Genomic DNA, 127,342 nt, shown 5'->3' with positions numbered 1-127,342 from the left:
CCATTTTTTATATACCCCAGTGATTTCTAATGAGCTTTATTCTCAACAAGTAATTGAATATTGTCGAAGCGATGGCGCCATGTCTATGTGCATCAGGCTAATGTTCATGAACTTGATAAGTGGATTGAGATTTGGTGAAGGCGTATATAGGCTTCCAAATGAAACTGTTTTCCTAATTGCTCATTTTAGTGAGATATCTAGAAATGGATGATAATAAGTGTAATGTGAAAGTAAAATAAAAAAGTACACACTACACAGCATTCACTGCTACCCCTGTTAATATTCCCGTAAGAGGTTGTCAACTCAAACTTTAACATGCATTCCCTACCAGATGGTTTTTATCATACATACATTCCTACCCATCCCCAGCTTCCAAGCCAATTTGTGGTTTACGTAATGGGGCAGCGATGCTGGTTAATGCTGCGCTATGTACATTCTTCTACTATATATGCTTTAAGTGTGCTGAAAGAAGAGTTAAAAGTATTTCCTGCAATTGTAGTTTCGATTATTTGCTCGGGCTCATTGCCATCTTGTTCTTATAGATTTTTCTGGGGTCACTGTTGGAAGTTAAGAGTTTTCTTGTCTCTGCAAGTGCATGCACATCTACAGTCTGTTGCCAGTCCACTGCTGGATGCGGGTTGTAAGGGATATTTTACCATACTTCACCACACTGGTTCGTGTGGCTTAGTCGAAGATGGCTGGAGTGCAGTACAACTATGGATTTGTCTTCACTGCTCTCTGCTGCCCATAATGCTTATTACACCAATCTCTTGCACATGGTGGGCATCAATCAAAGCACTTTCCAGGCTCAACCATGCTTAGCTTCTGAGATATGACTTGGGTGAATTCTGGGTGATTCATAGACCTCGGCACTTAACAAGATTTTTCATTAAATTTGGTCATTTAGTTTCCCCTACAATTACTACAATTGGGGTACTTGGCGTATCGCTTATGAACACTGCAAATCCCAGGCTTGTTTTTTTTCTCGAATCATTAAGTGAAACAATTATTCCCTGTATGGCCCATCAGAAATATATCTCTTTGTCAAATATCATTGTGCAAATGCTTGTAGATCTTATCTATAGTAATGTCGTGAAGACTGCCAAGTTGTATCCTTAAAAGTGAAAAACTTATCTTAATCAACTAAGTACATTTTCCTTCATGTAGCATATTCCTGTAGAGCTGGTGGATGTAGAAAGGGCGTTTCATATGATGGCATTCGAGTGACATTTCTTTTGATTTTATTAGTTAAAAGCACGTTCAATGGATACAGTTGGAAAGTGTCCAGTAACGGTTGTATAAACATGGATTGAGAAAATTAAAGTCATATGTACAGCTCTTTCTCAGTCCACTCCTAGATGAGGACCTCCCTACGCTGTGCGGGCCATGGGGGCCATTGGCGTTATTTAACGACGCTGGTCTGTGCGGATTGGTGAATAAGACACGGGGAACATAGAGGACCAATAATGGATTCCGCTGTACTTTATTTCCATCTTACAACCTCTTGTGTGTGGTGGTTGCCCGTTAAAGTACTGCCCAGGCTAAAATCAGCTGACCTGAGATCTGAAGAAATCGGGCAAATTACAGGTAATTTGGTTATATGCAAATATATAACATGCAAGAATAATTATCACAGAACAGGTTGGTCAATGTCAATCTGCCAATATGTTGAGTACATTCCATTTGGGAAAATACGCAGCACCGCATTAGGTTTATTTTACAAAAAATAGATCAAAACTTGCGTGATTAATGAAGCAAACGTTTCATAAAAAATAAATTGCATACAATTCTGTGGAAGCACTACACTAAATTTGTATTCGGGCATTTAGTAGTTACATAGCATCTGAGCGACATAAACAACTTGTATAGATATGAAACCGTTTGCAACCATCTGGCATGACTGACCTTGCCATGCCCTAACCACAGTGCTGTTGTAATATGTTGCAATTCGTACGCATTTCAAGGAACTTGTATTCATTTCCATTTTCCTGTTTGTGCAACTGACCTAACAAGAGCAAACCATGTTGTGGCTATTAATTCACATACTGCATACTGAAAATGTACACAACTTGTGTCCTTACCATAGTGTTGCCATTCGGCTCAGTAAGCCACCAAATACCAAGTACTGTAGTTTTAACATGAAAGTGCATATATGAAAGTAATCTACTCGGCTTTACTTACAAAACACGTGGAAGCAGGCCCGGCTCCAGCTCCTCTCGGGTGCCGAGGTGGGCAGTGGAGCTGTTGTGTGTGGAGCCACCATAACAGTGACACGCCACTTGGGAGCCACGGTTGCGAGATGTGAACTACCTCGCCTGGTATGCATGAGGTTGTCGGTTCGATCTCGACCCTGACGTCTGTATATTTGGAGTTTGCATGTCTTTCTCCCCGTGGTCATGTGGATTTTTTCGGGGTCCAGAAACATGCTTTTAGAGTATTTGGCCGCTATAACTTTCCACATGAGTAGCCACTTCGTTATAATATGTGGCCAGGTCGCTTCTGAAAAAGCTATATAGCTCGGTGGGCCTTACCTGATAAAATAAAGTTGGTCAAAGGGAGATTCGGGGGTGACAGGGCCCACCCCAGAACACCTCCCCTCCCCGGGTGCTGACCCGACTTGGAAGTACAGTATATATTTTAAAAGACAATTTTATTTTATAAAACATTTAATAATCACCTGAGAAAAGCTGGAAGTTTTTAGATGTGAGAGCACTGGGTCAACACCTGGGTTCGAATCCATGTTTCAGCCACCCATGATTAAAGCGACGCTCTCAAGTATGTGTACTTTTAACTCATCGGAGGTGCGGCGAAGGACAACTCAAGTATAGCGAGATGATAGTCGATTTTCGGTCACCAATGACTGCACAAAACATCAAATTTGGTTTCACGCTCTAAGAATTAAATATACCATTTTGATTCCCATCCGCCAGTCTCTCAGTAGTGTGGGAAAATGTGACCTCAACTATGTAAATTATATAAAAGGGAACTTCAATTGAGTTTTTATTTATAAGTCCTTTGAAAAAAATGCTACTGTAGCCATTGTGTGACATGAGGTCACACTGCAGGATTTCTGAATGTATTCTGTCTCGTGACATGATGCTGACAGCATAATTGCAATGCAATTGGGTAACAACAATGGCTAAATGTTTCAAGACAGAAATCTTTAAAAAGGTAACAAGGAATAATTGTGTGCTATAAGCCTTGTTTATACTTTTTTATTTTAAAACATGTTACATTCCAAAGTCCGAATTTCTTCCAAAGTTCTGTATGTGTGGAATAATATACGTTCCAATTCCCGTAATACATGGCTTCATTTACAATTATTTCAAATCAAAGCAACATTTTGTTCTTACTGCGACATTTCATTGTAAATGCGTTTAAATAACGCATGTAATTACTCGCTACATGTTCGTGGAGCTTTGTTTTTTTCCAGTGAACTCGGTGAAATGACTGCCGTTATTTATACAGTGTTATGTGTTTTTTTCCTTCCATACACATTTTTTTGACAAAAATATGTTTAAATTGCATAACGCGCAATATGTATGGAAATTCAGACCCACAGCAGTGGTGTTTATTCTGGCTTTATCTCAAGCCGCCATCAATTTGGCCCAGCTGTTTCTTCAGCAAGCAGCTCTGGGTAAGACCACAGGGGTGCCAGAGCAACCTTTCATCGAGCGCGCGCACACACACACACATTTCACGAGGTGGTTGTTATTATTATTATTATTCACACATACACATGAATATAACTGGCCGTAAGATGTTGCTCCCAAAACAATGCCGAGATTGATACACGTGCGCGTGTCTGGAAAAAGGCTCGCGGTTCCCATTGTGTAGGCTGAGTGAATGTGCCGGATTAAGTAGACGCGTCATTCAGATGATTTTTCTCAACCGTGGACCAGCGTTAAGCATTCCATCACAAAACGGCAGTGCATGCGATCACCACTTCATATTATTATAATAAAGGTAAAAGGTGCAGCCCTGCAATTGCTCGCTCATGCCACTGCTGGTGGATGGGCCTCCAAACGAGGGAGCACTCGAGAGCCCCTCCAGAGGGAAGCTTGGCCTACTCTTGGGAGATTTGTGCGTAACCACACGTGACCTTCAGATATATTAACTGGTCTATCCGTGTGTACTGCTGGGTGGACAGGCCGGTGGATTTAACAAAACATTCATTGTATCCACTGTCGCGACAGGCGATCGAACTGGCAACCTCTGGATTGGCAAGTCCAGTCCATTACACCACTGAATCATCCCAAAAATAATCATTGTTATACATCTATAATAATTACAAACGTAATAATTATTATAAAAGTAAGAATTAGTATAAGTATGCAGAAGATGTATATATTCGGTAAAATAGAATAGTGTTTACATACCATTGAAGAGATGGTTACTTGAAGACATTTCCGCGTGTGTGTGTGTGAGAAAGATAAAGGAATTCCGAGTATTTTCGGAATGGCTTGGTCACTGGTCACTGGCAAGAGAAATGAGCATCTGCCCACTGACAGCTTACCTTCCTGTTTCCCTTCCTGTTTTCTTTAACCCCACCCTTGGACAGAGAATCCAGGCGTGGGGCAGGCTCTCTGGCGGTGTCTATTGTATGTGGAGGAGAGGTTGATGATAATACAGCGTGTTTCAAAAAGATTGACCCAATTTGAAATCGTTATATCTCTGCAACCACGAACCGCCCATGAATGAAACTCTTACCACTTGAAATGGTGGGGCATAGAGTTTCAAATGATTACCGCTAGATGCCTCTCCCAGCGCACAAACAGCCCCTAGCCTCAGTCATTCGCAAGGCGGTGACCCCCGAAACTCAAGGCGTTTTGCGTTCTGCAGTTCAGCAAGACTGAATCCGTCATTGCGGTGCAGGGTGCGTTTCAACGGCGTTTTGGCATTGATCCGCCAATGTCAAAGAGCATTCGTCGTTGGTACCGACGATTTGAGGAAACAGGCTGTTTATGTAAGGGGAAGAGCACAGGGCGACCACGCACCTCAGAGGAAAACGTGAGAAGAGAGGCGTTTGGGACGAATTCAACTATCGTCTCGATGTTGTCCGTACAGCAGGTGGAGGGCACGTAGAGCATTTATAAAATGGCTAATAAAACTTGATAACTCATTAAACCGTTTGTAACTTTTTATGTAATTGTAACATGTTGCCATCGTGAAATATCCTGCTTTGAAATTGTGTCCATCCATTTGAAACACCCTGTATATTCCGTACCCAAATTGAACCCGTGCCCATTTGCGACATGAGCCGACGCAGGGACGAGACTGGAACTTTCTCTCCATCGGCAAAGCAGTGGTGAGCGTCACTGCACTCTGAACCTGAGTTCGATTCCCAGGCCACGTCTAAACTCATTAGCGAATAAAATGTCAACCTGCCTCCGCTTACCCCTTCACCAACCCGCGGTGACCAGATTGAAATACTATCCAGTGACTAAACAACTTTCAATGACCGTCACATGTGCGGAGGCCTTCATCCAGAAGTGGATTGAGAGAGGGCTACGGATGTGTATTGAGAGTTTGCGTGGGACTGACACTGCTTCGTGCATTGTGAATACCGCGTGCTGTGAGCACAGCTTCTCAACGCATCTGCCCCGCCAAGGCTTGCGCCTGCTACCGCGCTTATCACGAGACCCCCCCCCCCCTCGCCTCTCTCACAGATAAAACCGGTGGATGCACACGCTAATACAAATCCACAACATGTACAAAGGTAGTCTAGATGTCTCGTGACCCCCATTTAATTCTCTAGAACTTAATATTGTTAAAGTAAGTTGTATTTAAAACAGAAATGAGTATGGAGAGGAAAAATGATGTTTGGGGTCAATTATTTGGGGGTTACACGACATCTGGACCAGCCTGGTACATGCACACTGCAGAAGAAGTTAGACAACAGCAATAGACCTTGCACCACTGTCGAGTAGCTAATGCCACAGGACCACGCACACCGAAACAACGTTGTCACGCACAACACAATAGCAACACGAATATCAAACACGACTGACGGCCTTGCGTTGTTTGTGCGATGCACAGGCACACAATAATGCGTACATAACCTCAACTATTTTGACATTCGCACTGCCTTATAGCAGAATATATTTGCAGTGTAGGAAAGTGACGTTCAGGGCGAGGACCGTGACGAGGAACGGCAGGGAAGAAGGTCACATTTTATATATATTCTGTTTTAAGGCCGAATGTGTCCGTTGTTTTTCTTGCCCATGTACACTTGAAGCCCTGAGTAATGTAACGCGTTACTTTAAACGCCGAGCGCCAGTTCACAGGGTCTGATAGCAAGTTCCTCTAACCCTCTTTCAGTGTCTGCCAATCAAGCGATGCCATCATCATTGTTTGGGTCGGTCGTCCGACCCGGGTCCGGATCGGTGATCCGCACCTCCGATTATCACGGTTGGATACGTACGGTACGAAATAAGTTCCACATTTCAAAAAATCCACACCCGGCCCACCACATCGCTAATAGTCGGCTGTGGCTGCTGGTCAAGTGCCACCTTCAGGTGAACCAGCGACCAGGACGAAAACATATTTCGTAAGAAATTAATCCGTGGATGCAAGGATACGGCGACAAATCTACACCAAACCCACCCCACAGTGAGCTCGTCCGTAAACAAAAACAATCCAAGATGTCTTTACAATCGAGATAAATCTACCCATTAGCTCTGTTGCCATGGCATCTCCGCCGAAGTCGACACGATTAAAGGGCGGCTTCCTGCTGGTAACGCTGATTGCCTGTAACCGAACACCGTCGTAGCCCATTACATGGGGCGATTGGTCTAAGGGGCAGGGATTATACCCAGCGCCGTGTGGCCCGGGCTCAAGGGTTGATCTCGGATGCGAATGAAGGGGAGGAATGGGGATGGAGGAGGATATACAAACAAATAGGAGGAGGAGATCACATCGCGGTCCCTAAGCAGCACATTTAGCGAAGTGTTTCTGTAGACATACGCTGGAATTGGTGTTGTCTCGCATTGCTTGACTACATGTCGTTTATTCGACGCACTATCGGTTTGGAAATCGATATTGACCGATATTAAATGCTCAGATCCCTTCCCCAATTAAAACTCGAGAACATGATCAACGTGCAACGTGTCCTCTGTACTCTGTCGCGAATGCGATGCGTTTAGGACGCAATGAATTAGTTGTTAACAATCCATCTAGCTCCTGCATACGAGCTCATTTCATCGTTCCATCTCCGCGGGGGACATCGCGTTCGCCTCGAGCGTTTTCCCTTCTCTCGTGGCCATGCCACGACGCCGTTGTACTCGTCCATACGCAATTATCCCTTCTTCCAATGGGCCCTGCCCAACCGAGCACGCTGTTCTTAACATTCAATTTAATTGCGTTGTAAGATCGAGAAGACATTCCTTTTTTCAGTGGATAGATCGTGACCGATGATGTTGATTGATGGGATTGAAGTCAATGCACCGTAGGTCACACGTAACGGATTCCATCCAATTACAGTTCTAATTAACGCGTTAATCACACCGACGCCAGTACCTGTCTGTCTGTGTGAGCAGCCCGTTGTCAATCCACGTGTGGATGAGGGCCTCGCCATGCCGTGCGGCCGTGGGGGGGGGGGTTACATGATCATACTTCACCAAATTGCAAACCGCATGTGCGTCAACGGAGACCTGTGGCGACAATTTCCCATCATCAGCCACGTTCACTCCACTTCTGGATGAGGGCCTAATGCCCTAACCAATCCGCCGCCATCTGTCAAGATACTGCGATGTAATAACACTGGTCAACAACAAAAAAACATTTTTTTTTCTGGCCTGGACTTTTGCAGCTGTTTTAGACTAATTTCAGGGTGCTGATTCCAAATCTGATCTCAGATTTGCTCTATCACATCTCATTTTTATGCTATCGGCATACCCCATTTTCATTGATTTTACCCGAAATTAACTCTGTCACTTATGATTGCAAGTTGTTGCGAGTCAGTGACTGCTTTAGTGTTAAAATATGGTGCTGTATTTTTAGGATAGTGTGTGTATAATATAATTTTATGTAGATATCCACATTTATTTCATATTTTTCTTCTGCAGTTTTTATTGAAAATAAAATATTTGATATCTCAAAAACCTGATGTGATAGACAAAAACTGATGCCAGATTTGGAATCAGCACCCCAAAATTACCTTAAAAACCGTTGGAATACCTTATGCCAGAAAAAGTGTGTTGACCAGTGTAATCTTTGGAGCTCTAACGAGTTCGGACGCATTATGCGTGGTATGGGTGTAGGCAAGTTCTATGATATATTTGTGTAAAATAGGCAATCTCGTAACTAGAAACTGCCCCTACATCCCAAGCAGGAACTCCCTCCTGCAGGTTCTCCGTGAGGTTTTCCTGGGCATGCGTCTCTTATGTAACGCGTTCTCATCGCAACGGCAAAGAATTAGCATGTACCGCGTCCGCCTTCCTGTGGTGCACAACTACATACACTTCCACTTCAGACTCATACTTTATTCCAGCTGGTCATGTCCATTGAACTAAACGGTTCTTTTGCGATGACGACCGGACGACCAGTTTAATAAGTGCACGCGAATATGGATGGACAGACGGACTGGGAGATGATGAGAATTATTAGTCTTCTTCTTGGTTCTTTCGGTAAAGTCACGTAGAATGGAAATAATAAAATAATAAAAATGAAACATAATGAAATTATTTTATTATTTCCATTCTACGTGACTTTACCGAAAGAACCAAGAAGAAGACTAATAAAATAATTTTATTATAATAAAATAATTTTATAATGGTTTATTTTTATTATTTTATTATTTTATTATTTCCATTCTACGTGACTTTACCGAAAGAACAAAGAAGATGAATCCCTGCAGTCACGAAAGCTTTAAATCAGAATTATTATTAGTATTAGCCATGATCAACCCCTCTGCTAGACGAAGGCCTTCCGACGCCGTTTTTATCTCTCAAGATCCTGCGATGTACTAATCCATCTAGCACCTGCATACGGGCTCATTTAATTGCTCCATCTCCTAGGCCGTTGGTCGGTAACCTGTGGATCCTCTTTAAGGACTACATTGCGGCTATTGAAATATTGAGGGGGGTGTTTTTTTTTACCGAATTCGAAAAAAATTGCTCTTCTTGTTATTTTTGTTTCCGACCCCTGACCATGGAAATAAAGTTTACCATGGGAGTTCAGTTGACCATGGCAGTCCAGTATACCATGGACGTTTTCTTTTAGCGCAGTGTTATTGACAAGCGTGTTGAGTGTTGTGTTTAGTACTGTATGTGTTGTTTTCTGTTGATAAATATATAAAACAAACGAGTTATGCCTTCTCTCATGTTGGGTATAAACTATAAACACGTTCGCTAGGCTCGTGTTTTGTGGAGCTCTTTCCACTTTTGGGTCAATTATTACATCGCAGTATTTTGAGAGACGGAGGCGGGTTGATTAGAGCATCGGCTCTCATCCAGAAGTGGAGTGAACATGGCTGATGATGATAAACTGTGGCCACAGGTCTGCGTTGACGCACATGCGGTTTGCAAGTTGTATAACGGACGTATGTTAAACTTCTTTCGCAACCATCATCTTCCTCCTATAATCAGAATGGTGGAGCCTGGATGTAATGCAATTGGAGAAGCATTGCCTGCAATTCAGTCAGCTTCCAGTAACTGCTTTGTGATTATTATACCTATCATGTGTTATCCGAGCCCTGAAAAGTTATTGAATTGGGAAACCACCATGCATTGCAGGTGCTATAGGCTGTTGCCTGGCTACGTTGTACTGTACGTATATGCTCACACGCCTGTGCTGCCTACCTTAATCAACAACACGCATTGACCAGCGTGGTGAAGTATGGTCAAACAACCCTCATGGCGGACACAGCGTGGGGTGGCTTCATCCAGCAGTGGACTTGCAAAGGGCTGTACAATTTATCCTAACGAGGTAGCTTGTCCATAACGCATCATCCGTGGACCAATGTGCTACGGCTCTTCCCGACGTTCTAAAATATTAATAGCTATGCTATAAGTGTTTGCTGACTAAACGTTATTAAAATAAATAAAAGGCAAATGATTAATATAATACGATAGTCGTCGAAACAATATGTCTTCTCCTTACAACGCCCATGGGTATTGAGCAATGCGTTCCCAAAACCGCACTCGCATTCTTCTGCCCGAGCTATCAATGCTGCGCTGGTTCCAATTTAAAACACAAGACGCACGAATGCCTCCCCTCCCTGCCCTGACGATATGGGTATTGGAGAGCCCTATAGGCTAATGGACTAAAACACATTTGTTTGTATGTTTGTGGAGACAACATAACGGAGAGAGCTGCTTATGTCGCGTCAGTGTCGAGTCATCCGCGAAAGTTTATCGGGTCCATGGATTGAATGTGAGACCACCATGCATTAAAACAGACGTTATAGGCTGCTTTTGGGCAGCCCTGTGGCTCAGCGGTGGAGCGAGCATCTCGCAATCGGAAGGTTGTGGCTTCAAATCGTGGTTGGCGGTTGACTCAGCCCATCATCATTGACGGGGGTAGGGGGCTGTAAAATTAAAACAGTACCACTTCTTGGGGAAATTCGAGAGTGGCTGTCCTATGGATAGGCTCACCCACGCCGCAGGAATGTGGAAATTCCACCACTGGCTCAGGGCTGTAAACACAGGAAATGAGCAGCGCCTCAATGCTCATTTGAGCTGGAAATCAATGTTGACGGCGTGCTTGACGCTGCTTGCCGTCACCAATCCCGTCGTGTCCAGCGGAGCAAAGTATGGCCAAATAACACCACCCACCCACCTCCCCGCACATTTTTTTTCTGTGTAAAATATAATTCTGACCATGCTGCTCTTGTGCTGTTTCCAATTTAAACCACAAAGACGCACGCCTACCCCGCTCTCCTCGCCTCTTGCTCTCGATTCACGCCAGCGTGAGGTTTTTAAAAGTCTTGCTGCGAGGACCGAGAGGGATGGGGGGGGGATGTGAGGATTGTGCCGTGCGTCACGGCGAGTGGGCGGGCGGGGTGCAATGTGGTGGGGAGGTAGGTGGGTGGGTGTGCAAATGTCCCGTCCATTGGCGAGAACGCTCCAAGCCCTTCCCCACAACGCGCAAAACCGCGTGCGTTGCTCTGTCCCCCCCTCCCCACACGCGCGCACACACGCCGCACGCGCCGGCTGCCGGCGGCACGAGAGAATCCTCCTTCTTTTGCCCGTTCCACTCGCCCATCGGGATTAACAGCTGGACCAAGAGGAAGAGAAGGTTGGTTCGAGGATTCTGGGGTTTAGACCGCTCGACATCACTCGGCGTGTGCTGCTGCTACTGCTGCTGTTCGTGTTATCATCCAGCGGACGCAAACGCCGGCACCGGCGGTGATGTCCGCGCTGTGAGCCAGCGGAGTAAGTGGTGGAGGAGGAGGAGCGGTGAAGCGCACAGGGATGGACTGCGTCCTGCGAGAGGTGAGCTGCCTCTTGCACACACACCTGGGGGTTGAGGGCACTCGACTCCTCGTGGTGCTGCTGCTGTTTGTTGATCATGCTGCTGCTGCTCAAAATGAAACGACGAATTGAATGACTGTGCTTGCAGTGGGGCGCCGGGTTAAGAACTGAAGAAGGATCATTGCCAGAATCGTCAGCCTGTTGTATATACAGTATATGTTTATTAGGCAGTGCTAATGATGAATGGGGGGGGGGGGAGGGGTCTTACTTGATTTTCATTAGGTGCTACCAGATCGAGGAATACTTGACGCGTTGGCCAGGCTGCGTTGGTTTATTAACGCATCCTTACACATATGCCTCGCATTCTGTGCCCGGTGAGATCAGTGATTGTGTTCATGCATGGTGTAGTACTCGTGATCTACTGCAGGTCCATATTTACCGCTATGATTCATCATCATATTCAACAACCATGGTCAATCGAGATGATCACTTCCTAAAAAGAGCAGACACGTGATCCAAAGACGGCCATGGTGTTGGTTGCAAAATCGCAGGAGATGTTTCAACTTGAAAATACTGTTTATGATGCTGATGCTTCAAATATTATCCACTTCCCTATATGCCTATGGTGTTAAGGTTAGGATTGTTTAATCAAACGAGCGTGTACTGTAGACCGATGTAACCAATTGTATTTTCAGTCTCGCACTAAATAAAAGTGGCGCTCGGTGCCAATGGATTGTAAGTAAACACAGCGCTCATGGAGACGTAAGGTGGCTCGTAGTAGAGTTTGTGTCAAATTTAATACTCGCCTCTATATGCAGGATACTCATTCAATTAATTCATATAATGCCCTATCTATAATATTTTGAACGTATACGACCTCAAGTTTGTAATCAATACATGCTACCTGCTAAGACGTGGGTCCGAAACATGGTCATTAATGATGAACAAGGAACAAAAACTAAAAAGTTTGCACAGAAGCATGGAGATGTGATTGTTTGGGAATACACTGAGAGACAAAAAGAGGATTGCATGAATTCGGGAACAAATGGTTGGTGAATTACCAACTCCAAACTGTTAAGAAGTGCAAATGGGCTTGGGCAGGACATCCCTTGAAGGGATTGTAGCCGATGGTCATGAATAATGACGTCGTGGCAGCCTCGGGGTTGAAACCATCCGATAGGACGTCAACCTGGAATGTTGAGCGGTGAGATCAGTTGAAGTGCATGAGCTTGTTGGATTTAGTACATCGCAGGATTGTGAGAGATTGTGACGGCGTGGTGACGCCTTCATCTAGCAGTGAATTGATGGTTGATTATAATGGCCTCGAGGAATCTTGACAGCGGATAGCAAGCAAGTTTAAACTAATCTGGCTAGCCTATACAACACGAACATTTCTGCACTGTAATTCAAAGATGTTGCTTGTCCAATGCCAGAGTGTGTCCACGTCGCAGTAGATGCACTGCTATACATTGTGTAACTGTGATGGATTTTACAAGAGATATGCCGTACTTGACTCGGGCAATATTGATATCTGATACATAAAAAACAATTGTGGCTGAGAAACTGATGTAAATATGTATGATGCTCCAAATGGGCTACAAAAAGCTTAAAATAATGTAGCACAAATAAAGTCGGGTCCATGACTATAGCAATAAAAATTATGAACCAGCATTTTGGAATTTGTCGCCCCAAAACTGACAGCTGGGAAGTTATCATGGGTTTCACTCAGCGCAGGCTCAGTCTAAAGTTTTAAAGTGCATTGTGTGCACTTAGTGATTCGCATCCCATGGAGTGTGACAATCAACTTAACTGAAACTTGATATCACTTCCTAGTTATATATTGCACTGATAAGCACCATACAGCTGCAATATTCTAATATTCATAATACCGTTTTTTTTGGGTTAGATCGCGTAAATTTACGCGTAAATTTACGTGCTCTAACCCTCCAAAAACTGTATTATGGATATTGGTCGCGAAAGCCTAAGTGTTAAACCAATATTATCATTGGCACAATCCAATACCTAATATTGCCTAACCTGTATCAGTTAAGATATATACAGTACATGTTATTGTTGTGGTGTTCGTCGAATTTTGACTCAGCCAATCATACCTCATACATCTTCTTTCAAATGAGTTACACTCCACTTTGTGGAGGGTCCAATGTGATCCTCATGGATAGTCTGGTTTACCCTCTTAGGAATGTGGAATTTCCACCATTGACTCAGTCAGTACCATTAACTAGGACACTATGAATGAATAGTACTCTGGACACAGAGACACGTGCATATTTTTCACATTAGTCTGTGTTAAGCTGTAGACATCATTGAGTAACTTATTAAACGAAGAACATTTACATCACCGTTAAGAGTGTTCACAGCGCGGTGCTCCATATCCCGCCTTAATTTAAACGCCCACAGTCGTTACAACAAGCAACTTATTGACTGGCGCGGACTTTGGATGCTTGGGGTGGAAATCCCGAACCTAAAAAAAGTCAACGGTTTCCGCGAGCCTGGGTTTAACATTTCAGACGAAAGCGTGGCGTTGAGAGTCTGGTTCGAGCCGCTGTCTCACGGGGAGGCAGGAAGTGTGGGTGAGACATTGGTGACTACAGCTGGGTTGTTGACTTTTTTAAACACGGCAGTCGTGGGGGCACGTGGGTGGTGCGAGAACGGTGAAGCACTGCGGTGTCGCTATTGGAACTCGGCAGGGAGTTGGGGCGTGGAGACTTGAGGTCGGGGATGGTGCTGGCAGTGACGCAGACAGAAGGACAGGGTCCCCGTTCTGGCACCGAGACAGACACACAAGGCGCAATTGACGCGGGTTTCGCACAGACGGACGGGCGTGATCACTGCAGCGGTATTATCATTGCGCCACGTCACGAGGTGGGGGGGGGTCATGACGGAGTTGACAGCTCATGCTACAGCATCTGCTGCGGGTTGTTTGAAATCCATCGTGGATGCTGTGAGTTGTTTTCCTGCCTTTGTTGAGATCAGCGACCATTTCCTTCCATATTACCGGATCCTGGACAAAGTGGGGCCAAAAGTCTTGATTTATTGACTTTGGAACTGGTTCCACACCCTTAGCAATGTACACTATTTTTTAAAACGACACATTACAATGTATTAACTTGCTATGAGCTAACATGTGTTGATGTTATAACATAATGGATATTCTTTTGAGCAGCTGAGCAGGAAATGTGTGAATGGGTAAGCTTAATAAAAAAAATATAGACAAATACTATATGTATTTATATGTTGACTTAAAGCTTTCGTGACTGCAGGAATTCACCGAAAGACCCAAAGAGTGTGTATTTATATGGCTGGGATATTTTCCGGATGACTGAATAATGCCTGAACAAATGTGCTCATTTTTGTTGAAAATTACTGAGCGGTGAAAAATATATCAAAATTATAATTTTGAAAATGTAGCATCACGAGATGCACAAGCTACATTTATTATCAACGACGTTTTTTTTTATCAATCACTGATTCAAATCAAGTAATATAGGAGTACTGTGCTTACATAATTTGTCCGCGTATTTTTACGGATGTTTGTTTGAAACCCACTAATAATTCTGTACGGAGAAAACATCTTTAATTAAATTTACAAAATGTAACATTTTGCAATGTGTACAATTTACCGTTTTATCAACAAATGGTCAAATTAAGTCAACATAACATATACTCATTATTTTACTGCCCGGCATTTCTGTTATGGGGGGGTTTAAAAAAATACATTTTAGATAATTGAAATTGTGCACAGCTTTGCTTAATGGGACCCAATGGGCTCTGTGAAAATATAATTCCGCAAATGCCAAGCGTTGAAGCTGCGCACCATCTGAGTCTGCTTAACGAGGCTTCGGTGGGCAGTGATTCACGGTAGCGTTGCCTCGCAAATTCAACAGCGTCCAAGTTAGAGGCCACACGGGAGCCTCCCACCGCCACCCCTGCACTTGTTTGACCCAAAACCTGGGTTTTAGCTTCTAAATAGAAACCACGAATTTATGGCACTCAATTGATTTGCTCCTCCCACCCTCTTATTCCATCCTGCCTCTCGACTCCATCCACACTCCCCTGGGTATGGGGGAATTGACTGGTGTTTGCAGATGCCAACACTGTTTTTTTAAATGCTCTTCGGCTCATTGGCGAATGTGGGGAATGCAGGCATCGTCTTACACTTGAGTCATTAGACCCCCACGTATCCCTTGCAAATGAGACTGTTGGCTCAATGGGCTCTCAGCTTGAAAAATACAGCCCATTACTGAATTAAACACTTTATGTGTGTGCATTGGGAAGCTGCAATATGCTGATTTTACATTCGTGCGACATGGTTGCCTCTTATATTTTGAATGCTTAAATGCTTTCTTTCCTAAATGGATTATCTTATTGATCTGCACATTGGTGCGTATAGCAACGTTTAGCATCATCGTTACATTTTCCCCCTCTTGTAATGTGTATGAAAAGGACACATACAGTACATTGGAAATCTGCATGCTCATGTGAAAGTGTATTGCGCCGAGCCTGATGGCACGCCCTAATTTATTTATTGCATCCCAGTTGCGATCAGCATTCGGATAGTAATTTGAGAAGTGACATTTTTACCATTTTGCTTGTGACTCATGTGGTCCCTTCTACGTTGATTAGTGCTGCCAATGCTTCATTGCCCAAATGGCACGTGCAATTGCGTAATTGCATCACGGCTGACATAATCGTGTCCGTGTTATTTGGAAGGCATAATCCCAAAAAGCGTATGTTACAGTAGCAAACCAAAACGTTTGATCTTTGATCTTTCAACCATTTTCTGTAACACAGCCCAGATTGAGAACAATAGGTCTATGCAGATTACGTCACCCAAAAAAAGAGCCCTTTACCTTATATAGTAAAACTGCACTGCTCATACAAACACACGTCAACAAAATATTGCATAGAGTACTTTTAACAAGGTTATTTTACCACAAACACAACTTAGTTTTACACAATAATGAAAAGTGATTACTGTGTTAAGGTAAAGGTGCAGCTCTGCAATTTATGGCTTGCATCACGTCTCGTGGAAGGGGGGGGTCATCACGAGAGCCCCCACCCCCTCTGGAGGGTATTTTGGCCTACTCTTGTATGGGCAAGGTGGATGTCCCCACACTTTACCCCACCACACACGACCTGCTGATGGACGAACTGTGGCGTACCCATTACTGTATATGAGTAAACAAATTACGAGCTTGGTCTTCCTTTCTTGTTGAATAATATTTAAATGCTGTGTTAAGCAAATTCTGTCAAGTTCCATCGGTGTTGCTAGACGCCGTGATTCACACGTATGGAACTGATAACCCTTGGAAAACATAATTTGACTGTATCCGTAGCAAGGATGAACAAAATACTAACACGATCTTGTAGTATATACTGTCTTTTGTCATTGGCCTAGCAATCGCACTTTACTCTCGTCGCTGTGCCATTTGTTAACTAAATTAAAGCCAGTAGCGCAGCCCCTGACTCTCTAATTCATTTTAATGACTGCACTCTCAGCCCGACAGCTGGTGGTCTGAGATCAGCCGAATGAAATAACCACGTTAGTACAGTTGCTGGAGGAGGAGGAGGCTGATGGAGGCTGAGGGTGTTTCCTTCCAGCAAACCTCCGAGAAACAGAGAATCTGGTGTTTCAATGTGGGGAATATAAGAAACAAAAACAAAATTAGCGGGGTTTGTGTAAACAGCAAACAAAGCATTGTTGTAATTTAATAAAAGGTGCAATGTCCTTTGAAAAGGAGTCCATAACCATTAGCTGCTGGCAACAGGCCAGAGAGGGAGCAAGCGGCCGCTGTTTTATTTTTATTTTTTTATTCACAGAGGCCAGTGACATTTGGCGTGCCATCTGTGGTGCTGCCACTTCAATGGAAGCCCCCACGTGTGGAGCCTTGCTCGGCTGCTGCCTTGGGTGATGGATAGGTGACTGCCAGACTTAGACCCCCTCCGGGGATAGTCCTTTTGGTGGCACGGTGTGGAAACTCGTGAGCCGCTAACTTGAGCTGTAAATGCCCGTTTTTTGCCTCTTGTCTGGAAGCAAAGTGTTAATCGGATACTCGGTGCAATAAACTCGCATGTAGTTGAGGATGAATGTAGGACTGAACAATATGTTCTGTACTCTTTGGTTCTTTCAGTAAAGTCACGTAGGTATAAATTAAAATAAAATAGATCATGTGATCTATTTTATTTTATACCTATGTGACTTTACTGAAAGAACCAAAGATTATGGATTCCTGCAGTCACGAAAGCTTCAAATCAAGAATATATTCTGTGTCCAGACTAAAGTATTTTACATGAGAGTATTGTAAAATAGTCCTTTGGTTGCTTTTGTAAAAAAAACCCACTGCTTTACAATAACAGCCAAAGGAGGGAACATGCCCAAGAGGACGAGATGAGCTCGTGTGCAGGAGCCAGATGGATTGTGGTGGGGAACGGTAGTGTAGTGGTTAGCGCGCTGCACTACGAACCTGGCGTCCCGAGTTCAATTCACACGGCCATCACCAGTGACGATTTATCTGAACCGGTCCTGGGTCTCCCCTAGGTCTACTCAGCCTCAAATGAGTACCTGGTGTGGTGTGTGACAAAGGCGTGGTGCTGGCCACCCACCCCTCTGTGTACTGTCCCGGCCTTAATAGGTGCTCGCTAACAACATTTTCCCCAAAAGTCTGTTAAGGATATACGGGAGATCTTTGTTTCATTGAGGGATGCTGACGACTTTGCAAGACCTTCATCCAACAGCGGATAGATCACAGAGATTGATGATGCTTGTAAAGCATACATTTGAATGTTTTGGAATCATTTTAATGATCACATTACAATACTGTACAGCGAAACTCCTTGTATATGACACACCCACAAATGGTGTACAAGTCCAAAAGTTTATTCGCATTGGAAAAATTATATTTTCTCGTTTTACTCTTGTACACCGTCACATGTTAAAATAATTCCACGATTTTTTTTTACTAGAGTGGGAGAAAAAAAATAGATATTCATAATTTATATTTCACAAGCCTTGTTTTTGTGGAAAACTATTTATTTAATGGAAAATGGGAAGTTAGTTGTGGTTTTATGACAGTTCTGTACAGGGTTTGCGATTGCTTTTGATTGGAGCATTCACAGGAGAAAAGGCTGCTCACCGGTTCTCACTCGGAGAGCCGGGGAGTGTCTCGTCTCAGGCCTTTGTCCCCATTCACTTAGCAGACCTGTGACAGCGGCTGAATAATTCCATGCTCTGTATTCCATGCGCAAACCATTGCTATTTCAATAGAATGATATTGATCATGACAAGTCGATAATCTAATTTTTTTCCGCTAATTTTATTCTAACGGACTTGTCAGGCAGGTTTCTGTTTAACGGGATAACACGTACGTGAAATCACAAATTGCGTCAAATACGCGTTCATAATACGTTGGTAATTCCCAGCCCTTTGTCGATCAACTGCTAGATGAGCCCCCCCCCCCCATCCTGCATCATTCATGGGGGTTGTTTGACCATACTTCACCACGCTGGTCAATGCATGTTTGTGAATGGGGGGCCCAGGGAGGACCAGTTCAGATCTCAAACCCCACTGGTTTTAGATGCAACTGGGAACCAAACGCAGTTCCTCCGAGTTTAAACCGCATCACGTTCACCGCTTTGCCACCACTCCTCACTCAACCTCCCCCCCCCAAAAGCATAACTGTTTGTTGTGTCTTTTTTTGGAAAATATAGTCTATGACAAAACAAAAAGGTTACAAAATCTTCCAGGTAATTTTCCAAAAAGAGCAAATCCGAGAACAACAATGATGATGATGCACCAAGTGGCTTTTCAAACAGCTCAGGTTTCTCCTGCCACATGGCTCCTGATAAGCGTGTCAGCCAGAGACAATTAGCCTCGTGCGCTGGGGAGGTACCCACTGGGGTCATGTTTATGCCAGTGCTGAATGAATCTCGAATGAAAAAATCGTCTCTTGTCAGTGGATTAACATAAGGCGAGGTCGCTGTAATGGGAGCGGAACGACCTGAGAGAGTGGGCAAAAAAAACATCTTAGTAGAAACCTCTCGTGCCCAAAAATGCCTTGAAACTAGAGAGAGATTTGTGATTTATCATTCACTGCGTCAATTAGAAATGTGCTCCATAAACATTCCATCTAACTGTAGGGGTGTCAGATAAGCCGTGCTCTGCTGGTGAATCTCTAAACATGCATATTTCCAATGGCTCTTATTTCACATGAATGCATAGAATTCATTGCATTTGTATTGGTAGGGACAAGTAACTCTTCCACGATTTCATATGAAGTGCTTCAATGCTTAGGCAAGTAAAATTTCGTCCTCCTATATCTCCATTCCCAGCAGTTTTATAAATTTGCATCATTCAGGGTCACAATTGAGTAAACTAAAATCAATGATCTTTAATTTACATTATATTTCCCATCTCGCTCATATTTGTTATTCTCGGTTGTGCTATTTTGTTCACTGTGTTATCCTAAATGTAACAAAAAACGATGTGCATACTGAACATTGTAAATTATTTCAGACACGAGTCATCATCTTAAGAATATATTTTAATCCAATGAGTCGATGGCATCGTCACATGTCGACTAACCACATGACGGGAATTTCACTCACCCCCATGGGGTTGATGAGCTGAGTCAATACGGCCGGGAATGAAACCGACGATTTTATGACTGGAACGCTGCTACTCTGCCAACTGAACTATGTCCAAGTTTAGCATCAACAACTGTCCTGTAGACTAAGCAAATTGCGCAGTGTTCCTTTCAGCAGTTTTCCGCGGCGCTTCAGGGGGAAATAAACATGGGTTGGGGAAATGACACAGACGTTGTGCTTGGTATCGGAGAGGGAGCAGCGCATCTCCTTGTATTGTGCCAAGTGAAGCATTTATTACGAACCCCCATCCGCCACACGCACGCTGCTGCTCCAGTGATGCCCTTAACCAGTGGAATGGCAAACCAGATTTCCTTTCTTTAATGCAGCCGGGCTCAGCCAGCTGCTTTTTTTTGTTTTTGACACAGAGGGCCGGGTGTGTACTTTCTCTTATGTTTATCTCTGCTGATTTGTATGGCTAGCTGCCATGTGCTGCTGCTTTGGCTGTTGGCACATTGTTTTGATCCTTGTCTCCTTCTTGATAGGGATACCAAACAAAGCTGGTTCCGGTTCCAGACTCCTAACATAGGCTCGTCACTTGTAATGGATGATGACTTCTGTTATTTCTATTATAAACAACTCTGTGCAATATTAGATATAAAACAATGTTCTTTATGCACTACATTGCTAGCGTTGGATATGGAATGTTACCACCATTGCATTTTTTCAGCAGTAGGACAAATCGTTTTTGAATAAAGATGTATGCATAATGTGTAGTTTATATATATAAACACAGGATGTTGTTATACAAGACACTTTGAAGGCATATACATTACAATATTGGAAGTACTCTACCATGCAGTACTAACTTGCCAAGGAAGAAATGTAAAACTGCACAGTAGAATGTTCCCAATGTACAGAAATGAATGATAATATTTTACAAAAATACCATAGCAAAAGCTGGATATAAGCACACTCCGTGGCAGCGAGGCCACGTGTGCTTATATTACGAGTGGGCTTGTATACAAAAATTGCCTTTAACCCCCTTTTGTGTAATGCAGTGGTTTTCAACCCATAGATCACGCACGCCTCCCAGGGGGTGGGGAGGCCAAAGCCTACTGGGAGATGGTAGGGGGGTAGGCCCTCACATGGATACCGTGCATGATACATTTTTAAAATGTGCATGGGGAACGTCAGTGCCACGTTGCAGCGACAAAACACAAGAATACACAACAACGCACCAAGATTGTTAAGTGCCATGAGTGGATTTGAGGGTCGGGGGGCACCCGGGGGGGCACCCGAAGGGGCCAGTGGGGTGATTTTGGGTGCCTCGAAACAAAAAGATGGAGGCACTGAAATAATGTGAGGATGTATTACTTATATCTCAACTGCGATTGGTAAGGTGTGCTTGCAGCATATACACATTGCATTGCACTGTACTAATCGTTTATATCAATTTGCAAATCTGCTACTGGATAAAGGCTCTCCTAGTGTTGGCCATAGGGTGTGTTTCACCTTCACCACTATGGCTAGTTGGGGATGAATGTAGGGGGGGGGGGGGGTGCACCAGGACAAGTTCAGACACTGTTTCGCTCGGCCACGATGTTAACAGGGGTTGGGAATCCATACTCGCGTCGCAAGGTTCATAGCAAAATGCGCAGCCCACTCCTCCACCACTCCAGCTGAAATAACGGTACAATTCTATCCACTGCTGAATGAGGGCCTCCCCACACCATGCTGGTCATGGGGGTTATTTGAGCATTCAAAGGTCAGTGTGGGTTGGTGGAGGTGGGGGCACATAGATATGTGGGTTATATGTTAGTACAGTACAGTAATGACATTTGAGGAGATTGGGAATATTCCGGGTAATTTGATCAAATAATAATAATAAGTATAGTGCTATAAATGTTTATATTGTGGAGAGAGTTTGCCATGTTTTTTTCTTTTGTGTTTAATAAAAAGACCTTTTGTTAATAGCTCATATTATCCCTTCAAATCAGCTATGAAAATGCAGGAACGACTGCTGAGTATGCATATGGCAGTGTCCTTCTGGCCCGGCTGTGTTTGCTGATACCACTTTCATAATTAATTCAAAGCACTTTATTTTTATGCCAAACTTTTCCAGGTAAAGGATGTTCGATTTTCAGATGACCGTTGTGAATGTTTCATTAATCACGTGCAGTGCCCGTAATGGATAATTCCAAAAGGTCCTTGTGCATTGGCCCACTTTCAGCTACAAGCTATATGTTTTGCACGCATTGTTCTAAATAAATATTTTTACACATATAAAACTGTAAAACTTTGGAAGCCAGTAATTTGTTCTTTAAGGAAGATCCACAAGCGTAATTTTGTCGATTCAACAAATTGTAGTCATTTTGGTGAAATGGCTTTGGTTGCAAGGGGTGCAAAATTTCCTGGGATATAGCTGGATGCCACTGTACCGTCATATTTGTCTTAATGGAGTGGTAAATGGTGGAGAGAGATTGATTTTCTTTTTCCATCATGATTCGAGACTTACATCGTGTCAGTGTTCAATGGCACCGTTGTTATAAATGTGTTGGCACTGGATGCCAATTGCACACTTTCACTTTGTAAATTTACATTTGTATGCTAAAATTACTTTGATAGAAATTTAAAGTAACGATCTATAATTTAGATTAAAGTTTTAGTTTTTCTCTTTGGGTGTATTTTTTATATGATGCGATGCACTTTGCAAAGGTAAAAATGCATGTACTGGATTTGTTTTACTCTGTTAAAATACAATAATTGCAGTAGTAGCTATCGTTTATGCTGTATTGGCATCATAAAAACAACAGCAGTTTATCCTTTGCACCATACGGTGTTATCAACTTCCCTCTCGGTGGGTTTGGTGTGGGTGGGAAATGGCTGTGGATTGATATGCATTTATAACTTATCACAACCGAAACCCAGACGGGCGCAAAAAACCCGTGGTTTGTAGTTAAGTTGGTGACGTGCATCGCGTTGACATTGGATATAAGTTGAGAATGTCTGGGCAGATGCGAGAGGCACTCAAATCCTCTTTCATACCCGTTTATCAGCGCAAAATGCTTCTGAGTGTCAGTGTAGCATTTTTTTTGCTAATTATTCAATTGTTACATATAAACATTTACAGAATCAAATTAATGAAAATTGCATTTTTCTGAGTAAGGCTCTCTTACAGTGCTCAATGCTAGATTTCCAATGTACATAGTTACGGTTATTCATATCATTATCATCTATTATTCCTATTATGTATTAGTCCTGTTTATGAACTGGCCCTGTTTTGATTCTATACAAGCTCTGTAAACCCTCCCTTTTGCATGTAATGTGCTTGCACCGTTGTATCGTTTGTTCGATAAAACCCTGTAAACATTTCTTTCCCGTGTAACGTGCTCAGCCACTTTGGCTGGGTCACGATGGAAAAGAGTTTCTTAAGCTCAACGGGCCTTCCCCGAAATAAAATTACTGACCAATGTGACAACACTCGCCCACAATTTGTTTTACCGTAAAATGGACATATCAGTGTCAACCATAGTTGCTGTGAGTTGAGCAATATCAACGCAAACAGCTGAGGCTGGTTGCACTTGTGGTTGTCAGATATAAGCCGTTGCTGGATTTGGCGATTTCACAGAATGCGGGTCCCCCGTCACATCAGCGTGCATCCTTCACTTTGCTTTGAACAAACATGCTCAAGTTCTCGTGGGAGAAAATTAGATGAAGCTTATATTTTTTTTTATTATAACTTTGTACATTTTGTCCGCTTTTAAGTCTTCTTATTGTAGACTAACATTAAACTGTCTACCTCCTACATGAAAAGTCAGTTTATATGGAAGTGATCCATTTATGAATATATAATTCATATGAAAGATAACTTACAGAAAACATCAAACACATTACTAACATCCACATTCAGCGCAGTTAAAGATGGTGTAAGTACTGTGCTGTGGTCTGGAATTAATTGGATAAAATTAGCAGTCTGCGGGTTGGAGAAGGGGTAAGGTGGAGCCAGGACCGGAATAACACATTTCTGCGGAGGGAGTTGGTAGGAACGTTGGGTTTCTCGGTCAATGGCCAGGGTCAACGGCGGCGTGGTGTATTCCGCAAATATGCCCGACTGAGGGCGGGCACAAGCCGGCGTGAGTAGGTTAAACGTTGAGTTTTATCAGGGCACCACGGGGTGACCAGCCCCTCCGCACCCAACCCCACCCCTCCCACCCCCCTCCCAGCCCCTCCCCACCCTCCCCTCCCCACCCAGCCCCACCCTCCCCACCCTCCCCTCCCCACCCAGCCCCACCCTCCCCACCCAGCCCCTCCCCGCCCTCCCCTCCCCATCCAGCCCCTCCCTCCCCACCCAGCCCCTCCCTCCCCACCCAGCCCCTCCCTGCACGATGGACGGACACAATAATCCCCTGTGGGCTGGTGTAACCAGGAGGTTCCTACCAGTATCACTCACCACTGATGCTTCGCCATGGTGGGGGAATTGAACTCTGTTCAACGGGTTCATAGTGCAGTGAACTACCGACTTTGCAGCAGCTCCATCCCCATACAGATATTGTACGGTCTGGTGCATGGTGCATAGAGCAAGTGTTCCTAATTGGTAGATGTCCAATGCAAACTACAATATAAAATAATAGTTTTTTTACATGGAAGTAAAATATTTCATCACAGTATTTATACATGAAATACATTCACAAGGGGATTGGTACATACTATAAAAACGCAGCATTTGCAGAACGTCATCAAAACACAAATATATTATTTTGCGGTTATCTTTTAAGAATTGGAGCACGGAATAGATACCATGTCCAGGCTCGTATCACTGCCCTGCAGTCCATTGCATTAGACCTCCACTTGCCAGCAGGGGGTTTTATTTCAGAAAATCGTGACCACAGGGGTAAATGTGTCTACAGTATTTGTGAAAATGCTTGTGGCTCTTCTCCCACGTCTTCTATCAGTGGTGAGCCTTGGTGTGTGTGTGTAATCACATCGATTTGTGAGTTGTGTGATCGTCTGTGTTTGCATATAGATATACTCAATCATACTTTCTTCTGTTTGGTAATATTGATCATAATTTCTATACTGATGGCACACAGCTTTACATATCCAGCCTAATCGCTGTCCATTCTTTTACACCGCGTTGTGGATAATCTCTGCCGTTATCGCGTTCAATGCACCAAACGCACGAGTCTTTATCATTGGCAGGAAATCAGTCCTCAATAATGCCTCCACCTACAACGCACTCCTCAGAAACACTGGTGTTAAACTTGCCAAGATTTTCTAAAACCTGGGTGTCATCCTAAATGGTGAATACTATTTTTCCTCTCACAACTCAACTTCCGATTAACACGGTTGGCTATGTACGGTTTGAAATATGTTCAGTATACTTTATATACCTGTGAGATATCCCTACACCCACCACTCTCTTCCTCCCTCTGCAGATAAAGAGCTCTATCCAAGCCTTCATCACCTGTCTCCTTTACTACTGAAGTATTGGAAAATGACGGCAGGAAACTCCTTGACGGGAACACACTTCTTTTATTAAATCTTGACTTGTAACAATACAACGCGTGGCCTCTCTTCTTCACAATGCGCTTCTCTTGACTCTGGATTCTGTGCTGCCGGCTCTCTGTGCCTCGTGTAGACTCCGCGCCTCGGCTACACTCCTCTCTCGCCTCGTGTAGACTCTGCGCCTCTGCTACACTCTCCACTCGCCTCGTGTAGACTTTGCATCTCTCTCTCTGGCTACACCGTATGCATACTCGGCTCGTGTAGACCTTCCTCTCTCGCTGGCTACACCGTATGCATACTCGGCTCGTGTAGACCGTTCTCTCTCGCTGGCTACACACTATACATTACTCAGCTCGTGTAGACCGTTCTCTCTCGCTGGCTACACACTATACATTACTCAGCTCGTGTAGACCGTTCTCTCTCGCTGGCTACACACTATACATTACTCAGCTCGTGTAGACCGTTCTCTCTCGCTGGCTACACACTATACATTACTCAGCTCGTGTAGACCGTTCTCTCTCACTGGCTACACACTTATACCTTACTCTCCTCTACTCTCCATTACTCTCCTCTCCGGGCTCTATCTCTGCACCTTCGTCTTCATTCTTAGATGGTTCCACTTCTGCCCCTGCTCCTCTGTGCATCACCTTATATACCCCTTCTTCCCGGGAGACGGAGCGGATGCGGACCTCAACGTCGGCACCGCTCCTCAGTTACCCAATCCCCACGCGCTATCCCTACGATCCGGTTCCGCTCAGCGCGTGTTTCCACTCCCCGACCAATCACACCGCGCTGCTACCCGATCACTCCCTCTGGGCGCGTCACCGGCACACAGCCAATCAGCAGCACTACCCCCACCCGCGCACTGACGCCTGCTCCTCCCCGTCAGCGCGCGTCACCACACACACACCCGTACATACGCGCTGGCACACGACATATACACCCAGCGCGTATCACCACTACATCACCCCCTCCCACATAGCTCGCAGCCGGCCCGGCTGCTAACAACAACCAACCGCGACGATAAAACGACAACCAACAAAAAAAACCCCGTAACCCCCCGAGTGTGCCCCGTAACATAACACAACAACAACAACAACAAGAATAACTATGTACAGATTGACAATGAACCCGAAAAGTCAACAATAACACGATACGAGCAAATTCGAAACGAACGCGCCCCACGTCCCTGCGACTACACGCAGTGACGAGGCGCTCCAACTGCCCCGACTCCTCACGAGGCAGGTCATGCAAAGTAGCACGACCTGGCGCGAGTCCGTCTGGCTGGTCCATCGTATGGGGCGGGACACTGACGACCGTCCGGCGGTTCCGGCTGCTCCAGACGGCGCGGAACGGGCCTGAAAGGGCCGGCCCCGCCACGGAGATCCGGCCGCCGGTGATCGGCAGCTGTCAGTTCCGAGACACCTGGGAGCAGATCAGGCGAAAATACGTGTGGATCAGGCAGAGACATTTCCCCCTCTGGGTCGCCGGTCACGTCACACGCCCGGCCATCACGACACAAGGGGAGGCCATATGGAGGCGAGAACGGTTTCAGTCGGGAGGGGTGAACGTACCACCGGCGCTTTCCCCACTTTATCTGAACGCACTGGGGCCGTGCAACGCGCACGACCTCCACGGGTCCCCTCCACGGTCTCAACAATTTAGGCGACGTAGCCAAGGGTGCCTGAGGGCAATGCAGCCAGGCCCTGTCACCTGGTTTCCATTCGTGCATGGACACCTTCCGTGCCCGCAACCGTTCATTAGCAATTTGGCGAGCCCGCGAATTAAGCCGCGCGGCCTCCCTCGCCTCTGTCAGCTTGTGAATATTAAACTTAATATGTTCTGCCAAATTAGAATTAGTTCGTGGGGCGGACAGGCCAAGTTGCGTTTCTATTGGCGGGTCAGCTTCCCGACCGTACATCAAATAGAATGGGGAAAACCCCGTAGCTGCATGGGGGGCCATTCTATACGCGGCAAGGACTCCCGGGACCTGCAGGTCCCAATCTACATGTGCCTCGCACACCTGCTGGCACAGCATGGAAGTCAAGGTTTTGTGGAGTCTCTCCACCATCCCGTCAGTCTGCGGGTGGTACGGGGAGGTACGCACCTTCTTGGTACCCAACAGATCGCACACCTCTTGCAACAATTTACTCGAAAATTTTTTACCTTGGTCGGTCAGCAGGCGTTCGGGAGCCCCCTTGTCCAGGACATAGCCCTGGACGAAGGCATCCGTCACAGCCGCTGCCGACTGGTTAGCGAGAGGCCACGCCATAGGCCATCGGGTAAAGTATTCGACCCCCACTAACAAATATTTATTCCCTCTCGGCGTGACTGGGAAGGGCCCCAAAATATCGAGTGCAACGAGCTCGTTGGTACGCGAGACCTGAATAGATTGCAGCGGTGGATTAGCTGCCACGGCCGGTGGTTTACGCCTGGCGCACTCAACGCACCCCTTCAGAATATGCACCACATCACTTCCCATTCCCGGCCAGTAATAGTCACGCTGAAGCAGGGCAAGCGTCTTGTTAACTCCCAAGTGCAAGAGGCGTTCGTGTGCCGCCAAGACAACCCTCCCCCTCACAGCGGAAGGCACCACGAGTGCGTTCCGCCGGGACAAACTGTCCCATTTCAATAACACGCCCCGCTCAAGTACATAGGAGCCGGTACGCTCCTGGTCCCCCTCGGGACCCCCAACCTTGCGGCGCAATGCTAGCAGCGAGCTGTCCGCCATCTGGAGGCGGCCCCATTCGCTGAGCGACAGCGAGAGCAGCGAGTCCCGACCCTGAGAGGCAGTGGAATCATCCCCGATCGGTGCGCCCGCTGTCGCAGCCAGTGCCCCCATCTCCCCCGCAAGCGTCGGTTTACAGCGCGCCGATCCCGACAAACACGCGCATTCATCACAAGGCAACAACCGCGACAAGCAATCGGCATTCGTGTGTCGCAACCCCTTACGGTACGTAGTCGTAAACTGATAGTCCTGGAGGACTTCCAACCAACGCGACAACTGGCCCGAGGGCTGGGCGACCCTCAATGAATACTGTAGCGCCGCGTGGTCCGTTCGGACTGTAAAGTGACGACCATAAAGATATGGCCTAAACTGCTGCACAAAAAAAACAATGGCAAGCAGCTCGCGACGGGTGACACTGTAGCGCTGCTCCGCCGGAGACAACACCCTACTACCGTAGGCGACAACTCTTTCGACACCCCCAACGACTTGGGATAGCACCCCCCCAATGCCCGTGTTGCTAGCATCCGTGTCCAGCAAAAAGGGACTGGCAAAATCGGGATAACACAAGGGTGGGGCACCCACCAAGGCGTCCCGGAGGGAGCGAAACGCGGCCTCCTCCTCCGGTCCCCATTTGAACTTCACTCCCTTCGCCGTTAGAGCGTGCAAGGGTTTTGCAATAGTGGCGAAGTGCTCAACGAACCGCCGATAATAAGAAGCAAACCCGATGAAACTACGCACGTCGGAAACGGACGTAGGTGTCGGCCACGAACCGACACAATCCGTCTTCGCGGGATCGGTGGAGATCCCCGAAGAATCGACAATGTGACCCAAGTATCTAACGGAACTACGAAGGAGGTGACATTTGGCCGGTTTAAATTTCAACTTAGCCGATCGCATTCGCAAGAACACCCCTCTCAATCGCCGGAGGTGTTCCTCAAACGTTTTACTGAAAACAATGACATCGTCCATATAAATCAAGCATGTATCCCACTGCAAGCCCGACAAAACCAGCTCCATAAGTCGCTGAAACGTCGCTGGAGAGGAGTGAAGTCCCATGGGTAACCGGTTAAACTGGAACAGCCCCCCTGGAGTCCGAAATGCTGTCTTAGGTTTCGACTCTTCGTCGAGCGGCAACTGCCAAAACCCCGATAACAAATCAAGAGTCGAAAAATATCGCGCACCAGACAATGCATCGAGGGACTCATCCATCCTGGGGAGCGGATACGCGTCAGCCACAGAGATCTTATTCAGGCGACGGAAATCAACGCAGAATCGCAGGGACCCGTCCTGCTTCTTAACCAGCACAATAGGCGCTCCCCACGGGCTAGAGGAGGGCGAAATAATATCGGCTTCTAGCATATCGTTAACAGCCGACTGAACATGTTCCTTCTCCACGGGACTCAGTCGGAAGGGATTTAGCCTGACCGGCGCCGCATCGCCCGTTTCAATGTGATGGTGCAACAAATCCGTGCACCCAATGTCATACTTATGTTTACTGAATACATCAGAGAATTCAATGAGCAACTCGCGCAGCGCACCCAACTGCGCCGCCGACAAATCGTCCGAGGCGGCACATAACGAATGGACCCACTCAAGGTCTTCCCTTGGCTCAACGTTCCGCGCGGGGCTCGAGCCCACCTGCGCAACCAACCCATCATCCCCAGGGACCTGCGCCGCGTGAGCCAGCACGGTGCCCTGCGGAATGACAGCTGGTCGCGACCCCGCGTTCAAAACCATCACAAACGGATCCCTGTCAGCCCGCACCAAAGTGTGAGCCACCGATAAATCAAGACCCCCGACAGCCTTGTTAGAAGGACCCAAAAGCATACTCTGTCCCGAAGCCTCCCTCACCCATGGTTTCCGCAACCGGAGGGGAATCAACATCTGTGAACCCGGGGGCACTTGCACTGTCTGCGTCGCCACCGCTTGTATCGTAGCGCACGCCGTCCGAATGTCAGTAGGGCCCGTCAAAAATGAAATCCGGCGACCCGATGGCAGTTCAATGCATCGTTGATCGATAAGAATTTTAATGGGCATTTTAGCCAAAAAGTCAGTGCCCAAAAGACACGGAACTGCCAAAGAAGACGAAACGAAAACGGGTCCCGACAATTTGATATCTCCAATGCAAATGGACGCCCTAACCTGACCGATAATGCCCAACGATCCCCCATTAGCGGCGTAAAATGGCACATCCACTGGAAGCAGCGGACGACATTGGACCGGAAGAATATTATAAATGAGGTCCGATATAATAGTTGCCGATGCCCCCGTGTCCACTAACACCCTAATCTCAACCCCATCAATAGATCCCGTAACAACGGACGAACCCGCCGAAGCAGCCACAATTCTATGCCCCAATTCCGCCCATTCAATGTCTCCCTGGTCCCGGCCGAACCCCCCTCGCCGAACCGAATCCCCGAACCTTAACCGGCCCTCCTCCGCGTCCCATGTGTGCCGAATAAACAGGCCGAGCGTGTGAGGTGCCGCGACTTGCCGGGGATTGTAGAGATGACTTGGGCTCTCGGTCGTCGTCCAGCCGAGCTCCCATGGCTCATATATTCTTACGTCTTTTTGCCGTACACAATTCTTCTCTCCCTGTACTGTCTTCCCCCTGACTTCCCCCTTTCACTTAAAAAAACCCCTTCCTCTTCCCCACAATCTCATAACACAAATGTCTTCCTTTTCCTACAGTGCTTTGAGATGCGGTGGCATTTAAATGCTGTATACATTCAAATGAGTGTTGTATTGATGTGTGTTACCTGGCCAGTTTGTGTATCTAGTTGTAAATGGTTATGTATGCATACTGTAAATATTATAGGCATCATCACATGTTAACGCAGTTTTGACCTTGTCATTCGAGTTCACCGCAGCACGCAAATTGTGTGGGTGTTGTGGTTGCCTGATAATCATAACCAGAGTGCCATAATAATCACTAGGATTCAGAAGAACCATTAAATCCAGGGCAGAACGACTAGCGCATCATGCAGCAGCTTCTACAAAATTGTCATATTTATTTAAATAGAAACGCATTAATAGTAGGCTGCCCTGTATACGATATTTACATTACATATAACTCTATGATTTATATATAAAATAATGTTTGTGTGCACAGTATTTTGATATAGAATTACATTGACATCATGTCACATTGTTGAACTACAAATCTTAATAGGGTGATCAGTGAGGGTTAGTGGCCTGGTCATTCGCCCTGGTAACCCAAGTTTATTTCCAACTGCCATGTCCTCCAATAAAAGATATAATTTTTCCCACAAAATTGTACAAACCCCATTGTGTTTATAGGTGTCATGTAATGAGATGAAGAAATTCACTTTTGGAACTGGCACAGCTATCATTGCGCAACCTTGTGTCGGAGATTGAAAATGACGTCACAGAACTACTTCTAAATTAATTTTGCTCAGGCCTTGCCTTCAGCAATCGGTGCGTACTTTTAATATCTTCTTGGTTCTTTCGGTAAAGTCACGTAGAAGGGAAATAATAAAATAATAAAAATAAAACATAATAAAATAATTCTCACGACGTTTCGGCCATAACGCAAGCAGCCGTCCTCAGGTGAAGACCAGGTCTGTCGGGGAGACAGCGTCTGAATGAAACACCACCACGCTTGGAGCGTATATTTAAGCTGGGTTGGAGGTGGAAGAGCGCCTTGACAAAATAATTTGCATATCAAGAGGAATTTAGCATATTTATGGGAAATGCAGATATGTGATTTGACCTACTTGTGAAATACGTAGGAGGTGGGCGGGGGGTTTCAAAGTCATATTATTACTTTTAATATGCCCAGCAAAGGAGTGTTTTCGTAGCATATCAATACAACCAGAATATTAGTGGCTGAGACCATTAACCGACTCGATAGCCCTGGCTCTCAAGCACAGTTGGCTCCCTGAATCTGAGCCGAAGAGCGCAGAGATTGCTGGCTCATTGCCACGACATGGCATGGGCATCTGAGCAACCAAAACCACCTTTATCCCAAACTGTCCCTTGTTTCAACATCTATGATTATCATTGCCTCCGAAAGTGATGTCAGGCAGCCAGCCAGCCAAGGGATCCGTCCAACTTTCCTCAAGTGGTTTTGGCAACAAACCTTCTTTTGTTTAAATCCATGTTTTCAAAGTACTGTACTCCAATTGCATTATTAATGCTATTGTTACTCTATTTGGGCAATGAGGTTAAGATATGTGTATAATTCAGTAATAACAAAAACATATCTAATACAATAAGCGAGAGAGAAAATACGTTTAACCGTTAAAATAACTAAGCTCTGTGATGTGTTTTCGAGTTGTAACCACGTGTTCGGTATGATGTCCAACATTTCACTTCATGTGCTGGGAGCTTTTTCAGGAAAATTCAGTTCCTAAAGATAGAAATTCAGTCGATCATTCTGCTGGACAACACGTGGTACAACTCAAAAACACATCGGAGAGCTGTGCTGCGCAACAGAGTAACCTATGCAGTAATACAATGATTTGCTAGAATGCGTATCTGTATTATTACTGTACAGTTACACCCTGAGGTCCCGAAAAACAATCGGCCGCATTTCTGAGAAAATTACATTCAGCACTTTGTGAGCATCACATTAAGTGTTTATTATGTTTATTTTTACTCAACGAATTGTCCGTTTTCGGAATTTCTGCACACGGCAGTAATTTAGCAGCAATTAGCTGTCCTATTACTCCTTGTTTTATTTTGACAATGTCATAAACAGACTGCAATCGCCCTCTGTGAATAATAGTTTATTTTAACTTCATTTTGCACGATTATTATTCTACAAAGGCAGGAAGTGCAATTGGTTTTTTATTTGTATTTTAATACTCTTAATTGTTCACAGTTACTATAATGAGCAACGTGGCCTTATGCCCTTATATCCTCTTTCCATTGCAGTCGATTCTTACACTCTAATGTTTCCTACCGCGGTTACTCACTAGAGACTGACCGTAGCAGGAACGCAGACTGGAACACTTTTCAACTGAAATATATTGACTGATCCTGAGACGCTGCCATGGGGTGTGATAGCACATCGGTTTAATTACAATGGGAATTGTTTTAATCCCCCCCCCCCCACCACCGCCACTGCTTCTGTCCATCCAGCAGTGTAAAAGAGTATAGCGCATTTAATCGATTGGGAGGTCTTTTGTGGTGGGGTAAAGTGTGGGTAACCGCCATCTATTCCACGGCGTCCGGCAGCGGGGAAGAGCAGACTGCGATTTCTATATAATTGACTGCTCCAGCGGTGCAGTGTTTTTTGGTTATTATCCACGACATTTAACGAAACAAGCAGCTGCCACCCAGCATAGAAAGCGTTCCTGCAACACAAATGCACAGCAGAAGTGATGTCACTGCCATGACAGAGAGAGACGAGCTGTAGTGACACAATTCTGGGTGGCGAGTCTTCGAGACAGCCTCCCAGCGGAGGGGAAATGCTCTGCACTGCACAAGTGACTTCCAGTCGAGGGAGGCATCCGCTGGCCTCGTCATTTATTTTCTGACACAGCGTTGCCAGAAGTGCTGGCTCGTGACTAATATGGCCGCTCTTGTTTTTTTTCTCGGTGGTCTAAAAATATATTCGGATTACATTTTTACTTACCGTTATAAATGTGCGATATTGATATAATCATACGCTTTATTTATACTGGAGGAATCCGATGAGCTCTACAACTCTTTTCCGCATGTGTCTAGTTATCATGCGCACCACCAGTTATTTATTTATGAGATACCACATTATTGTAAGCGTAATATAACAATGTAATGTGTGATATATGTTGTATACTCGATTTTATTTTGTCGGACGACCGCCATTCAACAACTACACCTGGAGGTTAATTTTGCACGGCACATTTCCTAGGTCGCTCGTAGACTGGGAGAGGGCAACACATGGCGAGATGGGTGGGGAATTTTTTTCTGGGTCGCCGACCCCCACAGTCCTGGCTGAAAGCACTGAAGACATTCACATATTATGTCATTCACACACTCACTCTAGCTGCTATATACGGGAATGCGAATGAAAACATAATAGTGGAAAATGTTTTGTCCAATTAACTATAAACCATTGTCAAGGGGTACGCGAAGTGGTTTAGTGCAATGTGTCACGAACCCAGCGACGTGAGTTTGATTTCCGGCCATGACGAACATCATTGGTGAGTGATATCTGAACTGGTCCTGCTTCCCCCCCACACCTCCCCCCCGCCCCACCACTGCCCCATCCCAATCTATTACCAACAACCTACACTGACCAGCATGGTGAAGTATGGTCAAATAACCTCCACAACATACACAGCATGGAAAGGCCTTCCTCCATTCATGCATTGACAGAAGGTTACAAAAAAATAAAGCCCATTAGAGTGGATTAAACATTAAGGCCCTTTCCCGCTGCGAAACGTGTATTACCCAGCACAATTTCATAAACCAATGCATTATGTTGCTCATGAAAAAAAACCAGCACAGCGTATTATTGTCTTGTGAAAAAAAAAATGTACGGTCCAGTTACAGGCAACGTAAAAATCCCCATGCGTTTAACAAGATAATAATCCGTCTGCTTGTTTGTGCCATAACTGATGTAACATTCATGGAATTAACGTTTAACTACCACAAAGAGCGGTTCTGTGGACGCAGCATTAGTGAGGCCTGGTTGGAGTTTAACGAAGGTGAGCAACTCGGGTTGCCACCTTTAAATTTATTAAACTATGGGCAAAGATCATGCATGAAAGTGTTTGACTAGACTTCTGAGTCTCAACTCCTGACAAAAAGGTGTTTGGGACAATGGCATAATATTGTAAAAGCTATTTAAAGACTCAAAAAGAGGCAATATACTGCCGAGGAGTATGCACACTGTCTGATAGATGTTACATCCATTCTCATCATGCCCAAGTAGTCACCCAAAAAGTGAGCAGTGCTTTGCAACGGCTGGTGCCGTGTCCCACATTCTCACCCCCATACTCACCCTGTGCTCACCCCATGCTTGCCCCATGTGCCATCTCCTTGCCAGGGCGCCCGTGTGTGGCTGCGGGACGGGGACCAGACTCTGCCATGCACCGTGGGCCCCTCAAGAGCTGGCACCGTCGAGCTCACCAGCGACTATGGGCAGGTGGGTGCCTCAATGCCTTACCAGCACCAAGGCAACTGAGATCGCAGATAGAGAGGTCACATGACTGCCTGAGGTTGTGTGCTCTGTAGACCAATCATTTGTTCGTAAAACACATAAAAAAAAGACTGTTTTCATTGGAAGTACATGAGTCTGTTACTTTTTGTGTCTGTGGTACCAAGTTTCCATATTTGCTCACAGTGAATTCGTTTCTGGTGACAATGGATGGCAATGATTGCGTTAAAATGAGCGCACCGTATTATGATGACGTCTCCTGCTCATGCTCTTGGAATTGTCTGTTTTTATACAACATGGTAACGTCAGGCACGTAGTCCTGTACGCAGAAAAACAGAGGACGCATTCACTCCGGTTTCCGTTGTAAGGCAACTATTTAGGCACCAAAGCTGATCTGCTAAGCCAGGTTTAATTAACTGGAGGCAGTAGAAGGATGCTCTGCTTTTTTAAGTGTTTAGAATTTGTACCTACACTTTGTTTTGGGATTAACTTGTGTAACTGGTTCAATGATCCCAGATATAAGGACATTTGTTCATACAGTGTTTTAATCAGCCTAAGTAAATTATCTGGAAGTAGGTTGGCCGATCAGTTTCGTTTAGTGTTTTAAAAAAAAAGATGCCATCATGTGCCTTCAGCATATTTGCGTATATAATTACATAAATATTCATATTATTTGCACATTCGAATACGTTCAGCTGTATCCGCTATGAATTAATTGCTGTATGTATATTTTAACAATCATCAGCAGCCATGATGAATCCCCTGCTTCATAAAGACCTCCCCAAATTGTCACAAACATTGAATATTATGAAGCCTCTTAGAGAGCAAAATTTAGCAACAAGTGCCCTCGTACTGCAACTGCATTGCATGGTGCCAGATTTATAACTGGCTCCTGTGACCTTGTAATTGTCTGCATTGATCTGTACCTGCTTAAGGCATGAGCGTAATAGGTGGATGAGCCCGAGCCTCTGCCACCTTGTCCCGTTAAGGCTCTGTGAACGTGGGTGTCGTGCACAGCACCTCGTGCTCATCTGCAGATGCATATGATGAATGCGTGTTTGACTGCCGCGTAAAATTTTCACTAACCCAGTCACACGTTTGTCGCTTCGTCTCGCTCTGTTCGTTGGATAATGTATGAAAGAATACCACAAAAGGATTACAAAAAGTTCACTCGTGGGTTTTTGGGTCCGATTAAAAAAAAAATTGGTCTCGCCTTTATCTCTGCAGTAATTGGTGCCACCAAGAATACGTACAGCTGCAGGTTGTAGCTTTTAGTAACTTTCCCTTTTTAGAAAATAACTATATCCCTTTTTGGCTTATTTATGTCGTGTAGCACAATGCATACAAAACATTTATCACGCCTCCCACAGTGAAATATATCAGCGTGGCAGCCGTGCACTGACTGCCTTTCAGCGCCGCTATCTTGTGTCTGTAGAGGGAGGTGAAATAACGGGCAGCGTCTCACTCGAGCGATGAAACCACACATGCTGTCTGGGTCCGTGGGACGCCTGCTCCTGATTTTGAGGACGATGATCCATGCCAGAGGGACTTGTCTGCAATGCTGCTGGTGCCAGAAGCCACAAGTCACGAGCGGAAACAACTTTTTTGTCATATGAGCAAATGTGGATTACCGTTTGATTGCCGTTCCTTATTGTCCGTACTTGAAAATGCCTTGCAGCGCTTGTGCTATGGCAAGAGAGCCCTCAATTGGGTGTCAAGTTGGCGCTCTCTGAGCCCGCCTCGGCAAAGTTCTACACGTGGGTTTTGTTTAACGTTTAATGCATGGTTAAACCACGAAATATGTGATATATTTATATAATGTTAGAAGGAATGTATCATGGTGGTTGTGGCCGCAGATGCGTAGTGATTTAAACGATGCCAGTTTCCTGGTAGTGAACATATTTGTTCAGAAAAATACATTCTGAGCATATGAAGATGATTGTTAAGATAGAGCATAACTGCGTAACTGTTTATTTTAAATACTTTTGAAGTTTTATATTTTTAGATTAATTCAAAATAATCTGCAACATTACATTTCAAGATATTTCAAAATTCATAATTACACGCAGCCAATTGTAGCACGTTGCCTTTTATACAACGTAGACGAGGAATAATGCAGAGCATAAATGCTTTCAAGGTTATAAAGCCAGTAGAAGCCTCATGGGGAAACCTCAACAATAAAGGATGTTCTTCTAAGGGAAAGACTTGGTCGAGTAACTGTATTCAAAAAAGCTAAATGCTTGTTTTATTTAACGTGCAATGGGGAGCACAGGCCATCCTTGATCCATACATCATTTAGTAATTCGCGTAGGTCATGAACGAAATCCGCTGCAGAACTCGACATTCAACCCTGCTGCTTTTCATTCTATATGGCTCTTGCGACCACGGCACAGAAATGTGATTTGCTGATGGTGGATCTCAATCCCACCTGGCATTGTGGCCGGAAATTCCATGGCAGGTCATGTGGTCACAGGAGTGCGCCGTGGCTGATACGCTGGGGTGAAGCTTCCTCGTCCGTTCCACGTACAGTTGCAATATTCTGCATCTATGGGAAACCGACTCGGGGCCCTCGCTCTGGAATTCCTGGACAATAAACAATTGTGCTTGTTTTTTTTGTTGTTTGCAACATTTGACCAGTCACATGAGGGCATCTCAATGCCACGCGTTGTCCAAAATTATGAAGCCCTCTCATTATTCGAAAACGAAAATGTATGCTGGGGCGGAGCGGTGGCACGGTAGTTAGCGTACCGCAGTGGGAACCCCCGTGAACTGAGTTTGATTCTTGGCAAAAGCTGCCTAGAGTGACGAGTAATGTCCGAACCGGTCCTGAGCACTCCCGTCACAAACCTGCACTGACGTGGCGAAGTATGGTCAAAACTAATTTCGGTGATCAACACAGTGTTGGGAAGCCTTCATCTTGCAGCGGATTGATCAGGGCTGATAGTTATAGTTTGTTATTTTTATTTCAAATGTATCCTATATCATAACAAATACATTTATCATAACGCACGAGCTGCGGTGCTCGATGGATTGTTAAATCTTTGTTGGCAGTCGCTCGGGGAGGTCTTCATCCAGCAGTGGATTGATTATGGATAGTGATAATGAAGGCAAAGATATGGTAATATGAAAGCACCGTCTCTCGTCTGAGTCATCGTTTACAAAACCCTGAGCCACACATTTAAACACAGGCAAGGGCTTGGCTGTTCACTTCTGCCAAACATTCCTGTTGTCTGTTTGAAGATAGCCAGACCGTTGTGTTTGCTGCACGTGTAGCCTCTTCTGTAGCCCCTTTCTATTCTCAATGTGTGTGTGGTTTTGAGGTCTCCAAATTAAACATCATTGAAATGTTCGATACTGTCATTTAATGCAATGGCACTTGAGTGAAAAATAACCTAAAACGGTTTATGCAGCCTCTATGGAAGGAATCATTATTTACGTCTATTTGTGACTGCCTGTTCACGTGCGTAAAAGGAAATGTTGCGTGACCATTCTATTCGCCTTGTAGAAGTTGTATACATCATCCATAATTGAGGAAGCAATGAATCAATAATGCCGAGCATTTATAATGAAGCTTAATGGGAGTGAAAATATTGAAATGGGAATATACTGTACCAACATTGCTAAATGCTGCAGTGAGATTCATACAATACACTACTTAAAATTACCATCACTAAATTGATTAAGGAATGTGAATCCTTACTCCCGGAGGATAGCGTTAAACTCTCTACACAATTGGTTCTTCTTTGCTCAATACAATACTCGAATCAATATATATATAGTCTTGCTTTCTGGTTTCAATTATGGAATGGAATTACACAGAAATACTTTACTTGCCAAGGGCTTTAGTGGCAGCTCTAGTCTCTCTTTAAACATTCGGAAGCCTTCAAGCAGGCGCAGTGAATGCTCTTGGCTGGGTGCGAGCTGTGTGGGTGTGTGGGTGTGCGCATGTGGGAAATGGGGGAGCGGCTAGCGTGCGGCGCTAGAAACTCAACTACCCGAGTTCGATTCCCCTCCCATGGCCAACAACACAAGTGACGATTATCTGAGCCGGTCCTGGGCCTCCCCTAGATCGACTCAGCCTCAAATAAGTACCTGGTGCGATGTATAAAGGAACAGCACTCGGAAGAGGTGGTGGTGGCCACCCACCCCTTCGTGTGCTATGACGGCCTTCAATAGGTGTTCTGTAACAGCGCTTGCCCCAACAGTCTGACCAGGCTATACGAGGGATATTTGCCTTGGTCTTTGGGAAGTGCGGGCGTCACATCGTGTGCATGCGAGTCACGTGTGCTTGAGAGCCATGTGGCTTTGTGTTTCTCAAGAGTTTCGTACAAAATGGAATTTTGCCACAACAAGAGCCATCGCTCCCTGGCTCGTCCGTGATTTTGCATCAATTTCTCTTGAATGATTTTTTTCCCATTATTTTGTAAAGGGATTTCAGGTGTAGAAAAGCAGGCACACATACATTAAACGTCTTTTTCAAAGCCAAATATAACTACCATGCGTAAAAAATAATTACCCGCATAATTTCAACCCAGGTTAAGTGGCCATGGTGGAGTGGTGGCGCAGCGGTTCGCACACTGCACGTTTAACTCTGAGACCTCGGTTAGATTCTCAGCTATGGCTAACATCAGTGGCAACTGATACCACAGACCCAATCTTAGGCTTCCCTCTTTCACCAGCCTGGCCTAACCAGCACGATGAAGTTTGGGCAAACCACCCCCATGACCAACACGACCTGGAGAGACATCCAGCGGTGAATTGACAACGGAATGTTAATTCCGTACTCGCCAATCCAATCGCGCACCTCTTGCCAATGCAGCCAATGCAGCCTGTGCACGGCTGACTCATGAAGAGCACACGGCTGACTCGTGTGAATAGCACCTGGGCGATGGTGTCGACCTGCGCCAGGGTTGTTCCGGAATACACAGCGGCCCACTCGTTCACTACCCTGCAGCAGCTCCTCTGAAATGGCATCTTGGCTCTGATGCACGAGAGTCAAATTAACCCGGGGAGAGAGGTGTGGTCCTGCACCCCCAGTTATTAGCACAAGAGATAATCCACCTTCCTCCACGAGAAGAATTCCCATTTAATTTCTCCGATTGAACAGCAGCTGCAACGTGAAAAATTTGTATCTTTTATTTAATCTGCAACAATACTCCTCCCCTGATCATGAGACTGGACTGGGGGAGCACAACATACGTACGTCTACATATGCAGTTCTTTTGTAAATCCAGTCTCTACGCCGTGCGTCCATCAGGAACACTGCGGGTCATAAGGCACTTTTCCCGTGGGGCCATGCAATGCAACGATGACCATTCTTGTTGCGTTGTAGCCCGATACGTGGTTTTGGCCACTGCGGGAAGGATAAAGGAATATTGAAATAAAGGGCTTGTCAGTCAATGCGTTTAAGTCGCAATCGCATAAACGAGCGGCTTTGTCCACAGGTGACCCAGTTTGTTCACGTTGCTTTCCCACCAATCGGCGGCCTCTAGTTGTGTCGTTCTTCTGTGAATTTTTAATGGGAGCTGTGGATATTGGGAGCGTCTGCAGCGCAGCTGTGCACCGTGAGCAGCGCGGGGCGTTGGCCGATTACCTTGAGTGCCTCCCACAGCCATCTCCTGAGCCACACTGCTCAATAAGGCACTGTCATGCACTGTACCTAATGGGATGTATCATGAATGCATCAATACCCCGTCCTTCGCTATTGATGCGCCGCCTACCATCTGTTATTCAAAAATGCAATATTTGAAACAGTTCTGACCACGCTTTTCGCTGCATGATTTATTGTCAATTTCAGAATTGCGTACCAACCACTTGTTTCATTTGCTGCTGGTAATTGTCCGAAATGACGAACGACGTTCAGGCATGTCTCCTTTGTCATACAGCCACGTGAGATACATTGCGATGCTTAACACATTCAAGTCATATTTGATTATGTTTGCTGTAATCTGCAGTGTATATTGTCATCCCAGCTCTCCATCGCAAAATGCCTCGACCTGAAGATTTGCGAACAACCGTTGAAATTACTAAATAAACCGTACGACTTGTTGCGTAGCGCCACGCAGTAAATCCTGACCAAATGTTTACATCAGAGTGAGTTGTATTCATGCTGCCCTTGCAACGGGCAGTATGAACACATTTCCACGGCTGGCTGTTTGGAGAGAGCGCTCGTCGCACGTTCAAAGCGCTGGTTTCATTGCCTTGTCTTTTGCGTTCCGTACATTTGCTGAGAGAGCCCCCCCCCCCCACTCTGCGAGATGAGTGATATTGAGCCCTGTGTATCCCTCACCTTTCCTCCGCAACCTTTGGACCAGCGATGAGATATCCCCCATCTAATGGATCGGATTGTAGTCCCCAAGGGGTCTGGGGGTGCTGGGGGGGGTGCTGGGCTGGCTTAAGAACCACTAAGCAAGCGAAGCAGCCAACCTTGTCCTCTGCTGAAGAGGAAATGAAACATGGCGGCGCAGTTTTCCTCCTCACGCCGCTTGCTTCTCATATCTTCAGATGCCATTGCACTGATGCTGACATTCGCAGACTTCAAAATTAAAGCTCTCTCATATTTGCTTTGATATACAAGCTACATGTTTAACAATACCATTCTGCAAAGTAATAATTGGTGGTATTTCATGTAACTATATTTACATTTTACAGCCCTTTGTTAATGTACTGGTGGATTAATTGCTTCATAAATTGTGTCGGCTGTGGGGTTGATTTGTCCGAACTTGACATTGGCCAGTGCGGGTTGGTGTATGGGACAGACATATGACAGCTTCAGATGTCACTGTCGTTGCTCATGATATCTTGTGGCCAGGAATCGAACTCAGGTGACCAGGCGCTAACGACTATGCCACCGCTCGCCTGTGTATTTAATAGATGGATAAATATCTGTGGGTTTTTTTGTTGTTGAAATAATTATCTGGCTTGTTAAAATTAAAATTCAACGTTTTTTTATTGCAAGGACAAGATCAACATTTCAGCCAGCGTGGCTTCTTTAGTTTGTATTTGACTATGTACGGTACAAAAACAATATCTGAACGATACCTTCATATAATTCGCAGCACACTTGCATATCTTAATGCTGATTTTTTTGTTGAGCCGCGGCTTTAATTTCACAACGTTATTTTATTTACACAAATAAAGTACACTTACTGGAACTATCTCTTTAATGCATATTTTAACGTGACGGCAGAGCACGAGAGACGGTCTGTCCCTGTTGCGAGGGAACAGCGGCAGGTCCGACGTGTGAGCCAAGCGTGCGTGGAACTCGGCACAAGTCGTCAATAGCACTGCCCTGGAGAGGAAAGTGATGGATAAATTGTCGACGCTCCGGGCAGTGGCGGGGAATTCAGAGCAAATATCTCTGCTTAAGAGCAGACATCTCTGCTTTGAATTAATAATAAACCAATTACATCGTATATCTTTAATATTGTGGGTAGTTTTGTTGATTTATCTGTTGTTGTTTTTGTTTTGGGAACTCGTGCGAAGCTATAATGTTTTGCCAAACACGCGTGGATGAGCAACGCAACAAAAGGTAACGGCAACATCTAAGAGCATCGCTTCCCTGTGCGACGTGTAAATCCCTGACCTTCCACAATCTTCATGACCTCCCCCCCCCCCCCACGTCCTCCCCCCCCCCCCCCGACAGGCGTTCTGCCTCCCGCAGGCCGCGCTCTCTCACGACAAGGTGTCACCGATGCACAGCAGCAGCGTCGAGGGCGTGGAGGACATGAGTGCCCTGGCCGACCTGCACGAGGGCGCCATCATGCACAACCTGCACCTGCGGTTCCACGACAACAAAATCTACGTACGCAGTTTTATCTATTCCCTCCCCCTCCCTCCTGCAGTAACCAGATACCTGGAAAGCCCAGTAAAACTCAATTCACACAATAGTCATCCATCCCCTCGTGGACATAACTGCTCTGAGATTTCCTTTGGGCCTTCTTTAGAGGTACAGGCCGAGAGAGAGAATGAGGCATCTGGGTTTACATGAGCACAGTGGACTGATATTTGGAGTTGCTTTGTCGATCATGCTCCAAGGCTTAAAATGACCCAGTCTTGGTTGCTTTACTGCAGTTGATTATCACTAATTATGAATACAGCCAGCAAATAATTAATTTGGTTGATAGAGTGAGAGGTTATTCACCCCTGTGTTGCCTTGATATGACTGCACGGCTTGTTTTAACATGACTTGCAGTGAACGTTCATTAATCTTAACTTATCGGAGACACGCGGTAATTAAACTTGATGCACAATTAATTGCAATACACACATTTAAGAAGCGCTTCAAGTTCGATGGTTGTAACTCTTCATAAACAACTGTACGCACTAGTTCACTGCAGAGATTTTTAGCCTATATGCAGAAGAATGACCAAACGCTATTACGAAAGAGAAGCATCGCTGCTGCCCACGAAATGAGGAAGGAACATCAGTCTCTCTCATGAGCAATGCCTTCTGATTAATCTCATTACTCAAGCGGTTCCCACGGAGAGAGAGAAAAAAGCCCACTCTGTGCACACTGTTGTTTTCCGGCCTCCGACATCTGTCCCTCCTCTTCGGTGCTGCAGACGTACATTGGTTCCATCCTGGCGGCGGTGAACCCGTACAGGCTGATCGACGGCCTCTACGACAAGGCGGCCGTGGGCCTCTACGCCCAGAACCTCCTGGGCGAGCTGCCACCCCACATCTATGCCATAGCCAACGAGTGCTACCGCTGCCTGTGGAAGCGGCTGGACAGCCAGTGCGTGCTCATCAGGTGGGCAGCAGCCAGGGGCGCAGGGGGGAAGTGTGCACGCTGCCCTCCGGCGCATCCCTCCACCTGCTAAATTGATGTGCTACCTCCAACTGCTCCCCCACCTGTCTCCCTACACCTGCTCTCTTCTACCTGCGAAATCCACCTGATTAACTCTACCCAGTGGTGGAAATGGACTGGAACCTCCCCACCCCCCCCCCCCCCCCCAGAATGCCATGGTGGGACTGAATATTTGAACCAGGAATGCGTTCTGGAAGGAATCAAGGATTCGTAGATTGTAAATGTATTTGACTCACAGATAGACCCCTAGGCTAATAGAGAGACCCACAGACACAAGACAAAGATCCCCCGTATAACCTTAACGGACTGCTGGCGCAAGTGCTATTAGCGAGAACCTATGAAGGCCGGCACAGTACACGAGGAGGTGGGTGGCCAGCACCACGCCCGATCGCCTTTGTCTCCCTAGTGGCGATGTTTACACACTGTACCAGGCACTTATTTGAGGCTGAGTCGACCTAGGGGAGGAGGCCCAGTACCAGTTCAGATAATTGTCACTGATGTTGGCTGTGAGCGGGGAATCGCACTCGTGTCACCGGGTTCGTAGTGCAGCGCACTAACCGCTACACAACCGCTACCCACAGACACACACAGACCCACAGAGACGCACAGAGACCCACACATGGAGCAAAGCTCCTCCCCCTCCTCCTCAGATTTAGTGGGGGGGGGGGGGGGTGAATCATTTATGCGATCCCCCACTAATTTCTTCCCATTTCCAGCCCTGACTCTACCTGCAAACTCCACCTCCTCCCTGCTCTGTCCACCTGCTCACCTTCCACCTCCAGTTACCCCTCCCACCTGCTCTCTCCACACTGCAGCCCATAAAAGGCGCATATTGCCTGCCACTGCCGTAATATTTTGTGTGAAACAGACGTCCTTGGAGATAACTTAATGGACTCATCGCTGATTCATGGGAATTTGTGAATCATTCCAACCTTGCTGTATTGAATTGTCCTTACGTATGCACTCTCCCACTTTACGTTATGCATGTCTGTGTAATGTGCATGCATTGCATCGGTCTAAGTTGTGCAAATGCATTTGACTGTGGTATTTAATGGTCCTAATCAATACATGCTTATATTAGTCTTCTCTACAAATAATTTTTCGCGTCGTTTGCAGTTCACAGTACGCATACATTTTAAATCTAGATTTAAGCTTGGTGATTACTTAGATTACAGGGTTCTGGAAATGTATATATGTGGAAGTGGGTGATGAAGGGATTGGTAGCCGAATGGTTAGCACGCTGAGCTACAAACCCGGAAACCTGAGTTCAATTCCCAGCCGCGGCCAACATCATGAGTGAGTGCTGTTGGACTTGTATTGGGCCTCCCCAAGGTCAACTTAACTCAGTACCTGGTTCGGTGTGTAAACATCAGGACTGTGGAGACCAAGGTGGATAGGCATACTACTGACAGGACCGCCCTTGTGTGCAATCCTGGCCTTAATAGGTGCTCACTGACAGCCCTTGCCTCAACAGTCTTAATAGGCTATATGAGGAATCTTTGTGTTGTTGTATAATTAGTATGATAGCTATGCTGTTGATTTTGAAATAACCATGTGCTATTTTATTTAAGTTTGTGTGTAATAAATTCAGAAAAAGCACTCTCTTTAAGCCAGGGCTGTTATATGTGTGTTAAACTTGTTAGGTTACGTTGCAGTTTTGTTAATTAATAACCCACACAAAGGCAATGTAAACTCATTCACGAAAAACATCGTGGCCTCAAAAAGTATAGTCGATGACGTTGTGGGCAATGGGCCTTCTTCATAGCACGTACAAATAATCCATAGCTCACTTTGTCGAAAACACAGGTAATTATTTTTTGACGTTTGAATGAAGTGAAAAAGTCCCAGAATTGCTTAAAACAATGAGCATAAATACGTTGAGTAAATTGTACTCATGGCTAAAAAAAAATCGCTTTGCTGATGGTAATTTTCTGATCACATTAGACAGCAAAAAAAACCAGTATTGGCATTTCCCCTGTTTGCAATGCTGTTAGGGTCCGTGTTTGACATATTCATACGAGGCTGACCCATACCCTCTGACACGTGAGGTTCTCGTTCCAATTATGCGCATTTGAAAGTAGAGCCACTAATGGAAATAATAGCCACTCTGACAACTGATAACGCCAGAGAATGTACATGTATGTGTGTGCTTGAGTGCATACGGCTATGCACTTGCACGTGTGCATGCGTGCGCGAGACAGGAAAACTGCCATCCATTACGAGCAGATTTAGCCAATTCTCTGGGGCCACTTGTGTTACGTATTTCTTTTCCTCGTATGGTTGGGCTCATACATGAAATATTTAAGGAGATTAACGGCAGCACAGGGAAAGGATGCGCAGCGACGGCCAGTTGGCACGCGGAGGAGGGTGGAGATGTTAAAGTTTAATGAGCTCGAGTTGTGATTGGTGGATGTCAACAGATGGTACTATAGCGCTGACACCATCATTAGTGCCATTGCCACCTTAGGAGACATATTATATCATCATGACGTATCCTATTGGACACGAAATTTTTATAAAAATGTTACGTACCTTTGAAAATCTTTGATGGTTCACCAGATGTTTTATAACATACCAAATGGGGCCATAACATGCAAACAAAGAATTAAAAGCTTTGGAAAATGGTAGCTTTGCATACAGGTGGTATATCAGTCATTGTCACAATTACCAGTAATCTCCATGTGCAGATCTTTAGCTTTGAAAAATTGGGTGACTTAATGGAAGGTGTAATCTCATTGCCCCTATTGGGGCTGAATTAGGTGGATGGAAAACTCGCATCGATTTAGTAGCAGCTTTATGCGTCTCCCGCCCACAGGCCGGTGAAGTCACCACCACCCCCATATTGGGGGGGGGGGGGGGGGTTGTCCCCTCCTGAGTTTTGTTCGCCCCATGCATGGCTAGCAGCCAGAGCAATCTCGCTGATGACCGTCCAACTCGTTTTGCTTCCAGTGGGGAGAGTGGTGCCGGGAAGACGGAGAGCACGAAGCTCATCCTCAACTTCCTGTCGGAGACGAGCCAGGGAGCGGGGAGGGCGGCGCAGTCTGGCCCCACGAGCACCAACGTGGAGACGGCCATTCTCGAGAGCAGGTAAGCCGCGTCGACCACGGGCGGAGGCGGCTGTGGCCAAGGGCTAACAGGCAGAGGTGGGACAAAGTCATTGTTATGCAAGTCCAAGTCGAGTCGCAAGTCATCAAATTCATGACTCGAGTCTGACTCGAGTCCAAGTCACATGACTCGAGTCCACATCTCATAGGTGGGACAAAGTCATTGTTATGCAAGTCCAAGTCGAGTCGCAAGTCATCAAATTCATGACTCGAGTCTGACTCGAGTCCAAGTCACATGACTCGAGTCCACACCTCTGCTAACAGGGCCTAGCTCCTCAAACCTATCCGAACAGCTTGCATTGTTCTAACCGCAACCCCATATGGCTCAATCTCTGGAAGCCTGACTCGGTGAGAGAGAGAGTGCGCAAGGCCACCACCGGCACAGTTCGTGGTTAACCATTAAAATCGGTGAACGCGTGCGCTCTCTCTCGCCATTAGTCGAGTCACGGGGCTCTACTAATGGCAACCGTGCACTCTCTCGTTTTTGAACACTAGTTTTGTCTGAAAACATGACAGATTTTTTTTATATTCACTCGTTATTGTAAAATTTTTATGAAACATCCATTTCAGCACTCCAAAATTGTATTTTAGCATCCCCCCCCCTCCCTTCAAATAATAATTAAACCTGTCACCTATGGTCGTCACTCTTTGCAGATAAAAACATTTAAATCTCGTAGGACGGGGTGGTATCCCCTCTGCGGTTGTGAGGGCAGCTTCTGTCAGAGGCCCTCATTTATGTAGAATGCATCGGTACATTCTCGGGATGGAATGATGCATCGCTGAATCAATTTAAGAGGTAACATGATTACATAACAGATAACAGGTCCCTTCGGGGTGGGCTGGTAGGAACGAATAACCAAAGAATATAAACATAATGTATTATTACACTTGTTTAGCCAGGAAAGCCTCACTGAGTGTAAAGGTTTTTGTAGGGTCCTGCCAAGTGTTTGCAGTAGGGGGCGATGTTGCTACACCTAATCGGACATCGGACGGACGGACGATATAATCTATTGTAGGCTGGTTCACTTCGTTCCTACCAGTATAACACGAGTCTCTGGCCATTATGTCACCTACAACGGCAACCTCGAGAGATGCAGGATGTCTCACCAGGTGAGAGCCCAGAGAGAGATTGCAGGTCGCTCTTTCAAGCGAGACTTGGGTTTTAAAAGCATACAGAAGCAGGTGCATCGAAAAGTAGAAAGACAAACACGTGTCAATGCTAAATTAAAGCAATAAATTAGAGTGTGTACGAATGTAACAATTGGGGATATGAGTTCAATGACACGTACTATGAAGAGAGATATTAGATGAGCTAAATGGGTTGAAAAAGCATCTACATTGAAATTGTCTAAAGCAATTTATCCAGTTTCTTTCTTTAAAATAATATGATGGGGGGTAGTGATGCAATATTCTTCCAGTAATCGCTGTAGTTATCTGCATTGTGAATTTCGAAAATATTGGCATTCACGTTTCCTAGTGATTCAATCGGAGTAATGATATTTGACAGCGACGGTGAGGGAAGATGAATGCAACGCAGACGCAATCTCATTCCATGTGCACGAGGGATGATCATGCACGTGAAGCCGAGCATATCCAATACTGTACTACAAGGGCTCTTTGTAATTCAAACTAAGGATTGATTCGCCCATTGCCTTCAGAATTGCATTAAAATATCACAAACCCATTAACGATATACTATTCAATAACTTTACAACATAATGGATCTTGGCCTTGGGAAAGATGTAATAAACAGCCCAATTATTCTGCATCATTATTTAATTTGGCCTGAACAGGACATCGAGATATGAAATAAACAACAAGGTTTGCAGGCCGCAGATGTGGGTGGTGGTGGTGGTACTGCAGTTGCTGTTGCTGAATGTGATGCCACGTGCTTGTGATCCAGCGCTTTGGAGACCAGGGTTGGTGGATCATGTGTAGATTTGTGAAACTCCAAAATCTGCTGGGCTGTGAGGTGGCCAGGAGATAGTAGCGCAGCGGGTGGATTTTTGAACGAATTTACTAATATATTTACCCAAGAATGTCTGTGTGTCCAGTGCGTGACGTAATTATGATTAATCTTCATCATCATTTATTAGTGGATCACACCTCGCACAGGTACATGGCTCAGAGCACACGTGGGTAGACAAACACACAGAACTTCACACATAATTGTGTGCTTGAGATATATTACTGTTTTTTTATGGTTACACTTGTTTACACAGGAAAGCCTGCCCGATTCTCAACTCTTTTTGCAGGGTCCCGCCAAAGCTTCACAGAAGAGGGTTAATGTTTCTGTGTGTAATCCATATTGAGACATTTCCTGTCAACAATTGAGATGTTTGACCAACACCACCGGGTAACATTGTTTGCATGTTTGTGTTTTTGTTTAGCTTTGAACAAGGTGAGTTTGCAACCTCTCCTCTTCAAATGCGATACACTCGCGGTGTAACTCAAGTTTTGTTGTTGTTGGTTTGCCTGTGTCTCTCAGTCCCATAATGGAGGCGTTTGGCAACGCGAAGACGGTGTACAACAACAACTCTAGCCGCTTCGGCAAGTTCATCCAGCTACACTTCTCGCAGCAGGGCTTCATCCAGGGCGGCCGCATCCTCGACTGTATCCTCCTCTACGCGTGCAGAGGCCGGGCAACGAGATGATGACCCGGGCTCCGTAACAAGCCCCCTCCCCCCTTGCTTTCAGGGATACAATTACATTGGTCAAAAAGTATAATGGCCGAGTGGTTCGCGCACTGCGCTGCAAGCGAGCCCAACGGCCTGAGATTACTTCACAGAAGCTGCTGACATTCGTGGCAACTGATCTTTAAACTCATCATAGGCTGCCCTTCATCCACCAGTGGATGCGTGAAATGTTTTCTTAACGTAGTTCAGTGGAGTATAATGGAAGAGTAGATTTTAAGATTTGTGAGGAGTTGTATTCATTCGTAACCATTGGTGGGGGAGCGAAATACGGTAATTATTTTGAAATCGCTGTATTAGACCCTGAGCTTCCTTATGTACTCCATTATAGCTTTAAAGCAAATTGGCCCTTGCTCATTTTGACCACAACAAAATTGGAGAAATTACAAGCCTGGACATAACGTAACCATATATCATGAATCATTTGTGTGCCTGTGCTTACCTCTGACCTATCTTTAACATCGACCATATATCAGATTTGCTGGAGAAGGTAAGATAAAGTGCCTGCAGAATGAGACTTGAATGCCAATGCCGACAATAAATGCCAGAGTGATCTTCAATCTTAACCAAACATTGATTGATTGGAATGTTTGAGACTCGTCATGTGAGGTTAGTATGCTGTGTGTCTTGCAAACAAAGGAATTTTCTTTTACATGGCTGCATTCATACAAAGACAAAGTTCCCCCATACAGCCTCAACAGACTCTTGGGGCAAGTGCTATTAGCGAACACATATTAAAGCTGGCACAGCACACGAAGGAGATGGGTGGCCAGCACTACACCCGGCCACCTTTGTCTCCCCAGCGCTGATATTTGCACACCGCAGCAGTTACTCAAAGATGGCTTAATCGAACTAGGGGAGGCCCGGCACCGGTTCAGGTTATTGTCACCAATCTTGGCCGTGAGCGAGAATAGAACTCGGATCGTTGGGTTCGTAGCACAGTTCACCAACCACTGCACCACGGCTCCCCACACACGCACACCCACAACAACAAGCGGGCACAAAGTGTGTTCTCGAAATAACGGGGTTTATTAGGGACCTTCGAATGTTGACAAAAAAACGGGAAAATTACAATCGCTCAAAAATAGAACAATGTGCACAGCCAATGTTGCTTTGTTTGTTAGCTGTTTCCATGCTGCACTAAAACGTTGGACGCTGGACAGCCCCAGTTTCATACTGCCCCATATAGTGATTATTATGGCAATGGGTTGTGATGTCACCGTCTCTTAGTGACGAACGGCGATTGTTATGGTCGTTGTGCCGCTTGTTGTTGTTACAGAACCGAGTGGTGCGGCAGAACCCTGGGGAGAGGAATTTTCACGTTTTCTATGCGCTACTCGCGGGAACGACGGCTGAGCAGAAAGGTGGGGATGGTGATGACGAGTGGGTGCTTTTAGTTATTTCACTGTGACACATGAATAAGTAATTGCACTAATAATGCCTCGTAAAACAGTCACGAACATTTGAATGTAAAATTACAGTGGATTTCAATTGCTTAAACGGAAGAGTTCATGTTTCGGTGCATGGTTTTTGTTTGTATGATCCTGTGTTTATTTGTGCCCCGATTCCAGAATCGCTCTGCCTATCGGAGCCTAACAGCTATAAGTACCTGGCTCAATCGGGATGCATCTCTGACGATGCGTGTGATGATGTGAAGTCTTTTGAGAAAGTCATGGTGAGTGAATCTCTCGACTCTGGCCATCGCACTGTGTGAGCGTGTGGATGCCTCGAACCATTTAATGTGTCGGTGCCGGAGGGCACGCTGAGACACGTGCCCCATTTCTTTGAGGCGAGTAACCATTTACCGAGGTTCGGAGAACGTCCGCCCCAGAGATGAAGATGGGGCAATGAAACCAGCTCCTTTGCAGGCGCCAAGTGAATTGGACCACGAGAGATGGCAACGGCTCGAGAAATATCCCCTTCCACCAGTGTATTGACAATGGGCTCTGCACGCTACATTCATGTGAGGCTTATTCCAGGTGTGAGGTTAGTGGCAGCTGGATATAAGCACACCTCGTATAAGCACAGCTCTGATGTTAAACACATCGACGAGTAACGTTCTGACCCGCCCCTACTGGGTGTCTGTGACAAAGAGCTTCATAGCTCATCGGATTCCTCCAGTATCAATACGTATGTTTCTTCTTGACGGGAAGGTGAGGGACAACTTTTGATAACAGGCACACTACTTGGAAAATGAGCTCAGCGCTCCCGAGGGCGGTGTGTGCTTATGTCCAGCACGGTGTGGTGTTGGTGGTGGCGCTGCTGCAACTCGGTGGGACAGCGCCTGGTGGGTGGCGCTTGACTCGCCACCTGCGCTGACGTTCACTCAACATTCGCCCGTTCCTCTCCGCACGTTTCCCGACAGACGGCCATGCAGGTGATGGGCTTCGGCACGGAGGAGGTGCGGGAGGTGCTCAAGCTGCTCTCCGGGGTGCTGCAGCTCGGAAACATCGAGTTCGTGACCGCCGGAGGTGCTCAGATTTCCAACAAGGACGGTAATACAAGCCGGGTTATCGTGATTGCGCGTAATATGCACAGTAGGGGACACAGGTGGTCTGTGTCCCATGACCTCCTGCCAGCGGGCGTTCGATCGATACTTCACGTGGCCTTAAAGTGCACATAGCATGGCACAAGCGCTGTGGTGACGTTACCGTCACTTAGTGGCGAATGACGATTATCTGAACCGGTTCTGGGCTTCTCTGAGTTCGACTCGGCCTCAAATGAGTACCCGATGTGATGTGTAAATTTCGCCACTCGGAAGACAAAAGTGGCCAGTTGTATTGCTGGGCCACCCACCCCGTCGTCTGCCGTGCCAGCTTTCCATAGGTGTTTGCGAACAACACTTGCCCCAATAGACTGTTAAGGCTATGCATGAGATCTTTGTATTTATATGTGTCGGAGACAAATGCAAGCAGTGGTTAGCAGGCTGTGCTACAAGCATAGCAACTGAATTTGTATTCCTGTTTAAAGTTGTCAGTATACGGATAAAATTACTGTTATATGATTAACATATGTATATGTATATTCTATAAAGTAGGGATATCTATTATACAGTGGGGTGTAGCTGTGGTCTAGCGGTTAGCACACTGTGCTACAAGCCCCGTGATTTGACTTGGGTTATGGCTAACGTCACTTCCAAGTGGTATCTCTACTGATCCTGAGCCTCCCCTGGGTGGACTCAGCCGTAAATGTGACTTGCTGGCGCAGCGTGTAAACATTGACTCCCGGGGATGTGAAAGTGGCCGCGCATGGCGCTAACCAAACTGCCCTTTCATATGCCATTTGAGCCTAAATAAGTACTGGCTACAAGGGGGCACTTTGTCTTTTTTTATTTGTCCTTGTATTTACGTATGTGAGTGTGCGTGCGGTGTAAGTAATGGACACTGGCCAATTACTGCTGGTGCTTCTGGTTCTAAAGCTGCTAGTGCTGCTTGTGTTGCTAATGTTGCTGCTGCGTGTGATTCTGGTGCTACTGCTTGTGCTAATGCTGTTGTTGCTGCTGGTGCTGCCGCTTGTGCTGACGATGTTGCTGCTGCTGGTGATGCTGGTGATACTCCTGGTGGTGCTGATGCGATTTCTGCTGCTGCCGCCAATGTTCCGTGTCTTTCCGTTTTCCTCACTCCGCGTCGTAGTGGTGAGCATGGTGTCCGAGCTGCTCGGCCTCGACTCGCTGCAGCTCTCCGAGGTGCTGACGCAGCGCTCCATGATCCTGCGGGGCGAGGAGATCAGCACCCCGCTTACCATCGAGCAGGTGAGGGCGGCTCGCGCAATTGCTCGTGCCGATGCCTGCTCCAGGGAGGAGCGGCAGCGCTCGGTGTTAGCAAACCAAGCAAAAGCGTAGGGCACTATGCGGTGCATCGGGTCTGGGATTCGTGAAAAAAATATGGGTGGAACACATGTCAGCTGAAATACAAATTATAAAAAGCAGAACAAGCTAATTAACCTAAATGCCAAATTAACATCTCTCATTCCTAGCTTGTCTGCATCTCTCATCTTCCTACATTTCTATGTTCAACTAAATGTCTCTTATCTCACTACTTCTCTATCTCTTGTCTTTCTATTTTGTCGTCTCACTAGGATTTTGTGAATTGAAAGCAGGGCCCCATTCCCCCAATGGGCTAGCACCACCACTGGGGAGCTTATTCAAACACAACATAACCAGTCGCATTTGGGTTGCACGCAGCATCGGCTGTGTTTCCAGCTGTGCTACAATTCTCCGTGACCTGGAAATTACAATATTTGCAGGCCACTAAAATGCAGATTTTTTTTTTATTGGCATTCGTTTTGCTTCCATAAGCATTTCACAATGCGGAATAAATAATTGTTCAGCTGAAAGTGCTAACAAGAAAGGCCAGCTGCTCTAATCTTGGCATATGTGCTGCATGGATGCGATTTCAGGATTTATTTGGGTGTGGCTTCACTCAGCTGTGGCTCAGCCGAGTGAGCAGATTTCAAAATGAAGCAAGAGTGTGCATTTTCATGAATAGAAAAACTACAAACACTGTCAATAATATCCGTGGAGTATGAAAAATAAACAGCTCAGCCAGAAAATGCCAAGCAGCGGCCTTCTCACGCTTGATCATATCTACGAGGCTACCGTGTTTCTGGGAGGCTCAACCGGGACACAGAGTGAGCCGCCAGCGAACTCCCTCTGTCAGCCCCTCCCAGGTTCACGTAGCCACACTCACTCGATCACGAGCCTCGCCCATTGACGCCGCACAGTGCTCATAGGTCCCCTTTGCCAAAATCGTGAGACGAGCATGAAGCCAGAAAAGGTTAAACTTGGACAGAATCGTGATTTCTTGTTAATGCTTCCGTAGACTGCGACAGTGTTTCTGGATTGTCCTGGCCAAATCAGCACCAGGACGTTAGGTAGCGTTACTTACGCCACTGTGCATCTGTGTGTGTTGTGCAGTATGTCCCTGTATGCTTATGCCTCTCCCCATACATTCCTGTTGGAATTGCAGGCCGAGGATTCGAGAAACTCCATGGCCATGGCGCTTTACTCACAGTGCTTCTCCTGGATCATCCAGAAGATCAACGGTCGCATTAAGGGCAAGGACAACTTCAAGTCCATCGGCATCCTGGACATTTTTGGATTTGAGAACTTTGAGGTTCGACACCTGTGAGATCGTTACACGGCTTGGCACGTGGGAGGCATTTACAAGCAAAGGGGGCCATAACATCCAACGCATGTAACGAATCATCAATTCACGAATCTTACGCTCACGATGCAAGCATTGAGAGCAAATTATGATGTTTTGTTGATACAAATTAAATGCAAATGTTATCTCACTACATTTCTAAAGAGCATAAAGCATCACGTGAACTCCGGTCATCCTCACAGCAACGGCTTTTGGCTGGCCATCGAACAAACACGGTCACTGCATTGCGGGCTTTTAGATGCGCCTCTGCGGCCATCTGCAATGCTCTTCCTTCCGATATTAGGAATTCACCGAGCTATGCACTTTTAAATCTAGATGGAAAACTCATTTTTTCAAAACTGCTTTTTGTGTTTAGTTTGTTGTCCTTCCCCCTGCACCTCCAATTAGCACGATTGGCTACGTACGATGCGAGAGAAGTTCAACATCCATACATCTCTATCTTATTAATGTGCGTGGCTCTGTCTCTTCTCGCGCGCCTCCCCACCGACAGGTGAATCGTTTCGAGCAGTTCAACATCAACTACGCCAATGAGAAGCTGCAGGAGTACTTCAACAAGCACATTTTCTCCCTGGAGCAGCTGGAGTACAACAGGTGCAGTCGCCGGCACATCTAATGTGTGCTGGCACACAATCACTGAGGGAGCAACGATGCACGTCAGTCAATTACTCAGGTCACTGAATCGCATGTACAAAAATTGTACAAAATGGCTGCCACGTAACCACTGGCAGCCGTTAGTGGCCACTTACAGTCGTCACAATGTAAACAATAAAAATCGATTCTTAGATCGAATCGTGATACCGCACCTCAACGATTCATAAAATATTTCGGGGGCAGGGGGGGAGCAGGGTGGTGAATCACAACTACCACTACACCTGGAATGGTCAATGCCGCATGTGAAATTTGCACTTAGGTTGAGCCGTGACTGTATAAGTGTTTCTTTTCTAAATGGGAAATGTGTGCCATGTTCCAGGGAAGGGATCATGTGGGAGGACATAAACTGGATGGATAATGGAGAGTGCCTGGATTTGATTGAAAAGGTTTGACTGCTTTTGATCATACTCATGATCACTATTTTCTATCCACTGGTAGATGAATGCCTCTCACACGTTGTCGCTCTTCGTCACGGTCCTTAGATGTCACAGTCTACACCTGTACATGAACTCATCTTATCACTCCATCTCTGTATTGGTCACTGTCTTTAGTGTGTTCTTTCCTTTAGCTGCCATTCCATCACCAGTCTCGGTCCATCAGCCATAATCCCTTCGAGCAATGAGTCTTACCCAAGTTCACTTGAATTTCTTAACAGTCAATGTAATGTCTGCAATTTTAGTTTATTGTCTGACCCATGCGTTCCTATTTCCATATTTCGATATAATCTTAAGCTTGCACCTCTCTACACTTCTTTGCACACTTTATTTGTCAGGCCCGATGTGAATGTTTCTGACCCATGTGTCAAAGTGGATTTTAAGCACATCCCACATAATGTAACGCTTTGGTAGTGAAATATCTGACACCCGCACTGTTTGATACAACGATCTGTGTCTTTGTTGCACTTGTCGGGACAGAAACTGGGCATGCTGGCACTGATTAATGAGGAGAGCCGCTTCCCCAAGGGCACAGACTTCACCATGCTGGAGAAGCTGCACGGTCAGCACGCGGTGAGGTCACACATGCCCCTCTCTCCACATTTCCCGAAGCCTCGTCTCTCTTTCCAGCAACCCTTTCTCCAACAAGAGACAACGAATCCCTGTGGCTCACGGGCCATCGATCTTTTACGATTTGATGTCTGGAGATAGCGTCCTGAATGGAAATGGTGAGAAACCGCAGTCTCCACTTCAGTGGCTCTGCGGGTCTGGAAAAGTCCCTTTTAACAGGCAAGGTCAAAGGTTGAAGTCAAAATCCTCAAGGGGGGCAAAATAAAGACAGCCATGCCTTCGGGCATTTTCTTACTCTTGCCTTTCCCCTCGAGCAAATGATCACGATAAAATATAAACTGTTTTCTTGCGATTCGAATGATGTGTGTGTGTACGCATGTGTGTGCTGGGCTTTTCCTACCATTGCAAACCCCTGCGGCTGTCTGCAGAAGTGTGACAGCTTCCTTTGTTTCACGGTTTACATTTGTCATGGGTGAAAAAATCCACTTTCCACTTTCATCATTGCTGGCCGCTGTAATGATTTTACCAATCTTTTTTTTCCTCTCTCGATAGACGAACCAATTTTACACGAAGCCAAGAGTGGCCGACCACCAGTTCGGCATCAAGCATTACGCCGGAGAGGTACAATGCCTTGTGCAGTGACCACTTGGCCTGCCTTGTGTGCGTTTCATTGAGTCCCACGTGACAGCGCCGCGCTCTCGTTCATGAAAACGTTATTGATCTCATTTTCATTTTGTAACGTCACAAAGGAAGGTGGGTTGCAGTGATGCTGCTGGCCCATAGGGGGCCCTAAGCAGAAATAATGTGTCGATGGGGAGGGGGGGGGGACCCTTTCATTTTATAAACTCCGAGTGAGATGACGGAAGAGATGAGAAACATGTGGGCAAAGATAGCGGTGTAATAAGATGAGTTAAGAGAGATCGAGATGAGATACAAATATAGGAATATGAGAGAAGAGAGCTGTAAACAAGATACATATGAGATAGGTTAATTTGCTTTCTCATGTTAATTGCCTTCTTTATGTTCATTGTATCCGAATTCAAGCTGCTATTTGATCAATGGATATTTTTTTCATGAATCCAGGGCCCCTAAAGATGTTGCTTTGTTTTGCGTACGCCTCATGCCAGCACTGGGGTGGTGGCCTTTGCAGTGGCACATGGTAGTCCGGAGTCCGTCGCGCTGGTAGTTAGGGTCTGACCTGTTGCGCTATGAGTGATGGGGGTATGATATAAAAAGACATGTAGCCTTGTCTGTTGACAGTGTTGTGCAATAATTACATGAAATACATTTTAATGTTTGTTTAAAAACATTTTACATGGCATATTTTTAAAAGTAATTTGTCCATGTCAAATTTCGTTGCTGGAATGTTTATACTTTTTTTGAATAACGATTATGTTTGTGCACTGTTTTCAATTTCTTCTGTAACACAGTTATTTTTTCAAGGATTTCTAATCGGTTATTTTGGCTCCGATTTTCTATTCGCTTCATTGTTGTGCTTATTTTTTTTTAATGTTATTTCTTTGTTCATGTTGGTGACCCAGGTTACACTTGCAAATGAGAATCCTCCTGATCTCTTGGCTTGTCGCATGGGTTAAACAACTTTAACTTGAACCGAGCGGCGGGGTTCAGCGAAGCTTGGGTCGTCATGGTGATAATGTATCTCAGTACGCCTTTTGGTGTCATCTGGTCCAACACCAATGTAAGACTAGGCTCTAAGAAAAGCTGTTTCGGGTGTGGACCAATTAACTTCAAGGACAGTGCATATTATTATCATTATCAGAGTTGTATATTTTAGTTTGCATTTTGACTGCTTGTGTTGTGGTTATTGCAAACATGATGCCTTGTATAAAGGTGTCAGTTTTGTACCAGTTTAAAGGGTATAAACCTACTACAATGTATCTCAGATCGTGCTGGTCATGTATCTCTCACTCGTGCGCTGTGTGTTCGCATTCATGGTTACAAGGTGCTGTATGATGTGAGGGGCTTCCTGGAGAAAAACAGAGACACATTCCGAGACGACCTCCTTAACGTCTTGCGGGAGAGTGGGTGAGAGTCCCTCCCAGCCAAACACGTGTCTCCGTCCTCCCTCGCCCTGTCCTCCCCTTTCTTACCTGTCTTCTAGCCCATTAGGGTGGCCGCCACCTCACTGCCTTTAACTGCCAGTGTGAGTTTCATCAGCTGTAACGTTCAAAATTCCACGAACCGTGCAGAAAGGAGTCTGCTATTATAGTGGTGATTAAAATAATTATATTTTCAGAAACGGTTCACTACCATAAGCTTGAACAGATCTTTTATTCTGAACGGGCATGCCTGGGCATTAAATTGTTTTGTACTTTTGTTAAGCGTTAACCCTAACTGATATCTTTTCATTTAAACCATCGATGTAAATTAATGTATGGAAATAAAGACAGTACAATCATTACAAGTGCACAATTGAAAGTAATCTTGATGTTGTCAATTGTTTAAGTGCGTTTGGAAGTGAAGTCTGTATCAGCAAGGAAACAAAGTAATTTGATTGCGTTGGCTGCACGATGAAGTCATGAGTACAGTAGGTGATTACGTGAACCGTGCGTTTTTGCTCTTAATCTCCCCCCAAGGAAATAATAACACAGAAAAAACAAACAGGTTTGGGTTTAAATTTGCCCGGCGGCCAGGCTGGCAGTGTGCGACGCCTCACTCTGCACCGCCTTTTTGTGCAGAATCGACTTCATCTACGACCTGTTTGAGCGCGTGAGCGGCGGGGGAGGCGAGGAGACCCTGAAGGCGGGAGCCAAGCAGCGCCGGCCGACCGTCAGTTCCCAGTTCAAGGTGATGTCCACGGCCCTTTTGCGTGCTGAACTTTGGGCCTTGCGAGCGCCGTCCGAATACGAGTTTTTACAGCGTTTCATTGCAGCGGTGAAACCAAGCGTGGAGAGGCTACAGCCCTCCGATTAGCACGGTTGGCGACATACGGTGCAAAAGAAGTTCTACATACACACACACACACAGCCTGCGGCTTCATTTTACATGACCATTAACGACATGAGGCCCATTAGAAACAGATCACAAACAATATTTATCCATCACTGCGAGCATATTGGCCACACGAATCAGTACCACTGTGTTTCTAATTTTATTGCGTTCAGTCGCTTCTGTTACTGCAAGGACCTAACTGAGAGTGTGTGTTAATGCGTGGACTGCAAACAGTAATTCAAATTCTAATTCCGACTCTTTCTGGTCTAAGCGTAGTAAGTTTTAATTTTGCCTCAATGTACATCTGGCCTTGGGGACACTGTGGTTAAAGCTCTTGACTCACAATCATAAGGTTGCAGGTTTATAACCCACTTGCGGCTCGACTTGGCAAACTTTCCCTCAGGGGTAGATGAGGAGCACATAGTGAGCGAGCCATCGACATTGATTGCCATGATGCCACTGAAAACACAATTGGTATGGAAATGAGGAAAGACCAACTCAGAGTTAATTCTTTAGTGAGTGCAACTGCTTGAATAAGACATGATTACTTTGGTTTAAGAACATCAGTGGTAAAAACACTTTGTAGAGCTGCGCTTTTTAATTAAACAGTCAGTGACACACACACACAATTGGATAATTGATTTCCCAACTTGCCTCTATAATCTGGGTGACATCATTGTCAGGTCATTATTTTGAAACGACGGCTCAGGATTGCTTGCTCACAGCAGTAGCTTAGGAAGTCTCTATGCGGGCCTGCATGGTTTATTGCCACTGCAAGTGTGAAATGGAGTATCTGTTCTCGTGCTCATGCTTTGTGTGCGTTCGCCCCGGACTGCGCATGATCTCTTCTCCAGGACTCTCTGCACTCGCTGATGGCGAGCCTGAGTACTTCCAACCCATTCTTTGTGCGTTGCATAAAGCCCAACATGGAGAAGGTGAGACCCTACGGCAGGCTGTGCCTTTTCGCAGAGGCTGGCATCTCTTGAATGTCCAGTAAAACCTTAATATGTGATCCTTATGGTGGTACCCCGGGGTACCAAATAATACAAAATGGCCGAGGCAATTAAATATTTTATTTCTGTACTTAACTCCGCGACTGGGATACCAATCAATCCGACATCAGTGCTACTCCGCGATGTCGAAACGCCAAACATTATAGCATAAAAAAATCCGTTATCGAAAAATTCAACTTTGAATAGTTCATCGTGTACAGCTCGTCGAGATGAGTCGATTGCCGCATCGCCGACCATCAACAGGCTAAAAATGACTGCATCACGGACATTATGCGAGAACCGGGGTACTATGGAACCCTGGGGTGCCGCCATAAGGTTCATATAGGGGACCGCAAAGCTTTGTGGGGGGAATTTGATAGCGGCTGACCACGTGGCTGCACTCTCCTCCTTGTCTGTGTTGCTCTCTCTCTTCGCACAGTATTCAGTATTCGCTCTCTCTCTTCCCCCCCCCCCCCCATTTAATATGAAATACTGTATCGACAGGATCTTTCCATGTGCAGTCTTGGTTTGATCTGTGGGGGGGGGAAATATGACCATTTAAAAGTCATGTAAAATAATAATGTAATTTTTCCTCACAGGTCCATGTTATGGTAGTTTCATTTGAGTATGCCAAATATGAAAATCTGAAGGAAGTTATGAATGTAACAAAACTGTTTTTGTAAGAGTTTCCATACAATTTTAAGCACAACCAATTTCAACTCATGGTGGACCTTTTCCGAACTGACATCGGTGAAAAATGACACCGGTGAAACCCGAGTCTTGAATTAATCTCTTTTAAGCCAACCGCAAGAAATTGCTACACAGACTTGATGTAATGAAAGGCAGCTTCCCATTTATAGATAATTAAAAAAATAACATGTGATCACTGCATGGGCTCATTACGCACTTGTTCGCCCACAAGTGCGCAATGCCAAGAACCCAGCGTGGTGCTGATCGCATCACACGAGGTCAGAGCCAGCCTTCCCGCAAGGGACCCTCTGGTCAAAATGTGTTCATGTCTTTTATTGTGGACTGTGCTGCATAGGTTTTGTTTATTCGCGGTTGCACCGCACGGCTCTCAGCTGCGTTTTCGGGTTGTACCGATTATTGTCCGGCGCGATTTCCCACGTTTCACTCCACATGCTCGGAACATCTTCAGGTGCTGCATATTCAATTCCTGCAAAGCACGTGTGCAATAACCGAATCGCGCGGGAACGAGTGATGTGGGCTCTCTTGGCGAAATAGCACAGGTTGCTTAGGTTGCGCCGTGCACCTGTGATCCAGCGTTGTGGAGGCCGAGGGCTTGGTGGGTCACACATGTTGTGAAACTCTTTTCTTGTGGGCGTCGAGGTGCCATACTCTGACTTTTTAGAAGAAGGCAGTTGAGCAAAAGTGTGGACTCCACCTTTTCCGTCTTTATGGGATAGAGTGTTGTCCCCTCGCATGCGTCGGTTTTCTCTGAGTGCTCCGGTTTCCTCCCACATGTAAACACTCGTGAATTGGCTGTACACATCTAAATATATAGGGGACCACAAAGTTTGCCAATTGTTGGCTCTTGCTCATCACCTGGCTGCGGCCTTTCCCACCTGTCTGTGGTTCCTTATGCTTCCAAGTCGTCCTATCTCTTCCAGAGTGAGCGAATGCTGTGTGGCACGTTACTGGCTGGAATTATTATTGCACCCTAGGTTTTGTGGTTTACATGAATCCGCACTCTCAGACTGCACCCTCTCGCCCCTCCTAGCCCCACGGCTCCGTTTGCCAGTGCACAGCTTTGCCGCGCTGCTATAAAGTCGCGGCGCGAGTTATTTGCGAGCACTCGCTTGTAAACATGAGCGTGACGGTCAGCGCCGTGCATCCTCTCGACCCGATGCTACAGGGCAGGAGTTGCGCTGACTGCTGTGTCCGTTCTCGAGTTATGTGAGTGAAACAGAAGCCAGTAATTGTTCTTGAATACTGCCAGCAGGTATCTGACTGAAGCTACGTGAACGTTTTTAGCCGCATTAATTTTGTGCCGCATTGTGATCTGCTGCAACATTTTAACCGCGGTTGTACTGTAAAGCTCTCTTCTATGTTCTGGGGTTGTGCCTCGTGCTATTCGGTTTGATGTCCGACGTTTTGCTCCACGTGCTGGTAGCTTCTTCAGCTACTTCTCCAGTTTCTGAATTCCATTCCTCAAGAAGCCCCCAGCATGTGGAGCAAAACGACGAACAACATGCCATAACAAACACGGTATAACCTGGAGAAAAAAAAATATGCGGTATATCCTGAACGAGCTATTGAGATTTGCCAAGTATATGTGGTGCGTTCTAATTATATGGCACGTAAGATGGTTCTTTTGTGCGTTATGTCTTAGCCAGTCTAATGTAGGTCACGTCACAGAACAAGCTGTGTGACACATTGTGTGTTTTGAGTCATTACAAAAACAGAAAGTACTGTGAGATGTTACCGATGAGTCACCTGGCTGCTGACTGTGGAAATGGCTGCCGGGCAGGGTGTGGGTGATCTATTCCAAAAGTCCCGGTAGAAATGACTCTCTTTATATTCATTCATTCATCATGGCTGTTTTCTGTCTCATGATCAGTGTTGTAACTGCAGCATTCATTTGATGTTATTCAATGTTCACAGTGCTGCTCTTACATTTAGTAACATGAACTAAGTATGTTAAATGCAACACGCAGTGTTTCTATTGTATTTGTATATTGCATTCATTGTAATTGAATTCGATTCATTTAATTCCGTTGCATTTATTGTAACTGCATGCCACTTAATTATTTTGTGACAATGCAACTTTCTTAGTTTTTTAAGTAAGTGTTCAACCAAATACTAAAATTATACGGTTGCTCTTTTTGTTGAACTAAATGCAGTTTTTTTCGAAGAAAATACTTTCGTTTCATAGGTGGCACTTCCGAGAGCCATAATTAACGTTGTTACCTTATTTATTTGGGATCACTGTAAATAACATTACCTTGTAGCTGTTGCTACCAAGGCAACCAAATAACAACAAACATTTCTGTGCGCAATCTTTTATCTCACCACCGCCGTTGCCGCCTGCAGCTGGCCCAGCGGTTTGAGCACGTGGTGGTGCTGAACCAGCTGCGCTACTCGGGCATGCTGGAGACCGTACGCATTCGCCGCGCCGGCTACCCAGTGCGCCGACCCTTCCAAGATTTCTACAGCAGGTACCGGCGCAAAAACCACGACGGCGCTACCGGCCTGACACCGCGCCAGTTCCACGCCGACATCGCACAGACACGGCAACAAAAACACGACACCGAGAAAATCTCCGACACGTTGAGACTCGGCCTGCATCAAGTGGACGCAGCACTGACACCATTGCCGGAACTGCACCAATGCAGTACCTGACACGACATGGACGATACCCGCTCGCTCGCCGGCAAAATCGTCGACGACAGCACAGTAACTCCATTGCCGACGCCGCACTCACGCCACGTTGACCCCGAGCTGGCACCGCACCAACAAAATCGTCAACACCGCTGCCAGTTATGTCACTAATATTTCAAGGATGAAATCTCTTAACACCGCACCCAGCGGTGCACCAACATTGCATTGACAAGGTGTGAGGCACCACAACCAACACTATGCAAACACGATCTCCGGCACCACCATCGCCACCATCGTCATCGCACCCCCATGCTGCGCCCGCACACAGTAGTGTCGTGCAAAACCGCGCCTCTCTGCCTCCGTTGCCACTTCCCACTCTCCTGGCACCTTCGCCGCCGCAGGTACAAGGTGCTGCTTGGGAACCGCGAGGTGCCCGACGACCCCAAGGGCAAGTGCATCGCACTCCTCCGCGTGTACGACGCGAAGAATGCTGCCTGGCAGCTCGGGAAAACCAAGGTGCGTGAGACGAGAGATGCTGCGCTGATCGACGATTTTTTCTGTTTTTTTTTTCAAGGGCATCAATTTAACTGGAAGCACATCCTGTGACGAGCTGCTTTGCCGCAATTTTTTGCTTCGCCGAGATCATTAATGTATTATTCATTATTCCATAGAGACGTAGAGGATTTTATGAAACTTTATTCATGGAACATTGAAAACCACAATGCTAAGCCTGTGTAATGTATGCGTGAGTGAGATATTGAGACTGCACGAAGTTCGGCGGCATTGGGGCTCCTGTTCTTGCGTTGAAACGGTAGGGGGCGCTATTTCTGTCACCTATGGTTTATCAATGCAATGCAGGTACCGTGCAATGCAATCTGGCTGAATTTATTGCACCGTAGTGTCTTAAAACGACCGCATATGCAGACGCTGTAGAGAAACAGTGGGCGCGTTCATTGCGTGAGGGGAGAGGCAGTAAGTCATAGGCAAACAAAACAAGAAGGTCTTGAACGTGGACTTGATTCGTCGCAAAGTGTTTGACAGCACGGACGACTGGAGAGTTCCAGACGCTGGGGGCAGCAGAGGAGAATGAGTGATCTCCCACTGAGCGAAGATTGACGGGGAGCTTCAACTGCAGGCGTTGGTTGCTGGGGCAAGAGAGTTGCATGAAAGACAGAAGAGTGAGATGAGAGCGGACGAGTATAATAGCGCATGGATGCGAGTACTAGGGCGATGCGAGGGATAGGAAGGAGAGTGCGTGAAAGGGAGTAGACAGAGATGAGAGGGGAGTAGTACGCAGGGGCGTATCCATGGAAGATCTTGAAGACGGTGCCAGCATGAAATACGTCTGGGATTTGGATTGGGAGCCAACGGAGCGAGCGCAGCGCTGGGGTGACGTGATCTCGATTACGGGGGCGGGTGCGGAGGATTTTGGGATTCCGCTATCGTGGTGCGCGGGGTGACACACGCGAGCCCGTGCGTGTGTCGTCTCGCCAGGTGTTCCTACGCGACACGCTGGAGCAGAACCTGGAGAAGCTGCGCGACACCGAGCTGCACAAATCCGCCACTCTCATCCGCGCGCATGTGCTCGCCTACCTTGCAAGGTCAGCAGATTGTAGGTCAAAGGGCAGGGGCCAGCAGTGGATGGAAGTGCCAGGCTGCATGTGAACATGTTTGCACTGCCTTTCCTGTTGCTTGTCTGCTGCCTCCACTGTGCAGGTGAATCTCGGTTGTGACGTGCGGCACTCCGAAGCGTTTCCCATGTTTAACCGCCCATTGTTCGCCACGATGTGCGATATTGCTCTCCACGTGCTGGGATCTCCGTCCAGAGGAGGTCTATCGAATTCAAATGAATTCTGAATGTAAATAATTCCTTGGAGCATTCATATGCTGTATTAATGTGATACAGATCAGCAGCAAATGTAAAATGTCACAGCGTTTATGCCCCGCATTTATCACTATTTAGTGGATGTTACATATCCATATGCAGTGCATTGTGGTTATGATTACTTCCTCGATACAAATAGACTTTTAAAATCACCTTTTGTATATTTACTTTAAGAATGAATGATTATCCGCATCCCTAACAAGTCATTCAGCTCCCAAATGTCAAATAAAGAACTTTAAACGCGCACATTTCAGCGCAACGCAATAACGTCATGTGCGGGCATTGTTTGTGTACCGTATACGAGCGTGTGCATTACATGTGCTTGGCGTGTGCAAGCGCGTGTGTGTATATATATGTGCATCGTGTACATCTGAGTGTACACATGATGTCCATGCGGTCATGTGAGCGTGTAATGTGTAATGTGCATGCGCATAGTTGCGCGTGCATTGTGAATCTCTATATCATGTGAGGTGCGCCACAGTGTCGAAATGTTAACTACCTCGCCTGGTATACAGGAGTTCGTGGGATCGATCCCGACCCTGACGCCTGTTATATATTTGGAGTTTCCATGTTCTCCCCGTGGTCACGTGGTGCTCCGGTTTTTGCCTCCACATTTAGAAACATGCGTTTAGAGCAGTCGTTCTTAACCTTTACTGCAGCCTTGCACCCCTTTGATTTTCAATCGTTAAAACATTTATAATGTTAATAAATGCATAGGTTTGATTAAACAAAGTAGTTGTATTTACGTGCCCGTGCTTAATTTGTGTATCGACGATTTACTTTCTAAAAAAGTCTGGCATGTCTCACACCCCAAGAAAGGGCATCTCGCACCCCTAGGGGGTGCATGCACTCCAAGTTAAGAAGCACTAGTTTAGAGTATTTGGCTGCTATACATATCCACACAATACGCCACTTTGTTGAGCTATAATTTGTGGCCAGGTTGCTTTTGAAAAAGAGCCATATAGCTCAGTGGGCCTTACCTGGTAAAAAAAAAAAAATGTTTACAGTGTAATGTGCGTGTGTCGTGTGTGCGCGCGTGCCGTGGAGCAGGAAGCGTTTCCGCCGGCTGCGTGCGTGCGCCGTGGCCGTGCAGGCGTGGTTCCGCTGCCGCTCGTGCCAGCGCCGCTTCTCCAGGCTGCGGACGAGCGCCATCACGCTGCAGAAGCACCGGCGCAGCGCGCTGGCCCGCCGCCTCTACCGTGCTCTGCTGGAGGAGAAGCGTAGGCGCGAGGAGGAGGAGCGCAGGAGGAGGGAGGAGGAGCTGAGGAGGATGGAGGAGGAGCAGTAAGGATTCGCACCGCTCGGATGTTGGGGGTTCGAATCTGGGTTTTCAGCTGCCAGGTTCTGTTGAGCAGATGGTCTTGGCGTGGTCACAAAATTACTGAATGAAAGAAAAAAAAAGCATCCCATTAAGTATGGTTTTGTACTTCATTTGGTTAAATTCCAGCTCTCAAAAATAAAACGTGGGATTTACTTTCTCGTGCTGAAGATGACTTGTTGTGGCAGAGGTATTTAGAGAGGGCCACACTCCCCAACTGTGTGAGCCATTCCCCAACGAGGGGCTGCACTGCTTTGCGAGAGATCCAAATGTAGTATTCAACTCGCTACATGACACCTCCAGGGATAAAAATGGAGAAAAAGAAAACACGTGAGAAAGGGGGCTCATCGATACAATTAAAGACGTTTTTTTAAATTGCTTGGCTCATGAAATACAGTATGCGTCACAATTTCACATTGTCTAAAAATATTTGTCACTTGCAGGCGAAAACTAGAAGCAGAGCTGGCTCAGAAGGTATTTATCCACGTGACCTATTCGCACCTATTCCATAAAAAAATAAACACACTAAAGCCTTTGCAGCGCATGACACAACTCACAGCTGGTGTGGAATTTCCCAGTTCGTGTGCCAAAGTAATGCGGCTTCATGCTTACGTCTTCAGCAGGAGGAAGAGGAAATGCGGAAGAAAGCCACGATGGACGCAGCCGCTGGCGCGACCGACGGCGAAAACCCAACAACTGCGGGGTCGGACCCGATGCAGGAGACGGAGCAGCTGCTGGTGATCCAGCGGCTGGAGCGCGAGATCGACGAGCTCCGGCAGCTGCAGCTGGCGGCAGCTGACACCGCCGCCCCGGCCAAGGACCCGCTCGCCCGGCCATCGCCCACGGAACTGGGCTCCGAGGCGGAGGGCGAGTGGCTGGCTCGTGAGCAGGCAATCCGCCGGCTGGAGCAGGAGGCCGCGTGCGCCGCCCAAGACTTCCTCGAGTCGCTCGACTTCGGCGAGGGCTACGACAGCGAGGGCGGTGCCCTCAGCCGGAGCAGCGGCGGCTCGCTGGAGGGGCCGCCGAGGCCTGAGAGTGGGGGCAAGGCGCCCGAAGAGGAGGACGACGAGGGCTTCGTCGGCGGCGGCGCCGAAGAGCACCGCAGGGGCTCATCGCGACCGGGCAGCCGCGGCACGGGCGCCGGCAGCGGCGTCGGGGAGCTCGGCGAAGGGGGCGAAGGCACCAGCGGCGAGGGGGTCGTGGGCAGCAAGGGCTCGTACGACCAGCGCACGAGCGGAATACACACGAGCGACGAGTCGTTCGAGGAGGACCAGCTGGCGGGCAGGACGGCGCCCGACGCCGCCGTGGCCGAGGCGCAGGAGGAGCCTGTGTATGACGCCCCGCTGCTCGAGGAGTTTGACCTGGAGGGCGAGGACACGGCCTCCGTCACCGGCACCGAGACGGTCAGGATGCGACGCACCAGCCGGCAGCCGCTGTCCCCCGAGCGCGAGTTCCGCTACTCCGTAAACACGTACAACGGCTCGGCCTACGGCTCGCTGGACGGGCCCCAGTTGTCGGTGAGCACACACGCCGCCACGTTCTGCTCCTTCGATGACACTGCGTTCCGTGCGATGGTCGTGTGAGCACGGATGTGGTCTTGTTTTTGTTGTTGTGGTCAGGTGGGAGAGAGCGATGAAGATTTCGACCGAGGGTTTGATGAGGAGGATCTGGCATCCCGTCGGGAAACCATCTACAGCTCCCTGGGCACGCCTTACTTCCATAGCTACCTCCACATCAAAGGTGGGCTGCGAGACCAGCTGACGAACATTGCTAGGATTTCCAAAGATATACAAACAAAAATGCACCTCACTCAAAGAACATTTGCTTATTTCCACTCCCTCCCATGATACCCCTTGTGATGAGCATGTGATTTTCCGCATGTGTCTGTGTGTGTGGTGCAGCGGTTAGTGCGCTGCGCTATGAACCCAGCCACCCGAGTTTGTTCCCACTCACGATCCATAAGTTGAAAATATTTGAACTGGTCATAGGTCTTCCCTAGGTCGACTCAGCCTCACATGAGTACCTAGTGCTGTGTGTGAACATCGCCACTCGGCAGACAAAGGCGGCTGGGTGCGGTGTTGACCAACCACCCCCTCGTGTGCTGTGCCGGCCTTCATAGGTGCTCGATAACAGCACTTGCCCCAAAAGCCTGTTAAGGCTATGCATGCATGTACTGTACGTTGAACGTCTTTCGCACCCTACGTAGCCAACCGTGCTAATCGGATTATGGGGGATCTTTGTCTTTGCACGTGCGTGCGCTGCCACCCTGCAGTGGGCATGATGAACATGTGGAAGCGGCGCTGGTGCGTGCTCAAGGACGACACCTTCATGTGGTTCCGCGCCAAGCAGGAGGCCCTCAAGGCTGGCTGGCTCCACAAGAAGGGCGGCGGCACCTCCACGCTGTCGCGCCGGAACTGGAAGCGCCGCTGGTTCGTGCTGCGCGACGCCAAGCTCATGTACTTCGAGAGCGACAGCGAGGAGAAGCTCAAGGGCGTCCTCAACGTTCGCTCGGCCAGGTGAGAACAGCTCGGCTGCGTTTCCACCAGGCGGGGGGGGGGGGGGGGCGGCTGATGCTCTGCAAAACATCCACGCTCGTTGGGAGCACGAGGAGAAATGGAACCAAGTTTTTAACAGGCACAGACTCCGGCCAGAGCTCCAAACTAAAGTGGAATAAACAAGAAAAAGTATCGAATCGGTGACGTTCTGGGGAAATGACCCCCATAGCACAGTGATCCAGAGCCATGGAGAAGGGCCATTTCCTGCTATGTCGTCAATTTTATATAGACGTACTTGTTTATTTTCTCTCTTTTAGAAAGTGTGTTGACCATTGTCCCGAGCTCTTGCTGTTTGTGGCTATGCACCGACGCCAACGAAATAACACGATGTTTTGTCGAGCGAAACAAGTGGAGATGAACAGAAGGAAAGTTCACCCGGGTGTGACGAGTGACTTCGGGCTCATCTCCAACAGCGGCGTAGCTATCGAGTGTGCAGATGGTGCAACTGCACAGGGGGGCCCATGAACCGAAGAGGATGGGAAATTGGGAAATTGGATGGGGGGTGCCATTTCATTCTTTACACCAGAGTCCATGCATACCTCACTACATCACTGCGCTCAAGGCTATGTGAACATGATTAGTGAGATAGTAATAGGTTTTTACCCTTTCAACTGGTACAAAAACTGACACCTTTATACAAGGCATCATGTTTGCAAATCAAAAAGAAACAACTCTGATGATGATAATGATATGCACTGTTCTTAAAGTTGATTGGTCCACACCCGAGACAACTTTTCTTAAAGCCTAGTCTCCATTGGTGTTGGACCAGATGACGACAACACTGCTTGTGTTGTGGTTATTGCAAACATGATGCCTTGTATAAAGGTGTCAGTTTTTGTACCAGTTGAAAGGGTAAAAACCTATTACTATATTTTGCCACTGGTAAAGGAGATGTCTCGTAGTGTAAGATTAGTGAGAATCGGAACATTCCGGTTTGTATCGGGTCTGGTGTGGTGAGCGTTGTGACCTCACTTGGCTCACCTGGGCCTCTCATTCCCTCCGCTCACAGCCGCAGTGGACCTGCACATTCTTCACGCCACTTGTGCTCACATTCGTCAACCTGAAATGGGGTGGATTATGTGCATGGGCTCGTTCCTCCCATTGTGTATGAAAGCCTTTGTTCAGGAATAGAACAGCATAGTTTAGCTCAATTTAGTCTTAAGGTCACGACGATTAAGCGATTGTTTTGGTGAGCTCTGCCTCCGATCGAAACTATGTATGCTCCACTTCCACAATGAGCCGGTGGTGCATGATATGAAACCAGTGGCGAGGAGATGTACGTCTCTGACCAAATCGCCCAAAGTAACCCCAATGTCATCCGATGAAAGCCAAGCAGCTTTGAGCCTGGTTAGTGCTCGGATGGGTGACCACCCTGCATAAATCAGGTGTTATAGGCACTGTGGGCAGAAGAGGTGTAAGGTGCATTGCAACCTCTTGTTCTGGTCTGCCCTCTTGCGTCACTGACCGGTATGGTGAATTTAACACGTTGGCTTTCGCGACCAATATCATCCATAATAGAGGTTTTGTTTTGTTTTGGCTTGGCTCTCCAACACACCGGTGTGCTGTACTAGTGACGAATTGGCACGTTCTGTTTACGTGACAACCCTTACTAGTTGGCTGTGTCGGGTGGTGGCGGGTTTTAACGACACATATATTTACGCGATCTAACCCAAAAAAACTTCTATTAATTATGGACGGTATGGTGAAATATGGTTAAAAAAAATACCCCTTGCTGCCTGCACGTCCTGTGGCTGCTGTTGCCCTGGCAGAGAAATTATTGACAACACAGACAAGGAGAACGGCATCAACGTGGTGATGAAAGAGCGGACGTACCAGCTCATTGCCGAGTCTCCTGAAGACGCCAGGTGAGACGCCGGAAGCAATGTTGTGAGTGTGTCTGTAAATATGTCACATGACACATGCACACGGTGCCGTACATGTGTTCCTTTGCATGTGGGCTAATTGGTGGGAAGAGAATTACAAGACAAATGCAACCATAGTAAAAAGGTTATCCAATGAGGTGCTGTAATAAAGAAATCAGCTCCCGCGAGTTATATAATGCAGTACTTGTGAGTTTTATTTCAATAATAAGTGCCAATTATGTAAGTGGAATTGAATAATAAGAGCAAGCTTTGATACACTTACAAACAATGTTTTTTTAATATTTCTCTATTTCGTCTTCACACATATATACATAGTACAAAGACGAAAATCCTCTGTGTAACCTACCTAGGCTGTTTGGGCAATTTCTGATAGTGAGCCTTTAATGGACTGTTGGGACAAGTGCTGTTACCAGGCACCTATTGGCCTATGGTGATGTGTGTGCGTATATATAAAGACAATGATCCCCCGTATAGCCTTAACAAGACTGTAGGAGCAAGTGCTGCCAGCGAGCACCGATGAAGGCCAGCGCGGCTCGCGAAGAAGCTGTGGGTGGCCAGCACCATGCCCAGCCGCCTACGAGAGTCCCTTTGTCCGTGTATGTTTTCATTTCAAAGAAATACCGTCTTCAGAAAATCCATGGCAGCTGCTGGCATTGTGCCTGTGATGAGTCACTGCCAGATGTGTCTGTGGTTGTTTGCCGCTGCTGGATGTCTCACGACGTGACCATGTGGCCATGTGTGTGTGTCTTTGTGTGTGTGTGTGTCTTTCTGTGTGTGTGTATGTGTGTGTTCGGTCGAGCACAGTGAGTGGTTCAGCGCTATGAGCCGCGTGCACGGCTCTTCCGAGCAGGAGCTGCAGACCATGCACGACGAGATGGCCAATCCCAAGAACGCTGTGGTGAGCACATGGCCTTGCCAGTGGTGGTGGAGCTTGGTTTCTCTAGGTCCTGATGCAACGAATTAAGTTGGTTATTTTCCCTGCCCGATCTCCCTCCCTTTTTTCATAACCCAGTGTCCGAGCCCCCCCTGGACCATGGACACCTCTGGCCTGAGAGCCCCAGTACATCCATAAGCCTACGTGTTAAACAGCCCTAGTACAGTTCCACACTTTCCAACCTGACCGATTTAAGTGGTGGCCTGTGGATTTATTTTTTACTATTTTTCAGTTTGATGTTTGGCTTTGAAAATCGGTCAGGGGCAAAATATTTTAAATATTGGCTCCCGCTTAGATGAGCATGTTTGGTAAGTACACAAATGCACGGTGGTCGCTGCTCCTCACTGCCTCGCTAAGCCAGCATTCGCCACTCATTTCATCAACTGACAGCCCCGTGGCCCTGCCTCTATTACTCACACCTGTCCCACTCACACTTCCAGCCGACAATTACATAGACTTGAACTTCTCAATGATCAATTATTAAACGAATACGATGGAAGAGAATTTGAATACGGTCATATTGCCTCTGAAATAAGACTGTTTCTCTGTCCTCTGTAATGTTTCAGGGAACTCTGGATGTTGGTTTAATAGATGCAGCCTGCGCCTCTGACAACCCAGACAGGTTTGTACAATACTCTGTTGCCTTGAGTGTGTGGTGGTAGTTCAGAGCCGTGGCTGATTGCCCACAGTAGTGATTAAATATGAAATGAAGACTCACCAAAAAGCGAACTGTGCTTATTTTCATACATACCTCGACTGTGTCCCATGTAGGCCAATGGCACGAGTGACAGTGACGCGCTGTATTTTCAATGCAGTCACGGGGGTTATTTGACCGTACTTCACAATGCTCGTCAGTGTAGTGTAGTGAAGGTGGGGAGCATAGATGGACCGTCTGGAGAGCTTATGTATGTACACGTGTACAATCGAGCCTGTGTGTGTGTGTGCGCGTGCAGTAGTGTAGTAGTTAGCGTGCTGCACTACAAACCTGGCGACCCGGGTTCGATTCCCGCTCACGGCCAAGACCAGTGACGATTATTTGAACCGGTCCTGGGCTTCCCCTAGTTTGACTCCGCCTCAAATGAGTACCTGGAGCATTGTGTGAACATTGCTACTCGGGAGACAAAGGCGGCCGGGCGTGGTGCTGGCCAGCCACCCCCTCGTGTGGCATGCTGGCCTTCATGGGTGCTCGCTAACAGCACTGCCCCAACAGTCTGTTCAGGCTATATGGGGGATCTTTGTCTTTTATAGTTGCATGTATCTGCGGGTATATTAACCTACTTCACAGCGGATGGTAAAAAAATCCCTTGATGTCTCTAGCATTGCGTGACCGCGTCATGGTCTAAATTGACCAATTTTTTTATGCAATTCAAAATGTTTAAAAATGTAAATACTCATTTGTGATTCTACATAGTCAGTGTCCCCCACCCCACCACAGAGCTGAGGCAATTGTTGGAGCCGATTTCTGGCTGCCTTCTCGCTTGTCTAGTTTGTTGCAGTAACTAGCTGGATGGACGGAATGGCCGCCTCTCGTTAGTACACTTTCTGACGCTCCGATCCTCTGATGTTCTGATGTGGCGCGCATTCAGACAAAACTCGTTTGTGATCATCACGGCGAACCGCGTGCTGCAGTGCAACACTGACACGGCTGAGGAGATGCACCACTGGATCGCGCTGCTGCAGCGCAGCAAGGGCGATGCGCGCGTCGAGGGACAGGAGTTCATCGTGCGAGGTGCACGATGAAATGGCGCGCGCATACGGGAGCACGCACAGACACGTACACGCGTGCACATACACGCACGTACAAAGACAAAGATCCCCCGTATGGCCTTAACAGACTGTAGGGGCAAGTGCTGTTAGCGAGCACCTATGATGGCTGGAACGGTACACGAGGGGGTGGATGGCCAGCACCACGCCCGACCGCCTTTGTTTCCCCAGTGGCGATGTTTACACCTACACATATACATACACACGCGTGAACGTATGCATGCTTGCTAACACGCACACAGAAACGTGTAGAAGCTTGCACATATTCACGTACATAAATGCACAGATATGCACACTAAGATACGCGCACACACACACATATGCACACAGCATACATATACACGCATGCATGCACACACACACACCTACCTGAACATTCTTGGGATGTATTCTTGAAACTTTGTAGTGACACACAACAATGTCAACAGCCAAAAACTTGAAGCGAAGTCTCAAATAGCTCACAATGATTTCTGAAATTCTTTGAAATTCTCAACTTGCACAGCTGCCTGCAGCTGTGTGGGTATTCCATGTTGCGAAAGCTTTTGCCTTCTTGAGCCCCGTGTGCTGGTTTCATATTACCCCAGTGCTCTCTAAGCTGCGTGTGAAATTCCAATGAGAAACATTCAATCTCTGTTCCGAAAATGAATAGAAATAAAGCCAAACGAAACTATGGATAAGCACGGAGGAATTGTCGGAGAATGCACGACCGAATGATTCCTGTTGGTTTGGGATAGTACTCGCGCATTTAGCTACAAATATGGTGACCCGAGTTTGATTCTCGTCCACAGATGAGATGAGTAGCAAGTAGTAGTATCAGCAGGTGTCTAGGTCAAGACAGCCTTAACTTCGGTGACCAGGCATGGTGCTGACCACACCCCTGCTTCATGCACCATGCCAGCTTTAATAAGTGCTCATTAGCAGCACTTACCACAATCGTCCATATGGCTAAACGAGGAACCTTTGTGTGTGTGTCCGCACAAGGAGTGCAGTTAACTCTCCATTAGCTGTGAGTGGATTATCCAGATTGCAGATTAACCTTGCTAATTCGCACCTGTTAATCGCGCACTGGGTCTGTTATATAATTATTAGCAGCTTCTCGCTTTTCAAAGGTCATTGACTTGGTTCCCACAAGACCGCAATCAGTTTGGCAAGTAAACCGGTTACATTTCATTAGCAATGAAAAACAGGACAACACATATTCTGCATCTCCACCCACACTATACACAGGCATACAATCACTACATTTATATATATATAGCAGTAACTAAACACATTTGACATTGCCATTGCTTTTGTTTTATCCGGGCCATCCCCTCCATCCCATTACCCGAGACAATGGAGAGTTTGCTGCGTAATAACCACGTGCATTGTGCTCGCTGCGTTCCGTGTGTTGCCCACCAGGGTGGCTGCACAAGGAGGTGAAGGGCTCTAGCAAGGGCACCGTGAGGTCGGCGCTCACGCAGCGGCTCAAGAAGCGCTGGGTGGTGCTGACGCACAACTCGCTCGACTACTACCGAAGCTCGGAGCGCGGCACCACCAAGCTGGGCACGCTGGTGCTCAACAGCCTGTGCTGCATCACGCAGCCCGACGAGAGGACCTTCAAGGAAACGGGTGAGGAGTAGGGCTTGATTCTTCACTCGATGTTATCCGGAATGCTGCCGAGCTTGCTTGGGGTACGGATTATTGTCGTAATGCACTACCACTAGAGCACAAGGTAAGCCTATCAGTAATAATCCTGTATTGTCGTGTCCTGTAATCCTATGATCCTGTGAACGGGATTCTAAAAATTAGTACGAAGTAAGTTGACACAGATGTGGCATGCCAAAGTAATTCCCAGAACAGCGTTCTGGACCATTCCGGTTGTAATATAAGAAGCACAGCACGAGACACGCAACCAGTGGACGGCCACTACCCTCGTGCAGAGCGGTGCTCACAGGGCAAAGGTGTTTTGTAAAAAGAACCTTCCGGAGCAGTGGAGCTGTGCACGTTGTGACAAGGGACGGCTATGGAAATTAGCTGAAAAGTTTTGGATGTTGAAAGTGGAATTAAATGTGTCAGAAAGGTCGGGCCGTTCACACGCCCAGTGATTGGAGGCATTGCCACCATTCGTGGTCGCTGTTACATTCAAGAATCGATTATTTATTGGCCCATCGATTTTGTTTAATAGTTTGCATTGTGGCACATTTATTACTTCTCATTTTAGAGTTCTGTATCCTAAAAACACAACACACATTAGCAAATTATTAGATTCTAATTTGGATATTTATTCAATCATCATCACATACATAATTGAATAGATAGATCATGAGCATAAGAATCAATGATTATCCATGCATAATTACATGCCTATTAAGAAGTGCTCTTTCTGCTACTAAAGCAAGTGTCACTCCATGCCTGACTTTATTTAGTTTAGAAATCGTATCTGTCTGAATCGGGTGCGAATAGAAATTTACACTTGGATTTTTCTTTGACCATTGTTGCTGACACACGTAACACCGTCACATGCTCTGCACACAAACATTCTATATTATTCCGGGAGCAAACCTGTGTTTGTCAACCCCACGATCCCAACGATGCTAGCCGTGTGTCCCTGCCCGGTTCATCTCAATGTCGTCGTTTTAAATGTCCGAGCACGGCCGCTGTCCATGCTGTCCTTCCTCCAGGCTACTGGAGCATCACGGTGCACGGACGCAAGCACTCGTACCACCTTTACACAAAGCTGCTGTCGGAGGCGTCACGCTGGGCGAGCGCTGTGCAGACCGTCATCGACTCCAAGACTCCCATCGAGACGCCCACTCAGCAGCTCATCCAGGACATTAAGGTGGCGGCTCTCCCCACGTCCCCCTCTGCTTCACGTCCCACGCTCCAAAGCGTGGACATCTTCTTTGGCCACGACTCAACGCTCTTCCTGTCATTGATTTTTGCATTTTTGTTTCGGTCGAACCACAAATGTAAGCATCCAAGTTTATGTTCCTTTTAAGTTTGTTTTCAAATGTTTATTTACTTGTATAGGAAGTTGGGCTATGCCTAAAATGTATAGGGTGGTGGAGGGAGAGGGGAAGTGGGTGCAGAGCGGTCACGCAGTGGTTAGAGAAGTGCACGATAAACCTGGCAACATTAAATTCCCAACGACGGCTATCGTCATTAGAGAGTGATCTCTAAATCGGTCAATGCCTCCTCTTCACCCACTCACACTGACCAGCGTGGTGAAGTGGCAAAGAGGTTAATAATTACCTTGCCTGGTATACAGGAGGTCGTGAGTTCAATCCTGACACTGAGGCATGTATATTAGGAGTTTGCATGTTCTCCCCGTGGTCGCGTGCATTTTTTTTCCGGGTCCTTCGGTTTTTCCCTCCACATTTAGAAACATATGTTGAGATTGTTTGGTTTCTGTAAATATCCAAATGATAAGCTACTTCGTTAAGCTATAATTTGTGGCCAGGTTGCTTATATATAGCACAATGGACCTTACCTGGTAAAATTAAAAGAATAAATAGTAACAGAAGTATGGTCAAACAACCCCCATGTCATGGGGAAGCCTCCATACAGAAGTGAGTTAAGATACAGCTGATTTTTTTTTAAGGATTCAACATTCATTTTGTATGCTGCTCAGACATTGTTACCATCCCTAACACCGCATAGTCTAAGTAAGCATGTGTATTAACACAAATAGCAACCAGAGACATTCAACACCAGTTTCGCTTTGAATTGCATTGCACTACTTCCCTGTCGAGAACAATCGGTTACTCGTTTTAGGCTGAGTTGACCTCGTGGGGCCCAGGCCATCTTCAGATGATACGCATACAAAGACAAAGGGGTCCCCATTTAGCCATATGGGCCACTGCGGCAAGTGCTATTAGCGAGCACCTATTAAGGTCAGCATGGTGATCTGGCTATCCATCATGCCGGGTCACCTTTTTCTCCCCAGTGCTAATGTTTTATACACCCTGCACCTCGCTCACCCCGATGTCATCCATAGCCATATATACACCTTGTATACACAGACAACAATAACAACAGCCGCAGTGACGTCAACACGGCGCTTGTGCCATGCTAGGTGCACTTTAAATGCCCCCCTGGCAGGTCACGGAACAGACCCAGGTGCCGTGGGTTGATTGACTGAGGTGACTGGCACCCATGGCACCTCGGTCTGTTCCGTGACCTCCTGACAGACACGCACACGTATGCACAGTACACCGGAGTGTGATGTAATGGCGCTCTTCCCGCTGGTGCAGGAGAACATGTGCAGTGCAGAGGTGGTGGATCAGATTTACAAGCGGAACCCGATCCTGCGCTACAGCCAACACCCACTGCGCTCGCCGCTGCTGCCACTGCCATACGGTGACGTCAGCCCCAACCGTGAGTTTGAGGCCCCCCCACCCTCAGAATGCTGCGTTGGTGAAGCAGCATCCACAGAGGTGCAGTGCCACCAAGCTGGATGATGTTGTTGATGATTATGATCTTGTGGTGGTGATGCTGCCCCAGCTGATCATGGGACTTGGGGTTCATCCTGGGCTCTGGTTCCTTTGTCCCGACCCGCATCACGGTGTCACTCGCGTTGCTCTTAGCCATGTTTCCTGTCCTCTCCGCCTCCACCTTCCTTTTTTCCCTTGTATGTTCGTTCAGAGTTGTTAGGCGCTTTTGAGATGTAGGTTCCATTTGAACGTGATGTAAAATGGAAGTTTCTGTTGTTGTTAGATTGTCCTCACTCTGTGTCACATATCGTCACTGTCTAGTTTAGACACGTGGCGCTACTGATAAAGTTTGGATATAAAAAAACGAATCTATAAATTTGTGCATGAACCCACACCGAAGACAAATGTAAGTGGCTTACTTTTCTTAGAATGTGATGCCTTTAACTATCTCCAGCATGTATATAGTGACTCCAGATTTTACTAACAGTGAAATCGACGATGCACCCAACGAAATACGCTTTTAAAAATACCAAACCATGAGCGGCCGCGTTGATCCTCGGTGTCCGTGTGCCGGTGGCGCCGCGCCCGGCGGGAGAGCAGTGCCCAAGGAGCGCGGCTACACGACGCTGCAGGAAGAGGCGGTGCGCATCTTCCACACGCTGCAGGGCCTCGACGCCGTGCCTGAGCCGCTGCCCATCTACCAGGGGGTGCTGCAGACGTGCCATGACCTGCGCCCGCTGCACGACGAGCTCTACTGCCAGCTCGTCAAGCAGACGAGCTTCGCGCCCCAGCCGCTCAGCACCGGCGGCCTGCGCACGTGGCGCCTGTTCGCCTGCTTGAGCTGCACGTTCCCGCCGGGCCGCGTCGTCTTGCGATACGTCCGCTTCCACCTGAAGAGGTGCTGCGAGCGATCGGCCGGAGGGTGCTGTGAGCCCCTCCTCCTCCTCGCCCCCCCCCCCTCTCTAACCCTTACTGGAGGCTGAAACCTCCCAATATAAATTCTTATCACCATCGACATACGTTAGCAACTGTAGGGCAGAATTAATTTCGCCCATGGTTCTCTTTCTTGAGCCAATATCAATGCGCTCTTCATCTAAATCTTTTCCCACCACATCTCTCCACCTGATTTTGAATCTTCCCCACTCCTTTTTCCACCCACGTTTGTGTACGCTTCACGATCCTCTCCAGGCACATTTATTGTCATGTCGAGTCCTGACAGTGGCACTGAGTTTTATATCATAAAGAGATACCCTTGTATATCTGTATACATCCATTGTGTACTAGGGTAATTAAGCAGTGCCAAGGGAAATAAATAAATCGGCCTTATAGAGAGCCCCTTGTCTCCACAGAGTAAAGGATCGGTTCCCCGGCACAGAGACCGAACAGTATGCCTCCTTCATCCTGGACTCGCTGAGGAAGACAAAGTTGCGGGAATTCATTCCGTCACAAGAGGAGATCCAGGCTATCGTGAGCCGGCAAGAGATGACCACCACCATCTACTGCCACGGCGGGGGCTCGTGCAAAATCACCATCGACTCGCACACCACCGCCGGCGAGGTGGGACACCCGCCTGTTCACGTGATGTCTAAATGCTTTTGGGTTGTACCGCGCATTGTTTGGCACGTGGCGCAATACGTCAAACATCATGCCAAGCAAACACGGGGTAAAACTTTAAGATGTATCAGAGAGCGATACAGCACAACCGTTACAACCTATGTTAATAGATGGTATCCACGTAAAGAAAAACAACTTTGTTTGACTCAGTCAGTTTCTAAGTCAAAAGGACTGACTTGAGTAAATTACGTTACAGAGCGTAAAGTGCAGTGACCTACGACCTTTGACTGAAATTATTAACCACGGCAATCTTACGTGGATTTACGAACTTCTTAACTGCCTTCTTATTCCTCAGTATTCTGACAGTTGGTAAAATTAAGAAAAATCTAAGAAATATGTGAGGGGGGGAGGTGAAAATTGAGTCTTTTTGGGGGGTATAAGCTGACATATTATGGGCATATTCCGGTATTAATAACAATAGTTTTGTTCTTATTAAACTTAAATTACTATTTAAACCCAGAAATTGTAGAAAAGTTGCATATAGAGCTATCAGTATTTACTTTTACCTTCATTAAAATGACATAATTTCATGAAATGGGCACTTTTGGGTTGGCTGTAATTTTTTTTTTAAACTTCCTACTGTTCGACTAAATGTTATTTTTTTTCTTGTCCCAACCCCACCATCTCCGTACATCGCCGCCCGCCCCGTCGTGGTCCCATGCAGGTGGTTGTCAAGCTGATGCGCGGCCTGGCCATGGAGGGCAGCAGGAACACATTCTCACTCTTTGAGCGCCGAGGGAAAATGGAAAAAGCCCTGGAGAACCGCACCATCGTGGCGGACGTGCTCGCCAAGTTCGAGAAGTACGCTGTGATCCAGCAATCTCGCATAGCAACTCCCCAACTAAATTACTTTGTGATGCTGCGTTGGCAGTGGTATTGACAAACGTATTTGAGGTTTTATTTTATTGAATGAGCTCTGGAACGAGCTCCGTTAGTAGTGTCAGGGTGGGGTGTGGGGTTAGGGGGCTGAGCCCCCCGTGCTTAAGACCCAGGCCCCCTTCTAAGTTGTTGCAGTGAAAATAAGTACATTTAAGCCATGGGTGTCGCAGCCTGTCATATACATAGGTAAACAAAAGTACATAGTACAATTACTCATTCTGTTAATCGTTTAAAATGTGTTCAAAGTTTGTTTATCATTGACTGAGTCGTGTGTCCCCCCCCCCCCCCCCCCGAGTTTTTGTGTGCGTACCTCTAAATCGGGCCATGCTGCAGGATGTTCTGAACCCCATTCCTTCAGTATTTTTCAAGCGAAAGTGGCATCATCACTAATAATGTCCCCTTATGCTCGGTGTGCCAGGATGGGAGCAGAGAACGAGATAGAAGAGGTGATGATGGATGATGGCAGCAGCAGCAATTCCTGGCGTCTTTATTTCAAGCTCTACTGCTTTCTGGACACGGGGCACGTTCCGAGCGACAGCGTCGAGTTCGCCTTCATGTTCGAGCAGGTGACGCTGTTGTCCCCACGGGGACTCGCCTCATGTGACGCATGCGTAAATTAGTGGTTTCGTTTTAAGTTCAAAGCCTGAAGCAAATATGATGTGCAATATTGGTCACAGAGAGGTGATGTAGCTAAACTCATACACAAGTGTCATATTTGAACTCTGATACAAGCTCACATTATGGCCTACTCTTGTAAATCATTGCACAGCCATACTCATTAACACATGTGTTCAGACTACCGCAATTACAACTGAAACAATGCATCTTAACCAAGGGTGGTGGTTAACAAATGAGCAATCAGCGACGCAGTTATGTGATTCCCGTCGGCCACTCCCGTCCACTTTCAGGCGCACGAAGGTCTCGTGCGAGGACACTTCCCGGCACCCGAAGAGACCTTGCAGCAGCTGGCTGCCCTGCGCCTCCAGTACATCCTCGGTGACAACAGCAATCAAGCGAGCTTCCCCCAACCGCCGGGACTCGACAGCGTCTACCCCGTAGCCCGCCTTCGCTCGCGCATCACCGCTGCCACCAAAACGCCCGTCGGCATGGGAGCGAGTCCGCCGGCCACCGGCGCAAGCAGCCCGGGCAGCCCCGCGTCGCCCTCGAGCGGAGCGGGCGAGCGGCGGCTCACGGGCTTCCTGGAGGGCACGCTGCGGCGGACGCTGCGCAGGCAGAAGGCGCCGTCGTTCGAGGTGGAGGCAGGCAAAGAGTGCGACGGTTCTGGGAGCGGGTCGCCCGGCAGCGGCGGGGCATCGCACACCCCGCCCGGCGCTGGAGGAGGGCAGGGCCAGCTGCTGGAGCTGTGGGTGAAGGAGGAGATCCAGGCGGCTCGTGCCGGAATCCTCGACAAGTGGCAGCAGCTGCGAGGCCTGGGGCAGGAGCAAGCCATGGCACGCTACATGGCCATCGTCCAAGAGTGGGCGGGGTACGGCTCCACCCTCTTTGACGTGGAGGTGAGACTCGCCACTAATTGCCGTATGCAGGTCTGCTCCCTATTGAATAATTTATAAGTAGTTAATATACGATAAATGTACTGTCATCTTAATTGATCATTAGTCATCGTAAACAGCCGTTTGTAATCTACTTTTGGATGACATTCTCCCCATGTCACATCGGTCGTTGTGGTTGTTTGACCATACTTCACAAGCTCGTTGGTGTGGGTTGGTAAAAGAGAGGCCAGGACCAAGTTTAGATTTAACTCGCTACTGACATTGAACCACGGCTAGAAATCTAACTTGGTTTTCTGCACAGTGTACATACCACTTTGCCACCATTCCAAGCTTCAATAGATGCTGATAATTAAGCTGTATTTTATTTTAGTAAGCACAAAATAAGGCTGTTCATCATTTTTGTTTAAACATTTTCATTTATACGTGTCCTTATTGATAACATTGTTTACATGTAACTACAGTACACAATGACAGCAATAGCAAGTGAAATTGGAAAAGCGTTGTCAAATGTTGCGAATGACGATTTTATTCTTTGAAAAAAAAAATTGTTGCCGGTTCCCTTTTCCACACACGCGCAATTTAAACCCGGTTGAGCCGCATCATCTACAGGTTTTGCTCGCGAACCTCATGTGCGCCTGTGCGTTTCCACGCCCCCCCCCACCCCACTTTGTTGCAGAGCAAGGAGGGCGGATTCCCCAAGGAGCTGTGGCTGGCCGTGGGCAAGGACGGCGTGGCGGTGCACAAGAGGGGCGAGCCACGGCCCCTGGAGTCCTTCACCTACGAGCAGATCCTGTCGTTCGGGGCCCCACAGCCCAGCTCTTACCGGATTGCGCTGGAGGGTCGCGAGATGCTTTTCGAGACCATCCAGGTGAGTGAGCGCTTGGCCATAGAGGGGGGGGGGGGGGGTGTGGCATCTGGCCATCGTCGGTGCCTAACTTGATTTGTCAAACGCTAAAAGCGTGCGGCAGATATCACAGACACATGTAAAATAATTAGCTGCAATCGCTAACGAGATCAGCCATAATGTAACTACAATACAAGTCAATAAAATATCTTTCCCAGTCAAATGTGCTTTGATATATGGTAACTTATACAATCTTTTTTCCGACTGTATTAAGAATGGCCTTTTCTTTAATTAATCTGCTGGATAAAATCATGTTCAGGGTTTTATGCATATATATAAAATAATTATGTGTGCCTAAACTTGTCATCTAAAAAAACACGAAAAGTGTTTCGTGTCTCTAAAATGTATATACACCTGCGTACACACAACAACAACAAATTCCACCATCCACAAGATTCTTATTGACTCCTTACCCGGGAACATAAAAATGTATTGTTAATTATTGTTATTTATACAACTGCTTCACAGCCTGTGGTAGTTTTTATATAGCGCATTGATATGCAAAGAACCATCGCGGGCAATCAATTGGTCACACTTTAGCAATGCTCCTGTAACGTCGCCACTGAGCCTGCTCCACGTTTGATGTTTGTCTCACCACAGGTGTTGGAGGTCGCCAAGCTCATGAAGGCATACATCAACAGCATCGTGCACAAGCGCTACAGCCGCCACTCTCTCAGCAGCCGCAGCAGCACAGGCCCCATCGTCAGGACAAGATGAGGCCTGCCGAGTGTGTGGCCAGGAACGTTTCCCATAGGGTGATCGGAAGCTCAGAAACACCCTAGAGATCCCAGGGGGCCGGGGGTACTTGGAACGCAGTGTCATTCTCGCATCCTCTCCAAGGCTGTGCTCTGACGTTTGTTTTACTCTTTGCTGTCCGCATCACACCAGGCACGGATTGACCCCAGCACACATGCCAAGTGATTGTTGGGTTGTTACAACAGGTACAGGCAACACTGAGATTCCTATGTGGTCTTTTATGTAAATGCATGGGTTATTCTGCTCCGACAGGCAAAACACAACTCACAGCGGCTTACCCAGTTTAACATGTTAACTTGAATTAAAGGTTTGAATTGCCTTTTTACAGTATCTATCACTGCCTATAGTGCAAGTTTTCCAAAACTGTCAGTGAGTGCTAACCCTGCATATATAGCGTTATTTTTATGCTGTTAAGATTTGCACAACTTTTAGATATCTATCTTAATTTTTTTTTCCACCCAGAAATGTGTCCTTTTTTCAACTTTTTTATACATGACCCGGCTTTTACTAAAGTTAGCATCGGGTATTTAAAACAAGCAGTGTTAATGTAAACAATTTCGATGGTAGAGAGATCATTACAAATGGTTGCTTTTTAATTCTTTCAAATAATTTTAAGAAAATCATATTTAGTTTGTTTAACTGTATATTACGCTGCTCTGTTTTAATTACTGACCAGAATGTGCACATTCCTCATCCGGTGTGCAGTGAGTGTGGGTAATGACCAAAATGTTTAATTGAAACCCTCAGGCATATTAAGTTGAATTACTTGATTCACTACCTGTGGACAAATGTGTTTTATAGACAGTGTGGAAGACACTTTGGGAAGTAATATATTATGTTTTGGCAGTTATGCTCAAATAAAAAACAATCATAAAAAAACATAGTTTGTTGTCTATGCAAAATCATACTCTCATGATTTACCGTTTAAGGGAATTAGTATAATTTGCCTAACTTGTTATCACTTGCCAGTATATTTTCACATGTGTCTCTTTACTTTCAAGCACAAACTCGTACTCAAGATGGTCACTGCTACACGCATATTTCCAAAACAGACTTGAATTTATCAAATGCCGCCGAGTGACCTGTGAATATTTTACCTGTACATTGCTTATGTATACTAATTTATCAAATGTTTTTTTAAAGCTCTTTTAAAACATTACAATAAAGTTTACAAAGTTCTGAAGATGTTTTGGGTTGCACGAGTGTGACTTTTTTGACTTTCATATTTTCGACACTTTTCCCGTTTTAGTCATTGTTCAAAACACAATCAGAAAAACAGTTTCAGTAACCTGAAAGAGGTTAAATATTTTCCATATATGAGGCGTTCCGTGTTAATGTATAATGGTGGTAATTAATTTTCAGCCATCGTTTTGGTGTTGTTAAAACTATAAATGTAGCATTTGTATAAAATGCTTTGTAAAAAGTCACCCCATCACTTTACATTTTAAAAGCACTACATTTTAAACGTTGCAAAATTTCTCATTCAAAAAGGCAGACAATGGAACATTTTCTAAAGGAATTGTGAATTAATCAACAATTTAAATAATACTCTAGTAATGATTTAGATTTATCTAGGGAAGCGAGTCTCAAAGCGCTTTTGATGGTCCTGCATTAGTGGCTGGTCAATTTCATAAATGGGGTTTTATATCGATCAGGTTTAAACAGATTTTGCCCGATAGCTTTTTTTTAAATGGCTGTTATAATTACTCTTTGGTTCTTTCGGTAAAGTCACGTAGAAAGAAAATAAATTAAATAATAGAATACGACGTTTCGATTGCAACACAAGCAATGGTCATCAGAAAACAAACCTCGTGAACTTAGAAATACAATACAATGCAATCCAACACAGAGAGTCGGCTAACACAACAGTCAGCACCTTACCTGGTTGATTACGTTATTCCAAAGATTGCTAAATTTGAGAGAGACAAAACAGACACGGGGACACAGACAGACACAAGCATAGAGAGAGAGAGACAACACAGAGGCTTATTAAAAAAAATTCTTTCTACGTGACTTTACTGAAAGAACCAAAGATTAATTCCTGCAGTCACGAAAGCTTCAAATCAAGTTTGGCTTGTATAATATTAAGTGTTCACCATGCACAGTTTCGTACTTTATGCATTGACATGTGTGCAATAGAAAACAGCACTGTACTTAACGTATCTGATGTTGTGGGGGGCCACTTGGGGCATGTTCTATTTACATCCGCACAAAATTACTCCAAAAACATGAATACGATTAATTTGCCGCAGCTTCTGCGACGCCGTCTTATCCTCGCGAAGGCTCAGAATAGAATGAATTTAGCGCAGCCAAAGACCAACTTCCAGATGATACCTTTTAAGTATTGGATTCAAGGGCAGGGACCCATAATGCAAGGGCGAAGTCGAGGCGAGTGCCTCTGAAACCGAGTCTATGGACTGAGGCCACACTCGTAAGGTCAAGGTTAAGGGATGAGACCTGAGAACACGTCAAAGCCAGCCTCAAGGTTAAGGTCTTGAGCATTCCAAGGCTGATTTCTCAAGACAAGGCTCACATATCAGGGTGAACTTGCCACCACTTACATGTTGTTCCTCCTATTTGTGCAAATTATTGGATAACAGGATGGATTTAGCACTTACAGAAGACATTGACCTCTGTACTGTCACTTTCTTTTGTAATTAATTGATCCTGGAAATCCAGACTTTTCAGGAGGGAGATTGCATTGGGAAGTTTGGCCAAATTCCATGTTAGATGGTACTCTGTTAAATGTATGCGTTTGATGTCCAAGTGACGTCAATTATATATTTTAAATGTCCCTGCTAACGAGGTTTCAATGGGCCTTGGTGCACAACCCCCATGATAAGAACCACAACATTCGATCGTATCTCCGATTACTAATGTTTAGAGCTGGGGGCGGTTAAGTCGATCAGGTTGATTAACCGACTGAAAATTAAAATCGACGACTTTTCCGTGGCTTCGACACTTGAGCCACGAGCACGAATATCGGCCGAGGGGGGGGCCGAGGGGGGGGGGCGAGGGGGGGCCGAGGGGGGGGGGCGAGGAAGGGGGAGCGAGGGGGGGGCCGAGGGGGGGGGGGGGCGAGGGGGGGCCGAGGGGGGGGGGCGAGGAAGGGGGAGCGAGGGGGGGGGCGAGGGAGGAGGGGCGAGGGGGGGGGCGAGGGAGGAGGGGCGAGGGGGGGGGCGAGGGAGGGGGGCGCGAGGGGGGGCGAGGGGGGGGGGCGGCCGAAGGGGGGGCCGAGGGGGGGGCCGAGGGGGAGGGGGGCGGCCGAGGGGGGGGGGCCGAGGGGGGGGGCCGAGGGGGGGGGAACCCTGAGAATACCGGAGTAGGGCGGGCGACTTGAACGGCGGAGGTGGAGCAGACTCACGGCGAGGGGTGGGGGGGGAGAATAACAACAGGGGAGGTGGCAGAGAGAGAGAGGCCGAGTAGGAGGGCGGAGAGACAGAGAGAGGAGGGCCGAGGCGTGGACAGCAGGAGTCGGAGACCGGGAGGAGAAGGAGAGCGAGCGGAGAGAGAGTAGGAGGAGTAGGAGGGAGGTCAGGAGCGGAGAGAAGCAGGAGGACGAGGAGAGCAAGGAGGAGACGAGAACAAGGAGAGGATCGTCATGGCGAGCGAGCAAGTGGACGCCGCGGGCCCCACCGCCGTCTCGGCGCTGGAGGCGGCTCTGCTGGGCGCGCTGGGCCCACGCGAGCGGGCGGTGCTGTACGCGCAGGGCGTGCTGCTGTGGCACAGGCCACGCCACAGCGCTCTGCTGCTCTTCGCCCTGCACGGCCTCTTCTGGTGGGTCACGCCGTCGTCGGCCACCACCACCAGGCGTTTGGTTTTTTTTTTCATGTCCGGGGGGATTTGCCTGAACGCCCTGCCGCTTTGGGTCGCTGAGAGCCCGCGACAGCCTGCCCTAGGCCTGACCCCCCCCCGCCTGCCCCAACACCACCTCGCCTCACCGCTGTCTTAAGGGCGGTGGAGGTTAAAGTCGGGTTGGAGTGAGGGATGACGATGGTTGCGTTTTGTTGGCTTCACTTGTGAACGTATTCGAGTCGGGGAGTGTGGGTTGATGTACGTGAGTCGGTTATTTTACAACGCTCGTGTGTGTGGTGTGGTGTGTACAGCGACGATTGTTTCGTGTCGTGAGCCGCCAGTGTCGGCACGGCCAACAACATTGAGGTTGTCGGGTGGAATAATGATTATAATGCGACACGACCGGGACGTCCACCTCCCGTAGTATGTTTTTCTAACGAAATGAATGCGTTGCTACGTTATGGTACAGGTTTTTTTCTGCCACGCATTGATTAATACCATGCCTGTATCAAGCCCTTTAGCAGTGCCCTCCCTACCTTGTTACGGACAAATTCGGACCTCATTGGTCACCCCGGTGCCCTGATAAATCTCAACGTTCGTCCTACTAAGTCCCATCACAAGGGAGAAAGACAAACAAATAGACAAAAATAAATGTTGTTGCCCGTATTGAAACGGCTTTACGTCGTATGGACCTGAACACTGTACAAGAATGGGGGTAAACCTTAATGGGTTGACAGGTATCAACTACACGCTTAGTGATTGTGGCAGAGGTGGGACAAAGTCATTGTTATGCAAGTCCAAGTCGAGTCGCAAGTCATCAAATTCATGACTCGAGTCTGACTCGAGTCCAAGTCACATGACTCGAGTCCACATCTCATAGGTGGGACAGTCATTGTTATGCAAGTCCAAGTCGAGTCGCAAGTCATCAAATTCATGACTCGAGTCTGACTCGAGTCCAAGTCACATGACTCGAGTCCACACCTCTGGATTGTGGTGGAGTGATCTTGCAGGTAAACACAAACACCGCTGTCATTGCGGCGGTGTGGTTTGTGATGATAACATTAAATGATGTACAGTAGGCTACTATGAATACTTTCAAATTCCAAACTTACCCAGTGGCCGGTTGAATAATATATTTTTTATCTACCAATGTACAGTACTTCAAATTACCATTTATGGTGTTGTATTCGGCCAGCCGCATAACGTTATGCTCGGCAGAAAAAAACAATTTAATGTTGTACGAAAGTAATAAACCTTAGTCCAGCAGTGGATTGATCGTGGCCGATGATGAAACTCCGCATTCTAGTTGGGCTTCTTCAGATCCTGTGGATATGCGATAAAACAGGACACGGTTGCACTTGACACTTGGATAGGTCTCATTGTCTTTGACCGGTCCTTCCAGCTGATAACCCCCCACTCATGTCGGTGTCGGGAACCCATTGGCAGCACAGCTGGAATCTCAGACGTGCTTGGGCAGCGCACAAGTGTGTATGGTCCATGGAACAAGTGCCTGCCTGGGCTGTACATTGTAGTGGTGCTCTCTAAGTCAATAGTTAACCGTGAAGTGGCGTGACGGGACAGTGTAACGTGTCTTTTTTTATATATATACACGGTTTAATACAATGACTCACGTGAACTTTTTGAATCCGTGAACTTTCAAATGTTATTCTGTGCTATGCTGTGAACCCTGCTGCATGAATTCCATTGCAGACTATGGCAAACATCAGTGTCAAGTGATATCAGAGCTGGGCCCTGGTTCAACCTCCCCCCCCCCCCCCACTTTAACTTGCATGGAGTGATGGTCAAATAACCCCTAACCACTCAAATGTAAATTATAATTATTGGAAGATCGTTTGTAACTGTATTTATATTTAGGTCCCACTTAACGGGTGTGTCACTGCATGGAGGAATAAAATGAATGCGACCATTTACTGTGCACAGACAGTGGATGTTTTTGACATTATGCATTAACACGATGTTTGATGTTTCTATATTTTCCAGGGGTATATCCAAGATGACGCTCACATTCAGGCCATACTTTGTACTGGCGTCATTTCTGCTGCTGCTGATATCTATAGAGTCATGGAAATATAGAAAGTGGCTTAAAATACCCAGCATCTTTGGTACGTACTCAGTAATGTTAAGTCACATGAAAAATATCATGTATATCACACATCGGATTTGTTTTCCCTTGTTATATTATCATGTTCTGTCTTTTTCAGGGAGACGCAGAGATGACTCACCAAGTGAAAGGTAATTAATTATCAACACTTCACATTCAGAACTACCTATTGCTTCACTTAATATAAACTAATAAAACACCGCAAAAAGAAATGCTGTCAAAATACACATTGTAAGTTTCAATTATGGTGTCAGTCACAAATACTCTACTTTTTATTTCAAGAAAAAATTATTGAGGTCTTAGAATTGTATAATCGCTACTTATTAATATTTTAGATTTATTAGCTTCCAGTTTAAGTTGTGATGTTTGTCATTTTTAGCCTAGACGAGGATGTGATCAGGTGTTGTTCAAGTCCGCACCCTGGCTAGCTGCCATATTGTAAAGTATACTCAGAACTTATTTAAAGAAACGCTCCCATTACTGGGCAAGTTGAAAAAGAGATTTGTTAAGCACATGCTCGCTAAAACGGTCATGTTTCAAGTCTTCGTTCAAAGAATCCCGTGAGATCCGTTTTGTAAAGCGCAGTATTTGTATAACGAGCATATTTTCATGTTTAACTCTTGATGGCAAGCTTTCCGGAATCCTAAGTGCTATGTGGATCAGGTTGCAATGTGGCCCCGGGCATTGCTGACGCAGAGGTTGGGGGTGGAGAAGGGGGCATTTGCGACCTGTGGGAAAAATGGTTACTATAGCACTGCCACGGCAGGAAAAAAAACATGTTTGAACATGACCGTTGTTGAATTTGATGTTCGGAATTTGTCATCACAATGATATTTCATAGCTGTTGCATGACGTTTATTTTGCTATGTAAAGTTATTTAAGATAGTGCACTCATGATTATTTTACGCTATACATTTTTATCATAAAAGTCTTGTGCTTATACCATTAGCTACCATAAAGTGTGATATGTTGGGCCTCCTGTCATACGGTAAACTGCCTGTGATGTGAGAACTCATGTGACCCAGCTTTTATGGGGTTAAAGTGTTTAGTGAGTGGATGGATGCGTGCATGTGTGTGTGTTGGCTTGTATGTGCACAGCTGGACAGTAGTTCATCCTGATCTGCTGAGTGTACCAGAGCTTTGCCGTCGGCTGGCTGAGACTTGGATCTCCCTCCTTACCTACCTGCACAATATACTCGCTTTTAAAAGAGAAAATCGTGGAAAGGTAAGCACACATTTTTCCCATCGCACTACTGGCATAATAAACTGATTGAGTTGATGCTGATTGTTTCGTCTGTCTTTGTTTTCTGACACAGTTCTGCCTGATAGTTTGCATCTGCTGTGCTGTGCTGGCTGACGTTGGACGCCGTGTGCCTGGTATTGTAGTCTGCTACCTCATCTGTAAGTATGCTCGTACCAACCACAAAAGGCCATTAAATAATATATTACCATAAATAATTTTTACTCAGCATCCTTGCTCAATTGTAAATGGATTCCCATAACGAACACACTTATGTCACTGTTCAACATAACTATAATTTGTGATCATCTGCAAGATGAGTGTAATCAAATGTTCCTTTTTTTGCTGTTCGCATAGTACTGGCAGCCCTTCTCTGGCCATTGGCTTCATACTACGGCATAGGACACAAGATACGCCACCTGTTTGATGGACTTCTTCACATGCTGGACTACAGCCGACAGGCGCTAATCGCTCATAGATCTGCAGGGGGAAGAAGTGAGCTTGGCATGATTACAGTCTGCTCCGTGTTTACATGTATTTTTGTTGCTGCTTGTTAACATAAAGCACTGTCTGCTGGTAGGGAGTCTTGAATCACTATCATGAGATGCCAATCATCGCAGAATTATTTGGAGCAATAAGAACTTGTTTGTTACATACTTTGTAATTTATTGTTGCAATTTTTGTATTCTCTTATGTTTTAAAATTAAAGGAGATGATGAAAAAGGAACATTGGATGAAGATGAGGTGGAAACTGACAGTGAAGATGAATTGGCTGCCTTTTACCCAAAGGTAATCACACCACTTGATATTTAGCTGTTTTAAATATAAAAATCACATTTAATATAATAAAAATAATAACCGAAAAACTGAGTTCGAAACTACATTCAAGTGTGAAACCAACTTTTATGTGTAACTACTGTGCTGCATCTCCTGTACCACCCCTACCTGGAGCACAGCTGGACCCTGCCACAGTGGAAGAGGCGCTGGCACTGTCTGAGTCAGAGCCATCGGATGACGAGGCATCGTACCGCGAGGCCGTAGGACTGGGTCTGATGAGGGGAGGCACGCCGCAGCTTACAGATGGCTCCGATGGTGCATAGCTTTTATGTTAAATTTTATATTCACACGTACATTTACACTTTTGGTGGATGGTGAGATGATGGTATGTATAATGTTATGCCTACAAATTTAAAAGTGCTTAATATACAAAAAGTATTGGAAAATGATATCAAAATTTGTCATACTATATATTGGTGTACAAAATATTACTGATAATCATCAAATAAGATTAAATATTGGTGCTTTGGCTTTGCACATGATCAAACAAACCTAACTTTCTGTCACGGCCAGAAGATTTACCAATGTAATAGAAGACTGACTACGAATGTAATAAGGAAGGCGTATCCACATTTTGGTGTTTCTAGACATGGAGCATCACAGCCAGCACAGTGACCTGGAAGACACGTTTGCGCGTGACCTGGCCGCCTTCCCGTCAGAGCGAGGTGGCGTGGGCCTGGACAGCGACGATGATGACACCTTGGGAATTCCCAGTATCCTGGAGACACGGCCCAGCCGTCCACGCCCTAACTCCCTACGCCAGAGCCTCCCAGCCGACAACGAAGACTTCTATGACTCGGACACTGACGCTATCAATAGTGAGATGTCCATGAGTGGGTTGCCCTCTCCCGATGACTTTGTGGGAGACAGGATGCCCGAGGACGTCTTCCTGCCTGCAGACGATGGTTCAAGCATGGCGAACTGTGAGGAGGAGCAGCACAGTTCAATGTTTATGGGTGGGAATAGCAGCGGGAACCTGGCGAACGAAATTGTAAATGCGGCCTTCACGGCTATGGTGAGGAACACCCTGTCGGCACTTACATCATCTGACTCAACCTCATCCGACTCCCGCTTGGCAACATCCCGGAACCAGGCGGCACCGGCAGGCAGGTCTCGGCAAACCGCCGCTCTCAGAGCTGAGAAGGGAAACCGGCGGCACCACACTCGGGCAACAGGCGCTGTGGCTGCGGAGCGCGTGCCCATGACTGCCGCTGATGCAGAGAGCTTTTATGCGGACACGGACGAAGAGGCGGAGGAGATAAATGACGGGTTTGAGCTACTGGACCAGACCGAGCTGGATCGCTCTGACACGGATGGGCAGCACGGCCGGGAAGGGCGCGCCTTGGGAGGCAGTGCTCAGACTCGCGGCCAGAGCTCGGGCTTCCTCTCCAAGCTGCTTCGCAAGCGGCATTAAGGCACTAAGTTCCCCGCGCTAGTTGACTGCTGCTCATCATAGTCCAGAATAGGCTGTTTATCTCTTATTTTTCTCTGTTGTGACTCGCCGTATTTCATCATATGACACTATCGGCAACTGCAAGGTTAGCAGTGGAAATGGTCACGATCACTGGACTTGCCTTTCACTTGAATGCAGCTTCTGAACAAATTAATGACAACACGTTTCTGGATTAATGTGCTCAAAGTATTAACAAAAAGATATTGCTTAGATCTATTGTGTATAATTGTGTGTATAATAGCATTTTTTTCAATTGCGATTGGAAAAAACATTGCACTTGGCAGTGGCTAGTATTTTATTATAAAATAGTGGCAATTCATGGGTGCACTCGACCAGTGTTCTTCAACTGGCGATCTGCGGACCACATTGCTCTTGGAGTGGCCCACTGAGCTATGGCCTGCCGAGACAGAGATACAAATTGGTGAAATAGCTAAATAATAAACAAGAGATGGAGATGAGACCTGTAGACAAAAAATAAGTTGAGTGAGATCACTGCAAGATAAACGAGATGGAGATGATCGATCTGGAGACCAGAGGTACTCAGTCATCCCTAGTACAGTATACATCAGAAACTTTGACACTGACAAAAGACAATTTAACAAAAGCTGAAAGTACAAAAAGAAGCTTGAGAAGCATGCTGGGAATTAAACTGAGAAACAGAAAAAAGAACACGTGGATTGGTGAGAGACTGCAAGTTAAAGGCTACATTGACTAATAAGCAAAGTAAGTGGACTTGGGCATAATACGTCACAAATAGGGGTTGATGGCCAGTGGTTGGCCGTAACGATGGAGTGGCAGCCAAAGGTGGGAAAACACCCCCAGCGCATGACCACCGTAAGAAAGAGCGATGAGATCGTCTCGTGTTCAGGATTTAAATGGATTGTTGCATTACATGACCGAGAGACGGCGATGTCTGGGGGGTGGAAGGGTAGGCCTTCATCTCACAAGAAGAACATCATTGCTGATGTATAGGTATTATGTCAATGCCAAGTGACATCGTAATTTATGTATAGGTGACACTGATTTTAAGATTTGCATGTGGCCTGCCAGCACATGCTCGTTGTTTTGTGGCTCGCTCGAAGATATAGTTGAAGAACGCTCCAGTAGACCATAATTTTATTATATTTGTTGTGGTGCAATTTGCCCATTGTGAATAACATTGTGTAACAGGAAGCAAAAAAAGAGTGATTATTACATTTATTGTAACACAACAGTCCCAGACAATTTGACCATTAATGTATGTTCTATGAGAATTGCATTAAACATTCAAGTCACATGTGCTTCTGTCAATGCTTATTTTGCCGCTATTTGATTTTGTTTAAAAACAATTGCAGTCTTATCAGAACACGATTTTGCGTATACTGTACACGTTTTGATAGCCTTGCAGAATAATTGAGCATTACAATTTTTCAGCGTGGTGTATGCATGTCATTCCGTGAAATCATATAACCGTGTTGCGCAATGTTGTTAAATTCAATGAGATGTAAGTATTGCTCGTGATAAATATATATGTGTTTAATGATGTAACATTACGAACATCACAATGTCTTGTACAATATGATGACTTGTACCACACATCCACTCGGTTCATTGCAAACTTCACAGGTTAACCACTGTAAATTTTCTTTGAAATGTGTACATAATGCATTGTAAATTCATACGTATCCTATACTGCATAATGCATTTTCTCACACTTATCTACTTGCTTTTTTAAATGAGCTTTATTTTAAATTCGAATTAGCAAGTTATTTAAGCTTGTATCTGGCACCATGTGCTTTATTATTTTTAATTCTAAGTAGCAGGTAATTTAAGCTTGTATCTGGCACCATGTGCGTGGCCAGATTTACAGCAGTGCTGATTTTATCTAAATTTACACAATAGCGTCCACGACAGCAAAAACAAAGCCTGACACTGTTTTAACCACACAATTCCCAAGATCAATATTACAGTTTGGATGGGGACACTTTTGCATGCCCCTCGGAATCCGTTGCAGACACATCTATGTTTGGTGCGGGCATCTTGTCGTGATCTGTAAGTGGGATAAAATATGACATTACAACGCTTTTGCAGTGGGCGAGATCAGTGGCCTGCATTTGCTGATTATTACTGCTTTGCGATGGTGGTTTGTGACTTGTGTGTGAGTGCTTTATTCCGTCACCTGACTTGCTTTTTTCAGTTATATTGCCTACCCTGCACTTTAAGAAAAGCTTAAAATGAATTAGTCTAGTTTTATAAGTGTCAATGAAAAGGTATCTCTAGTCAGCAAAACAAACTTTGCTGTAAGTGGTGCTGGAGCATCATCAGACTTATTAAACATTGCCTTATGGTGTATGGGTAGCTTGATTGCCATTGAAGCGTTGCATTGCTTGTTTCTGTAGCCCCCTCTTAATTTAGTCCATATTTATTTAAAATAAAATGTACATAACATTTACAGCCAGGTAATCTTGGTTAAAATATATGTAAAGCAAAATAGCGATGTTAAAGCATTCATTACATTAAATTGCAATTTGCTGCTCCACAGCTTGTGTGGCTGCGTGTGTTTGATATCACCTTCACCCACCTGGAATATCCCACGGAGACTGGTATAGGCTCTGTGCTGCATCCACCTTCACCGTCTCCCCAGTGATGAAGGATGCAGCAGGTGACAGCAGGAAGCAAACGACTGGTGACACCTGGCCAGGAATACAAATTATGACTACTCCGAAAACGGAATATTTCTTCAATTGTTTTATATACTTTTTCAAAATGTATAAGCAGGAAATAAGAACATGCCTTGGGATAACTCCCAGGTGGCCTGCTTTTACAAGCAGCTATACTTGTTGGATACGTGCATTAAAATATTCAAGCATGCTTCGGTAAAAGCAAAGTAACTTAACCTGAAAGGTGCGTGTTTGTCAAGTAGTTCATTTAACTACAGAGGACATTAAAAGCTAATAAAATTGCCAAATTTTGAGACATTTCAAAGTTTTATGGGGGAATTATTGAACATTTAATAGCTTTGGATATTATCTGTGTACTGTGTAGATATTAATTCACACATTTTAGGTCACTGGCTTGTGTGTATTCTGATTTTAAATAACGTTTTCTGGCTACTGGTAATTCTGGATTGAACACGTAGTGACATACCTCCTCTGGTAAACCAAGCCTCTTGGCAGGGATCCTTGGCTTCATCATATCAAATGGAGATACTGACAAATGCTTATAGTTTTCAGATGCAGTTTGGGAAAATATTGTTCCCTGTCAAGAGTAAGAGACAACAATCACTTTACTGGAAATGGAAATAATACATAGAATTTAACATTTCTATGAAATACTGCTTGAAGGGCAGGTCAAGAAATTATGTTTCCAAATAAAATTACCGTGGGGTAGGCTAATCTCCCATTTGCACTCCCAAACCAGTGGTTAAATAATCACATTCCTTACTCTGATTCTTTCGGGAAAGTCACGAAGGCTTCTGCATACCAAGAAATCACATTCCTGAAGCAAGGGAACGTTTATCCACAGAACAAACACTACTGCCATTACAAAATGGTATTCCAATACTAAATTGATTTGGTTAAACTCTCCATTGCAAGAATGTCCTGACATCGAATTTTGAGAGACGGTGCTGCTTTCCAAGATAAATGGAATTATAAAATTTGCAGCAATAGCATAGTGGTTGGTGCATTGGGAAAATAACCTGGCGACCTGAGCATTATTCTCAGTGAATAAATGTGGCAAGTGATATCAGAACGTCTGTCTTCCCCTCCTTCAACGAGCATGGTCAAATATAGTCAAATAAACCCCATGACGAACCTGGCATGGAGAAGCCTCCATCCATAGGCAGACTGTGAAGGGATGAAGTTAGTTTGAGTTATGTTATCGACCCGGAAAGGATACATCGCTGAGTTTTCCCCCGACTAGGATTTGAACCGCACTTTTAAAATCCGCTCTAACTGCTGCACCATGCTGGCTGGAACCACGAGGCTGTGATCGTACCGGTGCAACAGCATTGATGCGGACGCCGCTGCTCGCCCACTCGATGGCCAGGCTCTTAGTGAGGTTGTCAACGCCTGCTCGTGCCGCGCCCGTGTGCCTGGCAAGGTGGTGCACGTTAATTGTTATTCTATTGGGTTTTATCCAGGTACTAAAGTTTCCTCCCAAATACAAAACACTCCTTGAAACGGGGAATTGGTCAAACATGGTAATGCAGCACCCTCCTGAAAAAAGTGTCATGAGACTTGATGAATATTTACTGGCTATATAGCATAATTATTTTAGCAAGTTGCAAAAAACGTAAAAACTGGTGGGAATAGATTTTTCTTGTACACACGACTGCATAGGCAAGGAATTAAATGTACTCACGACATTCCCGGAAACCCTCTCCACATGTCAGCAATTATATTTACGATGACTCCACCGTGATCTTTCATCCACAAGTTGTACACTGCACCACACAAAACGACAAATTAGCAGAGAAGCCAATATAAGGAAGTGCTGTAAACACGTTGACATTCACATAAATTATGGATAATGATGGACTTAGGTGAAAGCCATGTTCACTAAAACCTTGCCTTATGTTGGTGATGAAACTTCATGTGAAACAAAAGTGATAAACTTCTGGAAAATATATTCCGCAATGTAGTTGGAATGACCATATAAATACATCTTCCATACTATTGTGCTCATTGATCTTCTCTGCTAGCCAAATATGTTGCCCCCGAATGTCCCTTGTATTAGCATCATCTATATTTTCATTGCAATGTCCATGTTATCACGATTGTCTCCAATTGATCTTGGGTCATCCTCTCCTGGTAGGAACCTCCTGGTTACACCAGCCCACAGGGGATTATTGTGTCCGTCTGTCCTGCATCAAAAAATGGGAGGGCTGGGGCTGGGTGGAGAGGGGAGGATGAGGAGGGGCTGGGTGGGGAGGGGCTGGGTGGGGAGGGGAGGGGAGGGGCTGGGTGGGGATGGTGGGGATGGTGGGGCTGGGTGGGGGGTGGGAGGGGTGGGGCTGGGTGAGGAGGGGCTGGTCACCCCGTGGTGCCCTTATGAAACTCAACGTTTAACCTACTCACGCCAGCTTGTGCCCGCCCTCACAGTCGGCCATATTTGCGGAATACACCACGCCGCCGTTGACCCTGGCCATTGACCGAGCAACTCAACGTTCCTACCAGCTCCCTCCGCAGGAATGTGTTTCTTGCCACAAATAAAAAAAGGTGAGCTGGAGACTCCTGTGTATAATAACACAATATAGAGAGGAAGTTGTCGTGAAGTTGTAGAACTGAGGCTGATGGCCGAGGCGACGCTCACCCTCGCGGCAGCACAGGAAGGTGCCGGTGAGGTTGGTCTCGATGACGGCGTGCCAACCCTTGGTGCTGATGCCCTCAGCCGGACTGGGGAACTGCCCACCTCCGTTGTTCACCAGGAAGTCGATCTTTCCATACCTCTCTAGGGTGGTGCTCATCAAGCCCTGTACCTGTGGGTGACGAGAGTTCCATTTTTAACACTTCTCGGCCAAGACCGACTGCCGGGTACGGAGAAGGGGAGGTGCCTAAGGGAGGAGGGTCAGGGGAGGGGCCTAAGGAAGGGGGAGTGAGGAGAGGGGCCTGAGGGGGGGGGGGTCAGAGGAGGGGCCTAAGGGAGGGGGGGTCAGGGGAGAGGCCTAAGGGAGGGGGGGGGGGGTAAGGGGAGGGGCCTAAGCAAGGGGGAGGGGCTGGCTACCGAACTGGCTACCTGGCTGGCTGCCTGGCTAACTCAAGTCAAGTTATCTTTTATACAGGTAGGAACAACAGGTTCCACACTGCCCACCAGGGATTATTTGTCCGTCGTGCATCGGAATGCAGCCCACCCATGCACCCCCCCACCGACCGCCGAGCAGGGCCACGATTGGTTGAGGATGTCGGGGAGGGTGGGGGGAAGGTAAACACGCCCAATCATCCAACTTCCCCCCCCCCCCAAACGCCGAGCGGGGCCGTCATTGGTAGAGGTGGGGAGTGTGTGTGTGTGAGTCTGAGAGTGTGAGTGTATGTGTGTGAGCCTGAGAGTGTGAGAGTATGAGAGTGAGTGTGTGAGTCTGAGAGTGTGTGTGTGTGTGAGCCTGAGAGGCTGAAAGTATGAGAGTGAGTGTGTGAGTCTGAGAGTGAGTGTGTGAGTCTGAGAGTGAGTGAGCATGAGAGTGTGAGTATGAGAGTGAGTGTGTGTGTGAGTCTGAGAGTGTGAGTGTATGTGTGCCGGAGAGTATGAGAGTGAGTGTGTGAGTCTGTGTGTGAGCCTGAGAGGCTGAGAGTATGAGAGTGAGTGTGTCTGAGTCTGAGAGTGAGTGTATGAGTCTGAGTGTTTTTTTTATGATCTAGTTGAGGGATTTGCTTGGTGTATTTGATTAAGGGATCTGTCTGGAGTATCTGGTTGACACCTCTTGCTCGTGACGGATGTTGCACTGCACGGTCGTGACACGGGCGGAGCTGCTGGGTGGGATGCAGCCACAAAGCTCTTGTGCAGCCTCCTGCAGCCGCTCCATCTTCCTCGACGCGATCACGACGCTGCATCCTGCCCAACACATGGCACCGCAGGAAAACTAATACATATCTCTGGATACGGATGGATGTGTTTAGTATAATGAGGATAAAGTAATGTGGCAAATTTCATCATGCCATATCGCGTACAATAGCATATGATGTCGCGTTCGTGACAGGCCCCTTACAATATCATCCAAATTGCGACTTGCTTTACGCCATTGGTGCCCCCCCCCAAATTTTTTTTTAATTTACGATTTGTCAATAAATTTAACATTGAAAAAAACTATACACGTAATTAATTTCATCAGGTAACGTATTTTACGTGAATAAGTCTGTTAATTCAATGTTTGAAGGGTTTCATTTGCGCTCTGTGACGACCGTGCATTACAGAGTCGCAATGCATTGTGGATATCAGAGGGCGGTTTGTGCTAGAAGGCCTGAAGGTGGCGCTGTTTCTAACGCACATTGCGTATGTAGAGTTTTCATCGTCATCACCACACGTTATCAATCCACTGGTGGATGAAGGGCTTTGGGGCCGTCCATAAATTACGTCACGCGATTTTGGACAATTTTTGACCCCCTCTCCTCGTCACACGGCGTCACAAAGTCAAACCCCCCCTCAAATATGACGTCACAAAGCTCTGCCCCCCCCAACCATATTTCCATTTTAAAAATAAAACATTCTTCAAATCGCTTTAAACTATTGTCATTGTAGTGCGTATTTAATATGGCGCTGCACTCTGATGTTGTAGGCGAAAACATTAAAAAGTCTATTTAATTGTCAATATTTATTTAAAGTTGCGCATTTTGATGTGACGTCACATTTCTCAAACTCCACCCCCTCGTCATACATCGTTACAAATGTCTGACCCTCCCCTCCCAATAGGTGCGTGACGTCATTTATAGACGGCCCCCTTCAATACAAAATAGGACTGTTTAGAAAATTAGGTGGGCCTGGGCATTCCAAACCAAAAATAATTCCACGATGTGAGGCGATGTTTGTCTCCAACATTGCTGACACACGATGTAATTTTGGTCTGATTAAAATAAACAAAAAAATGAATTACGAGAAGGTAAAATATGGAACGCTTCACGAATTTGCGTGTCATCCTTGCGCAGGGGCCATGCTAATCTTCTCTGTATCGTTCCAATTTTAGTATATGTACTGCCGGAGCAAGTACAGAAGCATAGCATGCCACGTCCACTATTTATACCAACCTTTTAGCGATGTTCTTTACACCATGGGCCCCCGAAGGTAATTAATGTATTAATTACGCGTTGAGATATTACAAACATCATCATAGTTAACCAACATCGTCTGTGAATATTGTGTACGAAATTTATTTTCGTTATTAGGCAGATATTTTAAGGGTTTTATTTGCGAACTTGCGCGATAGCTGTGTGCAATGCATTGTGGGTCCACGCGGACGGTTTGCGTTCGTGGCCTCAAGGTGGCGTTGTTGTCGATTTCTAATCGACATTAAATGCGGCATGTTTCATAGTTTAATCCATGTTGATTTTATGTCCTCGATTATCAAACGTATATTAGATTAGTTTAATACGTCCCTTCCAACGTACGTTAAAACTCTTGCAATTGTTTACATTGTATCGATAATTGAGGACGTTAAATGCGTTTATTAAATGTTGTCGAGTTTTGTAACATACAAATTCCATGACATACATTTTCATCCATCGTCAATCCACGGCTAGATGAAGGCCTTCCTAAATCATCGCCATTAAACCACAAATCGATCGCAACGTCGGAATGTTGACTGGGCAGATGGACAATCAGTAACCTGCATGTGCAGGTTACTGATTGTCTGCCCAGTAGCATGTGTACTTTTGTTCGGACTGGTATCCAGCAGAAAGCTGGATATAAGAACATCGTATATAAGCGTGCGTACAGGGAGGATGGGGGGGGTAAAGTTTTGACAGATTTTTGCGTACCTACTCAATGGATGGCCCCTAATCATTTACTGAGTATTTGTCATTGGTGACGCCACTGATCATAGTTGCACGAGTCCACAGTAGAACTCCTCTTTGTCCATAACGTCGTGGGTCGCATCTGCAATCTACCCAATAACCACGGGGCAGCAGCGAAATTTTCAGCTCAGATTGGTGCGGCAATTGGTGGTGGGGGGCAATAATGTTGAAACATGGTAGTTAAAAATGGGACCTTTTTTGCCAGTATCAAAGTATGAGAACGCCTTTTGGTCTGACATCGGTGAGGCTCGGCCCTAAAGATGGCTGTCTATAGTGTAGACCAATCAGTTTCAAAGACAATGCATAGTTTGTTTGCATGTTCACCACAAGTAATGCAGGCATGATTCCTTGCAAAATGTTTCTGTTTGGTGTTTGAACATCTTAACACCTGTTTTATTGCCAGAAAGGGTCAAACCTATTCTTATATATTTTTTCATAGTTGTCAAGGAGGCCCCAACTCGTAGTTCTAGATTTGAAGCTTTCGTGACTGCAAGGATTCATACTCTTAGGGTTTTTTTTGGTAAAGTCACGTCGGTAAAAAATAAATATAAGTAATAAAAATAATAGAAATAATAATAGAAATAAAATATATAAAATATTTCTAATATTTCTTTTATTATTTCTATTATTTTTATTATTTATTTTTATTTTTTACCTACGTGACTTTACCGAAAAAAACCTAAGAGTACCCAACTCGTAGCTTTGACCACCAGGAGGTTGGGAGGGGGGGGAAGCAAGGCACCCCCTGCCCCCACGCTACTGCGAGGAAGCATTCGTTTGAAGGACACACCGCAACTTCCCAAGGGTGGCAGCTCTCCTGGAGTTTGTGGTACTGTCGCCCATGCACAAGCAGTGCACAGAGTCAAGAGCAGATTTTCCCAGCAGGTGGCGCCAATCGCCTTTGTGAAAGTATATCTCGTCTGGGTGAACAGTGGCGGCGTCACCATTCACCCATACCCGTCCATGTTACTCATGTGTGGGTTTACAATTAAGCTCCATCTGCATGCTTTTGTTTTCAATGACGTATCCGAGCCGAGCCATTGCGGTGCCCTGGCGGATACGAGCGGTTTTCCAGTGCTGAGCCGGAATCGAACCGTGCTGCACTAGCCTCACACAATACGTACATCTGAATCTGGCTTGGGATCATGTAGGACTAGGGGCGGCTCTAATGACGCGTTCATTGCGTTGTGTTGTCGGTCTGTCCACTGTGAGGGCACATAATCCCTGCGTCATATTCAGTGCATGGTGCGTCTCAACTCACGGCTTCTGCTAGTGGGAAAATAACATGCTGCCTCCACAACCATGCTGGGCTGGCTCGGCACGGCCGCTCGGTTTGTGCAATAGAAAACACGTGTTGTAGTGGTGGTCGTGCAGGCTCACCCAGGGACACCAGCTCAGCTGCTATCGCCTTCCCGATGCCGGTCCCTCCGCCAGTTACGATCGCAACTTTGTTGCTGAACAGCCCGGCTCGGAATACAGACATGGTTACCTGCAGCGAGGACAATACAATACTCACTCAGACACCACTCACTCAGACACCACTAACTCAGCACTCACTTCGCACTCACTCAGGCACTGCTCACTCACTCAGAAAGCACTCACTTAGCACTCGCTTACTGCACTCGGACACTTAGCACTCAGACATCACTAAGCATTATCATTCAATGCTCACCTAGCACTCACTCATTTAGACAACACTCGCTCAGCACTCGCTCACTGAACACCGACTCAACTCAAGACGGCACCCTCTCAACACGGAGCGCTCGGACGCTAGCACAGAAGCCCTGGCCTCACACAAACACTACTCACTCAGACACCCGACTCCGCTGAACAAAGTCCACCACGGGGCTCCAAGTGACACGGCGGGGGGGGGGGGCTTGGCTCGGGAAGTGGCCGAGCCGTCCAACTCGTAGCCACTCCTAACTCGTCATCGGTGCCACCCCTCGCTGGTGGCCATGAAGAGAATCGGTGGAAGTTTGCCGGCTTGATGAAACTCCCCGTAGACACGGTGTGCCCTTAAACCCAAGGCCGTAATTACACACATCCCCCCCAATAATCAAATATGCTCAAAATGTCCCCCCCCCATATATTGCTAAAAAATATTTTTTTAAAATAATAATTGCGATGCTATGTAAATAAAAACAACGATTTGCTAAACCTTGGCCACAATATCTGGACTTGTCTTCATATAACAATGCATAAATTTCTGTTTATATGATTGTGGTTATGGTTGTACTTTATATCTCTGCCATTACATACAATGAAACAAGAAAAGGTAAAAAAGAAAAAAACGGAGAAATACACTATAAAAAGTCCATCCCATGTGTTTTGCTACAAATAAAAAAAATTGGCCGGATGAAAAAATAATGCGAGCGTTAACGGGGTTCGCTGCTGGGCTCTGGCCCAATCATACGGCGCAGTTTGCGCAGTTAGCGCAGTTTGCGCAAAACAAACACACAAATATTAAAACACACATTTTTAACTTGCATAGTAAAGTAATTGTATTGTTAAATTTGCTATACAGCCATACAATACGGCAAATCGCTAACCTCATAAAAGTTGAAGGCAGTATAGTACTACAGTAATAGAGCAAGTGCAGAATCACTGAACCCGAATTGATAGCTTGAAAGCATTTAGCGCGGGGCACTTGAAAGTGCGGGACCCGTAGCTTATGTAGCTACTCTTGCTAGGAGGACAATCCGGCACTGTGCGGTGTGGAGGGCGCGGCGTGACCCGCGTTGACCCCCCGCCCCACTCCGCCCGCATCACCCAGACGCGTCCGCTTGCTCCGCTACATTTGTGTCATTACATCATCCGGCACGCATGCGCAGTGTGTGTCTGTGTGTGTGGCGAGAGGGAGGGAGGGAGGGAGGCTCCGCACGTGCAGAGGAAGAGGAAGGAGTGGGAGCGACCACGGGGTCCGCCTGGGTCCCGGCAGTCAAGCCGAGCCGGGGTGGCTGGGGGTGGGGGGAGGTCGCAGGCCTACGGACTCGGTGACCCCGGGTTCACCACGTAGGGGTCACTTCCTCCGCCTCGACTACTGCTCCACAGCGAATGCCAAAAACCGGTTCCGGCGTCTGCCTCGCTCTCTGCCGTCTCCTGCAACCCGAGCTCCGATCTCCCAGGCGGCAAGGTATGCGTGTGAGCGAGGGTGGCGATCTGCTGGGGTGGGGGCCATGCGATCCCGTTGTTGTAGTTATTATCATCAGCATCAGCATCGACGCCTCCTCAAGTCGCCGTAATCCCACACGATCCGGCAATGCGAACGATCCACCGATGCGAACGATCCACCTAGGCACGTGCTGATTTGTTGGACTGTAGAGTACAATAGCAAATCTATATTTTGTGGGCGTGTGTGTTAATGAACATGGATTTGGGTGATTCTGTAAAGACGGGCGAATAAGGCTGGGACCGTGCAATGCAGCGTCGCCGTGAGACGCCTGACATCAATGCTGGATCCTCCTCCTTGACTCCTCCTCCTACTCGGCATCCTCGTTTCTTTGTTTCCCGAGCAAGGCGAGGCGGCGTTGTGGGGAGTTCTATTTTCGTTCGATGCGTCTCTCTCCAGGGATTATTCCCGAAGCTGCCTGCCATCTCTCTGCCCTGGTGTCGTGTTCTATCAGACGGGCTACCCGGCACGAATGCTCTCTCGCTCTCTAATCCAGCTACGGTTGGCTACGTACGGCGCGAAAGAAGTTCAATCTACATACGTACGTAAACAATTATGGCCTGCTGTTCATCATCACCAGCCGTTGTCTTATCCACTGCTGGATGAAGACCTCCCGTATGCAGTCGACATCCCTCTCACGGTTCTGTGCTGTTGCTGCTGGATGTCTCCTGCACATTGGTCGACTACTTTGTGGATGTGGGATGTTGTGTGTGCGAAGAGACAGATATTTTGTTCGTCTCAATACGTTTGCTTTTTTGTTTCCCAAAGGCACTCGGTTACCTGCTGTGACATGGATAGGAAACGTGGACATTAACAGAGGAAATGTAACAAAAGCTAAAAAGTGTGCAAAACAACATGGAGAGGTTCACGCTTGGAATTAGACAGACACAGGAAGTGGAACACATGGATCAGAGAACATACGCAAGTTAGACTCATCATATTCATTATTAAGAAAGGTGTGTGGAAGGGATGATGGCCGGTGTATTGAGGGGATAGAACACGCACGAGAGGCTGTCCGTCGCAATGAAATCGGTTCTTGTGCAGGTGTTTGATGGAATGGTTATATCCGAGGTTCGTGAGAGGTGGGAGGGAGCTTGGGGAGGTATTCATCCAGAAGTGGATTGATCATGGTTGATGATGTTGACTCTCCCTGCTTTTTTTGTCGGGCAGCAGTGATGCGGCGAACGTGAGGAGGAAATGGCCTGGTGAGAGAGTCTGCCGAGTACTGAGTATCAAGGTGAGGACCCAGTGGTCGGTTTGGGTTATGGATGGAGTTGTACTGATTCATCAATTAAACATCGTTTCCTATGCTCGCGGTACATGCACCGAATCACAAGTGTCTTCATCGACTATTGCAATCGTGTATGCAAATTCAATGAACAGGGATAACGTACAACAGTTTCAATGAGAAGGTATGAAGAAAACTACTAACGTTTTTATTCAATTGTAGGTCTCAAATGTGATCACTTATTGCATCAGAGAAGTGCAAATCATTACTTGACAACTCATTAGGCCAACGCAGTGGTGGGGAGCCTATGGCATGCGACGTCATTTCCTACAACCTGCGGCTACATGCGACCTGCCACTTAGAACCAGCCCACAAATTATAATTATCCAAAGTCTATATTTGCTTGGCTAGTGCGCTGCACAATGTAACAATTATCTCCCTTTTACAACTTTTTATCTTTTCACTTTTGGTGTTCGCAGCTCCACAGGTGTGCATGTCGGAACGACGGTGGCACCCATCGGCACAGAAGGAGGAGGAGGAGAAAAATCACACGGCAGAGATGGCGGGCAGAACGGAGCAAGGAGAGTCCGAGCGGCCGGCATTGGCGAAGCAACATCAGCCAAAGGAGAAGCGGCGGGCAGCGCACAAAAGCGAGGTTTCAAGTCACGACGTGCCCAGTGGCACCGACGGGGAGAGCGCCAGCACTAGCAGCACCGCCGAGAAGCGCAAGCGCCGCAAGAAAAGGGAGCCGAGGCCCGAGTCGGTTATCATCTTCCGCACGGAGAAGAAGGAGAACGGCGACGAGAATGTGCAGGTGACGGCGACTTCTTGATGTTTGAGCTGCCACTTCCGTGTTGCTTGTTTTATTACGTCACCGTTTGCTTATGGCCACAATCACCCACAATATACCCAATTTTGTTGTATTTTGGAAGCTAAGGAGAGCTGAGCCGAGACAGCATTTGGATGGGCAACCAACACGCGTAAAACAGGTGTTGTAGGTCACTGTAAGACTACGTTGGGGGCAGCAGAGGATAGTGCAGCAATATCAGATTGTAAATGTTGTGGCTTTGGTCTCCAAAACACCGGTGTAGCTGTACTAGTGACGAATTGGCACGTTCTGTTTACGTGGCAAACCTTACTAATTGGCTGTGTCGGGTGGTGGCAGGTTTAACGACACATTTATATATTTACGTGATCTAACCCAAAAAACCTGAATTATGGAATATCAATTACTGTACTGTACTTCTATACGCTCCACGTTCACCACTGAAGTATATTAAACATTAACGTAACTTGTCATTCTGAAAAAAAACACCATCGTCATTTACATGGAATACATCTTGGAAGTGCCAGAACAAAGGATATTTGGGATGATTATTCAGCAAGGAGGTGATATCAGACTAAATACAATGTAAAAACAAATGCATGATAGATAACATACATGAATTAAATTAAACAAAATATAAAATCTGAACTCTGCTTGAGATCACTTCCATTTGTCCTCAATGTTGCTTTGTCATGCTACATGCATCACAGGAGCAGAGCGGCAGGGCCGAGGTGGAGGACGTGTGCTTGGAATCCGCGGGAGAAACTCGTCACTTCCCCCCGGCACTTGTCCCCGGCGCCCCGTGGGACCGCGCCGACGGCCACTATGTGACGCTGACAGGCACCATCACGCGCGGCAAGAAGAAAGGCCAGCTCGTCGACATCCACCTGAGCCTTACCGAAAAGGAGCTGCTCGAGCTGGGCTGTGGACCACCTCCCCAGGCGCCGGTCACAGGCAGCGGCGGCGGCGGCGGCACAAACGCCCCGACGACAATGCCAGCTCAGACGCACGGGGTCCAACGGAACAAGTGCCACTCGCGCTGCCGGTGCGGCTTGAACCACGGGCCACATGCCAGCCTGTGGAGCCTGCTGTGCCTGCCGTTCGCCTTTGTCGCATCGCTGGTCGTGGCCTTCTACTACGGCACCATCACCTGGTACAACGTCTTCCTCGTGTACAATGAGCAGCGGACCTTCTGGCACAAGGTGACGCTGTGCCCGCTGCTGATGCTGCTCTACCCTCTGCTCATTGCGGTGACGAGTCTCTCGCTGGCGGCGTACGCGGCCGTGGCGCAGCTGTCATGGTCCTTCACGGCCTGGTGGGGGGCCGTCAGCGACCCCGAGAAGGGCTTTTTTGGTTGGCTGTGCTCGCACCTCGGCTTGGAGGAGTGCGCTCCCTACAGCATCGTGGAGCTCATCGAGTCCGGCGCGGCACCGCCCGGTCACGGCGGTGGCGGCGGTGGCGACGATAGCGACGTGGATAGGGGCGCCGTGCGGAGGCCGTTCGCTCAAGGCATTCAAATGTCTTCCGTGTGAAGACGCGCTTGCACACGTGAGCAAATGGAACATCTGCATAGGTTTTTTTGCGGTTGTGCTGTACAGCTCTCCAGTGTGGTTTCGGGTTGTCTACCGCGTGTCGTTCGGCATGATGTCCGACCTCTCACTCAGTGTCTTGTGAGCCTCTTTAGAAACTCAACTGAGCTCGCCTCGAACTTAAATTGAAGATTCTCCAGTTTCAGTTAAGTTCAGGTTGTGGGTGGATTGGAGTGAAATGTCAGACATCTTGCTGAACAAAACATGGTATGACCCCTAGAATGCACATTGGACAGCAAACTGAATTTATTTACAAATGTGTGTGATGCAAGGTTCTCACGTGTTTTTTTAATACTAAACTAAGAAATACTAATGGGGAAAAAGAAACGCCCTAAGTTCTTTAATCCATTGCTAATGACAGTCATGTTTTAACGATCTGCAGTGTGATATAGCCTAATTAATTTTAATCGCTTGTGGGCGAGCGTTAAGAATCTGTCAGGGCCTCTCGTCAAGTGGTGCTTGTACGTGTTTTCCAATTGCTCTTTCAAGTGAAGTTTACTCCCAGCACAAGCAACAGGTGCATCCTCCCAGCGTGAACTACTGTCGATTCGCGCAGATGAAGCAAACTAATGCAAATGCCGTGTGTGATGAGTGTTCTGCACCGGGCTGCATTGATCTTTTTTTTATGAACTTCGAATCAACAAAACAGGGTCCTGTTTATGAAGTAGGAGCTGTTGCAATATTTATAACCCTAAACCCTTTGAAAACGACCTTTAAACAGAGGATGAAAATAAATGTTTTCTAAATATGGAACATTTTTGTAATCAAAGGCAACAAATTTAATATTTATACCTTAATGCAGTGCATTGGAACTCATTTTTTTAAATTAAAATTTACAGAAGCATTGTTGACACATTAAAGTTTACAGCCTTATGTTGTTCAAATTGTACCCAGATATGACTACTATGTCTTGTGACTCGCGTTGTGAAGTGCGTTTGTTTTGTAGACCGCGATCCTGAGAATGCTGTTGTGGTTTGCACTACCATTGTGGTAATTGTCCTCGGTGCATCACGCAAGAGCTTTGTAATCTATTCACACTTTATTATTGTGCCAAAAATGCACGTTATCAGTATATTATCGCATACAAATTACCACTCTGTTCTCTCTCGCGGTACATCGTGCAAGCGCTGAGATACCTCCCGACAAAAAAACAGCGATCGTAGTTAATTCTCCAATCGTCTTCTATTGTAAAAAATACGAGAGCAAGTGTTCTGTGTAATGACGCCACAGTGAATTACAATAACTTGCATTCGGTTTGTTTAGAAAAATTTCAGCTGCATTGTCAACGGTGGATTCTGGATCTTACACCCAAAGGCTTTTTGAGATGGTGCTGTGCAATACACTGATTGCATTTTTTTCGCAAGCTTCTCTACACAAGCCGACTAAAGGTCCTAATTGGAAAAATCCAGGTTGTAATGGCATTCACATGGGACGGTCATGCAGGAGGATGAAGTGAATTAGTACGGTGTAATGCCCTTGTTTTATTTAACAGATGATGTTGGCTGGGCTGTGTGCACGAGTTGATGAATGGACCCAAGTACCGCGTCACCTCGCCCCCCAATGCTTGGAGTTAGCATGGCCTTTTGTTGGCTTTCGTGTCGTGAGTGTGCTGTCTTCATTACATCAGTGCCTCCTGAGTTGAGCTACGCACAGGTGTCTGTTTTAATGACCCAACTGTCGGTTTCTAGTATTCCTTGTGTGCGTTCTGTTTACAGTGAAATGTGAACCAATAAAATACATCTTTGTGGACATGTTATTGCACAGTACTTATGCTTGATATTAATACATGTATGTAATCTATATACACTGAATCTGTGAAATTTTACCAATCCATATATATAAATCGATTATTGAATGGAATAAGGAACCAAATCATGGTCATTTTCCAAACCACTGGAAAGTGTAATCGTTCATGCTTAGTTTATCATCAGCTATGGACAATTCATTGCTCAACGAAGACCTTTCCAAGCCATCCCCATCTCTCGCAATTTTGTGATATAATCTAACTTGCACCTGCACACGACCTTATTTCATAGCTCATCTCGGCGAATGCCCGTTTATATGCATTCCATTCTTTGGCTGCCACTCCGTCATTGTTATTGGCCCTCCGCTGTCATTCCTTCTAGCAACTTTACCAGTCACCTTTTTATACACGTTAATTTAGATGAAGCAATTATTTCGTTTTTAAACCTGTGAGCAGTATTGTAGGACATTTCTAGCCATGACTTTTCAATAATTGTTCCACTTGCCACACCAGCTTGGTCTCAATTCAGGCAATCACTAAATCAGCAGTCTGAAAGAAAACTTGCAATTCTGTGATTCATATTTTATCGTTCATAATTATAGTATAAGTTGCATTTTTATGTTAAATCCATGTATTTAAATCTTAACATTAGTGATATCCTAGCAGATGTTTCAGATGTTTTCTCAGTCCATTGTAGGGTTTGAGTACTCACAATCATTCCATGCTCTTGCTGGTCGGCCCCTCCCACAACGAGCCACCACCAATCCTTCCATGAAATATTTCTCGAAACAATTTCCATCTCTATGTCTGATGTTATTAAAGAATGTTTTTTCTTGCAATAAAATGTCCTTCCTCAGATAAGCATTAGGGCAACACCCATGTCCATTGGCTACCTTGAAAAAATGGTGGAAATTCTTCATTCTCACGACAGATACCAGGATATCCACATGACCACAAACATACGAGACAATTTGTATCCATTAAGCTTTTAAATGTGCCCCGTCTCCAGGCACAACCAATCAGAAGGACACACCACAAATCAGAAGGACAGACACCCAGGGGGTTTGGAGGAGGTTATTTCTTAAAACATTTTAAGATTTTCAATGAGGTGGTCGAGTGGTGGCGCAGTGGTTGATGCACTGTAATCTTGAAATTTGATTTTGATTCCTAGTCCAATAAAATATAGCCCTTGCCACCAATACTAACCCGTTCAGATCAGTGTGGTGAAATATGGTCACATAAACCCTACGACCTGATCGGCGTGGCAAGGCCTTCATCCAACAATGGATTGACAAAGGGCTGTACATTATTATATAGAGAGGCTGCAGGGGCCAAGAGAGAAGTGAACCAATGGCATGGTGAACTTCAGGATAAAGACAAACATAGGGAAGAGAAAGTCAACACCGTACCAGGCACAAGTGAGAGCAATTAAAGTGTGTACAGGTAAAGGTCATTGGGCCATTGCTGTAAAATATCTTATCAGTACCACCCAGTGTGGCCAATGCTACCAATGACTTTCTTGAAGCATTTTATCTCTATATCACAAATATATATGGTGATCGTGGCAGCTGCTTATGAGAAAAATGTCAAAGAAGGGTATCGTAGTACGTTTGACAGATTATCGTTATGGTTTGGAAATGCGATATTGAACATCTACAGGATATTAACGTAGAAATGAAGTATTTATATAACATAGAATATACGATAGCCTATGATTTATGCTCTTTGTGAAGGCTACAACAGTATGTAAGTTTGTTGAACTTCTTTCGCACCGTATGTGGCCAACCGTGTTAATCGGAGATGTGGTTGGAAGGACACACAGTCGTGGCATTTGCCACTCCGGGTGGAACCTACCAATCCCAATGGTTCATGAGCTATAATGAGGAGAGTAATAATAATAACGCTGTCCAAATAAATGCACCTCTTTGGTGTGCACCACGAGAGATGCGTGGGCGAGTGAGGCTGCCGAGGCTCAAAACCAACAAAATGAGGTCACGAACAAGCGGCTTTGTTACGGGGGAATGCCATTGTTCTGTCTAAATCTCTTACAATAATCTTTAACGCCAGGGCGCTTTGGCTCACGATAATGCGGCCCCAATGTGAAAAGGCAACTCCTGGCCAAAGCGCCCACGGCCAGGATTGCAGGAAGAGGACAGCGCAACCCAGCTGCGGCGCGCGTTAAAACACGCGACAAACATTAACAGCCAACACAATTCGACCAGCCCTCAACCCAACCGGCCCTCAACCCAACCGGTCCTCAACCCAACCAGCTTTCAAATCAACAAGTATTCAACTCAACCAGCCCCCAACTCAACCAGCATTCAACTCCACTAGCCCTCAACTGAAGCAGCTCTCAACTCAAACAGCCCTCAATTAATCTCGTACTCAGGTCAGATTCCTCTCAACTTACGACTCGACTAAGCACAAAATAAAATGTCCACGTGAATTGTTTGATTTGTTTTGATCGTGAGAATAGGTTTTTCCCTTTTTTTCTGGCAACAAAACAGGTGTTGAGATGTTAAAACATCAAACTGAAACCTTTTACAAGGAATCATGTCTGCATTAACCACAATACTTGTGGTCAGAATGCCAACAAAAACATCCTCTGCATTTTTTTGGTTCTTTCGGTAAAGTCACGTAGCAGGGAAATAATAAAATAATAAAAATAAAACATAATAAAGAATGATTTTATTACGTGTTATTTTTTATTATTTTATTATTTCCCTTCTACGTGACTTTACCGAAAGAACCAAGAAGATGAATCCCTGCAGTCACGAAAGCTTTAAATCGAAATAAAATCCTCTGCATTGTCTTTGAAACTGATTGGTCCACACCAGAGACAGCTTTCTTTTGAGCCTAGTCTCAAAACAGTGTTAGACCAGAGGACGCATCTGAGGATGTACCCAATCTACATCTTCTGCTTTTTGTTTAAAATTGAAACTTATTTGATGTTAGTCGTATTATTTTCTGGTCCGCAGGAAAAGCCTGATGCGCTGCACCGATGAGTCACGACTAACCCCGCGCGCACATGACGCTAATCATACCCGCCGCATCAAACACCGTAAGTGCATTCCACTTAGTTGGTCAATCTCAGCAACATCCAATTTCCGCTTGCATGAATCACCCACTGTGACGATTCATGCAATCAACCTGCAGACTGTATAACAGGCGGGGAGCGTGTTACGTGGATGCTATACTAGAAACAGTGGAGCGACTTGATAGTTGTGAATAGAGCGTGGGAGTAAAGCAACAGAGGTGTAATCAGGATGTTGCGACGAGTTGGGGGGGGGGGGACACGTGTGCAGGGCAGAGGTCGCAACTGCCTACCCGATACCCGTACCCTACCCGATACCCGGCTACGGGTACGGGTACCCGTTTGCGACCCTGGTGCGGCCGGGTACGAGTAGGCCGTGAGTCACTGGTGAGTAACTGTTTGTCACTCATTTCCCAACGTCTTGTCTCTTCTCACAATTCAAGTTCCTAGAATCAACCCACCCGCGCCTGCAACATGGCTTCATCCCAGAGGTCGCAATCGGGTACCCGATGCCCGTACCCTACCCGGCCGGGTATGGGTAGGGTACGGGTACGGCCGGGTACGGGTACCCGTTTGCGACCCTGGTGCGGCCGGGTAAGGGTACGGGTAAGGAATCAAAACCCGTTTGCGACCTCTGGTGCAGGGTGGTGGTTGGACGATGTTACGAGACAAGCACTGGAGTGGCACCCAGAGGTCTGCGACCAAAGGAAGACCTGACGCCAGATGGTGGCTTTCGTGATGATGAACCTGTAAGAGCATACCTGGGATGCCTGGTGTCCACTTTGCAACACCTGAAGAATATGAGAGGAAATGAATTATAGGGAGATGTGGCTGCAGAAACAGCATTGGACGTGAAAGATTCCAGGACGTTGAACTAAAATGAGAAGCTGTTTGACGACTTGAGTGGTGGGTAAGGTGAGCGTGAAAGAGTAGGCCAAATACTGTATAATTTACAGGGGCTCAATATGGTTCCCTCCAATGGCGTACCCTTCTTCCAGCAGCGGCGCGAGCAAAGCAATTACATCATAAGGGGCCGTCCATAAATGACGTCACGCGATTTTTTTACGATTTTTGACCCCCCCCCCCTCGTCACACGGCGTCACAAAAAGTCAAACCCCCCCTCAAATATGACGTCACAAAGCTCTGCCCCCCCCCCCCAAATATAAAACATGCTTCAAATCGCTTTAAACTATTGTCATTGTAGTGCGTATTTAATGTTGTAGGAGAAAACATTTATTAAAACGTCTATTTAATTAAGTAGAACGTGTTGTCCATATTTATTTAAAGTTGCGCATTTTGATGTGACGTCACATTTCTCAATTCCCCCCCGCCTCGTCACACATCGTCACAAATGTCTGACCCTCCCCCCCCCCCCAAGGTGCGTGACGTCATTTATGGACGGCCCCTAATCATAAAAAAATGTGGTCCTGACACATGCACGTGGGAGCAAAGTGTGGCCACCGTAGAGCAAATGCATACATCGCTCGACATCTGGGGGTATGTCGCGGCGCTCTCATCAGATGCATCTTACCACCGCTGCCGTGAGGCTCACACATTATCGAGAATGTATTCAGGCGTAAAGCGCCTGCTTACATTTGTACAACAAAATCTCAACAGAGCGCGCTTGACATCCTCTGTCGGGCAGCGCTCGTAATCGTGAAGGGTTCAAAGGGGTTCCATTATTACGAGCCATGATCAATCCACTGCCTGGATGTCGGCCTCCCCAAGCCGTCGCCATTTGTCACGATCCTGCAATGGCAGAATCCCCGTCACACCTGCACACCAGCTGATTTCATCGATCCATCTCCTCGACAGACTGCTCTCAATAAGGGTTGTATTTATTAATTACATTTAAGGCATTGTGGTGATGGTATACAAGGACACCCCCCAGTACAATGCATTAACGACAGCATCAGATAATGAAGCAATTACGAAGGCAATTACGAAAGCAAATATTTTCTAAATTATCGAATATTTTTTTAATACGCAACACTTACGAAAGAGATTTAAATATGTATATGGTCTGAACCGTAGCCGACCGCCATTGTATTCAACACTCTAAGTAGAGCATGCACGCATGTACGCATTTGACGGTGTATGTGTGTGAACCCCGTGACCTGAATTCGATTTACAGCGACGGTGATTATACAAACCGGTCCTTCCTTGGTCGAATTAACCGTAAATGAGATGGGCCGGTGCGTAAACATCGCTCAAAATGTTTGTCACAGGCCTGGGCAAGCCTTCATCCAACAGTAAATAGAACATGACTGATCATGATAGTAACAAATGTTTGTCCCAACGAAATCACAATAATTTACCTAATTGTGAATTATATCCTCCCTCCATTTCAAGCAGTCTGTGTGCAATATACACGTCCGATTTGATATATGATGCGCTATGTATGTTTTAATATGTCCAATTATACACATAAAACTTCACATCGCCCAAGGATAAGGTCAGCCACTCGCGAGAGGGACCTTTAACGGTTGTGGTGATGGGAGAGCGTGGTTCAGAACGGGTCTTGATGGGACACGGTGGTTGAGAACAGGGCAATTGTGATTTCCTTCGGGTCACTAAGGAAGTCACGGATATAAACTATTAAACTATATATTTTTTTTATTTTAGCAGGTAAGGCACACTGAGCTATACAGCCATTTTATCAGAAGCGATCTGGCCACAATCGATCGCCCAACAAAGTGGCTTATCATATGACGATATATAGCAGCCAAATACTCTAAATGCGTGATGTTGATTCTAAATTTGGAGGGAAACCCCAGAGGATCCGGAGAGAAATCCACGCGACCACGGGGAGATCATACAAACTCCAAATATACAGGCGTCAGGCCCTGGATCGAACCCACAATCTCCTGTATAGTCGGGTAAGGAGTTAACATCTCGCCACAGGAAGCCCCCACACTCTCCATTTTTACATAAATTTGCACTTGTATGCCTGGCCTGATAAGGCGAAGCGTGCATCTATATTTAAACGAGCGAAAGCTCACATCTGTCATGTGTATATTGCTCATCAAAAGACAAATACTAGTGTGCGGTCCTTTGCCAATCCATTGCTGAACGCCATGGTCGCTCTCGGGCGTTTTTCCACCTTACTTCACCGCACTGGTCAGTGGTCTCAGGATCAGTCAAAACGTCACACGCCACTGATGTTATCCGTAGGCGGTAATCTGTGTTCATAGTGCGGTGTGCTAACCACTGTGCCACCGCTCCACCCCGTAGACGCTTCTATTTGCATTTAATCTGCCATGTGCATTACCCACTATGCATTCGTATTACACTCGTTGGCAAGCCCGTTGAGATAAATGGTAATCCATTCTTACTTCTAGGGAGTTTATTCACTCACCAGTGATGTGATGTTTCTAAGATGATACGTCTGATTAATTTTAATTACACAACACGAGCCAGTATTTGTTGAGCATAATATACCGTAATAATACACATCTAACACGATTGCGTTAAACGCTAGGTTCACGAGGCCAATATAACAATTACAAAAGAGACACCAACGGTATGTACACCTACCTGTCCGTTGTATGTTTATAAAGAAATATTGCCTACAATCACGTGCAGGGTCATTGTAAATGTTAGATAAGCAAAGACTGCAAATGATTTTATTTTCAAATAACTCAATGGTTAAAATGGATGGCAATGGTCGAGTAGAAGGAGATCTCCGGACACATACCAGATTAGCCGTTTTATTGTATGAATGTCACAACATATCACCAGTCATTATCTATCCACGACTGGATGAATGCCTGCTCAAAGCCGTCATCATCCCTCACTGTCACGTGACGTAAGCCTCAGCAATCTCGTTGCTGCGAATGTTGCGATGCAAGAATCATCGATCAACAAGCGAGTTTTAAGTCTCGCGATACACGCGTCGAATTCCTCCACGTCTAAAAATCGATACTTTTAGATTTTAGAAAATAATTGTCGTTGTTACATTTAGGCTAATGGAGCGAGTTAAACTGCAAACGAGAGAGCGACTAAGAGAAATATTAACGAGACGACAAAAACGACACTAAATCGAACGAGGGTGAGGAGTTAGATTAATGAATCGTTACACCCCTAATTAACACTTTCACTGTTATATGACCAGCTAATGAATTGCATTGTTGCCATTAGCATATAAACTGCGCATCTCATTCTCGGTGGCTGCATAAAATAAGCATCCGTAATCGGTGCTTTCAACAGGAACATGTTCAGCGTACCACTGTTAGCTATTTATACGGCAGTGTGTAGTATTCAAAACGCCTGTGTTGCATATAACATTGATTTTGTTTAACTATGATGCATACAATAAATAAGTAACGTATGAATCAGATTCAGCTTCCATCCAGCAGCATTTGTTGAGCACGCCTGACTCTACCGATAAGCCACAGAAGAACAGAGTATCGCTCCACAGATTGTGTGCTTAAACAAATGCTGTTCGTGGACATCAGTTCGATAGACCAATAGGCCAATCGGCTAAAATATATACCTCGTTTTTTACGTGCAGATATCGAACGGAAGCGTACGTGTTAATTCAATTATTTGACTGAACCGCTTTGACGTGAGTAATTTCCACTGATATAATCAGTAGCGCGAGTGACAGCCCAACAAAGTTCTGCGTCTTCCTTCAGCAATCATTGTTGACCAGCTTGGTGAAGTATGGCCAGATTTGACCCGTGGGGAGGCCTTCATCCAACAGTGGGTTACATTTAAACTAACATCGCTTGCCATCCACGCACGTACGTACGTCACGTGTAACATCTAATTTTAAGACATACGAGCAACCAAACTGTATGGACATGTGTTGAAGCTACGTAATAATAATAATATCATCTAAAACATTAGTGTCAACTGAAAAGTTACCCGAAAATGATATACAGTACGTGTATGTTATGTTAAAAATGACCCTTGTACATGTATAGTATTAATGACATTAATCTCCCTCGGATAACAACGACAGTAGCTGGACTTTCTGAGATAAAAACATAATCTAAAATACTGCACAGAATGAACAGTATTGTTTCGCGACTCATAAAACCACAGCCATTCCTTCGTGAGAATTATACAAAAATATCACGGATGATTCCATTGCAGAGATGTAATTAATAGATGGAGTGCAGCTTGTGACTTCAGAACGTTCAATAAAATTAAAGATTTTCCCACCCGTGCCCGTGTCGTCTGAATTATATCCCATTACTTCAAGCCGGATATTATTTCACAGCTGTCAAATTCAAAGGAGCTTAGTGAGAATAATATATGTGTATAGGCAGGCAGTATGCTTGATGATATTTCAAATATAAAGTGGGTTAGTTACACGTGTCTATGTCCATCACCTCAAGATGGAGAGTGTGTGCAGTTGAGTGAGTGCAGAGATATTCGTGTGCATGCAAATGTGTGTGGGTGGTAGGCGTGGTGCATCTGCCAGTCACCTTACAGCCAGTTACTCTTTAACACCGGGGTCAATCCCGTGACCACATGCCAGCGAGTCTTTGTCACTTCACGCGACCTCAAAGGGCACCTAGCCTGGCACAGACTCGCCATGATGCCACAACAGCTTACTGACGTGATTTTTTTTTATTGTTAAAGAGGTTATAAAAGAAACGTATTTTTCAGTGAGTACGACATCTCTTTCACAACCCAAGATGTGCACATGCATAATCGTATGAACGCCCATGTTGTGTGCGATGAAAGCACCAAGGGAGGGGGGTTTGGAATAGAGTTCGATGTCCTCATGTTCTCGCAAGAGTTAGGACTCAATCTGCTCCAAATTTTATCAGCGCACAGGACCGATGGTGAGCCAATCATGCGGGAGAAGATCTGCCATAGCGGGGGAAGGTTTTCCGGGCGGACAAAGTGCGATTGGGGGAAATTCCCATCGCGTGACACGGCCTCAACACGCGCTCGCCAACAGCACGCACCGGGCACAGCACTCTCTCTCCAGTCCATCCCAACATCTCCACACGGGTTGCGGCGAGAGGCACAGGACCCCCGTGTCTCTCAAAGCCGTGCCACACGCAACCTCCCCCTCCACGCATCACGACTCAAAGTCGGGGTTCGTGTGCTCGATGACGCAGGCCGGGCACCGCCGCCGCACGTAGCGCAGCGACTCCGCGGTCGCCTCGTCGCAGCCCTGCACGGAGAGGCGCCGCAGCTGCGGGCAGCCGTCGGCCAGGGCGCGCAGCCCCGCGCCGCTCACGGCTCCGCAGCCGCGAAGACCCACGCAGCGCAAGCCGGGCTGCCTGGCCGCCAGCGTCACGAGCGCCAGGTCAGAGACTCGCGGGCAGGAGCCCACGTCGAGCGCGGCCAGCGCCAGGCAGCCACGGGCCAGAGATCCCACCCCGGCGTCCGTCACCGCCTCGCAGCCGCGCACGTTCACGTAGCGCAGCGCCGGGCACCTCTGGCCCAGGTGGCGCACGCCGCCGTCCGTGATGCGGCTGCAGTGCGCCGCGCCCAGGTAAGCCAGGCGGGCGCCCAGCGCGGCGGCCACCTCTCGCAACCCCAGGTCGGACGGCAAAGGGCAGTCGCTGAAGCTGATGGCGCGCAGGCGAGGGCAGCCCCTGGCGAGTGCGCGCAGCGCGCCGTCTCCCAGAGCGGGGCACCGCCGCACGTAGAGGTGCGTGAGGTTCGGGCAGTGCACGGCCAGGGAGCGCAGGGCAGCCGCCTCCAGGGAAGAGCAGCCGCTCAGGTCCAGGCGCCGCAGCGAGAGGGAGGCGCCGCAGGAAACGGCTGGCAGCGCCCTCAGGGCCATGTGGTCGGCCCTGGTGTGGAGGCCCAGGCCGCAGACGCAAGGGCAGTCTGGAGCGAACGGAAGAGGATTTCGAACGAAAGAGGATTTCGAACTTCATAGATAAACTGTTCCGGAAAGCAGATGACCTCTATGCGTAGGCGAGAGCCCATTGAGGCAAGATGTCTCTTTCAAAAGGTGATTGTGTCATTCATAGGAAAGTGTTGCATTAGGTGGCCAATTAATGTTTAAGCAATTTAGCATGAGTGATATGTCTATTCTATTATTATATACCATGCATTTATTTAATCTAAATCACTGTCATACAATAAGCGGGTGCGTTGTGTCTTTTATCAGCTCCCAGTGTGTAAATGTTCACTCACCTAACACATTCTATATTCACACAGTGCAATAAACAGGGTAAAAGCTCCCATGCAAACACATTATTTAATTAGGGCATCCACACGTATCAGTTTATCCTGCCACGTGTGGAAGCGATGACCTAAACACCCGCTCTCCACCTCTGCGCATCACGGTAGGAACCATTCAGATAATTAATGCTTCGGACCTCGTCAGATCTCGGAAGCTAAGCAGGCGGTTGAGCCTGGTTAGTACTGTACTTGGATGGGTAACTTCCTGGGAATACCAAGCATTGTAGGCATGAGCTACGAGATGGCCACTAGATAACACGGCTATATCTGAAAAGGAAAATATATAATAGGCGACGTTTCGGTCAAAGGCCATTCATAATACATAGATAGGGGCCACAGAGACAGAGAGGATCAGAGTCAGAAACTGCACGAAACACCATAGTTTAAATTGGATAAAAAATCCGATAATATGAACAGAGAAGTCGACACAGCACCTAACAAAGACTGCGAAGGTTAGGAAGTCTGCGAAGGTTAGGAAAGGTTAAGAAAGTGTAGGGAGTTAAAAGACAAGCCATCAGTGGCACCCCCACTACCATTGCGGTTAAGGGAAATATAATGATGATGATCAGAACTTAATTTCTCATGCAATATTTCTGGGGTGACCCAACCACCAGCCCAAACCCCCACCCCCGGGACCTCTCCAAAAATATTTCCAGGTGCTCAGCCCCGGACAGCTCCGGCTGAAATTAAGCGCTGATGCTTATTAAAGTTACGACATCCCCCGTTACCAGAAGCGTCGAGATGGTGCAGGCTCCGGCACTGCAGCACCACCTCCCGCAGTCCCTCCTCCGTAATGCCGCCACAGCCCGATACCTCCAGGCGGCGCAGGTCGCTGCACCTCGAGGCCACGGTTCGCAGCCCCGCGTCCGTGAGCGACGCACACCCGCTTAGGACCAGCACCCGCGGGCCGCTCAGCGCCAGCTCTTGGCGGGCGCTCCACGCGGCCGTGTCGTTCCACGCCTCCTCGTCGCCGAGGTGGGCGGACACCCGGGGAAGCCACCGATCGCTGCTGCCCCGCGTCCAACAGTCCCAGCCCCTGTGCTCTGGAGGGGAGCTCAGGGAGAGGGAGTCTCCGTGGTTTACTCGGCGCCTGCGGCTCTGCAGCGTGGCGGATGCAGTTGCGAAGGCGGCGGTGGTGATTGTGTTGGTGGTGGCAGTAGTCAGACCGGTGGCGGCATTGCTTTTGTTGTTGAATCTCGAGTCCCCACAACAAGAGAAGTCCCCGTGGCTGAAGTTCCTCCGTACGCCGGTGCTCTTGCGAGGCATGGTGAGGGTGTGCGCCGAGTTTCGGTAGAAGCCGCCCAAAGTCGCCGAGCTCCAGTTAGGGGACAATTCCCCCCCTTGGCCCCCTCGCCGCGTCTCGTCGGGCCAGGCCCTGATGACCGCTCCGTACGCGTCGTGGGAGCTCGCTCTCCTGCCCGCACCGCGCGCCGCCACCGCCGCTTCGCTCAGCGGTGCCGCCGGGACCACGGCTCGGCCACGGGTGCGGAGCGGAGCGGAGTCCGCGGGCGCAAAGCCCTCCCCGTCCGCGCCCCGTAGGTTCGCAGCGATGGCCTCCAGGGCCTGGTCCGCATTCGGCACGGTCCCGTCCAGGGCCACGTGGCACCACAGTGCCGGCTGCCAGGCCAGGCGGTGCCAGCGGCTGCAGACGCGCGCACACGCGCACAGGTCGCGCGCGCGCAGGAGGGCGAACACGCGCGTCCACACCGCGTCTGGGATGCGCTCGGTGGAGGATAGGAGGTCCCCCAACAACGACCTGGGACCCCCACCGCTGTCTTCTTCATCATCATCATCATCGTCGTCGTCGTCGCAGTCATCGTCATCGCAGTCATCATCGTCGCCGTCTCCGTCATAAGCGCCGTCGCCGTCGAAGTCATCCCGAGTTGTGCTGCTGGGCTCGGGAGTGGACAGGGGGCGAGCGCAGGGTCCGCAACTCGGAGGGGTCCCTCCACTACCCGGGGATGTGGGTTGGAGAGGGGTGGCCTCGGCGCTCACGGGGAGCGAGGAGAGGAAGGCCAGCGGGGCCGAGATACGGGGTCTCACATCGTCCCTGCGCCTCCTGGTATCTGTGGACGAGAGTCACGCGCCATGCAAGGCGTCGTCAAAGTCACCCGCCAACGCGCACACGCGTAATTCCCCGACGTGGAGGCATGATGTCTCATGGAGACACATTCACCATGTCCGTGGTCACGCACAAGTCGACCACACGAGGTGTATTTGAGGTGGTTGATTGGTTGTTCTCTTTTCTACCGCTTTATCTCCTTTCCCGTTTTCACTCGGCCAGATATTTACATCCATTCAGGCGCTCGTGGACATCCGCAATTGAAGCGTTTCGCGCATGTAAAGTGGCTTAAAATAAACGACCCCCATCAGGGCGCACATTGTGCGCAGATTACACGGGTGCTTAGTGCGAAGTTCAAATTTGCATAAGAAATTAAATTCATTCGTTCCATTACCCCCCACCCCCCCGCTGTCACAGGCAGAATCTAGACCAGTATGCAGGAAACATTCTCCTCCTCCACCACCACAATGCTCCTCGCCGTGCTCTTCCTCGTTCCCCCCTCCTCCTATCGGTGATTAATGCGTGGTCTCAGTCTGCAAGGCTGGATGCGGTATATGGTCGTAACGGGCGATTAAACTCTGCTCGTGGTCCCAGTTGCTCACAATAGACGCGATCACTCACAGCGCGCCTCGCTGAATCGCACCAAGGTCATCTTTTGAGAAGTTACTCCTCGGATGGCGTCGGGGCCATCAATTGATCCATTGGCTAAAAACACAGTCTGCGGCAGTGCGAGTGTCTTGTGAGCGCAACGCCTCCGGCGGTCCTGGTTGTTGCATGCGATGCACGCGCGGGGCGGTGTTGGCTGAACATCATAATCGTGCTCATATTTATAGCGCCTTTCATGCGTAAAACGGGCCCCCGACAATGCGGGAACATTTACGCAGTGGGCACATGAAAGACGCGCACCCTCGACATGTTCAGAGTCACGCATCGTTCGTTGCGTTTGGGTTGAAGGTTTTATTTTGGCACAGGTTTAACCCATTGGGTAATACATTCTCATTAATCGACGGGCACCTGGTTACACCATTGCAACCTGGTAACAGCAAAACACATGTAACTGGGGGCGTGCCGTAATGAGAAACATTTAAAATTCAAAGTGGCCTCGTATTTCTAAGCGAGTCTTGGGGGATGGTCATGTTTGTTGGTGGTCTTGATCCAGTGGTGGACATTCCGCACTCATACGGCAGGAACCAGGCTTTAGCCATAGGAATCCACGTTATACTTCCCCAAAGGTGGCACGATTTTTTTTTATCGACCACGGAGAGATGATGGGGCTGAGTTGAGTTTGACTCCCGACGAGAGTTTGAACTCACAATCTTCCCATTTGCGAGTCAATACGATCTGATGGAGCGCCACTTGGGCCAGCTCCGTTCAAAATGTAAAATTAACAGTAATAATTTACAGCCCCATGTAAATCCACTGCATTGAATGTAGACTCGTATCACTCCACACGTGTTTTCCCAAGCCAAAAGATAATAAATCTCAATGGTCTTTCGCCTGGCTGAATAGAGGACGCATTACCACTCTGTCTGCTCGCAGGAGCGGCGACGGATTGACATTTGTTTGCTAAGTTCACGTTCATAAAGCGCGGCGAGTCTATATTCCTCCACACACGAGAGCAGCCGCTGGGCCGTAAGACAGGCGCGCTATTGTGTCGGCAGTCAAGGGGTGCTCGTAAAATGTCTCCACATTGTCGGGGGTGTTTTTTGGTCTGGATAGGCGGGCGGGCATTTGATGTTATCATCCCCACAGCCTAAGTGTGACCAAATCGCCTCGGATGAGCCCGATCCCATCAGACGCTCAGCAGAGATTCAAACATAACTAATCAGCCCGACTCTGCTGATGAGACAGTGTGTGTCAAAATCAGTCCAGTGTTTGTTTGTGTTGAAAAAAATGCTGATGAAATTATGCACTCACAACAAAATGCCGTGAGAAAAGTGAAATGTGCTCAAACAACCCTCACGAGCCGTGAGGCGTGGGGAGGCCCTCATCCAGCAGTGGATTGACGAACGGGCAGTACATGTACATTGCAGTGACGGAAAGGCCACCATCTACCCTCATAACCCCTCCCCCTAAATTGTTATAAATCTACACGGCACGTCACTATTTATTTACTATTTTTTTTATACCAGGTAGGGCCCAATGAGCTATATATCGCTTTTTTCAGAAGCGACCTGGCCACAAGTGATAGCTCAACGAATGTGGAAATGTATAAAGCGTGCTTCTAAATGTCGAAGGGAAACCCGCAGGACATAGATACAAAATGCATGCGACCACGGGGAGAGAAGCATGCAAACTCCAAATATACAGGAGTCAGGGTCAGGGATCGAACCCAGGGCCTCCTCTATAGCAGGCGAGGTCGTGAACATCTCCCCACTGTGAGGCCCAAGGCCAGCAGCCCTCGGACTTAATTCAGGAGGTTGATTAACTTGATGTTTTATTGCTCGCCCATCTGTTTGGCCCGGGTTGAAGTTAAATATCAGTGGTTCGCAGGGGACATTTCAAAAGAGCAGCCCACACATTACATGCATAGGCATGGCCTGGATTTCTCACGACATTCTCCAGAGTCTTGGTGAATAGCCCCAGAATGCACCATCACCCAGCGTGATGGTTCAGTACTCCTAGATCCCAACGTCTATACTGCCCGTCTTCACCAACCCGTGGTGATGTATGGTCGAATAACCCCTACGACCAGCATGCCCTGCCATGAGGAGCCCGCATCCAGCAGTGGATAAACAACAAAGCCGTACAATTACAACCAGCATGTGAAAATAATCGATATTTATGCGATGCAACGCCATCTGGTTGAGTTCATAAATCGAAGCGCCGTTGCGCTTGTCCTACTAACTGCAAATCACGCCGTCGCTTCTCCATCGCACGCAGACATTGCGCCACTGGACTCCGCAGACACCGCAGGCCTGCGCGAGATCCCATTCGTGGCAGAGGCAGGGAGAGAGGTGGGGCCGCTCAGGGGCTTGGGGGTGGAGGCGGCGGGTGCGGGAGGTGGATCGCGGGAGGTGGAGGAGGGGGTGCAAACTGTGCTGTCCCAACTTCATTGGCATTCACGCAGCGAACGAGCTGCCTCTGTCCCAGAGAGCGGCCTGAATCTTAACGCTCACTGCTCTTTTGTCCCTCATCCCATAACGTCTCCCATCAGGGGGTGGAGTAAGTGGTAGACTTGGGGCAGGGAGTGCGTGAGGGTTCTGGGGGAGGGAGTGAGTGGGGTTCTGGGGGAGGGAGTGAGTGGGGTTCTGGGGAGGGAGTGAGTGGGGTGCTGGGGGAGGGAGTGAGTGGGGTTCTGGGGGAGGGAGTGAGTGGGGTTATGGAAGAGGGAGTGAGTGGGGTGCTGGGGGAGGGAGTGAGTGGAGTTCTGGGGAGGGAGTGAGTGGGGTGCTGGGGGAGGGAGTGAGTGGGGTGCTGGGGGAGGGAGTGAGTGAGTGGGGTTCTGGGGAGGGAGTGAGTGGGGTTATGGGGGAGGGAGTGAGTGGGGTTCTGGGGGAGGGAGTGAGTGGGGTTATGGAAGAGGGAGTGAGTGGGGTGCTGGGGGAGGGAGTGAGTGGAGTTCTGGGGAGGGAGTGAGTGGGGTGCTGGGGGAGGGAGTGAGTGGAGTTCTGGGGGAGGGAGTGAGTGGGGTTATGGAAGAGGGAGTGAGTGGGGTGCTGGGGGAGGGAGTGAGTGGGGTGCTGGGGGAGGGAGTGAGTGGGGTTCTGGGGAGGGAGTGAGTGGGGTTCTGGGGAGGAAGTGAGTGGGGTTATGGGGGAGGGATTGAGTGGGGTTCTGGGGGAGTGAGTTGGATTCAGCTTCACTGCCTTCTCCTCTGTCACCTCGTTTCATAGCAGGATAGGGAGTTTGACACACATCTCTTCGTGATCCACGAACTCCTGCCTCCGAATACGCTGGATCTCGGTTAAATGTGCGCCACCATGCCCAATGTACGCCGTGTGAGAGGGGGACACCTCATCACATATTTCATTAGAAATAACAGCCTGACGCTCACGATTACGTTGGTAAATCCGCGTTGCGTGTGTGTGCAGTGCAAGTGTGGTGTCGCGAGCATTGTGAAAGAAGCCCAGTTTTCAATTCAACAAAGTCAACGTGAGGTGTGAA

The 127,342-nt window shown here is 46.9% G+C and overlaps 5 protein-coding genes and 1 non-coding gene across 10 annotated transcripts; 3 read left to right on the top strand and 3 right to left on the bottom strand.

The window, feature by feature from the left end:
* The first annotated feature begins 11,066 nt into the window (after window positions 1-11,066).
* On the top strand, window positions 11,067-85,679 carry MYO10 (myosin X). The gene is made up of 41 exons (XM_078606660.1): window positions 11,067-11,435; window positions 35,252-35,350; window positions 43,008-43,166; window positions 43,927-44,114; window positions 47,121-47,258; window positions 49,764-49,888; window positions 50,445-50,458; window positions 51,248-51,332; window positions 51,540-51,643; window positions 52,334-52,463; window positions 53,601-53,719; window positions 54,936-55,082; window positions 55,624-55,724; window positions 56,104-56,170; window positions 56,699-56,791; window positions 57,341-57,409; window positions 58,752-58,834; window positions 59,488-59,596; window positions 60,595-60,675; window positions 63,787-63,911; window positions 64,476-64,590; window positions 65,569-65,675; window positions 67,010-67,243; window positions 67,721-67,751; window positions 67,898-68,794; window positions 68,897-69,017; window positions 69,550-69,793; window positions 71,602-71,697; window positions 72,520-72,613; window positions 73,216-73,271; window positions 74,236-74,378; window positions 75,815-76,024; window positions 77,077-77,234; window positions 78,649-78,772; window positions 79,429-79,726; window positions 80,178-80,385; window positions 81,107-81,243; window positions 81,740-81,887; window positions 82,230-82,835; window positions 83,509-83,700; window positions 84,337-85,679. The coding sequence occupies exons 1-41, from the start codon at window positions 11,415-11,417 to the stop codon at window positions 84,451-84,453; spliced, it is 6,393 nt and encodes a 2,130-aa protein (XP_078462786.1). The 5' UTR covers window positions 11,067-11,414; the 3' UTR covers window positions 84,454-85,679.
* A 2,196-nt stretch (window positions 85,680-87,875) lies between these two features.
* LOC144727627 (reticulophagy regulator 3-like) lies at window positions 87,876-96,000 on the top strand. Its single transcript, XM_078606589.1, has 9 exons — window positions 87,876-88,269; window positions 90,289-90,410; window positions 90,510-90,540; window positions 91,508-91,634; window positions 91,726-91,810; window positions 92,007-92,144; window positions 92,359-92,438; window positions 92,606-92,741; window positions 93,074-96,000. Exons 1-9 carry the CDS (start codon window positions 88,094-88,096, stop codon window positions 93,898-93,900), a joined length of 1,722 nt encoding a protein of 573 aa, XP_078462715.1. The 5' UTR covers window positions 87,876-88,093; the 3' UTR covers window positions 93,901-96,000.
* On the bottom strand, window positions 95,120-104,308 carry PECR (peroxisomal trans-2-enoyl-CoA reductase). 2 transcript variants are annotated; one of them, XM_078606639.1, is made up of 9 exons: window positions 104,232-104,308; window positions 103,803-103,911; window positions 100,337-100,470; window positions 99,235-99,400; window positions 98,284-98,365; window positions 97,918-98,014; window positions 97,066-97,176; window positions 96,500-96,611; window positions 95,120-95,968 (listed from the first exon to the last, which is right to left on the bottom strand). In XM_078606639.1, exons 2-9 carry the CDS (start codon window positions 103,903-103,905, stop codon window positions 95,883-95,885), a joined length of 891 nt encoding a protein of 296 aa, XP_078462765.1. In that variant the 5' UTR covers window positions 103,906-103,911; window positions 104,232-104,308; the 3' UTR covers window positions 95,120-95,882. The 2 variants fall into 2 exon arrangements, with proteins under 2 accessions (XP_078462765.1, XP_078462773.1); XM_078606647.1 differs by lacking the exon at window positions 104,232-104,308 and adding an exon at window positions 104,156-104,231.
* On the bottom strand, window positions 101,514-101,620 carry LOC144733788 (U6 spliceosomal RNA). Its single transcript, XR_013588393.1, has one exon. It is a non-coding gene; the product is annotated as a U6 spliceosomal RNA (small nuclear RNA).
* Window positions 104,309-105,307: 999 nt separating the features above from the next.
* TMEM169 (transmembrane protein 169) lies at window positions 105,308-109,741 on the top strand. 4 transcript variants are annotated; one of them, XM_078606601.1, is made up of 4 exons: window positions 105,308-105,555; window positions 106,762-106,828; window positions 107,299-107,633; window positions 108,356-109,741. In XM_078606601.1, exons 3-4 carry the CDS (start codon window positions 107,313-107,315, stop codon window positions 109,175-109,177), a joined length of 1,143 nt encoding a protein of 380 aa, XP_078462727.1. In that variant the 5' UTR covers window positions 105,308-105,555; window positions 106,762-106,828; window positions 107,299-107,312; the 3' UTR covers window positions 109,178-109,741. The 4 variants fall into 4 exon arrangements, with proteins under 4 accessions (XP_078462727.1, XP_078462736.1, XP_078462744.1 ...); XM_078606610.1 differs by having other exon boundaries at window positions 105,421-105,555; window positions 106,765-106,828; XM_078606618.1 differs by lacking the exon at window positions 105,308-105,555 and adding an exon at window positions 106,033-106,132 and having other exon boundaries at window positions 106,765-106,828.
* Window positions 109,742-115,834: 6,093 nt separating this feature from the next.
* On the bottom strand, window positions 115,835-120,937 carry LOC144727620 (uncharacterized). Its single transcript, XM_078606576.1, has one exon. The coding sequence runs from the start codon at window positions 120,764-120,766 to the stop codon at window positions 120,053-120,055; it is 714 nt and encodes a 237-aa protein (XP_078462702.1). The 5' UTR covers window positions 120,767-120,937; the 3' UTR covers window positions 115,835-120,052.
* Between the last annotated feature and the right edge of the window lie 6,405 nt (window positions 120,938-127,342).

The sequence above is a fragment of the Lampetra planeri genome, chromosome 2 (assembly GCF_965212315.1).
Source record: "Lampetra planeri chromosome 2, kcLamPlan1.2.h2, whole genome shotgun sequence".
Taxonomy (NCBI): domain Eukaryota; kingdom Metazoa; phylum Chordata; class Hyperoartia; order Petromyzontiformes; family Petromyzontidae; genus Lampetra; species Lampetra planeri.
Note: the sequence above shows the minus strand (reverse complement) of the source record. Positions and strands in the feature narration are given on the sequence as shown.

Excerpts from the sequence above, each read along its gene's own strand:
- MYO10 (XM_078606660.1), top strand. The coding sequence starts at position 11,415 with ATGGACTGCGTCCTGCGAGAG. Across the intron at positions 69,794-71,601 it reads CTCAACGTTCGCTCGGCCAG|AGAAATTATTGACAACACAG; the intron begins GTGAGAACAGCT and ends TTGCCCTGGCAG. Across the intron at positions 81,244-81,739 it reads GTGCTCGCCAAGTTCGAGAA|GATGGGAGCAGAGAACGAGA; the intron begins GTACGCTGTGAT and ends TCGGTGTGCCAG.
- LOC144727627 (XM_078606589.1), top strand. The coding sequence starts at position 88,094 with ATGGCGAGCGAGCAAGTGGACGCCGCGGGCCCCACCGCCGTCTCGGCG. Across the intron at positions 92,145-92,358 it reads TAGATCTGCAGGGGGAAGAA|GAGATGATGAAAAAGGAACA; the intron begins GTGAGCTTGGCA and ends TTAAAATTAAAG. Across the intron at positions 92,742-93,073 it reads GCTTACAGATGGCTCCGATG|ACATGGAGCATCACAGCCAG; the intron begins GTGCATAGCTTT and ends TGGTGTTTCTAG.
- PECR (XM_078606639.1), bottom strand. The coding sequence starts at position 103,905 with ATGTCTGTATTCCGAGCCGGGCTGTTCAGCAACAAAGTTGCGATCGTA. Across the intron at positions 99,401-100,336 it reads ACATCCGTCACGAGCAAGAG|GTACAGGGCTTGATGAGCAC; the intron begins GTGTCAACCAGA and ends CGTCACCCACAG. Across the intron at positions 97,177-97,917 it reads GCATCAATGCTGTTGCACCG|GGAACAATATTTTCCCAAAC; the intron begins GTACGATCACAG and ends TACTCTTGACAG.
- TMEM169 (XM_078606601.1), top strand. The coding sequence starts at position 107,313 with ATGTCGGAACGACGGTGGCACCCATCGGCACAGAAGGAGGAGGAGGAG. Across the intron at positions 107,634-108,355 it reads ACGGCGACGAGAATGTGCAG|GAGCAGAGCGGCAGGGCCGA; the intron begins GTGACGGCGACT and ends CATGCATCACAG.
- LOC144727620 (XM_078606576.1), bottom strand. The coding sequence starts at position 120,766 with ATGGCCCTGAGGGCGCTGCCAGCCGTTTCCTGCGGCGCCTCCCTCTCG.